Here is a 144,179-nt window from a genome sequence, read left to right as displayed (position 1 = left end):
ATCTCGTAGAATCCTTTCCAACAGCTTACCCATGACAGATGTAAGGCTTACTGGTCTGTAATTCCCTGGACTATCCCTACTACCTTTTTTGAATAAGGGGACAAAATTTGCCACCCTCCAATCCTCCGGTACCATTCCTGTGGACAACGAGGACTCAAAGATCTTAGCCAACGGTTCAGCAATCTCCTCCCTCACCTCGAGGAGCAGCCTGGGGAATATTCTGTCAGGCCCCGGGGACTTATCTGTCCTAATATTTTCTAACAGCTCCAACACATCCTCTCTCTTGATATCTACATGCTCCAGAACATTAACCTTACCAACACTGTCCTTAGTGTCATCAAGGCCCCTCTCCTTGGTGAATACTGAAGAGAAGTATTCATTGAGGACCTCACCCACTTCCACAGCTTCCAGGCACATCTTCCCACCTCAGCCTCTAATCGGTCCTACCTTCACTCTCATCATCCTTCTGCTCTTCACATAAGTGAAAAAAGCCTTGGGATTTTCCTTAACCCTACTCGCCAAGGCCTTTTCATGTCCCCTTCTTGCTCTCCTCAGCTCCTTCTTAAGTTCCTTCCTTGCTACCCTATATTACTCATGAGCCCTATCTGATCCTTGCTGCCTACACCTTATGTATGCTGCCTTCTTCCTCCTAACTAGTTGTTCCACCTCTCTTGTCAACCATGGTTCCTTCACCCTGCCATTCTTTCTCTGCCTCACCGGGACAAATTTATCCTTAACATCCTGCAAGAGATCCCTGAACAACGACCACATCCCCACGGTACCTTTCCCTTCAAAAATGTCATCCCAATTTACTCTCGCAAGTTCTAGCCTTATAGCTTCACAATTTGCCCTTCCCCAATTAAATATCTTCCTGTCCTTTTTGCTCCTATCCTTGTCCATGATAATGCTAAAGGTTAGAGAGCGGTGATCACTGTCCCCCAAACACTCACCCACTGAGAGATCTGTCACCTGACCTGGTTCATTACCTAATACTAAATCTAATATGGCATTCCCTCTAGTCGGCCTGTCAACATACTGTGACAGGAATCCATCCTGGACACATTTAATAAACTCCGTGCCATCTAAACCTTTGGTACTAAGCAGGTGCCAATCAATATTTGGAAGTGAAGTCTCCCATGATAACAACCCTGTTATTCTTGCACCTTTCCAAAATCTGCCTCCCAATCTGCTCCTCAGTATCCCTGCTGCTACGGGGAGGGGGGGGGGGGGGGCTATAGAATACTCCCAGTAGAGTAACTGCTCCTTTCTTGTTCTTAACTTCCACCCATACTGACTCCAGAGAGGATCCCTGTACATTATCCACCCTTTTCTGCAGCTGTAATAGTATCCCTGACCAGTAACGCCACCCCTCCTCCTCTTTTCCCACCCTCCCTATCCCTTTGGCAAGCCAAACTTCAATTAAAGGTAAACAACTTTTGATTGGATTTTTAGTTGAACAAAACCAAATGAATTTTGTTTGAGAAAATAACGTTGACCCCGCGCGTTGCTCGCTCTGCACAAAGCCAGGACTATGTGAGGAACAGAGACACAGAGCAGAAAAAGTGGGGGAATAAAAATCGAATCTCTGCCAAAACTCCAAATTATTAAATTAATCTTACAAAATCTAAAAGTTACGGGCAGTACTAACGCCAAAACAACAGGGAAATTAAGTAGATGGTAAGTCCCGCGGAGCTCAAACTTGCATTCCGGGGGTAAAATTGTTGGCTGCAGAATTAAGTGGATGCTAAAAATAATCTTCCAACATTCTCCGCGTTCTGTAAGAGTCGCTGGAGAATGGAAGGTGTCAGATTATGAACTGTTGACTTGCTGTAGGTTAGTGTTTCGATCCCACTTCATGAGTCAGAGCGGAGAGTTTTATTGTTTCTGCAAAGATCGAAGCAGACCCGTGAACCAGCTGCAGCGTGCGCTATCACTCGGGAATCAAGCGTTGGGTGAGAATACCGACTGACTGGCTGGCTGTATTGGACTCTGCCTTCCGGCGTCATTCTCTCCCTTAGAGCTGCAACTCCCCTTCGAATAAAACAAAGCAAATTTTCCCGTAGCAGCCTCTATCCTTTCCTGCCTTTGATTTCTTAAGCCAGTGGTCTCTTCCCGTTTACTAATTAAGCGCGAACACCATCAGCATTGACTTCTCTCTCCACTAACACTACCTGACCTGCTGGATGTTTCCAACATTTTCTCTTTTTATTTCAGATTTCCAGCATCGGAAAGTATTTTTTTTATTTCTATCAGCTACTTTAGCCTTGCTCTTTTTGACTCCCTGGGGCAGATGTTTCATTGGCTGTTCGTTTTCCTCGGTGTGTTTGCCTGGAGAGCTGTAATTACACTTTCTGTTGCTTAGCTGTGGTGGCGGGAGTGGGTGGATGTTGGAAACATCAAGGCTGTTTCTCGTCAGAGCTGGACTCCTGTGGTCGCATCTCGCCGTTCATGGCTCCCACACTGTGTGTCATTACCATGAATCAGTTTACAAGCAGTTTTCCATCACACCTTTCTTCTACATCTTGTGGAATTTATTATTCTTACCATAGTTTGTGGCTAAGTGTATTCTTGCACAGCACTCTGGGTCAACAAAGGAAATAGAGACACCCAGACAGGTTAGCCTGATGACAGCTACTGGAGACAATCTTTAATCTAGGTCTTGCTAGTAGGGCACTCAGAAAATCATACGGATCCAATGGAGACACAAGAGACTGCAGACGCTGGAATCTGGAGCAACAAACAATCTGCTGGAGGAACTCAGCGAGTCGAACAGCATCTGTGGGTCTCTTAGTCCTGATGCTTAACCCACTGAACTCTTCCAGCAGATTGTTTGTTGCTCCATACAGAGCCAACATACATTTATGAAAGGAAAGTGGTGCTTCACAAATCCAGCATTTTTGAAGGTGCAACTTTGAAGGGGAGGAGGGAGGGAGTGTAGTACATCAGGATTTTTGAAAGACATTGGTGGAAGGTGGAGATATTTGCTTCATCGTTAGCCACTGGTGAAGTTCCCGAAGCCTGGAAGATGGCTAATGTTGTTCCATTGTTTAAGAAAAGTGGCAAGGACAAGCCAGGGAACTACAGGCCACTCAGCCTGACATCAGTCGTGGGGAAATTACTGGAGGGAATTCTGAGGGACAGGAGCTACCTGCATTTGGAGAGACAGAGTCTGATTGGGAGGAGTCAGCATGGCTTTGTGCATGGAAAGTCGTGAGTGATGAATCTTTTAGAATTTTTTGAAGAGGTAACCAGAAAGGTAGACGAGGGTGGGGAAGGGGATGTTGTCTATTTGGACTTTAGCAAAGCCTTCGACAAGGTCCCGGCATGGCAGGCTGGTCTCGAAGGTCAGGTCCCATGGAATCCAGGGAGAGCTGATTGGGTCGATTCAGAATTGGCTCAGAAATAGGAAGCAGAGGGTGGTGGTTGAAAGTTGTTTCTCGGAGTGGAGGCTGGTGTGCCACAGGGGTCAGTGTCTGTCTTTGTTATTCATTATTTATTTAAATGATTTGGATGTGAATGCACAAGGCTTGATCAGTAAGTTTGCGGATGATACAAAATTAGGTGTTGTTGATAGTGATGAAGGTTATCATAGATTACAGGAGGATCTTGATCAGTTAGGGAAGTGGGCCGAGGAGTGGCAAATGGATTTCAAGACAGATAAATGTGAGGTGATACATTTTGGAAAGTCAAGCCAGCAGAGGACTTGTACTGTGAATGGTAGGGCACTAGGGAGTTTAATGGAACAGAGGGACCAAAGAGTACACGTGCATAGTTCGTTGAAAGCGATGTCACAGGTAGAAAAGGTGGTGAAAAAGACGTTTAGCATGCTGGCCTTTGTCAGTCAGGGCAATGAATATAGGAATTGGGACCTTATATTGCAGTTGTATAAGTCATTAGCGAGGCTGCACACGGAGTACTATGTACAGTTTTGGTCACCCTGTTATAGGAAAGACATGGTTAAACTGGAAAGAGTGCAGAAAAGATTTACGAGAATGTTGCCAGAACTAGAGGACCTGAGTTATAGGGAGAGGTTGGCCAGGCTTGGTCTTTATTCCTTGGAACACAGGAGAATGAGGGACAACCTTATAGCAATGTTTACAATTATGAGGTGCTTAGATAAGGTGGAGAGTAACAGTCTATTCCCCAGGGTAGGGGAGTCCAAAACAAGGGGGCATAGATTTAGGGTGAGACGGGAAAGTTTTAAAAGGGACCTGAGGGGCAACTTTTTCATGCAGAGGGTGGTGAGCCGCCGGAGGAAGTGGTTGAGGCAGGTACAATGGTATCATTTAAGAAGCACTTGGATAGGTGCATGCAGGGATGGGGCTTGGGGGGATATGGGCTGAATGCAGGAAATTGGGACTAGATGGGTGGGCACCGTGGTCAGCATGGACACGTTGGGCCAAAGGCCTGTATTGTACTGTATTGCTCTATGACTCTATGGTATGAAATCCCACAAAAGGTTCTTGTGCAAAACTAGAACCTTTTGACTGAGGGGTTATCTACTAGATGTGTAAAAAAATAATGAGCATAGACAGGATGAACACACACAGTCTTTTCCCCAGGGAGGCAGAACTAAAAACTAGGGGATGCAGGTTTAAGGTGACAGGTAAAAGATTTTAAATTGGTAATCGGTTTATTATTGCTGCATATACAGTGTAAAGGTTGGTTTTGCATGCCATCCAGACAGATCATTCCATACATAAGTACATCGAGGTAGTACAAAGGGAAAAGCAATAACAGAGTGCAGTGCAGGTAGACAATAAGGTGCAAGGCTATAATGAGATAGATTGTGAGGTCTAGTCCATCTTATCGTACAAGAGGTCTATTCAAGAGTAGATAGAAGCTGTTCTTGAGCCTGGTTGTACGTGTTTTCAAGCTTTTGTATCTTCTGCCTGATGGGAGGGGGGAGAAGAGAGAAAAAGGTTTAGAGGGGATCTGAGGAAGAATCTTTTCACCCAGAGGTGAGTTGGAATCTGGAACACATGGGTGATGGAGGCACAGACTGTCTCAACATTTAAGAGTTAGACTAGTACTAGAATAGCCATGATGAAGTATGGACCAAGTGCTGAAAAATAGGATTAGTACAGGTAGGTAAATGATGCCCAGGACAAATATAGAGGGCTGAAGGACCTGTTTCCATGTTATGAGTCTACAACTGCATTGGAAATGTGAAACAAAAACATAAAAAGGCTAGAAATAACTGCCTCCTCCTGAACTGGCAGGACTCAGCTCACTCAAAGCCAACCCCAACATTGTCATCAAATCTGCTGACAGCAGCTTGCTGTTGCTGTAACTGTATTCTACCTTAGAGACTGAACAGCAGCTCTAAGACACCTCCTCCTATCTCCTGTGGACTCTCACCTAACAACCAAACATCAAGCCCTTCTCTTCCAGACAGTCACTGGCCTCTGTTCCTCTGGAGATCTTTCCTCCACTGCCTCAAGTCTCACAGTCTCCCAACCACACCTTTCTGCACCTCCCTTAACAGGACTCTCCAGGGAAGCTTATCATTTCTGCCAGCTCTTTTCCTGCCAAACCTATTTCTCCTGACCTTGTCTCTGTGCTTCCTCCCTTTCTCCCTCCCACACCTGTGATTCCTCTGTCATTTTAGTGGTTTCCAATTTCCTAATGGCAGCCAGCTCATTTTCACTGTGGACATCCAATCTCACCACACCTCCACCCCACACCAAGACAGCCAGAGGGCCCTTCTCTTGTTCACCTATCACTGTCCTCCTCCTCCTGATGGAACATTCACATATTCAGCTCCACTCACCTCTCCAGATAAAAGCAGTATCCATGAGAACCAGTCTGGATGTCAATCATGCCGCTTGTTTTGTGGGATACATGGAATATTGCTGGCTTCTGTTTTGCTCAGGCCCCCTCCCTTACCCTTTCTTCCAGTACATTGATGACTGTACCACTTCTTATTCCCATCCTGAACTAGAAAGTTTCATCAACTTTGCTGCCGCTCTCTACCTTTGCTCTTTACTTTATCCCCTCCATCTTGGACTTCTCCTTCCATCCTCCATCTCCACTTCAGGGATTGGATAGCAATAAATGCCCATTACCAGAGCACCCTGCTTCCTATGAGGATCCTCTGAATTCTGTTTCTGAACCTGTCCTGGTCTTCCACACCAGTGTTTCCTTATTGTCTGTAGACTCCCTTCCACCAGAATTAAATACCCTCAATTGTCACAGACCTGGAGTTGTACAACATGGAGAAAGGTCCTTCAGCCCATCACGTCCATGCCAACGACCCGTCGCCTACACCAATTCCACTTTCCTACTCACATCCCTGTCAGCTGCCCTCCTGCCACCCACTCACACTGGGAGCAATTTACAGGGACCAATTAACCTATCAACACACCTTTGGGATGTGTGAGGAAGCAGGAGCCCTGTTGGGGTCACAGGGAGAATGTGCAACTCCACATGGACAGCACCAGAGGTCAGGATCAGAGCCAGGTTTCTGAAGCTGTGAGGCAGCAGCAGTAAGTGCCGCACTGTTCCTCTGTGCATTTCCTGCACTTCTGCTCCTAGTCCCATTCCCAGAGCCACAATAGGATTCTCCTTATCCTCACATTCCACCCCTCCAGCCCACCAGTCAACAAATTTTTAATTTCTAACACCTCCAACCTGATCCACCTTTCTCTTACATCTCCTCTCAGCTTCCCACAGACAAGCTTCTCCATCCCTCTCAATCGCTGACCTCTCTGTCTTTAGCCTTCTGCACTTTTCCTACAAAACATCAAGGAACAGCAGGTTCATTCTCCTCCTCACTTCTTCCCAGACTCAGCAATTTCACTTGATCAGCTTTTCCAGCACGATAATTTCACACTCCATCGCCACAGATACCCACTCCCCTCCCTGCCCAGCTTGGGATCTGCAGCACTTGCCCTTTTTCCTCCCCAAAGATTAGGGGCCCTAACGGTTTCCAGATGAAACATCGGATTACTTACACTCTCTGTGTGTAATTATTTTGCACTTGTTTCCACAACGTTGAAGAAACCAAACACAGATTGGGTGACTGCTTTGCAGGACACCTCTGTTTTGACCACTGACCTCCCAGTTGCCTGTCACTTTAGTTCCCCATCCCCCTCCATCTCTGACCTCTCTATCTTTAGCCTTCTGCACTTTTCCTGCAAAACATCAAGGAACAACAGGTTCATTCTCCTCCTCATGGTTCATTCCCATGTCACATTAATACCTTCCATTACTGGTGCCATTGTGCTTTCCTTCTTTTAATCTTTGCTGCTTTCAACCTTGTCAGACATCTTCCTTTTTCTCTCCTTCTTTCCTTCATTTCTCTACATCTTAAAAGTTATTTTTAGAACATAGAACACTACAGCACAGTACAGGCCCTTAGGCCCATGATGTTGTGCCAACCTTTTATCTTGCATTATGATCAATCTAACCCTTCCCTCCCACATAGCCCCTCCATTTCTCTATCATTCATGTGTCTATCTAAGAGTCCCTTAAAAGTCCCCGATATATCTGCCCCCACAACCTCTGCAGGCAGTGCGTTCCACACACCCACCACTCTCTGTTTAAAAAAAAAACTTACCTCTGACATCCCCCTTATACCTTCGTCCAATCACCTTAAAATTATGCCCCCTCGTTTTAGCCATTTTTGCCCTGGGAAAAAGTCTCTGACTGTCCACTCGATCTATGCCTCATCATATTGTACACCTCTATCAAGTCACCTCTCATCCTCCTTCTCTCCAAAGAGAAAAGCCCTAGCTCACTCAACCTATCCTTATAAGACATGATCTCCATTCTAGGCAACATGCAGGTAAATCTCCTCTGCACCCTCTCTAAAGCTTCTACATCCTTCCTATAATGAGGCAATCAGAACTGAACACAATACTCCAAGTGTGATCTAACCAGAGTTTTATAGAGCTGCAACATTACCTCGTGGCTCTTGAACTCAATACCCCAACTAATGAAGGCCAACATACACTTTTCTTAACAACCCTATCGACCTGTGCTGCAACCTTGAGGGATCTATAGATGTGGATCCCAAGATCCCTCTGTTCCTCCACACTGCTAAGAGTCCTGCCATTAACCTTGTATTCTGCCTTCAAATTTGATCTCCCAAAGTGTATCACTTCACACTTTTCCAAGTTGAACTCCATCTGCCACTTCTCAGCCCAGGTCTGCATCCATTTTATTCTAACTTTTCCCAGTTCTGAACATTGCTCACAGACCTGAAACTGGAAACCTATCTGGAGTGGGTTTCCGCAGGGCTTGGTGCTATTGTGGTGTATATCAGTGATCTAGATTTAAGCTTAGCAGTCCTGGTTAAGATAATTGCAGTTGACACAAACATTGTCGGGTGGCTAACCACCTATAAATAATTTTGAAATGTAACTCTCTCACCTTTGACCAATGCACCTTCTTGATGCTCTTCATTAATGTACCTCTGTAGCCTCTGATCTACTGAAAGACACTTTCAGTTAAACCTTCACAGTCTATGGCTTCCTCTTTCTCACCCTGCTCTCCCTGCAGCTCACTTCTGCAGGCTTATCATTGCTTGGAAATGCAGCCCTCTGCTGTTACGAGGATGGAGTGGGAGGAGGAACTCGGGGAATTCTTCCCCATTAATTGGGGCCATCCATTTGGTTGCCTCTGCTGGTTTCTATTCTTCCCCTAGTCCACCATGCTAAAATTCTCATCTGCTCCAAGTCTTACTACTGATTTTGGTTTTTGTTTGATCTTCTCTTACCTGGATCATTCTCTGTAAGATCCGCCTCTTGCTCTCACAACATTACTCCCACTAAATAGCTAATCATCTGAATTCCTTCCCTCTCCCCTGCACCCTCCCAGTTAATTGATATTAGTAATTGTTCTCTGTCCCTAGGTACCCCTGTGTTTCAAGTCTGCCATTATCAGTCGTCTATGGCCCCTGACCATGCAAACCATAACATCAAACCCATCTCCTATCACCTTGAATGTGAGAATCACCTGTTTCTTCCCCACTCCTCCAGCCACAGCGAGAAGTTCATAGTTATCCACTCCCTTACTCCTTCCTATTTCTTATCTACACGCTGCCCCTCAGTTACATTATTCATCCGGAAGGTTCCTCAGGTATCCTGACAATACCCAGTTATACTTTGTCAACACTGTTCTCAACTCCTCTGCTGTTTTGCTCTCCATTCTCTTGCTCTGTGAAAAACATCATCATAATTTAATCTTGATTAAGATCCTGCTACCCTTATCCAAATTCCCTATTCACTTCCGACTTGTAATGCTCATAGATTCATTGAGTTGCACAGCATGGAATCAGGCCCTCTGGCCCAACTTGTCCATGCTGACTAAGATGCCTATCTAAACTAATCCCATTTTCCTGCATTTAACCTTATCCCTCTCCTCCTTTCCAATCCATGTACCTATCCCAATGCTTTTTGAATATCGTAATTGTACCTGCCTCTACCACCTCTTCTAGCAGCTCATTCCATATGCCCACCACCATCTTTTTAAGATCCCCAAGGTTGTATTAAAATCGTTCCAGGGCCTCATTCCCGCTCTACCTCTATAACATCCTCCACTCGGTAGTGTAGAGGGCAGGTGTGGTAGTGTAGCGGTTAGTGTAACGCTATTACATCGCCAGCGACCCGGGTTCAATTCCTGCCGCTGTCTGTAAGGAGTTTGTACGTTCTCCCCGCGTCTGTGTGGGTTTCCTCCAGGTGCTCCGGTTTCCTCCCACATTCCAAAGACGTACGGGTTAGGAAGCTGTGGGCATACTATGTTGGCGCCAGAAGTCTGGCGACGCTTGTGGGCTGCTCCAAGAACACTCATGCAAAAAGATGCATTTCACTGTGTGTTTCAATGTACATGTGACTAATAAAGATATCTTATCTTATCCTTTAGCCCATCAAGAACTCTGGGCTCCACCATTTCCCAGCTTCACTCCACTTCAGCCTTAAGCCGCCCTTGGCACTAAGTTCTGGAACCTCCTCCCTATACCTCTCTCACCTTCTCATCCTTTTAAGACCCATCTTAGAACTTACCCTCACGATGAACCTTCCAGTCACTTGTCATGATATCTCCTCCGATCATACTCCTGCAAGCCCATTGGAATGTTAAAGATGTTCTATAAAGGGAGGTTGTTGCTACTTCTTCAGAATATCCTTAAGTGGTGAAGGGTTGCCTTTTCCAAATATTTCCTCATGACATAGGAGGGAGCCATTCTGCCCACTGAGTCTATGTCCGCTCACAGAACAATCCCATTCCTCCCACTAAATTTCCCTGTAATTTATTCTCCCCATGTTCCACCACCCACCTACACTGGAGGCAATCTACAGTGGCCGGTTAACCTACCACCCTGCACATCTTGGGGTGTGGGAGGCCTGGAGGAAACCCATATGATCACGGGGAGAACATGCAAACTTCATGGAATCATAGAAATGTACGGTACAGAAATGGCCCCTTTGGCCCCTCATCCCCCCTCATCAATCCCTCTTCATCCATGCCCCCTCATCCATGCCGACTGTGATACCCATCAATACTAAGCCCATTTGCCTGTGTTAGGCCCATATCCCTCTATGGGTCCCTGTCCAAGTACCTGTCCAAACATCTTTTAAACATTGTAAGTGTATCTGCCTCCACTACTTCCTCTGGCAGCTGATTCCAAATATTCACCACCCTCTGTGTGAAGAGCTTACCTCTCAGATCTCTAAATTTCTTCCATCTCACTTTAAACCCGTAGTTCCAGACTCCCCTGCCCTGGGAGAAAGATTCTGACTTTCTATCTTATCTACTCCCATCACAGTTTTATAAACCTCTCTAAAGTCAACCCTCAGCTTCCTAATTTCCAGTGAGAGTAAACCCAGCCTATCCAATCTCTCCTTATAACTACAGCCCTCTATTCCAGGCAATAGCCTAATGAATCTCTCCTGTACTCTCTCTGTTGCGACCACATCCTTCCTGTAGTGTGGTGAGCAGAATTGTACACAATACTGCAAGTGCGGTCTAACCAATGTTTTGTAAGGTTGCAACACAGATAGGTCACAGGGCACAGGAAATTAGGATCAGTAGGTCACGTGGTTGCTCAAGCCTGCCCCACCATTCAATATGACCATTGCTGATCTGCCCCAGGTCTCGACTCTCCCACTCTCCCTATTGCCCTCAATTCCCCAATCTTTCAAAAACTTATCTACTTCCATTGTAAATACTTCTAATGAGCTAGTTTCCACAATGCTCTGGGGCAGAGAAGTCCAAAGACTCACTGCTGAAGCAAGAAGACATTTCTACATACCTTGCTTTTAAATAACTGGGTCCTTATCTTGCAGTTATGTTCCTTTATTTCAAACTCTTCCACGAGTGAAAACATCTCCACATCTACCATGTCATGTCCCCTGGATCTTATATGTTTCAATAAGATCACATCTCATTCTTCAAAGAATGCGGACACAAACTGTTCAACCTCTCTTGATAGGACAGCCCTCTCATCCCAGGACTTAGCCTCTTTTGGACTGCCTCCAATGCTACCATATTCTTTCTTAGGTAAGGGGACCAAATCTGTGTGCAGAATTCCAGGTGTGGCCTCGCCAGCACCTTGTACAATTGTAACAGAACCGCCCTGTTTCTAAACTCCAACTCCTTTGCAATGAAGGTCAATATGCCATTTGTTCTCTTAACTTCTTGTTGCATTTGCCTGCTGACTTTTTGTGATTCATGCATGAGAACATCTAAATGCCTCTGCACTTTTTTTCCAGTCTCTCTCCTCTTAGATAATGATCTGCCTTTTGATTCACCTTACTGACGTGCATGATCTCACACTTTCCTACTCCATTTGCCAAGTTTTCAACCACTCACTCCATCAGGATTGAACCCTGGTCACTAGAGTGGCAAGATAGCAGCTCTACCAGCCATAAGACCATAAGACATAGGAGCAGAATTAGGCCATTCGGCCCTTTGAGTCTGCTCTGCCATTTGATTATGGCTGATTTATTTTTCCGTCTCAACCCCATTCTCCTGCCTTCTCCCTGTAACCTTTGACACCCTTACTAATCAAGAACCTATCAACCTCCGCTTTAAATATACCCAATGACTTGGCCACCACAGCTGTCTACGGCAATGAATTCCACAGATTCACCAGCCTCTGGCTGAAGAAATTCCTCCTCATCTGTTCTAAAGGGACATCCTTTTATTCTGAGGCTGTGCCCTCTGCTCCTGGACTCTCCCACAACCGGAAACATCCTCTCCACATCCACTCTATCCAGGCCTTTCAATATTCAGTAGGTTTCAGTGAGATCCCCCCCCCCCCCATCCTTCTAAACTCCAGCGAGTACAGGCCCAGAGCCATCAAACACTCCTCATACATTAACCCTTTCATTACTGGGTTCATTCTCGTAAACCTCCTCTGGACCCTCTCCAATGCCAGCATATCCTTCCTTAGATATGAGGCTCAAAACTGCTCACAATACCCCGCATGTGGTCTGACCAATGTGTTATAAAGCCTCAGTGTTACATCCTTGCTTTTATGTTCTAGTCCTCTTGAAATGAATGCTAACATTGCATTTGCCTTCCTTATGACCGACTCAGCCTGAGAGTTAACCTTCAGGGAATCCTGCACTAGGATTCCCAAATCTCTTTGCACCTCCAATTTCTGAATTTGCTCCCCGTTTAGAAAATAGTCTACACCTTTATTCCTTCTACCAAAATGTGTGACCGTACACTTCCCTGTGCTGTATTCCATCTGCCACTTCTTTGCCCATTCTCCCAACCTGTCCAAGTCCTTCTGCAGACACCCTCCTTCCTCAACACTACCTGCCCCTCCACGTATCTTTGTATCATCTGCAAACTTGGCCAGAAAACCATCAATTCCATCATCCAGATCATTAACATATAATGTGAAAAGTAGCGGACCCAACACTGACCCCTGCAGAACACCACTAGTCACTGGCAGCCAACCAGAAAAGACCCCCTTTATTCCCAGTCTTTGCCTTCTGCCAGTCAGCCAATCTTCTATCCATGTTAATACCTTTCCTCATGGGTTCATATCTTGTTTAGCAGCCTCATGTGTAGCACCTTGTCAAAGGCCTTCTGAAAATCCAAGTAAACAACATTCACTGACTCTCCTTTGTCTATCCTGTCTGTTACTTCCTCAAAGAATTCCAACAGATTTGTCAGGCAAGATCTTCCCTTAAGGAAACCATGCTGACTTTGGCCTATTTTATCATGTGCTTCCAAGTACCCTGAAGCCTCATCCTTAGCATAACACTATTACAGTGCCAGCGACCTGGGTTCAATTCCGGCCACTGTCTGTAAAGAGTTTGTACGTTCTCCCCGTGTCTGTGTGGGTTTCCTCCAGGTGCTCCGGTTTCCTCCCACATTCCAAAGACGTATGGGTTAGGAGCTGTGGGCATGCTATGTTGGCGCCGGAAGCGTGGCTGCCCCCAGAACACTCCACGCAAAAGATGCATTTCACTGTGTGTTTCAATGTACATGTGACTAATAAAGATTTCTTATCTTAATAATGGACTCTAAGATCTTACCAACCACTGAAGTTGGGCTAACCAGCCTATAATTTCCTGTCTTTTGCCTCCCTCCCTTCTTAAAGAGTGGAGTGACATTTACAATTTTTCAGTCCTCTGGAACCATTCTGAGTCTGGTGATTCTTTAAAGATCATTACTAATGCCTCCACAATCTCTTCAGCTATCTCCTTCAGAACCCTGGGATGATCCAGTGCACGTGACTTATCCACCTTCAGACCTTTCAGCTTCCCCAGCACCTCCTCCTTAGTAATAGTGACTACACTCACTTCTGCCCCCTGACTCTCTTTAATTTCTGGCATGTTGCTGGTGTCTTCCACAGTGAAGACTGACGCAAAAATACTTATTCAGTTTGCCTGCCATTTCTTTGTTCCCTATTTCTGTCTCCAGCGTCATTTTCCAGTGGTCCAATGTCGACGCTTGTCTCCATTTTACTCTTTATGTATCTGAAAAAACTTTTGGTATCCTCTTTTATATTATTGGCTTGCTTACCTTCATATTTCATATTTTTTCCCCTTATTGCTTTTTTAGTTGCCTTCTGTTGGTTTTTAAAAGCTTCCCAATCCTCTAGCTTCCCACTAATTCTTGCAATATTGTACGCCCTCTTGTTTGCTTTTATGCTGCCTTTGACTTCCCTTGTCAGCCAGGTTGCCTCATCCTCCCTTTAGAATGCTGCTTCTTCTTTGGGATGGACTGCTCCTGCTGCATCTTCGGAATTACTCCCAGAAAATCCTGCCATTGCTGCTCTACCATCAGCCCTGCTAGGGTCCCCTTCCAATCAACTTTGACCAGCTCGTCTCTCATGTCTCTATAGTTATCTTTACTCAACTGTAATACCGATACATCCGATTTTAGCTTCTCCCCCTCAAACTGCTGGGTGAATTCTAACATGTTATGATCACTGCCTCCTAAGGGTTTCTTTACATTCAGTTCCCTAATTATATCTGGTTTATCGCACAACCCCAAATCCAGAATTGCCTTTTCCCTAGTGGGCTCGACCACAAGCTGCTCTAAAAAGCCATGTTGTAGGCATTCTACGTATTCCTTCTTTTGGGATCCAGTACTAACCTGATTTTCCCAGTCTACCTGCATATTGAAGTCCCCTATGACCACTGTAACATTGCCCTTCTTACATGCCTTTTCTATCTCCTGCTATAATTTGTACCCCACATCCTGGCTACTATTCGGAGGCCTAAATATAATTCCCATAAGGGTCTTTTTACTGTTGCAGTTTCTCAACTCTACCCACGAGGATTTTACATCTTCTGGTCCTATGTCATTTCTTGCTAAGGATTTGATTTCATTTTTTACCAACAGAGCCACCCCACCCCCTCTGCCCACCTGCCTGTCTTTTCGATAGGATGTGTATCCCTGGATGTTTAGCTCCCAGCTGTGATCTTTCAGCCAGGACTCTGATGCCCACAACGTCATACCTGCCAATTTCTAAATGTGCTATGAGCTCGTCTACCTTATTTGGTATACTGCGTACATTCAAATACAACACCTTCAGTCCTGTATTCACCACCCTTCTTCTCAAATTTGTCTCCATGTTGCCTGAAGTAAAATTCTTATCCCTTTCTAAACTTCCTGTTGTGGTGACTCACCGTCTAGTCGGGCGAACCGACTCGGCAGTCGGGTCGCGCGGCGTCGGAGCGACGAGGCCCAAGATGGCGGCGGGCCTCGTCTTTCCGAGCGACGGGGAGAACCCGCGCGCGGGAAAGTCCTGATGACGTAGGACTTACGTCATTGCCGGTTGTTTTGGGCGGGAACATTCTCCCTTAAAGGGCCCGCGCAAGGCGGGAAAATAAACCAGTTCTGTTTGGCAACCCTCCGAGTAGAGTCTTGTTTTATTCCGCGGTAGCAACCGCTACATTGGTGACCCCGACGGTCCAAACATCTTTTGGACCCGCGAAATGCACGACAGCGCAGCAGCCAACGCAGTGGCCCTCAACCTGCCCACCTTTTGGACACTTCGGCCCAGCGTCTGGTTTGACCAGGCCGAAGTGCAATTCCACCTTCGGCAGATCACCTCCGACTCCATGAAGTACTACCATGTGGTTAGCTCTCTGGACCAGGAGACAGCCGCCCAGGTTGGAGACTTCATCCAGTTGCCTCCGGAGGAAGATAAGTACCCGGCTTTCAAAGACCTTTTGATTCGGACCTTCGGCCTCTCCCATCGTGAGCGCGCTGCACGCCTACTTCATCTGGACGGCCTGGGGGACAGATCCCCATCCGCCCTAATGAATGAGATGCTGGCATTGGCCGAGGGACACAAGCCATGCCTGATGTTCGAACAGGCCTTCCTCGAACAGCTCCCCGATGACATCCACTTGTTGTTAGCTGACGCCGACTTCAGCAACCCCCGTGAGGTGGCTGCCCGGGCAGATGTCCTGTGGAGGGCCAAGCGCGAGAGCGGCTCGTCCGTCAGTCAAATCACCAGGCCGCGAGCCCAACACCCGCCTCGCCTGGCTCCAGCAACCGAGCAACCACGCCCCAGGAACGCAGACGACGACACGGGTGACCAGCTGTGCTTCTACCATCAGAGGTGGGGTGCGGAGGCCCGTCGATGCCGCCCACCCTGCAAGTTTCAGGGAAACGCCAGGGCCAGCCGCCGCTGATGGCTACGGCGGCTGGCCGCCGACAGAGCCTCCTATTCGTTCAGGACAAGAAATCTGGACGGTGTTTCCTCGTTGATACTGGAGCGGAGGTCAGTATTTTGCCCCCGACAGGCCGCAACACTCGTGACAGGCCACCAGGTCCTCTACTCAATGCCACCAACGGTACAACGATACGGTCTTTCGGCACCCGTACGCTTCAATTACACTTTGGCGGCAGCCGTTTTACCTGGACCTTTACTCTTGCCACTGTCGCCCGACCACTCCTGGGAGCCGATTTCCTTCGGGCCCACAACCTGTTAGTCGACCTGCGAAGGAAGCTGTTAGTCCACTCTAGCACTCTCCGGACCTATCCCCTGGGAGAAATCAGCCCACCAGCCCCGTGCCTGGACTCCATTTCCCTTTCTGGCGACGATTTCGCCAAGCTCCTAGCCGAATTCCCATCGATTTTGGCACCTTCGTTTACAAATTCTAGGCTCACACATGGGGTACGACACCACATCATTACCACAGGGCCACCCCTTCATGCCCGAGCACGACGATTACCTCCAGACAAGCTCCGCCTGGCAAAGGAAGAGTTCCGTCACATGGAGGAGCTGGGGATTGTTCGCAGGTCAGACAGCCCCTGGGCCTCCCCCCTGCACATGGTCCCCAAAGCCACCGGAGGGTGGAGGCCCTGCGGCGACTACCGCAGGCTGAATGACGCCACCACCCCGGACCGTTATCCCATCCCTCACATCCAGGACTTCGCAGCGAACTTACACGGGGCCCGCATCTTTTCCAAAGTGGACCTCGTTAGGGGATACCACCAAATCCCAGTCCATCCGGATGATGTCCCCAAAACTGTGATTATCACCCCATTCGTCCTGTTCGAATTCCTTCGGATGCCGTTCGGCCTTAAGAACGTCGCGCAGACCTTCCAGCGGCTGATGGACGTGGTAGGCCGAGACCTGGACTTCGTGTTCATTTACTTGGACGACATACTGATCGCCAGCCGTAACCGCCAGGAACACCTTTCCCACCTCCGCCAGCTGTATTCCCGCCTCCGCGATTTCGGCCTCACGATCAACCCATCCAAGTGCCAATTCGGACTTGACTCTATCGATTTCCTCGGCCACAAAATCACCAGCGACGGGGCAACACCCCTACCCGCCAAGGTGGATGCTATCCGCCATTTTGCCCGCCCTGACACAGTCAAAGGCCTACAGAAATTCCTTGGGATGGTCAACTTTTACCATCGTTTCATCCCTGCAGCAGCCCGTATCATGCGCCCTCTGTTCTCGCTGCTGGCTGGTAAGGGCAAGGACATCACCTGGACTGACGAGGCTGCGGCTGCTTTCGTTAAGGCCAAAGACGCCCTGGCAGACGCCACGATGCTGGTACACCCCAGGACTGACGCCCCGACTGCCCTCACGGTAGATGCGTCCAACACCGCGGTGGGTGGGGTACTGGAACAGCTACTCGAAGGCCGCTGGCAACCCTTGGCATTTTTCAGCAAGCACCTTAGACCATCCAAACTGAAGTACAGGGCTTTTGATCGGGAACTTCTAGCGCTGTATCTGGCGGTCCGGCATTTCCGATACTTTCTAGAAGGCAGGCCTTTCACCGCTTTCACCGATCATAAGCCTCTGTCCTTTGCCTTCTCCAAAGTCTCCGATCCCTGGTCAGCTCGTCAGCAGAGACATTTATCCTAGATTTCCGAGTTCACAACTGACATCCAACGTGTCTCCGGAAAGGATAATGTTGTTGCTGATGCACTTTCCAGACCAACCATCCACAACCTATTTTTTGGGTGTCGACTACACGGCCCTAGCTGACGCACAGCAAGCCGACGACGAACTGCCCATCTACAGAACCGCAGTCTCGGGTCTGCAGCTCCGAGATTTCTTGGTTGGTCCAGGTCAGTGGACCCTACTTTGCGACGTTGCGACTGGTCAGCCCCGCCCTATAGTCCCTGCAGCCTGGTGGAGACGCGTTTTTGACTCGGTACATGGGTTGGCGCACCCGTCCATCAGATCTACTGTCCGACTGGTCGCCAGCAAGTTTGTCTGGCATGGCCTGTGCAAACAGGTCAGTGAGTGGGCCAGGACTTGTCCGCACTGCCAGACGTCAAAAATCCAGCGACACACCAAGGTCCCACCACAGCAGTTCGAGCCTACCCGTAGGAGGTTCGACCACATACACGTCGACCTCGTGGGCCCTCTGCCGGTTTCAAGAGGAGCCCGGTACCTCCTTACCATCGTGGACTGGTTCACGAGGTGGCCTGAGGCAACCCCTCTGACTGACATCACCACTGATTCCTGCGCCCGGGCGCTGCTCACAACTTGGGTCTCACGTTTTGGCGTTCCGGCCCACATCACTTCGGACAGAGGCACCCAATTCACTTCCAGTCTCTGGGCTGCATTAGCGAACCTGCTAGGGACGCAGCTGCACACCACCACAGCCTACCATCCTCAATCAAACGGGTTGGTGGAACGTTTTCACCGCCATCTGAAATCAGCCTTGATGGCCCGCCTGAAGGGTCCTAACTGGGTTGACGAGCTGCCTTGGGTCCTGCTCGGCATACGCACTGCCCCCAAAGAAGACCTCCGCACTTCGTCAGCTGAGCTTGTATACGGGGCGCCACTAGTTGTCCCCGGGGATTTCATACCTGCCCTTCGGGACCAAGGGGAACAACCCCCAGCAGTCCTACAAAGACTGCGCGAGAAGCTTGGCGACTTGGCCCTGATTCCCACCTCACGGCACGGTCAAGCCCCATCCTGCCAGCCCAAGGAACTACGGGACTGTAAGTTTGTTTTCGTTTGCAGGGGCACACCTCGGGCGCCATTGCAACGACCATATGAGGGACCGTTCCGAGTCCTACGCAATAACGGATCCACTTTTATTTTGGACATTGGAGGCAGGGAACAGGTTTTCACGGCGGACCGCCTCAAACCAGCCCATTTGGATCTGCAACAGCCTGTCGAGGTTGCCACGCCGCGACGCAGAGGCCACCCCCCTAAGCGGCAGCGGGCACAGCCCACGGACCTTGGGGACTGTATCGCCGGTTCTGGGGGGGGTTGTGTGGCGACTCACCGTCTAGTCGGGCGAACCGGCTCGGCAGTCGGGTCGCGCGGCGTCGGAGCGATGAGGCCCAAGATGGCAGCGGGCCTCGTCTTTCCAAGCGACGGGGAGAACCCGCGCGCCGGAAAGTCCTGATGACGTAGGACTTACGTCATTACCGGTTGTTTTGGGCGGGAACATTCTCCCTTAAAGGGCCCGCGCAAGGCGGGAAAATAAACCAGTTCTGTTTGGCAATCCTCCAAGTAGAGTCTTGTTTTATTCTGCGGTAGCAACCGCTACACTGTCTTATTTTATTTATTCTGGAGACTTCAGTAACCTCTCCTGCACTCTCCTTCTCTTTTGCTTTATCCATACTTTTCCAATCTGTTGAACCCACCGCCCCACTACTTTGTTCCATTGTGCTGCCTTTTCTCCACTATTTCTAGCGCTCAGTCACCCATATCAAAACACTTGCTCTTCACAGGGGTCAACATTCCTCGGTTGCTTGGCAGTACATTCATAGAGTAGAATGATACCAATTATGAAGCCCCACACAATCTCCTACCAGCTCACTTGGAGTAGGTAGATCACTGAGCAAAACTGAACACCGTACATCAGTTCACAAGAGGTGAACAGAACCAGAGCATCACATTGTGGTGGCAGAAAGCATAAGCTGTCGTGAGACCTGGAAACAAGAGTAGTGACGTGCCACCATCTGTTTGATCTAAAATGTAGATTAGCAAAGGGGAAAAATTTAAAACACTTCTCAGAAAAGATAGCCAGAAATCTGCTCTCCTTCCTGCCTTGGTTGCTGGCAGCTTTGCCTGTGATGGGATTAATCTAATCAAGGAATCAGAAATGTCAGCTTTCTTTGAATTCAGTGTTCTGAGGGGAAAATGCTTCTGCTGGTCTCTGATTCAGTTTTGTGAACAACTCTGGGTCACGGAACTTCACACCCTTGGATTGTGGAAACTTGGGATGTTTTTTTCTCCCAAAGTAACTGAAGCCAAATTGAAAATGTTGGAAACAGGACTGATAGTTTAAGCCAAAAACAGAAAATGCTGGAAATACTCAGCAGATCTGGCCATATCTGTGCGAAGAGAAACATAGTCAATGGTTCAGGTCAGAGTTCATCATGTTAAGCAGCTGTGTCAAGAGTTACAGAACCAAAGTTGAAACCGATAAGCCATGGATGATGGAACAGGTTGAAAGGGCTGAAAGGCTTCCTCTTGTTTCTATGATCCAGTTTAAAGGCATGGCAATGATGAGAGCCAAAATCAAATAGTTTGGCCTCAGTGCAGAATTCTGTGGCTCTTATCAGCCAGAAATTCTGTGTAAATGTTGCAGGCTTGGTTCTGGCAGCTGTCAATTATATTCTTAAGTTTTGGCTCAGCTTAACCTACTTTTTTGGGCTGGTACCACATGACTTTCACCTCAGCTGTGACTCAGACAGCATCTCTTACCTAACCTTGGGCGCCGGAGCATCTGTCACTGGAGAGCTTTGCATGTCTTTACTGATTATTGCTTGATCTCACAAAGGCCTCTCACAATGACTCAGGGCCCTGAAGTTTATTGAGAAATCTTTTGAAGATTTGGAAACAGGAATGGAAACCGCACCCTAGGTGATTTTCCAACCTGCCTCTGTCAGCACCAGAATTTACTCCCAAATTCAGAACATTAAACCTGAAGTAAGATCAACATGTTTAGGTCCAATTTACCAAATCATAGGTGCACCGTGACAATTAGGTACAGCAAGTTCCATGATTTTATTGAAAACATTCTTTTTTTTAAAAAAAGAGAACTTCTTAAGTTTAACATACAAGACCTTTTAATTACAAATAAAAACAGAAAAAGTTGCAAACGCTTGCAGGTCAGGTGGCATCAATGCTTTTAGTCACAAAACTGTCCCCTGAACAAACTCACAGGGATTGACCTTTAAACATACATACCAGAACATGAAGCATTGTCACGTTGAATAGGCAGCCCGTGTTAAGTAAAAGTCAATAGTGCAACACCAAATCTATTACCCTGCACCCACCTCCCAACCCAAACAAAACAGCATGTGTATCCCGTACAGTGACGGCCCCCGTGCATGGATTTCAGTCTCTTTAGTTTGGTAACCTGTGTGAGCTGTTTCTGCGCCTCCATACTCTGCCGTGTACAGCTTCACTCACAAAGATCAGCATATAGTGAAGTGCTGAATCTCACAATCCCCTAGTCAATCCCTGAAGTCACCAAATTGTGGGTAGGATTTGCAACCAGACTCATAGAGGTACTGTAGTTGTGTGCATCCCAGATCTGTAAGTTGTGTAGAAGTGGCAGTGAATGTATTGTGTGGCGCTGCTCCTCCATCAGCTTTCATCATCATTTTGTTGGTACCAACCTATTTTCTGAACACCAAACAAAAATAATGCAGTTGAAAATTATTTACATCTTATTTTCCCATTTCTTGCCTTTTTCTGTTTAAACTGTGGCTGAACTATAGCCCATATCTTAACACATCAATGCTTGATGAAATGTAAAAACTGTCATGTATTTCCCCTGCTCATCAATTTTTTTTATTCAGTAGATGTATGGAAGATTAGTGGTTGTTTTGATATCCACTTTGTGCCTCTCTATGCTGCCTACCTCCCTCTGGTGGGTGCCATCTGCTCATACACGGGATTCACATTGGTTTTCTTCACTTTGTTCTGCAAGAAAAAGAGAGACATGTTTACAAAATCATTATTGAAGCACACCCAGTGATCAGTTCAAGGAAAACAATAATTTTCATTAATGTGGCATCTTCAGATGAGGGAAATATCTCACTGATGAGGCAAAGGAAATGGGGGGATGTGTGAAGCACCAGAATTAGAGATCTTGTAAGGTTACAAAGTTGGGGAAGAGCAAGGTCCTGGAGGGATATGAAAACATCATTTTGAATCTTAACTCAAGATGTTACTAGACCAGGAGGCAGTGTGAGCAGAAAGCACAGAAATATTTGGTGAAAGGGACCTGTTGCAAGTGACAGAATTTTGGCTAATATTCACATTTTTGGAGGATGGAAGATGCAAAGGCAGACACAAGGCATTGCAATGATTGAATCTGGAGGCAATGGCAATGTGGAGAGGTTTCCAGAGGATTGGTGCATGAATAAAACTGAGCAGTTTAATGGAGGCAGAAACAGAGGATGATAGAAAAGTTGGCAAGTCACATTATAGCTGTGTAAAACTTTGGTCAGACCACATTTGGAGTATTGTGTGAAGTTCTGGTCGCTGCATTACAGGAAGCATGTGGCGGGTCTGGAGAGGATGCAGAAGAGGTTCTCCAGGATGTCGTCTGGATTAGGGAGTACTTGTCATAAGGAGAGGTTGGACAAACTTGGATTGTTTTTTCTGGAGCGTCGGAGGCTGAGGGGAGACCTGATCAAAGTATATATAATTATGAGAGGCATAAACAGGGTAGATAGCCAGAGTCTTTTTCCCAGGGTGGAAATGTTAAATACTAGAGGACATAGCTTGAAGGTGAGAGGGGGAAAGTTCAAAGGAGATTTACATGGCAAGTTTTATTTACGCAAAGAGTGGTAAGTGTCTGAAATTCACTGTCAGGGAAGGTGGTGGAAGTAGATATGAGAGCAACGTTTAAGAGCCATTTAGACAGGCACATGAGCAGGCAGGGAATGGAGGGATATGGACCATGTGCAGGCAGATGTGCAGTTTAAATCGGCATCATAGTCCAAGGGGCCTGTTCTTCTGCTGTGCTCTGTGATGTTCTAAATCATCACTGAGGCAGATGCTTCTAGTAGGGTCTCAAGATAGAGAGAAGAGACATCCTCTCTCCTCAGTGCATTAACCTTTTAGACTCCACCTTCCCGTCCCCTCTGACTTTCGGCTCCTTTGCCATCTCTATGGATGGGTGGGAATGAGCAGGACAGGAGAGTTTGGGAATGCCCTGGGAGTGGGATTCCTGATCTTCTGCCAGTGGAGGAGCATGGATTTGGAGTAGGAGCTGTATGGCCAATGTTCCCCTCAGTCCTTGCCTTCCACCCTTCAGTGGAGGGAGAAATAATAACTCACAGGTTCCTGAGCCATGGTATCACACAAAAGAGACATGTGGGGGAGAATGGCCGTAGCCAATCACAGTTCTAGGCCTGTGATGTTGAGATCACCTGCACATGCACAGTCTGGTCTAAACTGTTGGCCCAGTGGACAGACAGTGTCCAATATCTCTGTCAAATGGGGCTGAATAAGGTTGGGATCAAAATTCCAAAGGGAAGGGGTGAATTATTGAATCACATTGAACTTGAAACAAGCCAATTCCAGGAGTCTATTTCCACAGAGAATCAAACTCCTAATAACTATAATTAAACCCTCTGACACAAAAATGCAGAAAGCTTTGCAAAGTATTCTAGGAACTGTTGATCCACATGGATTCAGAAGTTTGGAAAAGTGGGACGTACTAGGAATAGAGGCCGGGTGGGCAAGGGTGGAGAATGGAATGTGGTGTTCCGCACTGGATGTAAAGAGTTTCAGGGGATGTTATGGGAACAGTGCACTGAATGAAGGGTTCCAGAGGCTGTCACTGGGAACCTTCTACCCACAGTTCATAGACGGCATCGACCTGAAGCAAATTACAACTTGGTCAGCAGAGAATGCTGAAAATACTCAGCATTGACCCGAAACATTACTTCTATTTCTCTCTTTGCAGTTGCTGCCTAAACTGCTGAGTATCCCGGCATTTTCTGTTCTTGTCTGATGCTCTGATGTGTGGCTTCCTGGGAATTTGGAATTGGTTTATTATTGTCACATGTACCAAGAAACAGTGAGGAACTTTGTTTGCATGCCATCCATACAGATCATTCCATACATAAGTACATTGAGGTAGTAGAAAGACAGAAGAAATAACAGAATGCAGAATATAGTGTTACAGTTACAGAGACAGTGCAGTGCAGGCAGACAATAAGGTGCAAGGGCCATGGCAAGGTACATTCAGAGATCAACAGTTCATCCTCATCGTTTAAGAGGTCTGTTCAAGAGTCTTATAACAGCAGGACAGAAGCTGTCCTTGAGCCTGGTGGTGTGTGTTCTCAAGCTTTTCTATCTTTTCCCCGATGCAAAGGGGGAGAATGACCAGGGTGGAGGTTTTTTTTATTTTGTTTGCTGCTTTCCCAAGGCAGCGGGAAGTGTAGACAGAATTGACAGAGCTGCCTCAGCTCATCTCTGCCTAAGCGAGTGATCACAATAATATTTTCTTTGCTACTTACTTTAGTTATCAGAATGATGATGGAGACCATGCAGACTAGAAGCAGGGGAGTTAGAATTCCCATGACCAGCAAGAATGAAAACTGAGGGCCTGAAATACAATAAAATATCATGGATTGTAAACACACTGGAGATTGTCCATCACCCCAGCTGCGTCAATGGAATCAAGGCAGGAGGATTCTGATCCTTGCTCCATCCTTACAGAAAAGCTCACTCCCTATTAAGGCCCAGAGTTGTCTTCAGAGTGTGCAGCATCCTACTGAATTAACAAAGGTGATTAGGGGATTCATGTAGTAGAGAGGGGAAAACTCTTCCTTCAGGTATAAGAATCCAGAGCAAAGAGAAATAACCTTAGTGTTAGAGCTCAGGAACAAAATCAGGAAACACTTTTCCCAAATGATGGATGGTGTAAATGAGAAACTCTTGTTCATAATTGACCATGGATTCTGGAACAACTACCTTTCATAGACTGAGGTTCATGGATGTTGGAATATGGGCATATGCTAAGTGGAGTTATTATAGAGAGGAACCATGACTTCATTGATTGTCAAGTTAACAAGTCGTATTTATTTTAGTGCTTTCCCTTCCTTCCATCCTGTGAAGATTTTTGAAGTATTTTCACTGTTGTAGGAAATGCAGCAGCTAACTCTTACGAAAGGTGATTTTATCCTGACTAAATAATCTGCTTCGTGATATCGTGAAGAATAAATATAGGCCAGTAAACCAACATAACTCCTTCCTCACTGTCATCCTATGGCACCTTTTTCTCAAACTTCAGTGAAGGACTGGGGCCTCCATTTCTATCTCATCCAAAAGACTGCACCTTCAATTGTGTGTTTTCCCCAATTACACATCCTTGCTAGCCTAAAATTTATGAGTTCAAGTCTCTAGAGTTGGACTTCAGATCACAGCCTGCACCAACGAATCCACCACATTTGGCAGAAATATCTCAAAGAGCTGACTGCTGATCTCTGTAACATTGTACGTGTAATTTAACTCAAAGACCTTTGGGTTCTTGCAATTGGCCAGTGCTTCACAGGAAAATTTAGAATTTGGAATAAAAATACTCAGGATAATCAAGCTTAAATGAAGGGTTGTGTCCGATTATCTCAAGAGGAGAGCCCAAGCGATAGCCTATGTTGTTGTTTGGAACTTCCTATAATGTGAATTGACTAAGTAAGGCAAAGTTATTAATGTTTCTGGAAATCATTCTTTGAAGAGAAGCTAAAATGAAGGGTTAAACATTCATTTGGTTCAATTGAATTAATATTTCTCAACAAATTCACTTTTAAAAGCCTGACCCTCCACTTCTTGCGACTTGAAAACATTGACCTATTGATGAGGGACAGTCATTTCTTAAACTTATTATTGGTAGCTGTGTCCAGAAATGTAAACAGCATCTACTTTAGCACCAACATTCTAGACAGAATGACCACCAGACAGCCAGTGTGGGCAAGGGACAAATATCACACCTGTATGTTAGGAGGGCACTTTCCTTGGGGTGTTGCTGTGGAATATTGTTGGAGCAAAGCGGAACATTGTTCTCTATCTAATTCTGCTGCACTTGCCCTCTGATATTCATGCCAGGTACATTAAATTGAAAGTGTTCCATTGCTCAGCATGTTTGCCTCATGTTTGTTCAGTTCTGGTCACCTCATTACAGGAAGGATGTGGAAGATTTAGAGAGGGTGCAGAGGAGATTTACCAGGATGCTGTCTCGATTAGAAAACATGTCTTATGAGGAAAGGTTGTGCGATCTAGGGTTTTTCTCTTTGGAGCAACAGAGGATGAGAGGCGAATTGATAGAGGTGTTTAAGATTATGACAGGCATAGAGTGGACAGCCAGCACCTTTCTCCCAGGGCGGCAATGGCCTATATCAGAGGACATCCGTTTAAGGTGAGTGGAGGAAAGTTTAGGGGAGATGTCAGAGATAGGTTTTTTTTACACAGAGGATTGTAGGTGCCTGGAACGCATTGCCTGGGTGGTGGTAGAGGCTGATACAATAGGGATATTTATAAGACTCTTAGATAGGTACATAGATGTAAAAAAAATGGAGGGTTATGGGTTGTGTAGGAGGGAAGGGCTAGCTTGGTTGTGGAGTAGGTTTATATAGGTCGACACAACGTTGTGGGCCAGACTGTGCTGTACTGTTCTATGTTGACTAACACACAGATTAACACAAAAACAGTATCAATTAGAAAATGCCCTCACATTTCATGTCTTCTGGTCTGATGTAGATAATTGTCCCATTTCCCACATCGGATTCATAAGGTGGAGGGTACAATTTCTCAATCTTGCAGAAATAATTATCGGTTAGTGAAGAGTTCAGTCCATGTATCATGACAGAGACTTTGTTTGGTATCCGTTCAAATCTACAGTGAAGTAATTCACTCGAGCTGACAATCTGTATGGATGAAGATGTTGTACCAGAGCAAACAGTGGATCTCTCACTCCCTTTCAGAATTGTTAACTTAAGTTCGGCATCATTGTCAGAGTTGTGCACACATTCCAGAGCAGGCCTGCCCATGCTTGAAACTCCCAGGTATCCAGGCTGAGAAACCTTCAGCTCTATAAGGAAAGAAGTAAAGGGAAATTAATCACTCTGATGGGTTTGTTATGTTCTTACAACCTGGTGGTGCAGTGGGAGGTGCTGCTGCCTCACAGCCAGTGACCCAGGTTTGGTGGAGTTTGCATGTTTCCCCGAGTGCTCCGGTTTCCTCCCACATCCCAAAGATGTGCTGGTAGATTAATTGGCTGCTGTAAATGACCTGTTAGAGCAGGTAAGTGGCAAAAGAATCAAAGGGAAGTTGACGGGCATGTGAGAGAGAATAAGTTGCAGGGAAATAAGGAGAGGAAGAATGGGACTGATCTGTTGGGAGCTGGCATGGACTTGATGGGTCGAATGACCTCCTTCTATGCTGTGGTAAGTAAGTAACCCATTATCTGTTTACAACTGATCACACCATTATATAAACCTCTCTGATTTTACACACATATTGCATGTTGTTAATACGCCTCACCTGGTTGGTAATTAGTTTATTATTGTCACATGTACAATACAGTGAAAAACTTTGTTAGCACGCCATCCATACAGATCATTTCATACATCAGTACATCAAAGTGGTAAAAAGAAAAAAAACAGTAACAGAATGCAGAATATAGTGTTACAGATACAGAGACAGTGCAGTGCAGGCAGACAATAAGGTGCAAAGGCCACAACTGGGTAGATTGTGAGATCAAGAGTTCATCTTTATCACACAAGATGTCTGCTCAAGAGTTTAAAACACCGCCTGACCTGCTGAGTTCCTCCAGCACTTTTTGTGTATTTCTCCAGATTCCAGCACCTTCAGAATTTCTTGTGTCTCTAATTTACTCTTATCATTAAAAAAAGTCACCTGGGCAAGGTGTAAGGTAACAGGCTCAACTGAACCTGTTGGGCAGTTTAAGTCCATCTATCAGCTTTAGGAAGTTCAGTGTGTAAGGTGTGGGAGTCACAGGTACTTAGAGAGAAGCCGCCAATGGTTACAGGCCTGGGAACAAAACCAGCGTTACAGGCAGGTGTGTTGTACAATGAGCAAACAAACCACAATGAAATTTTATACATGGGTGCTGTGTTTTCCCTTCATGACAGCACCAGGGAGAGGCAGTGGAGATACTGAAGTTATCACCAGGGCCTGAGATCTTGATTACTGGGGGGAGACAAAGATTTTCTTTGGAACAGAAGAGGCTGAAGACTGATGACGGGCCTAGATGGGAACATCTGGGTCATCCTATTGTCCTTATCTGACAGATCTATAACTGCACCAGGGTGTCGAGGCAGGGCTGGGGCAAAGGAAGAAAAATTGGAGCAGTGACGAAGAAACTTTTTGTCGGCTAAAGAACGGTTGGGGTCTGTAACTCATAGTTCCTGAGTGGCAGAGGCAGAAGCTGCTGTGGGGAGAATAAAATGGGATGAGCGTTAATGGGCTGATGTGTCCTCAGTGTGGTTTCTGTGTTGCATGACTCCATGACTCTATGACTCTAACCACAATTAAAAAGTGTATTTCTGAGCTCTTGAAGCTCAAGGCCAAAAGCAGCAGAAAAGAGCAGAGACCCCACAGCATAATGAAATCAGAGGCCCCCTTCTGGCACCTTCCTTTGGTCCAGTAATGCTGTCTAAGTGCCTGTAGCAGAGCCCTGCACACTCATCAGGCTGGCTGGCAAGAATGCAGCCAGCCAAACATATCAATGATCTTATTCGCTGGACTTATGGCAGCCTCGGTTCCTGATCTCCTGGCAGTGAAGCAGTGACTTGGCATTTGAGCTTCCAAGCGAGTCCAGGACAGCAGAAGGGGGTCACATGTACACCACCGTCAGACTTGGGGAGAAGCTACAAGCACATCAAGAGCAAGACTTGGCTAAAGAGGAGCTTGCGTGTGTTTGAAGTGTTGCTAGCTTAACATCAGACAACAATGACAAATCTGAATCTTAACCACAGCTCATCATTTTATAAATGCCTTTAATCATCACCCACAATAACTCCCTCAGTTAACGAAAATAATTTTAAAAAGCTGCAGATGCGGGAAACCAGAATCAAAGACACAAAATGCTGGAATCAGGCAGCATCTGCGGAAAGAGAAACTGAGCTAAATGTTTTCGATCTGAAGTGTTAACTCTGTTTCTGTTTCCACAGATACTCCACCATGAAAGCGGAGCATTAAGCAAAAGTAGATGGTTTCACACAGAATGGGACCAATGAGAGAGAAACTGAGACACTAACACCTGGTAGGGAGGAACACAGAGAGAACGAGGGGGAGGGTGCAGAGGCGCATTTCATCTGTAATCACGGTCTTAGTGTAGGAAAATGCACCAGGCTTTTTGTACACAGTAATGTCTCAGTGTGATAAGGAACAGATAACCTGGTTTTTCTGCTAACAAACGAGTAGAAAAATGAGGAGAAATCCCCTGCTTAGTGTGAAATAACCTCACGGAATCTTTCACGTCTTGAGAGAGGGAACATGGGCTCAGTTTAACATCACATTGGAAAGGCAGCACCATTAGCAGGACAATGTGGCACCAGATTTGTGTATCCACCTAGATCTGGTGCCCAATTCCCTGGAGTTGCCTTGGAACCTGTGCCTTCCTGAGTCCAGAGTAAGGTTGCTCCCCATGAAGACAATTTAACACTTTCTCACTATCCCCTGACCTCGGGTGGGAGTGGAGAATGTACGAATGTTTGGCAATAGCAGGGTCAGGCTGACGTTTAGTGCTAGCCACTCAACACTCCGGCAGGGGGAGATAGACTTCATGAGAACCCACTGAGCTCACCCACTCATGCTATCAGCCTCCGCAGCCACAGGAAAAAACAACAGCTGCCAGTCAGCAATGCTTAAAGCAAAGAAAGCAGAATTTCGGCAAGCAGGTGTCCAACAAAGTGGTGCAAAGCAAAAACCACAGATCCTGGAATCCTGAAATAAAAAAGAAAATGCTGGGAACATCAGCAGGTCAGACAGCATCAGTGGAAAGAGAAAAAGAGTTAACAATTGAAGAATTGCTCAAGACTCACTGTATACAGAAAGCCCCATCATTTATTTTGTGCTGACAGCATAACCAGGATTGGTTTCTAAACCCAAAGTCAGTGAAATTCTCTGACAGTGCATATCCGCTGACTAATTCAGCAAAAATAAGTTATATTGATCATCTCAGAACATATTGTTTACCCCAGAAACAAGACAGCAACAATTTTACAGATTACAATCATCAGAACTTTTTCTTTCTTTCATGAGTTGGAGCCGGGGGTGGATCAGTGGGCATCTTATTTCATAGAAAACTAAATTACTGTTTTCTGTTGTAAAGCTGGCCTATTCCATAGTCTCTCTCCTTGGATTAGAAGTCGCAGTGCCTCACCTGTTACATCAAAAACTATACTTCATTTTCTGTCTGGTGCCTAAGGTTTTAAATAAGGTATTTTTAGATTATGATCGCAGTTTGTTCCATTTGAAATGGGGTTAAGCAGCAGGATATTGACATTAATACAACAAAACATTTGTAGGGATTTGTTCATATATTCCACATTGACAATCATATTCAGTTCAGTATGGTGTTCGGACTGGTGGAATCTCATCTATCAGCCAAAGATTGGTTAGGGTGGTTGACAATAAGGGGAAAGCTTTCAACTTCAGGAGTATATGCATGGTCGAGAAAATTGGAAAGAGACAAATGCTAATGTAACCCAGATATGAACTAATGCTAATTTAATGCAGACAGGTGTGAACTAGTGCTTTTGATCCAGAGAAGTATGAGCTAATGCTTTTGCAGAGGTGCAGCAGGACGAGGTATGAACAATAAATGGGAGGATATTGAGAAATGTGGACTTTATACTTGTAACTACATGGAAGGAAGTCATTCAACCCAAAGGGTTTAAGCTGGCTCTCTGGCAAGCAATCCCATTGGTACCATAAACCCATTTCTATTTCCCTGTACCTCTGGAACTTATTCTCTATGCAGCCAACATAATAAAAGACCCCTCCCACCCCTGCCATTCTCTCTTCTCCCCTCTTCCATCGGGCAGAAGATACAAAAGCTTGAGAACACGTACCACCAGGCTCAAGGACAGCTTCTGTCCCACTGTTATAAGACTCTTGAACAGACCTCTTGCATGATAAAGATGAACTCTTGATCTCTCAGTCTACCTTGTCATGGCTCTTGCACCTTATTGTCTACCTGCACTGCACTTTCTCTGTAACTGTAACAGTTCATTCTGCATTCTGTTTTTGCTTTTCCTTTTGTACTACCTTGATGTACTGCTGTATGGAATGATTTGTCTGGATGGCATGCAAAACAAAGTTTTTCATTGTATCTCTGTACATGTGACAATAATAAACCAATTACCAATTAGATGCCCATCAACTCTTTATTGATTCCTTTTTCAATTAACTATCCCACAGTGAAATTTACAGTGGCCAATTAATCTACTAGTCAGTCTGGTTTTGGGATGTGGTATTAAACCAGAGCACCTGGAAGAAATCCACAGATTAATGCAGGGAAGGTGCAGACTCTGCACAGACAGCACCGGATGTCAGGACCATATCTGGGACCTTTGTACCTGTGAGGCAGCAGCACCACCTGCTGCACCATTGTGCCACCCTTGGAACATATGTACACTGATCGTTAAGGGTAACAGGAAAATACATGGTTAAAAAAGGCAATACAGGATGCTTTCCTGTATAAGCTAAGGAATTGTATTTGAGAGCTGCAAGGTTATGCTAGAACTGTATGAAATTAGCTTTAGTATTCTGGTCACCACATTGCGGGAATGATGTGATGACACTGGAGAGGATGCCGAAAAGATTCCTAAGTATGTTTCCAGAACTGGAAAATTTAGCTATGAGGAGAGTCAAATAAGGTTTTTAGAATAGATGAGGCTGAGGGATGATTTTCCTGAGCTGCATAAAGTTATGATAGTCCTGGTTAGTATAAAGAGGAAGGACCTCTTTCCCCTAGCAGCGGGATCAAACATCGGAGGACATAAGGCTGAAAGTAATTATTGGAAGAATTAGTGGGGAGATAACAAAAACCCCATTCTCCTTATTTTAGGAGAATATCTTTTACATCTCAGGGTGCAGAACCCAGTACCTGAAAGGGTAGTAGAGGCAGAAACCCTTTTAGACAGCACAGTTAACAATAGCCTAATGGTCTCCTTTTGTGTTATAAATTTTCTTTGATTCCAGACATTTCCCCGTCTTTTGGCTCAATCCCTCCACATCAGCAAAGCTCATTCATGTGAAGAAACTTAGCACTTTCTCATACTTAAGCTCTAACATTCTGATTTCATTCACAAAGTCAAAGTCGAGTTTATTGTCATATGCATAAATACGAGTATGCACAGGTGCAATGAAAAACTTACTTGCAGCAGCATTACAGGCACACAGCATCATATAAGCAGCATTCAAAAGAAAAACAAAAATTACACATAAGTTATACAGAATTTTTACAAGAAAGAACACAATTACAAGAACACAATTAGAACAAGAAAAAACAAAGTCCATTTTAGTGCAAAGGGATCAAAGTGGTCATAGTGTTGCTAAACTGTAGGGATTAGGGTTGTGCTGGTTGGTTCAAGACCAAATGGTTGAAGGGAAGTAGCTGTTCTTGAACCTGGTGGTGTGAGACTTCAGGCTGCCCGATCGTAGCTGTGAGAAGATCCAGGCAATGCCATCCACAATTGGAAAGCATTTCCCCACATCCATCCTACAATCCACAGTTCTGGGTGATAAATTTCTGGATGAAACTAAGGGATTCTGTCCACCCAAGTGTAAAAACCCCTGGGGATCCATATTCATCCCACAATCAACAACTAAAAAGGATTATCTGGTCACATACTGGTGTTTGTGGCATTTAAAGAAAGATTAATACATAGGAATGTGGATATCGCCGGAAATGCTGGCATTTATAGTCCATTCCTACCTGCCCCTGAACTGCAGAGGCACATATGTGGGTCTGGAGTCACACATAAACCAGACTGGGTAGGGGTGGCAGATTTCCTTCACTGAAGGGCAGAAGTGAAGCTGATGGTTTTTTTCTAACAATTTGGTACTTTGGTGCTTACCACAATGTCCATGCTGCCTGTTGTACACTCATCCCATTTACTTGCACTAGGTCCGTAGCCTTCTAAGCCTTTGCGATTCAAGTACTTGTCTACATGAGATTATCTGCCTCCACCGCGTTTTCAGGCATCACATTCCAGACTCCAACCACCCTCTGTGGGGAAAGGAATTCTCCTCAGATCCCCACTAAACCTAGCTCTCACCTTAAACCTATGCCCTCTTAGATACAACCAGCACTTTTACTATCTGCCCTATCCATCTCCCTCATAATTTTATATACCTCTACTTTTTCACTCCTCAACCTCCTCAGCTCCAGGGAAAACAACTCCAGCCTATCCAGTCACTCCTTGTAACCACACTGCTCCAAGTCCAGGCATTAATTACCTGAATATTCCCCAAATGCTGTAGCTGAATTTGAACTTATGCCACTGTGTCAATGGTCCAGAACGCTGCTTGTCAGCCCAGTAAGTTACTCTGTCACCCTCCTGATCTGGCAGTGCACAAGTGTAAGTGTTAGGGAAGCCCTTTGACAGATGGCCGCACCACTTAAAGAAACCCAAGTCCTCTTTTGTTTTAGTCGCATCAGGTTTCCAGTCTTCTTCATGGAAAGCCAGAAAACAAAAACTGCAGCGGCTGGAACTCTGAAATAAAAACAAAAAATGCTGGAAACACTCAGCGGGTCAGGCAGCATCTGTGGAGAGAGTAACAGAGTCAACGTGCCAGGTTAACGCTCTGTTCCTCCTTCCACAAATACTGAGGATCTGCTGTGTTTCCAGCATTTGCTCTTTGTTTTTATTTCTGACTCGGTGTATCTGTCTTTCTGTCTTTATCCAAAGCAAAGGCACAACCTGCTCTCCCGAAGTCTGACCAGTCCCCGTATCGAGGCAGGACAGACTGATGAGTGGACATTAGACAAAGGCATTTTGGAATAGGGCTACCAATGTGTCCAGGGGAATATTCAGGCTATTCTTACCACTCGCCCTCCCAGCCGTGAGCATCCAAAGGAAAGCCACGAATAGATAGCGGAGCCGTTCCATTAGTCTGAAGATGTGGGTCCCGTCCGCCGTTCGCTTCAAATGGCGCTGAATGTAGTCGAGTCTATGATTTAGTAAGGTGATGCGTAAAAAGGAAATTGATTGCGCGAGTTTCGGAAATTTCAGCCCTCAAAGGAAGTATTGATTCTGAGGCTCTCATTTCCCGTTCGAACCCATGCACCCCATCACTCACATGTTGCGTTACGTCAAGCGGTTACACTGCGGGGAGACTTCTCCTCCGCTGAACCGGACCCCAACTAAGGAGACACTCCTCCATTCACGGCCCGCTGCCGGAAAGATGCAATCCAAGACTACAGTGATTGGCAATGGCAGAGAGAATGTGATGGAAAACACCTGAGAGAGAGAGAAAGAGAGAGAGAGAGAGATGGAAAATCAACAGAGTGAAAGAGAATGTGCTGGACAGTAGCAAAGAAAGACAAACTAACAAAATAGTAGAGAGAATGCTGTTTTATAATAGAGAAACATAATAGGTTATTAGAGATAGAGAGAGGTAGACAATAGGAGAGGGTATGTAACAGACGCTACAGATGGAAAGAAAGGATGTGGAAAATAAGACTAGAAAGAGATCTTGGCAGAGAATAGAGAGCATTGAATGTGGTAGACATTGGCAGGGAGAGGGAGAGTAAACATTCACGGAAAGAGAATGTCATAGAAAACGTCATGAGAGAGAAAGACAGCAAAGCAAGAGAGAGAGAGAGAGAGAGGGGGGGTGGGGTAGCAAAAAGGCAATAGTGGAGGAACAGAGAATCGCATAGATATTGCCTATTGCCATCACACAGCAAGGGAACAGGCCCTCAGTCAAAACTCCAGGGAAACAGATTTAAAGTAATTGTCAAGAGTAGAGGGGAGATGTAGAAAAGTATCTTCACCCAAATGGTGGTGGGGGTCTAGAGCTCACTACAGGAAGGGATAGTGAAGGCAGAAACTTTCACCGCATTTAAGCAATGCCTGCAGGTGTACTTGAAGAGCCACTGGGATCTGAACCTGGAGCCATAAAGTGGGATTAGGCTCTTTTGATCTGGACAGACATAATTAGATGAGTACCCTCTGTCTGTGTCATTAGTTTTCCATGATGTCTATTTGGGAAGATATGGTCTGAGCTCAACATTCCAAGGACAGCAGTTTCAACTCTATAGCACATATTCAGTGCAAAAGTGTCAACTTAAACTTTCAAGCTTATGTTTCAGGGAACGAGACTGCCATTTTGCAATCCTCTCTGGCTTTAGCCATAGTGCTGAAGGTATAAAAGGTTGTTAAAGTGGTAATATTACTTAAAAACAAGATAAAGCTGGCTAGGTAACCACAAGAACATAAGAAAAAGGAGTTGGCCATCTGGCTTGTCAAGCCTGCTCTGCCATTCAACAAGATCATGTGGACTCAGGTCCACCTACTTGCCTTTTCCCCTTAACTCTTAATTCCCAAACTATGCAAAAATCTATCTAACTGTGTCTTAAATATATTTAATGAGGTAGCCTCTACTGCTTCCCTGGCCAGAGAATTCCACAGATTCACTACTCTCTGGGAAAAGCCAGTTTCTCCTCATCTCCATCCTAAATCTATTCCCCCAAATCTTGAGGTTATGTCCCCTCGTACTAGTCTCACCCATCAGTGGAAACAACCTTCCTGCCTCTATCTTATCTATCCCTTTCGTAATTTTATGTTTCTATAAGATCCCCTCTCATTCTTCTGAATTCCAGTGAGTATAGTCCCAGGTGACTCAACCTCTCCTCATAGGCTAACCCTCTCATCTCCAGAATCAACCTGGTGAACCTTCTCTGCACTGCCTCCAAAGCCAGTATACCCTTCCTTAAGTAAGGAGACCAGAACTGCATCCAGTGATCCAGGTGCAGCCTCATCAGTACCCTGTACAGTTGCAGCATAACCTCCCTGCTCTTAAATTCAATCCCTCCAACAATGAAGGCCAACATTCCATTTGACTTCTTGATAACCTGTTGCACCTGCCAACCAACCTTTTGCGATTCATGCATAAGCACTCCCATGTCCCTCTGCACAACAGCATGCTGCAATCTTTCACCATTTAAATAATAATCTGATCTTCTATTTTTCCTTCCAAAGTGGGTGACCTCACATTTACCAACATTGTACTCCATCTGCCAGACCATTGCCCACTCACTTAACCTATCTACATCTCTCTGCAGGTTCTCTGCATCCTCTGCACAATTTAGTGTCATCCACAAACTTACAGTAGATATGCTACACTTGGTCCCCTCTTCCAAAGCATTAATGTATATCGTGAACAGTTGCGGGTCCTGCACTGACCACTGCAGCACCCCGCTCACCACTGATTGCCGACCAGAGAAACACCCATTTATCCGAACTCTCTGCCTTCTATTGATTAATCAATCCTCCATCCATGCTAATAGTTTACTCCTAACTCCAAGCATCCTTATCTTATGGACAAGTCTTTTATGCAGTACCTTATTGAACGCCTTCTAGAAATCCAAGTAGACAACATCTATCTGTTCCCTTCTATCCACTGCACTCATTACATCCTCAAAGAACTCAGTAAGTTTGTCAAACACGACCTGCACTTCCTGAATCCATGCTGTGTCTGCCTGATGAAACCAATCCTATCCAGGTGTCTCATTATTTCTTCCTTAGTGATAGCTTCAAACATTTTCCCGACTGCAGATGTTAAGCTAACTGGCTTATAGTTACCTGCCTTTTGCCTACATCCTTTTTTAAACAGTGGCGTGACATTCGCTGTCTTTCAATCTGCCAGGACCTGCCCAGAGTCCAGAGAATTTTGGTAAATTATCACAAATGCCTCTACTATAACTTCTGCCATTTCTTTTAGTACCCTGCAATGCATCCCATCAGGACCAGGGGACTTGTCTACCTTTAGGCCCACTAGTTTGCTCAGCACTACCTCTTTAGTGACAGTGATTGTATCGAGGTCCTCAACTCCCATCGCACCCATAACATCTCTCTTTGGCACATTAGACATGTCCTCCACTGTGAAGACCAACACAAAATAGTCATTCAAGGCCATTTCCACATTACCCAGTATTAATTCCCCCTTCTCATCTTCCAAGGGACCTCATCCCGCTTTTTTCCTATATCGTTAGTACCTACATGCACCATGACAACTGGCTGTTCACTTTCCCCTTCCAGAATGCCCTGCAGCTGCTCCGAGACATGCCTGACCCTTGCACCAGGAGGCAACACACCAACTGGGAGTCCCGTTTGTGGCCACAGAAGCTCCTGTCTATTCCCCTAACCAGGAATCCCCCACCATTATAGCTCTGCTCCTCTATTTCCTGCCCTAATATGCAGCAGAGCCACTCACGGTGCCATAATTCTGGCTACTGCTGCTTTCCCCTGATGATCCATTGCCCCCAACAGTATCCAAAGTGGTATATTGTTTTGGAGGGGGATGACCGCAGGGGACTCCTGCACTACTTTCCTGCTACTGCTCTGCCGGTTGGTCACCCATTCCCTATCTTTCCCTCGGCCTTTAAACTGTGGTGTGACTAACTCACTAAGTGTGCTGTCCACAACATTCTCAGCATTGCAAATGCTCGAAAGTGAATCCATGCGCAGCTCCAGTGCCGTCGTGCTTGACCAATCTATCTTTTAGCACCTACCAACTCCCAACGGTCAAACCATTTTCTTCCACTTGCCAAAACACTTCCACAGCTAAAAACTGCTCAACTGCTCCTTCTCCCCTTTCTCACTCTTACACTTACTCACTCCCACTTAGTTAGTTTCACTTGGTATAAATTTAATTCCACTTGCTATTTCACAGCTTTTATGATCCTTTGTTTATGCTTTATCTTTCTAACACTCCTCATTAATCTATCAACCACTAAACTTTGTTAACAGCGCATCACTGAGCAATACTGATATCATTCTATCAGATATATGCATTCTATGCAATGTTCCCACCCTCTCTACAAGTTAAAGTTAACTTTTCTCTTTCCCAATTCTGACTAAGGGCCTTCTACCTGAAATATTTTTCTTTTTCCATGGATGCTGGCTGACCTGCTGAGTATTTCCAGCACTTTCTGTTTTTGTTTCAGATTTCCAGCATGTGTAGTTTTATTGATCTTCACTTTCTGGTATAATGCACATCTTTGTTTCCTAAACTTCAAGTGAAATAGACTTGAATGTTTATGGCGGGAGTGGTTTAACACTGCTGATCTTGTTTAGTCATTTAACACACTCACGCTCTCTTATCTGTTGGAATAATTTACTGTTCTAGGATTGCTAAAAACACTTTTTTTCTCAAAACAATTTGCTCAACATGTCCCCATATCTCAGAATCACAGAATAATTACAGCATTCATTAAGCAATCCAGCCAGCTTGCCTTCCTACCCTCTCATCATAGCCCAGCAATTTTTTTTGCCTTTCCAATACTTATCAAGCTCTCTTTTTAATGTTGCAATTAAATCTGCCTCCGTTACTACACTTGGCAGAATAATCCAGACCCTAAACACTAGCTATGTAAGCTTTTCCTTATAGCTATTTTGCCAGTTATTTTCATTTGAGTCCATTTTAAAATAGCAAGTTTAGATCCCCAGTAGGAAGAAACACTGTCACTGAATAAAGATAAATAATGAACCACACACTTAGTCCCTAGGTTGTACCAAGGCAATGGATGATACTTGCTTTTAAGTTGCAACTGGTTGAGGCATTTCATTGATTTTAATTTCTATTACATAAGGACTTGGCATTCTATAGAATGGGTACTCCATTCATTTAACATGAACAGGAATAACAGAAGAAGCAGCTTCATGGAAGAGCCATTGAGTCTTGTCATCTACTTGAATGCAGTAGTTCATTTCTGAATCCTCTTGCTGGTAAAACCATTACTCAGGAACATTCCTTGCAGTTTGAGCAGAATTCAGAGAGGAAAAAGCACCCTGAATTTTTGTCAAGATGTGGTAAATTCTAAACATGAGCTTCTTTGATAAGATTGGTATGGGATGTTACCTTCGCTGCACAAACAATGAACCTTTCTTATTTTCCTTCAGAGCCTTTTCCTCCTGTTCCTGCTTATGCTACACAACCAGTGAAGCACCCATGGCAATATTAACTGAAAAGAGTTACACTGCATTCATCAACAGCTCTGAAATCAAATGCTGCTGGATCTCCGTCTCCTGCAAACATCTGAGGTCATCCTTTAAATAGCAGTGTTGTGCACAAGAACACTTAAAACATTGTCTCCTATGAGTGGCTGCAGTATTCTTAATCAGAAAGATGATAGAATTTGATTCAGCAAGGTTGTGTGGTGATTGCACTCACCTTTATGTGCTCTAATTGCTTCATGCACTTAAGCCAAGCAGATGGAAGTGCCAGTAAGAATTTTGAATGCTATGCCAAGTAAGGTATTTTGTGGTTTTTCAATGATACACATGGACATAGTCTTTCAATTACACATTGCGAACAAAGAAAACAACAGATTAGAATTTCTAGGCCTTTGTCTTTTCATCTGTCATTAACATGGATTGTATATTGCTGAGATGCTTCATGGTACCTTACTTGTAGACCTATTGATTAATCAATCCTCTATCTGTGCTGATGTTATTCCATCTCTATAAAGACCTTGTTTTGTGTCTCATCAAGTGTCCTGTTTCCAGATTTGTTAAATCCACTAGTTTCTTCTTATCTATTCTGTTAGTTATGTCCCCAAAATTTCTAATTTTAGCATTATGATTCCTCCTCCATAAAACTGCATAGACCCTGATTAATTTAATTTCTAATTATTCTGTAGCAATAATATTGTTGCATTTTCTGACAATTGACAATAACTCACTTTTAGACTGAAATCTCTCTCCCCCTTATTTCAATCTACTGGGACTGAATCAGAATCCAGGGAACACTGGAAGGATCTACAAAACACCTACCAGCTGCAACCATATCTTTCAGAATCTGGGAATGCTAGCCATGTGGTCCAGAGTGTTAGTCTTCTTATATTCTTCAGTATGTTCCCTTTCTTTGGGAAACAAAAACAAGGATTTCACTAGCAGAAAATAGATGAGGGAGAACCAGTGGATGTGGTGTATTTGGATTTGTAAAGTTCCATGTAAGAGATTAGCATGCAAAAGTAAAACACATAGAATTGGGGGTAAGATGTGGATATGGGTAGAGAACCAATTGGCCAACAGGAAACAAAGAGTAGGAACAAACAGGTCTTTTTCTGACCAGCAGGCAGTGATTAGTGGGGTACCACAGGGATCAGTGCTGGGAACCCTTCTGTTCACAATATACATTAATGATTCAGATGAGGGAATTAAATACATCTCCAAGTTTGTGGATGACACAAATCTGGATGGGAGAGTGAGCCCTGAGGAGGGCGCAGAGAAGTTCCAGGTTGAGGGAATGAGCAGATGCAGCATAATGAGGATAAATGTGACATTGTTCACTTGGTGGTAATAACAGAGAAAATGATCATCTGAATTGTGATAGATTGAGAAAGGGGTAAGTGTAACAAGGCTTGTGTGTCCTTGTGCACCAGTCACCAAAGGCAATCATACAGATATAGCAGGCGATTAAGATGGCAAATAGTATTCTGGCCTTCCAAGCAAGAGGATTTGAGTATGGGAATAGGATATCTTGCTGCAATTGTACAGGGCCTTGGTGAGACCCAGCTCCAGCACCGTGTGCAGTTTTGGTCTCCTGATTTGAGGAGGGATGTTTTTGCTATGGAAGGTGTACATTGGAGAGAGATTGCATCACTTCAGCTTATATTTTCTAGGGTTTAGAAGAATGAGACAGGATCTCAGAATCTACAACATTCTAATAGTACTGGATGCATTAGATGCAGGATGTTCCCGATGGCTGGGAGTCCAAGACCAGGGGTCACAGTTTAAAATAAGGGGTAAGCTATTTAGATTGAAAGGAGAAATTTCTTCTTCCAGAGTGGCAAGCTTGTAAAATTTCTCTACCACAGAAAGCAGTTGGCCAAATTATTAAATATTTAAAAAAAAGAATTATTGTTTTTAGGGCTAGATGGATGAAAGGTGAGAAAGTTTGAACAGGGTACTGAATTTGTATGATCAGCCAGCCACATCGAATGGCTTTGCAGGCTCGGATAGCCTACTGTTTTTTTCTTTGTTTCTAATATTAATTACTCAGGTTCTTCACTCTCTTTAAACCATTAGTCCCCATCCTTCTTTGGAACGCTTTGCCTTCTATAGTAGACACAGAGATACAATATTTATATAATGCCTCTCCTTGGATACCAATCGATAAATTTTCCTGTGCAATTCTAATTTCTCAATGGATTTTACATCTATTGATAAACAATGAGAACCATCGGATCTTTTTAATCTATTGTCAAACATTTTAAGTTAATTTTCCAATCCACTTTGGTCACCTCACCCCTCATTTATTCGACTGTATTACTGTCAAAATTAGTTTCCCACTTAGTTATGCCAATCTCTATCTCCCATATTTCTTCCTACAGGATCCATTACTCTTGAGATTACTAACTCACTCTCTCATGTTTCACAAGGCAATGTTTAAAATAGCCTGTTCCCTAGATGGTTCCATTATATTTTGCTCCATGATGCTGCCCTGGATGAATTCAATGAATCAGTCTTCCTTTTGCCAATTTGATTTACATGAAGAATACATTTTTTTTCTGATTATTGTCTTTTCTACAGCTCCTCTCAGTCCTTGATTAACACTCAACAGTAGAGCTCCTGTCAGGGGGCCCATAAACTAAACCTTTATTTTTGTACCTTGTTTCGAGTCGTTTCGGCGAACTTCGGAGCAGCTAAGTGTTTTTTTTTCTCTAATCGGGAATAGTGGGGCAAGACTGCACAGGCACGTGACGTAAGTGAGTAGCGTGCGAGCGGTTTAAAAAGAAGACAGCCATATCCAGTGGGCAGCGGAGTGAGAGGGAGCAGAGTGATTGGGCTTTGGCTCAACGGGCTTAGGCGGCAATGGGGTGAGGTGAGGTAGGTGATTTGAGGAAAGGAAGTAGAATGAGTGCGGTTTTCTATGCTCAGCGTCAGATGTGGGAGGTCCTGGAGTCTCCCAACATCTAGGACGACCACATCTGCACCCGGTGCGCCAAGCTGCAGCTCCTGAGGGACCGCGTTAGGGAACTGGAGATGCAGCTCAATGACCTTCGTATAGTCAGAGAGAATGAGGAGGTGATAGAAGGGAGTTATAGGCAGGTGGTCACACCGGGGCCACGGGAGTCAGGCAAGTGGGTCACAGTCAGGAGGGGGAAGGGGAAGGGGAAGAGTCAGGTACTAGAGAGTACCCCTGTGGCTGTACCCCTTGACAATAAGTACTCCTGCTTGAGTACTGTTGGGGGAGACAGCCTACCTGGGGGAGGCAACAGTGCCAGTGCCTCTGGCACAGAGTCCGGCCCTGTGGCTCATAAGTGTAGGGAAAGAGAGAGGGCAGTAGTGATAGTGGACTCTATAGTTAGGGGGCAGACAGGCGATTCTGTGGATGCAGGAAGGAAACTCGGAAGGTAGTTTGCCTCCCAGGTGCCAGGGTCTGGGATGTTTCAGATCGCGTCGAAGATATCCTGCAGAGGGAGGGAGAGCAGCCAGAGGTCGTGGTACATATTGGTACCAACGACATAGGTAGGAAAAGGGATGAGGTCCTGAAAAAAGACTATAGGGAGTTAGGAAGGAAGCTGAGAAGCAGAACCGCACAGGCAGTAATTTCAGGATTACTGCCTGTGCCACGCGACAGTGGGTATAGGAATAGAATGAGGTGGAGGATAAATGTGTGGCTGAGGGATTGGAGTAAGGGGCAGGGATTCAGATTTCTGGATTGCTGGGGCCTCTTTTGGGGCAGGTATGACCTGTACAAAAAAGGACGGGTTGCACTTGAATCCCAAGGGGACCAATATCCTGGTGGGGAGGTTTGCTAAGGCTACTGGGGAGAGTTTAAATTAGAATTGTTGGGGGGTGGGATCTGAACTGGAGAGAATGGGGAAGAGGTGTTTGGCTGTCAAATAGAGAAAGCTAGTAGTAGGTACGAGAGGGAGGAGAGGCAGGTGATAGAGAAAGGACGTGCTCAGACAGACTGTTTGAAATGTGTCTATTTTAATGCAAGGAGTATTGTGAACAAGGTGGATGAGCTTAGAGCTTGGATAAATACTTGGAGCTACGACGTGGTGGCCATTACAGAGACTTGGATGGCTCAGGGACAGGAATGGTTACTTCAAGTACTGGGTTTTAGATGTTTCAGAAAGGACAGGGAGGGAGGCAAGAGAAGTGGGGGAGCGGCACTGTTGATCAGAGATAGTGTCGCGGCTGCAGAAAAGGTGGATGTCATGGAGGGACTGTCTACAGAGTCTCTGTGGGTGGAGGTTAGGAACAGGAAGGGGTCAATAACTTTACTGGGTGTTTTTTTTATATATAGGCCACCCAATAGTAACAGGGATATCGAGGAGCAGATAGGGAAGCAGATCCTAGAAAGGTGTGATAATAAGAGTTGTTGTGATGGGAGATTTTAATTTCCCAAATATCGATTGGCATCTCCACACAGTGAGAGGTTTAGATGGGGTGGAGTTTGTTAAGTGTGTTCAGGAAGGATTCTTGACACAGTATGTAGATAAGCCTACAAGAGGAGAGGCTGTGCTTGATTTGGTATTGGGAAATGAACCTGGTCAGGTGTTAGATCTCTCAGTGGGAGAGCATTTTGGAGATAGTGATCATAATTTTATCTCCTTTACAATAGCATTGGAGAGAGATAAGAACAGACAGACTAGAAAGGCATTTAGTTGGAGTAAAGGGAATTATGAGGCTCTCAGGCAGGAAATTGGAAGCTTAAATTGGGAACAAATATTCTCAGGGAAAAGTACGGAAGAGATGTGGCAATTATTCAGGGGATATTTTTGTGGAGTTCTGCATTGGCATGTTCCAATGAGACAGGGAAGTCACAATAGGAGACAGGAACCATGGTGTACAAAGGCTATGATAAATCTAGTCAAAAGGAAAAGGTTCAGAGAGCTAGGTAGTGTTAGAGATCTGGAAGAGTATAAGGCTAATAGGAAGGAGCCTAAGAAAGAAATTAGTAGAGCCAGAAAGGGCCATGAGAAGGCCTTGGCGGGCAGGATTAAGGAAAACCCCAAGGCATTCTACAAGTATGTGAAGAGTAAGAGGATAAGATGTGAAAGAATAGGACCTATCAAGTGCAACAGTGGGAAAGTGTATATGGATCCGGAAGAAATAGCAGAGGTACTTAATGAACACTTTACATCAGTATTCACTATGGAAAAAGATCTGGGTGATTGTAGTGAGGACTTGCAGCAGGCTGAAAAGCTTGAGCATGTAGATATTAAGAAAGAGATGGTGCTGGAACTTTTGCAAAGCATCAAGTTGGATAAGTCACCGGGACCGGATGAGATGTACCCCAGGCTGCTGTGGGAGGCGAGGGAGGAGATTGCAGAGCCTCTGATGATGATCTTTGCATCATCAATGGAGACAGGAGAGGTTCCAGAGGATTGCAGATGTTGTTCCCTTATTCAAGAAAGGGAGTAGAGATAGCCCAGGAAATTATAGGCCAGTGAGTCTTACTTCAGTGGTTGGTAAGCTGATGGAGAAGATCCTGAGGGGCAGGATTTATGAACATTTGGAGAGGTATAACATGAGTAGGAATAGTCAGCATGGCTTTGTCAAGGGCAGGTCCTGCCTTACGAGCCTGATTGAATTTTTTTGAGGATGTGACTAAACACATCGATGAAGGGAGAGCAGTAGATGTAGTGTACATGGATTTCAGCAAGGCGTTTGATAAGGTACCCCATGCAAGGCTTATTGAGAAAGTAAGGAGGCATGGGATCCAAAGGGACATTACATTGTGGATCCAGAACTGGCTGGCCCACAGAAGGCAAAGAGTGGTTGTTGAAGGATCATATTCTGCATGGAGGTTGGTGACCAGTGGTGTACCCCAGGGATCTGTTCTGGGACCCTTACTCTTTGTGATTTTTATAAACGACCTGGATGAGGAAGTGGAGGGATGGGTTAGTAAGTTTGCAGATGACACAAAGGTTAGAGGTGTTGTGGATAGTGTGGAGGGCTGTCAGAGGTTACAGAGGGACATAGATAGGATACAAAGCTGGGCTGAGAAGTGGCAGATGGAGTTCAACCCAGATAAATGTGAAGTGGTTCATTTTGGTAGGTCAAATATGATGTCAGGGTACAGTATTAATGGTAGGACTCTTGGCAGTGTGGAGGATCAGAGGGATCTTGGGGTCCGAGTCCACAGGATGCTCAAAGCAGCTGCGCAGGTTGACTCTGTGGTTAAGAAGGCATATGGTATATTGTCCTTCATCAATTGTGGAATTGAATTTAGGAGCCAAGCGGTAATGCTGCAGCTATATAGGTCCCTGATCAGACCCCACTTGGAGTACTGTGCTCAGTTCTGGTCGCCTCACTACAGGAAGGATGTGGAAGCCATAGAAAGGGTGCAGAGGAGATTTACAAGGATGCCGCCTGGATTGCGGAGCATGCCTTATGAAAGCAGGTTGAGGGAACTTGGCCTTTTCTCCTTGGAGTGACAGAGGATGAGCGGGGACCTGATAAAGGTATACAAGATGATGAGAGGCATTGATCGGGTAGATAGTCAAAAGCTTTTTCCCAGGGCTGAAATGGTTGCCACAAGAGGACATAGGTTTAAGGTGCTGGGGAGTAGGTATAGAGGAAATGTCAGGGGTAAAGTTCTTTTTTAACTCAGAGTGGTGAGTGCGTGGAATGGGCTACCAGCAACGGTGGTGGAGGAGGATACAATCGGGTCTTTTGAGAGACTTTTGGATAGGTAAATGGAGCTGAGGAAAAATAGAAGGCTATGGGTAAGCCTAGTAACGTCTAAGATAGGGACATGTTTGGCACAGCTTTGTGGGCCGAAGGGCCTGAATTGTGCTGTAGGTTTTCTATGTTCTATCTTTTATTATCTTTGCTTTGTAAAAAGGGCCTTGCTGAGACCACATCTAGAGTATTGTGTGTAATTTTGGTCTCCTTACCTAAAGGACCATGTACTTGCAATTGAAAGGTACAGCAGGTCTGAAAAAAGGTTCAGTCATAGTTTTCTCATTCTTATTGTATGTTTCCAAATGCAAGGTGAAACAAAATACTATGCAAAGCTGATTCAAAGTGATTCCAGCCCAAATACACTTCAGTGGACGTAACAACTGCTTCTAATCAATTTATTTAAATTGCTCACAAAACAAAAGGAATTCAAAGAGTAACAAGTCCAATAATCAACACAATTAGCAGATCAGCATTTAAGAGTCTTGTGTCACAAACGAAGAATCCTCCTCAAATCTGTGTATTTCTTCAAAGGCAAAATTAATCTGATGAAAAATGAAAGCAAAATAACAAACATCTCAAGCTTAATGGAAGTCTGGAATTACTTCTTAGCGAGATTTCCTTCACAAACACTGAAAGGAAATTAAAACAGGCATTAAAGCACAATTAACTCATTCTTACCACAACACATTTCAAATACTCAACTATCAAGTAAACAAACACAATGTATGCTCCCTTGATGACCCAGTGAGTTGTGGTAGCTAGAATATACAATGATATATTAAGAGTACTTAAAATCATTCAGCAATAATCCTTGGTTACTACTAAATTCACTGACCTGAGTTTAAGCAGTGGTAGAGATGCCACGATTACCCTCAGCACTCCTAGTTTAGTCAAGGGAAACATTCAGCTTCACTGTTGGAAAGGATCTGAATGTTCACACTGGACAAGGCCTATGCCTAGTGTAATATAACCTTATTCTGTTCCAGCTCTTGAGACAGGGCAAAATTGTATTCACATTTTGTACTACTCCATTTTATTTGAATCTTCCAGTTCTTAGATTCTAATCTTTTAGAAAATAATGGTCTTGCTTTCTTAGGATCAATGACTCACAGTTGTTCACAATAAAGTCCATCTACCATTGTTTTGTTTACTTAATATTTTTAATTAATATTCCTCTACAGCTTTCTGCTCACACTACATTATTTGCTGTTCCTTCTGGTATTTTTCAGCAAATTGAGGAAAGAAGTGGAATAACACTAGCAATTTTCTAATCCAAGGAGACAAATCTTGACTAAGAGTTTAATTACCTGCCTAATACATAATGGAAGTGAAATTGATCTACATCAGTGGTGCAGAATAGGCTCATGGTAATTCAGAGGCCCATATTACAATGCAACCAAATTTATTTTTTACTTGGGTCTTCCATTTTCCATTACACTAATACTTCTGATATTAACACTTTTCACTCTACACCTCAGATTTCAAAAGGCTTAATAATTTTCATATATTGTACTATTTCAATTTAACATCAAAAATAAGGTAAAATTCTGGACACTCTAACCTTTAAACCTTGCTTTTTGGAGATAACTGTCTTTTTAAGATGGCAGATGCCAGTTTGACAATCGTGCTTAGAGCCAAGCCACTCAGAAAACCTTTGTTATTTGCCTTTACTTCTTTCAATGCTTGAATGATATCATTCCTAAATATAAATCAAACCATAAATTACTTCACCACTGCAATAACACAGAAATATAGAAAGTTAAGCTATATACTGCACTGCCTGTAAAGCAAGCAATACCTAATCCCCTTTAAGTGCTGCAAGGCCAATATGTAACTGTCATAATTGAAGCACGTATTCAAAGGTCAATTTGAGGGGAGTTAACTGACCCAAGTTGTGACAGAATGCTACAATTAGCCTCTGTACCCTCAAGCTAGAAGAGTGAATACACCAGAATTCTTGTATCTTGCCATTATAGATTAATTCCTTGTGGAAAATTAGCAATAGAAACATTAGGCAAGGACTTACCTGAGCTTGGCTACATCTCCCATTACTTCATTTTTAAACAGCCAGCCAATGATCATTTCTTGCTTCACGTGTGAAGAATGGTCAAGCATTGGCATACTGACATACTTTCTGGAAGTTAGTATTTTCAAGGGAGGGGGGAAAACTGGGAGGCACATTTATTACCTTTTTAAACAAAAAAAAATTGCTGTGTGCATTGAGCATCTATTTTGTTTGCATCGGGAATACAAAATACGGCAGGATACATTCAAGGAAAATTCAAAGTGCTAAACTAAAAGTAATGTATAGGTACATAGATTAAAGATTTCAATAATGCAATAATATTTTAGAAGCAACAATTTATAGTAGTGATATAACAGAGCAAAATTTTATTGAGCAAAAGTCTTAAAACAAAATGGCGTTGAGAATGTAGTATAAGGTTCTAGAGCAGGTACTTACTCTAATCATTAAAATTAATTTCTGACCTGTTTGCTTCAGGGTGTGATTCCAAGAGAGTCTTCATTAGTTTGTTGAAACTACTTAAGTTAGCAGAGTTTGGGGGAATGAATGTTCCTGTTGCTGTAGGGGTGTCCTGTAGACACTGCATCTGTTTATATTTCCTTCTGCTCATCTAATAATATGAATACCAATTAGGAACTTCAACAGAAGAAAGACTTTCATTCTAGATTTTTTCATAACCTTAGTTTATCCTAAATTGCTTATAATAAAAAAATTGTTTTGATTGTAGTTACTGTTGTAATATTTGACATGTAGGAACAATTTACAGTCAGCAAGCACCCATAGACTGTAATGTGATGACCACCAGACAAAGTTTTTATGTGTTGGTTGAGAGTTAAATATTTTCCAAAATAGTGCAGTGGGATCTTTTATTCACCTGAGAGCACAGGTGGCAGAAAGCCCTTCCTTAACACCCTCAGTGCCACACTGGAGTATTGGTCAGAATTTTGTACTCAAATCTCTGGAGTGGATCAAATCCACTACCATCTGACTCAGAGATGATCGTACTACCTACTCAGCCACAGATTTAACTGGGCTGAGGGCACATCCTGAGGCAATATTTGAAAAGGCACAAAAAAGGTATGGTGGCATAACAAATAGTATAAAAGTGGTCCATCTGTGGCTGACAGGAGAAATTACAGACAGCATTAAATCCAAGGGAAAAACTTGTAAGGTTGCCAGAAACAGCAATAGGTCAATGGATTGGAAGCATCATAGAATTCAGCAATGGACCAGGAAATTGATAAAGAAAAGGCAAGATAGAATGAGAAAGTGAACTGATAAGAAATAAAGAAAACAGATGGGAAGAGCGTCTTGGGTATGTAAAAAGGAAAAGACTAAGTTAGGACAAATGTGGCTTTCTTACAGTCAGAGACAGGAGAATTTATTTTTGGGAAATAAAGAAATGGCAGAAGAATTAAACTGCTCCATCTTCACAGAAGACACAAAACATCAGCTCCAAAGAAGGGTCCAGCAAAAATGAGGAACCAAAGGAAATACTATATAGTAGTAAAAAGTACTATAGAAGTTGCTGAGACCAAGTGCAAATAAATTCCATGGATCCGATTATCTACATCCTAGAGTTTTGAAAGAGGTGGATTTACTGATAGTGCATGTATTAGTTATCTTCCAAAAGACTATAGATTCTGGAACTGTTCCTGTGGATTGGATGATAGCAAATATGACCCCAAGGAAGGAGAGAGAGAAAATATGGAACAACCAACCTGTTAGCCTAATGCCAAAAGTAGGATCAATGCTAGAATCTATAATGAAGGATGTAATAACAGAACATCTTGAAAAAAAATAAGATTGAATAGAATCAGTATGATTTATAAAAGGAAAATCTTGTTTGATGAATTAAGCCACCTGAAAATCCAAATAAACAGATTGATCACAAGTTTAAAGCACATGGAGCTAGGGTTAATATACCAACATGGGCAGACAATTGTTTATAGGTCAGAAAACAAAGAGTGGGAATAAACAGAACATCCACAGGCTCTCAGGCTGTGATTAGTGAGGTACTGCAAGGACTGGTGCTTCAGCGCAGCTATCCATGATCAAAATCAATAAGTTGGCTGAGAGGACCAAATGTCATATTTTCAGGTTTGTTGATGACACAAAACTAGGGTGGAATTGTGGATAGTAGGGAGGATATAAGAAGTTTCAAAGGAAGATAGGCAAGCTGAGTGAGTGGACAAGAACCTAATAGTAACAATATATAGTGAAAAATTAAGAAGTTATCAAGACGTACTCAATTATGGAGTTCAATCCGGAGAAGTGTGAGGTGGTACACTTTGGAAGGACAAACTCCAGGGCAGAGTACTGGGTGAATGGCAAGGTACTTGGCAGTGTGGAGGAGCAGAGGGATCTGGGGGTTCACATTCACAGTTCGTTGAAAGTTGCCTCACAGGTGGAAAGAGTAGTTAAGAAGGCCAATGCGATGTTGGCTTTCATAAGTCGCGGGATTGAGTTTAAGAGGCGTGAGGTGATGATGCAGCTTTACAAAACTCTAGTTAGGCCACACTTAGAGTACTGTGTTCAGTTCTGGTTGCCTCATATAGGAAGGATGTGGAGGTGTTGGAGAGGGTACAGAGGAGATTTACCAGGATGCTGCCTGGATTAGAGAGTATTGAATATGAGGAGAAGCTTAAGGTGCTAGGGCTTTATTCACTGGAAAGGAGGAGGATGAGAGGAGACATGATAGAGGTATATAAAATACTGAGAGGAATAGATAGAGTAGACAGTCAGCGCCTCCTTCCCAGGGCACCAATGCTCAAGACGAGAGGGCATGGCGTTAAGGTTATGGGTGGGAGGTTCAGGGGAGATGTCAGGGGGAGGTTTTTCACCCAAAGAGTGGTTGGTGCATGGAATGCACTGCCTGGGGTGGTGGTGGAGGCAGATACATTGAACAGGTTCAAGAGCTTGTTGGAAAGGCATATGGAGGAGTGTGGGATGGGGGGATATGTGGGAGGAAGGGGTTAGGTAGTGTGAGGGTGGTTTGATGGACGGCACAACATGGTGGGCCGAAGGGCCTGTTTTGTGCTGTATGGTTCTATGCTTCTATGGTTGACCACAGTACAACTGCTGTACCAACAGGCATTTAATGTAATCAATATTCACAATAAGAGCTACTTTGTGAACTTGGTGTATAAGCTGAAGGTCTAAATGAACATTCTGTTAATCATACCATTAATTTTTCAAAGGTGGAAATCCAATCAAAATGACATGGTTACACAGGAAAGGATTGTTCCAATGCATTGACACTGGACTTGGCTTACTTTCATGGGAGGCAAGATTGCCCTGTTTTAACTCTATTGCTTTGCTTTACCATCGAGTTACTTATATATCTAAAAAAAATCTCAGTCGCAATGAATGTACAATAATATGGAAACACAGGTTGTGACCTGTTTAAGGAAATTATACTAATTTGGATTTCTTATTCTGTCAATACTCTTCCAGATGGTCATCAGCCAATTGTTGGAAAAGGATGTAGCACAGTTGAATTCTGGTGGGACATAGAGAGTAGATGGCAGGGATCTTGGAAGCATTGGTGTGTGGAGGGATATTGGGCTTGCTGAAGGGGTGAGGGGATGGGGTGGGGAGGGCATTTGGCATGCTTGCCTTCATGGGTTGTAGGATTGAGTATGGAAGTTGGGATGTCATGTTGTAGCTGCATGGGCATTGGGCCATGCTTGGAGTATTGTGTATGGTTCAAGTTGCTCTGCTGCAGGCAGATGTGGTAATGGTGGGGGGAGGGTTGCAGAAGGGATTCACCATTGATTTGGGGAGATCTGGAGGGTAGGTTTTTCATGCAGTGGGTGGTGGTTTTCCAGGGTGGGCTGCCAGGGTGGAGTCAGATGCAGCTACAGCATTTGGACAGGTACTTGGGTGGGAGGGGAATGAGAGGGTTGCGGGCCTGGTGTGGGCGGGTGGCATTGGTGTGAATAGGCAGTGTGATCGGCAAGAATGGGGTGGTCTGGTGTGGCCCTTTTCTGTGCTACACAATTCTACAATTTGATTTCATGGCTGCATATCAGTAGTCACTATATCATCATTACGTTGTCACTTTGCTGTCATACATCTCTGTGCAGACAATAAGGTACTCATAAATCAAATGGCTGGTAACATAGGCAACGTGATAAGCAATTAGTACTCTCACAAGCAGGGAATATGAGAAGATCTGCAGAGTGTTGTGGAGGTTCAGATATCTGCTAGAACATCTGGGGTAAATTCCATATTCATGCAATCTTTCACATGCAACTGAAAGGCAGGTACTTGGTCATCACCTTATTTAAAAGACAGCCTTTCTGACAGTGCAGCATTTCCTCCATACTCTTTTTACTCATTTATGGAATACGTGGTTGCTGGGGGCCAATATCTATGAATATCTGACTACTGTGGGGTGGTGGGGGTGGTGAGGGTGGTGAGCTCTTGAAACACTGCAGGCTGTGTGATAAAGGAACTCACAAAGTTCTTCTGAATTGGAGGAGATTCTACCCCCACCCCCACAGAGGTGATGAAAGAATGTTGATACATTTCAAAATCAAGGTGGATTGTGTCTTGAAGGGAAATCTGCAGATGCCCGAGTTCCCATACACCATGTGCTCTTGTTCTATCAGGTGGTAGATGTTGGGGATTTGGGGGATTCTTCCGATTAACTAAATTTTTTACTGCATCCTCTTGGTAAAGTTTGTCACAAGTTACTCAGTTATTAACAGGTACTCCAGTTGTAGTTTATTCAAACTATGTATGTAATAAACATACGGATTTTGAATAATTATCATCCTTGAGTATGCCAGTACCGAAGGCAAATTTAAATTACTCACACTGACCTCTGTGGAGATGTTTCTACCCTGCACCCCTCTTCTCACCCCCTGACCAAAACCACCACATTTTTTATCATGTTACTTTTTGGTTAGGTGAAGGCAGCAAAGAGAGCAAGGCAACAATGCTATTGGACATTTACGTTACCACAACCTCCCAGACAGATTTTTCCTGTTGAGTTCAGCAAATCAAAGCATTTTGTTTTAAAAATATCCTTCTTGCCATTACATAAAATTGTGTCTCTCAATCCTTGGCATTCTCTGGGTTTCTTTTACCTCCATTATCCAACTATCAACTTTACCCAAAAAGGATAGAATTAGTGGAAATCACAGTAACAGGTTAGTACTTTTCCCCAATCTTCCATAGAGTGTGGATTGCTCAGTGCCATTTCAAGTATAGAGATATCAAATCCTTTCTAATTGAAGAGAACCCAGTACATGTCTGGAAGAAATCCAAGGAAGTAGGTTCCAGGGGACTTAAACACAAACGTTGCATTAGTAACAGAGATAAAGCTTGACCATATGTCAGCCTGATTTCTATTTAGACATACATGTTCTTATATGGATAATATAATGTGTACTACAAAAATTCTATTGCTAGGTTCAGGCTAGAAAACAATTTTGTTGCCCAGAGCACTCTGTTTAATTTGGATTTATATTAAGTTTTTATAGAAGTAAAACAACCTGCAAATCAAATGAACAGCTGTTTCAGAAATTTAAAAAACAGCAGAAACATTTAATGGCATCCCATAAATGATTACAGGAAATGGCAGATCAATTATGGAGACACAAGAGACTGCAGATGCTGGGATGTGGAGCAACACACAAAAAGCTGGAGGAAGTCAGGAGGTCAGGTAGCATCTATGGAGGGAAATGGACAGTTGAAGTTTTGGGTCAAGACTCTTCATCTGGATTGGAAGAAAGAGAGGAGATAGTCAGCATAAGAAGGGAGGCAAGGGATGGAGCAAGAGCTGGCAGGCATTATGTGGATCCAGGTGAAGGGGGGTGGGGGGTGATAGGCAGATGGGAGAGGGGAGATTTGGAATAGTATCAGAAGCTGGGAGGTGATAGGTGGAAGTGATAAAGTGCTGAAGCTGATGAAATCTGATAGGAGAGGGAGGTGAAGCATAGTATAAGGAGGGATGTGAAGAAGGTAGATGGGATCTGATGCCAGTCCAGATGACGGGTCTCAAACCAAAATGTCAACTGGCCATTTCCTTCCCCAGATGCAGCCTGCCTCACTGAATTCCTCCAGCTTTTTGTGTGTTGGGCCAGATCCATTTGCATTTGCACAGATGCCTTGCTAATTGCTTCAGAAATGCAACTACAGAAATAGATATGCCAACTGGGGTAGCAATGATGCAGCTAGTAGAGCTACTGCCTCACAGCAACCCAGGTTCAATCTTGATCTCTGATATGGTCTGTGTGGAGTTTGCGTGTTCTCCTTATGAACACAGGATTTTTCTGGGCACTCTGTTCCCCCCCCAACCAACATCCTCAAGAGGTGTAGTTGGTAGGTTAATTGGCCACTGTAAACAGTTCCTAGTGTATAGGTGAGTGGTAGAATCTAGGAGGGGTTTATGGGGATGTGGGGAGAATAAAATATGATTAGTGTAAATGGGTGCTTGATGATCAGCAAGGATTTGGCAAGCCAAAAGTGCCTGTTTCCATGCTATATCACTATGAACTGGAAAAAGTCATTCTGACATTATATTTATATATATTACTGATGGTGTGGCTATGTTAAGAACCTGATGCAGTTTTATCATTGGATTGTTCCAATGTCTTGATGTGGAAAAACTGCATGCGAGGATTAGTGCAGGCAGGCTGGGGGTGTGGTGTAACCACTCTGCAGTGAGATGTTGAGGACTGGTAGCACCTGCACTGCGTACTGATAGACCACCTGGAACCTATGGTCGCTCTCATCATGATGGAAGCTGCTGTTTCCTTCTCTGCATAGCTTTTGCCAGCTGAGATGTTTCTTTATGCTAACAAGCACAAAGGTCACCAGGTGCTATCAGTACCAAGCAATAGCCTGCATTCAGTGTGCTGGCTAGGGTCCACCCCGAAGCCTGTCATCTCAGTGCAGATCAGCCACATCACCCACTCCAAGGAACATCAGCTCTCACAGGCAGCCACTCCCCACCTAGCCTTGGGGATATTCAATACTGGCGAAGTACAAGTGAAAGGTAGAGATTTATGCCTGGTTCACTGCACTCAGGTTTCCAGCAAAAGGCAGGCATTTGCACCAGATTCCCAACAGAGCAGTGCACAACCTGAGCAGACCCAGGGCAGGTGAGAGTAGGGAGGGTACCTACCTAAGAGTGTTTGGACTGGAGGATCAAGAATGCTAACATATCAGCATTCTACAGGATAGTACAATGCAAGGCACCAGTACATTTGATCATAAAAGATTTTCTAAAAATCTGTCTCTTAAATACAACTCTTATCAATACTGGCTTAGGAATGGGAACTCCCGTGCAGTTTAAAATGTCTTCCAGTTACATCACTCTTGATTTAGGCAGTATTATCCGAATACTTCGCTGCACTGTGCCCCTCTATCTGATGCCAACAGGTCTTTCCCCATATAACAATGCACATGCATGCATATAAATGCAAATGGATTTAATATTAAACAAAATGTCTCTATGTAAGTAAATAGAACAAACATTTTATATTTTGTTTTCAATACCTTATGAGAAGCTGCATTAAGAACGTTTGTTGATACAGAATAAGACTCCCATTGATTCTCCACTTTGAATTTGGTGTCCTTGGTAACATGGTCTTGTATCAGATGGTGCCCCTTCAGTGGAAGCTGTGAGTGATTTTTAATCACAGATAACATGCAATCTCCTGAGATTTTTGCCATATGCACTTTAATGGACTTTCCATGACATTCTCTTCCATTCATTTCATCCACTGCTAATTTGGCAAAGTTGGGAGAGGCAACTTTTAGAACTCCACACCTGACAAAGCATAAACAAAAAATATTCATACCATGTCTCCAGTCTAAACATCTGCAGTTTCATATCAAAAGTAAGACAAACTATCACTAAGTGGTTTGCCAATATATCCCTCAGCTCAAAGCTTTCTTGCCTCTTCCAACGGCTGAAAGTGTATTCTAATAATAGCACAGAGAAAATAGAACATTTGGGACTGAATAAATAGGGCAAAAGTGTCACAACCAATCTGATTTAAGTTTTGGGGAGTGAAAGGAAGAAATGTGTGATTGATAAGAGCAGTGCAGCACATATTGTTTTATATGGACTTCAGTAAGGCCTTCAAAAAGGTCCCACATGGGAGACTGGTCCAAAAGCAGGGCCCATGGGATTCAGGAGAAGTTGGCAAATTGAATCCAAAATTGGCTTGGCAATAGGAGCCAGAGGGTGATGGTTGAGAGCTCTTTTTGTGATTGGGTGCCTGTCACTAGTGGTGTTCCACAGGGCTCCGTGCTGAAACCTTGCTTGAATGATTTGGATGTGGAAGGTAGTGTTAAGGCTACAGGGTGATATTGATTTGTTGGTGAAATGGGTTGAGAAATGGCAAATAGAGTTTAATCATGATAAGTATGAGATGATGCATTTGGGAGTACTAATGAGGTTGGGGACATGAACCATGAATGGTAAGATCCTAGGGAATATTAATGAACAGGGGGACCTTGGCACAGAAGTCCAAAAGATCCTTGAAGATGGCAGCATAGCTAGATAATGTGATTAAGGCAGCATATAGGATACTGGCCTTCATTTATCATTGCAGTGAATACGAGCATGAGGTTATGCTCCAACTTGATAAAGCATTGGTCAGACCTCAGCTGGAGTACTGTGTGCAGTTCTGGACACTACACTACAGGGAAGATGTGACAGCACTGGAGAGTGTGCAGAGGAGATTCACCAGGATACAGGGACCTGAAATGTTGACAGTTCCTCTCTCTCCACAGATGCTGCTCAACCTGCTGAGTTCCTCCAGCAGATTGTTGCTCCAGACTCCAACATCTGCAGTCTCGTGTCTTCACCAGAATGTTGCCTGGAATGGAGTGTTTCAGTTATGATGAAAGACTGGAAAATCTGTTCTCCCTGGAGCCAAGGAGGTTAAGAGGGGAACATGACCGAGATATATAAAACTGAGGGCTGCAGATAGGGTAGGCTGCAGGAAATATTCTCCACATCAGAGGTGAATAAAACTAGAGGACCTAGATTTTGTGTAAAGGGCAAGAAATTTAGCTGGGATCTGAGGGGGACCTTTTCCATTCAGAGAGTGGTGAATACCTGGAATTTACTGCCACAGAGAGTGGTGGAAGCAGAGTCGCTGACAGCATTTAATAAGAGTCTAGATGAGCACTTAAACTGCCTAGGCAGAGAAGTCCATGGTTCAGGTTCTGGAAGATGGGATTAAACAGATGAATGCTCACAAGTCAGCGTGGACATGACAGTCAAGTGGCCTGTTTCCATGCTGTATGACTCTGTGATTGAGAGGAGGGTGAAAATGGAGGCAAAATCAATATTTCAGGTACAGGAAGAGAAAAGGTGGATTGAGAGATAAAAGACAGCCTGCCAATCAATTTTCTCATAAAATGACTTCTTTTAAAAGCTAAAACAACAAACTGAAGGAATTAATTTTGGCCTTGATTTTTTAAAGTTAAAATTAATGTTTAATGGTTTATTAGCAGCAATTTAAACTACTAATAACCAATCCTAAATATCTAAACTGTGTAGCTTGTATCTACCATTCAAACACAGTGATTTCATGACCATCAATATATAAACAGTGAGGCAACTAACAAAATGCTCATTTCATCAAGCTACTGCTAAAGCAGCACAACTTGACTCGAACATTTTTTGAATGTATTTAACCACACATCCGTCTTTGTTTGTAACTGTTATACAATGTATGCATAAATAGCAGAAAACACTATTAAAAGCACTGCCATTCCGACAGTAATATCATTCACTACTACATGATTTATGTGCTCGTCTACAAGTATTTACTGAAATGGTTATAATTAAATTAGAGCACAGAAATTCAGGATAATAGTAAATGGAATGAGTAAAAGGCTGTTTTTAAGACTAGGGTAGGATGTTGAGGACTGCAAAGTTTGCATTTTCAGCCTCGCATGTTTCCAATCTATATTAGTGATCTAGACAACAAAAACAAATTCAAGTTGATTAAATATAGTGATAATACAAATACCACGAGAGCAGAACACATGATTATACAAATGGGCAGACAAATTAAAACTAATCTTTTTATATCTTATGCATATAAAGGTGCATAAAAACAAGTTTAAACATACTATGAATGAAGCTGAATAACACAAATACTTATGAAGTCATCTAGGTCTAATAGCTGTATCAGTGCTTTCAATATCTAGGCTGTAATTTGAAAAAAATTATAAAAATTAAGTAAAATTCTGGTACATAAAAAGCAAATATACAAAAATTAATTGTATTGCTTGAGCCTATTTGAATTGTAAATTTAATTATCCACCTTAAGAAATACAGAGAATATGTAAAGACGGGAACAACACCACTTTAGTGTAAAGGAAATAAATGGAGGAAAGACTAGAGAGTAAGAAGTTCTGTAACCTAACAGGATGGTTCCTAAGTCCATTTTATCTTATTTTGCTTCCATGTCTATATTAACAGTGCAATATGAACACTCTAACTTCTACAAATGTACTGTTGAACAAATCCTGACTGGTTGTATCAAAGTCTGGTACTGCAATTCAAATGTGCAGGAATGCAAGAAGCTGCAGAGAGTAGTGGACTCTGCCTAATACATCACAGGCACATCCCTCCCCACCATCAATAGTATCCACAGGAGGCACTGCCTCAAGAAGGCAACATTCATCAAAGATACCCACCATCCAGGCCATGCCATCTTCTCGCAGCTACCATCAGGCAGGAGGTACAGAAGTCTGAAGTTCCACACCACCAGGTTCAAGAACAGCTATTTCCCTTCAACCATTCAGTTCTTGAACCAACCGGCACAACCCTAATCACCAGAGTTTAGCAACACTATAACCACTTTGATCACCATGTAATAAGATGGACTTTTTTTGTTCTAATTGTGTTCTTTCTTGTGAAAAATGTGTTTAATTTATATCTTTCTTATGAATGCTGCTTATATGATGCCATGTGCTGGTGATGCTGCTGCAAGTAAGTTTTTCATTGCACCCGCGCATACATGCACTTGTGCATATGACAATAAGCTTGACTTTAATTTTGAAGTTGTTAGGAAGAGGGCCTCACTCATGTTTTGCATAATTTATAGAGTGCAGATAAAGTAAATTAGAATATAATTTCAAAATTACACAACTGAGTATATCAAATACACTCAAAGCTGGTGAAAAACAATTAAATTAAAATTAAAAAGAATTCTTAATTCAAATGTGCTTTAGTTAATCTGTTAAACAAGGTAATAGAAAGAATAAAATTTGAGATGGTCAAAATACAAGTCATTGATAAAATATTCTAGGTAGGATATTAAAAGGAGCTTGCCGGCCAAACACCCACCACAATCCTTTCTCTAACCCCCTTCCAAGTGACATGCAGTCTAAATTAGGCTGAATGATAATTTCTCATCCTTTACCCTGAAACGGTAAAAGGTTAAATTAGCCACAAACAAATCCCAACTTTTTGACATCTTTCCAAAATATCCCATTAACGACAACTATTCAGAAACAATATTGTGGACTACATACTTAATATTACTAATGTAACAAAACACCTTTAAAGTTAAAATTTCAATTGAAATTGTGTTTTTGATTTCATATTTCACTCTGAAATGCTTAAAATGTAGAATTGAGCAAAATTACAAACCCATCCTATAGTTTCCTACATTGCCAAAGAATCTTGGATTGGTTTGAAAAGGATAGGTTGATGTTGTTTTTGAAAAGAAAATAAGTGCTATTTAAACAATTGCTTTCATGATGCTGGATGTCACAAAACACTACTCAGTCAATACAACACTTTTACAGTTATTTTTAAAATGTAGGCAAATGCAGCAGTCAAATATAATTGCTAGGTCCCACAAATATCAGCAATGTCGATGATTGGTCCTCATTGTGTCTGTCACAAACTATATCATTAATAGCAAAATAAATACCGACTGTTCAGAGTCAATACCCTAAATTTTGAAGAACCCAACTTGAGTGAACCTCCATTCTAACATTAATTCAACAAAGGCTTTGATTCTACATCATTATACTGTTCAGATCTAGATCCTTCCCAGCTCTGTTCCAATTGCAAAGAACAGTCTGATCACTTAAGGAATTACCTGTATTCACTGTGCAAATTGCAAAGCCAAATTTCTGACACCTGGTACTTCTGAAAAAGTCTTCTTAATTCCACCTAGTAAAAGTGGAAGAGGAATTCATTGTTAGAATATCATAATTGCATATAAAACAATCATCAGCAATGCTCGTCTGAGTATTCAATAAACTCACATCAGATTCTTACTTTAAATGAAACCACTTATATTAAATGGATTAATATTTTTGATAAAACAACAAAGGATTTTACTTATAGGTGAAATGTGATTACATGGTATTTAAAAAGTCCAGTACCTCTGTTACTATTCTGGGCAATCCATCTACATAAATGTAACTTGTTTGAGCTGTCTCCTTTTCCATAGTTTTATCAACATGAACACCTATATGAGAAGTACAGATCAATTATTACCCCTGATAAGTAAACAGACAAGACTTACAACCTACTAATCACCAAATCTTTGCAGAAAAAATTCTGATCTTACATCAATTGGAAGGGAGGTAAACTACTTTGCTATCTGGGTTTACAAGCACAAAATGTCCACCTGATAGACATTTTGGAAGGTAACAATGACCTGACAGAAAGTATTTCACCTAGAGAGAAAACTGGCAGTTGGGAAAGAAATAGCAATTAGATTTATGAATTTTGCAATTCAACAACACAGATGGATCACATTGTAATCCAGCCCACATAAGCAGACCAATGCCTTATACTAAATATCTTAGGGGTCCAGGAAACTTAGGGTAGGTGTCATTGAATGACCAGTGAAGGAAAAGAGAAGTGCTGCACTTAAAGTAGCACATACTGTATATATGGACAGATATCTCAACATAAGATCTAGAAGCAGTAGTCCATTCAGCCCTTCAAGCCTGCTCCAGCATTCAATAACATAGCTGATCTGATTGTAACCTCAACTCTGTACTCCTGCCTTCCCTGGTAACCCTTCAACCCATTGTTTATCAACAATCTATTTACCTCTGCCTTAAAATCACTCAAGGATTCTGCTTCTATCACCCTTTATGAAACAATTCCGAAGACTTAAAACCTCAGAATTTTTTTTGCCTGATCTTAAATGGGTCACCCCTTCCTTTCAAACAGTGCCCTCTGGTTATGCAAGAAACAATTTCAATTCATAGCCCAGGTTAGAAGGTTAGAAACTTAGAAACTTGCAGGAAATGGTGCCAACATAATTCTGCTCGAAACTGTGTGCACAAGCAAGTATGAAGCTGTGCGCATCCATGTAGTTGAAACTGCATGAATAATAGCTTGTGGGTAATTTAGAGAGCATTGTGTGTGGAAGTGAATGGAATAGAAATGGATGGATATGAGAACTCTCAACATGGGTACAAAAACATAGGTAGTGTGTGGCAACTTTTGACTACCAAGGCCACTGTCAACTCCCAACTCCAAGGATCCCATCGATTTAGATTTATTGAACTTGGAAGGTTAGTGTAATAGGACCAAGCTACCATTAACTTTGCATATTTCAGGCAGAAAATCTTTATTCCTCTCATAAGTGCATTCACAAATACAAGAGTGTTATACCATGCACTAAATATTCTATTGTGACACCCAACATCGAAGATGTCAGTTAAGTGGATGCAGCATTCTTCAAAGTGTGCACGACCATTCTGGCTAGAATTAGACTGTGCTGGAATTACATCTTAGAAGTTGGTGCAAGCAACTTGAAAGTTGAACCACTGGAGCAACACAAGGACAGAGTGAGATTACTTTCTGAGAAACTGAGACACATCCACTCTCATTCCCCAGGCACATGCTCCAATCAGCACCAAATCAGACTGATGGACTGAATGACAGAGGAAAAACACAAAACCTGACCACATACCATGGAGGGCAGGATTATTCCAATTTTAAATTTATTTTCTTTTTTCAGTTTAATGTTCTTGAATGGTTAAATTTTCTTGGTAAATGCTGATTAGAAAAACGATCCAATTCAGCCAAGTCCCAATCTTAGTGTGCAAAATGATGGTAAGCTGGGAAACAAAGCAGCCATACTGACCTCAATATCACTTGCTGAAAAATACTTTCTTATGAAAAATTTCCTCCCACTTTTAAGATTCAGAACAAGGAAATAAGGCAAATTATGCAGGAGGTGGTAAAATTTAAATTAAATGCATATTATTTATTTATATTTTATAGCGTGGTAACAGGCCCTTCCTGCCCAATGAGTCCGTGCCGCCCATTAGACCCAAATTAACCTACCCGTACGTTTTGCAATGTGGGAGGAAACCGGAGCACCTGGAGAAAACCCACGCAGACACGGGAGAACGTACAAACTCCTTAGACAGCAACGGGAATTGAACCCTGATCGCTGGCGCTGTAATAGTGTTGCGCTAACCGCTATGCTACCGTGCCGCAAGGGGAGGAAGAGTGATGCGTGAGAAAATGCAATATGTTTTATTCTGTTCTGTATTATTATTATTACAGAATATTTCAGTCAACAATCTTATTACACTAACAAAACAACTAGACATTTGAGTAGCTTATACCAATCCAATGTCATTTATAATTTGCTTGTAGCTACATTCAAATTTGCATCACAATGCAAATTTCAAACCTCGCTACACTTATTGATTTTTTTCTCTGTTCTGCAAAATCTTATCAATTCTTAGCTCAACTGGTAGAGTATCCTAGTGACAAAAACCTGGACTAATACAGCCAAACTTGTTTTGGAACAGTAGTGAGAAAAAGTTTATTGAGGCCACTGTAACTTCTAAAGTAAAGAAACTGTCTATTCAATGAACAATATTTATGGCTGAAGCATTTATAAATCAGAGCATTAACAATAATCAAATCTCTAAATTCTAATGAATTAATTTGGTGATTATTTTTCCTCTTACATTCATTGCTTCTTGGTTCATCTACTGCTGTCATAGCTCCACCTTGATTATTCACCTTGCCTTCCATGGTGTCAGGGACACCAGAAGTGAAATTCTCTTCTGCATCAAACCAGTCATCAGTTACTTCAAGGTCCTTGACTGAAGGTGTAGAATAGATAGCAAATGTTTTTAAGATTCCTAGGAGAGAAGAAATTTAAAATTTAAGTACTTTACAAATGATGTAGTGTCTTTACCCGAATTATTTAAAATCTTCATCAGAAGTAGCACAATGTAAAATGTTATGTCATAAATTTGATTATCAGTATTTGCCAAAGTTGGTTAGATTTTTACATATTGATAAGTGGATACTGACAGGACAGAACTGGAGAGAAAATAAGGAGCTAGAATTAACAGTTGTGGCTGAAATTTATATGCACAAACAGTGCTCTACAGATACCTTTGAGCAAAAATATACTTATCCCACACTCTTCTTCCGTTATCACAACACTGGCATTCATCCCTCTTTTATGGAAAGTATTCATAAAGAACCTTATCCACATCCTCCACACCTTTGTAATCCCTTATAGGCCCTACTCTTTCCTTAGCTATTCTCTTGCAGGACAACAAAGATTCCAGAATACCCGACTCTTAGAAGAGATAGACAAAAATGGGAAAAAAAAGATCAATAGCTCCTCCTTGTGCATCAACAACTTGCATTTGCAGAGCATCTTTACTACAAAGAAATCTGAAAGCACTTCAAAAGCATCATGAGAAAAATGGACACAACTTGTATCTTTAACATAGTATAAATCTCCAATGTTTCACAGGACAATTAAAATAACAGCTGACACCATGATACAAAGATATCTAAAGGAGGTGACCAAAGATTTCATTAAAGAAAGTTTTAAGGAGAAGAGTAAAGAGGCAAAGGTTTCAATAGCCAATTTCAAAGCTTTGAGGCAAGGCTGATTAAAGCATGGGTGCCAATGGAAAAGAAAAAAAAATGCACAAAAAGCCAGGTACGAGCTAGCACAGGGATATTAAAGCAAGCAGACTTTTATGCTAGAGAAATAGGGAATCATGGGAATGAATGGATTTACGAACAAAGAATAATAAAAGTATTTTCACAGCAGAAGCTAACTTGTCAGTAACAGATGGGGGATAGATGGGATAGACTTGTGCAAGTCCTACAACCACCAGAATTTTGGATTAACTCAAGTTTTCAGAGAATAGAATAAGATAGGGCGGCCAGGAGTTCATTGGAATTGTCAAGTCTCAAGCTGAAGGTTTCAGCTGCAGGTGAGCTGAGGCAGGGTTGGAATCAACCACATTACTGAAGTAGGATTATGCAGTCTGTGATAATATGATCAGAAGCTCATTTTAGGATCAAATACATCTACAAAATTTCATTCAATATGAACATGGCTAATCTATGCTGGCTTCAACTCCTCCTCTGTGCCAATTCCCCATAACCCTCAATTTTTTTTTATCTCCACCTTAAGTATATCTAATGATCTAGCTTCTGCCACCCTCATGAACAAAGAATTCCAGAGATTCACTACTCTGAGCTAGGAAACTTCCATGCACTTCAGTTTGAAACAATTGGCCCCTTATTTTGTGGCATCAGATAGTGGCGGGGTGGGGGGGGGGCAGCAATAAAGTCAGTAATTGGCAATAAAATCTGTGGCCAATAATATTTCATCAGACCCCATTATGTTAAAATACAAGTCCCTATTTTTAATCAGATAGAAAATTGTAGCCCCTTTTTGGGGTAAAACAGTTCTCTGCATTGCACCATAGGTGTTTGAGCTCAGTGTACTTTAGTATATCACCCACCAGTAAAATATCTAACTAATATGGAAAAAAAATCAACTTGGACATTTCTGTCTGCTTCAGCACTTGTGAATAATATTATAATCTGTCAAAGTTAAATGATGCAGAATTACAGAGGAACTGAAATTGAATACAGGAACTAGGAGACTATGGTACAACTGTATAAACCATTAGTTAGGCTGCAGCAGTTCTGGTGGTTATAGTACAGGAAGGTCATGATTGTACAAAAGAGTGCAGTGGAGTTGCCCTAGGACGTTGCCTGGAATAGAGCATTTCAGTTATGAGGAGATTGCACAGGCTGTGTTTATTTTCCTTAGAGCAGAAGAGACTGAGAGGGGTCCCAAATGATATACAAAATTATGAAGGGCATAGATAGGGTAGAAAGTAGAAAATATCCTCCACTAGCACAGCACCTAAAAGTGGAAGGTATAGGTTTAGATGAAAGAAAGATATTTTAATCACCCAGAGTGTGGTTAGAACCTGGAATACACTGCCTGAGATAGTGGTTAGAGTAGAGATTCCCACAATATTTCTGTAGCATCTAGACGAGCACTTGAATTGCCAAAGCACTGAAGGCTACAGAGCAGTTGCTGGTGAATGGGATTAGAATGGATAGTGCTTCTACTTGGCATGGATGTGGTGGCCAAAGGGCCTGTTTCTGTGATGTAAGACTCTACCTACAGCAGCTTCTCAAGGTACTAGAAAGGTACCACTAATGCTCTCTGGAAAATTTTCCAAATTTATAGGAAAGATATGCAAAACAATGTCAGGGTTGTCTTACAGGCTAATGTCCCTGGTATTGATTTCCCAGTTACACTCTATCAGCCACTTTTGCCACATTGTTTGCATCCATGACACCAGCTTCCCAAAATAGACATTCTACTTTGAGGTGTGTTGTGTGTAGGAGGTTATCAGGCAGTTAGAGACAAAGATTCTAGGTTATATTCAGAGCTTCCTTGGTGGTGCAGCACTTTGAGTGGTCATGGGCTACTGATTCCCAATGACTCCAGGAATGGTTGGCCCATGACTGCTTAAAGTGTTGAGGAAGCACTTGGAATGATGTTGAGAAACCGGGGGCTATTCATTTGGAGCACGCGGAGCCCTACGTAAGCAGCAGAATGAGCACACCAGCTCTTCAACTACTCACTTACCTGTCCCATCAGCTACCCTCTGTCTTAACTAGGAAGACTCTGGTGTTCCCATATTGTTCTTATTAGCCACCTCGGTACCCATAAAATCCAAGTAGAAGCAAGTCATTCTTAACCCAAATAGACTACTTAAGAAGAAGAATGTAGCCTCCCTTCATGTACTAAAGCTTCTAATCAGGATTCAAGGATGCAGTCATATAGAAAGCCAAATTTATCATTCTGTTTGGTTATCTTTAGGAATCAGTCAACACGATACAGAACTTTCCATTATTAAGGACTGCTCTGAGAGCCAGTGTAGGCTTGATGAGCTAAATGAGTTACTTCTATGTTGTAAATGAGAAATTTCCAAGTCATAACAATCAACAACTTGGAAGGGATCCTGCAATTGGTGCAGTTTAGATGCTGTGGCAGCACTTGATGTTCTTGTTGTACAGGTTGCAGGTCTGGGATGTGCTACTGCAAAAATATGGTAAATTGATGTAATTTGCAGATGGTACACATTGTAGCCATTATGTGGAAGTGTATGTTCAGCATGGTATGTCAGGTGCCAATCAAGTCAGTTGCTTTGTTATGGTGAATAAAACTGAATTTTTTTTTAAAAAGTGTTCCTGGAGATGCACTGATTGGGAAAGTGAGGCATGTTCCCTCACAAACTGAGCTTTACTTTACAGGAGTTGAGACTTGGAGTGAGACTGGGAGAGTTTAAAAGAAGTAGGTCTCGGGGCTTGCTTGTGAGTTTTCACTTTACAGGACTTGAAAAGAGACAAGTTTGCTAATTGTTAGTTAATAGTTGATTGGCTAATTAACAGCAGCCAATAAAAAGGTGTCACAGGTAGACAGGGTGGTGAAAAAGGCCTTCATCAGTCAGGGTGTCAGGTTGCAGTCATTGGTGAGACTGCACTTTTGAGAACTGTAGAGTTTTGATCACACAGGAAAGATGTGGTTAAACTGGAAAATGTGCAGAAAAGATTTGATAATATTGCCAGGACTAGAGGGCCTGAGTTATAGGGGGAGGTTGGCCCCTAGAGTAGGAGAATGAGGGATGACCTGGTAGGTAGTATATAAAATCATGAAAGGCATAGATAAAGTGAATGGTAAGTCTTTACCTCTGGGTAGGGGAGTCCAAAACTAAGGGACATAGATTTAGGGTGAAGGGAAAGATCTAAAGGGACCTGAGGGGTGACTTTTTCCCCCACAGAGGCTGCTGAGTATATGGAGCTGCTAGAGGAAGTGGTTGAGGCAGGTACAATAGCATCATTTAAGAAATACTCGGATCGGTACATGGAGGGGTGGGCTTAGAGGAATAAGGGCTGAACACATGAAATTCTGACTAGCTGGGTGGGCACTGTGGTCAGCATGGACTTGTTGGGCCAAAGGGTCTGTATCCATGCTCTATGACAAACCTGATACACACTAGATGATAAAGTCTTGAGTGAAGGCAAATCATTTATTAGAGTACCCTACCTTTTACCTGCTATTTTTGCTAATGTTTATCTAGCTTGTCCAGTTAAACTTCTAGTCCATGGTGAACTACAGGATGTTAAGTGAGGACTTGGGTGATGGCAATGGAATTAGTGTAGATGGGTATTGCACTTGACATGGATGACATGGGCCAAAAGGGCCTGTTCGTGCTGTATGTTTCTATGATTCTGTTAACATTTGAGTTTCATAAATATGTATAAACAATATAATATGTAAGTTTCTCACCTTGTTTTACCATATCTTCACATAAACCCTCTGCTTTATCTGCCACATATTGATTAAGATCACTGCAGAGCTGTAACACAAGATTTCTATGAAAGTCAAAAGAGAAATAAATACTTTTGTACTGAACCTTAAATATTCTGAATTATTTGAAGCTGTATGATAAATTTTGTGAAGTGATAACATGAGGTCAAAGATCAGTTGTTGATGAAAATAAAACTGCAATTGCTGGAAATGAGAAAAACAGAATGCTGCAAACAGCACGTCAGGAAGCATCTGTGGAAAGAGTCAGTTTCAGGTTGACTCTTTAGAGCTGGGAGAGAGAAAACAAGTTAGATTTAAGCTGGAGTGTGAAGGAGGGATGGATATTTCTAGGATGAGGCCAGGAAATGCACAGGTCAGACCCTAGTAATTGAGAGAGAAAACTGAGCCAATATTACAGATGGATGACAGAGTCCACTAGGGAGAAGAATATCATAGTTGGAGAATTTGGGAACTGAAATTCTAGGTTAAAGGGTATTAGATTCTTGGCAGGCTTAAAGGTGGATAAATCCCCAGGGTCTGAGATGCATTCCTGGCAGCCATAGAAGGCAATGGAGAAGATTGCTTTTTTTTTACAGATTTATAAATCTTTGCTAGCCACGGGTGAGGTGCTAATTACTAGAGGACAGCAAATGTGGTCACTTTATTCAATAAGGGCAGCAGAGTTAAGCTAGGTAATTACAGGCCCATGAATATAACAATCACTGGTAGGGAAGTTATTGGGGGAAAAAGTCTGAGGAACAGGATTAACGAAAAAGTCAACCTGGTTTTGTTAGGGAGAGATCTTGTCTGGTCATTATAACTCAATTTTACTAAGAGGTACGAAATGTATTGATGAGGGTGGTGCAGTTGATATAGCCTACTTGAACTTCAGTAAGGCCTTTAACAGTCTCACATGGAAACTGGTCCAAAACATTAAAACCCATATCCAAGACTATTTGGAAAACTGGATTTGAAATTTGCTTGGAAATGGGAGGTAAAGGGTGATAGGAGGGTTGGTTTTGTGATTGGAAGCCTGTGATCAGTGGTACTACAGAGACTGGTGCTGGGACCCTACTGTTATAAATATGAACACATTGGAGGAATGATTAGCAAGGTGGCAGATAACAAATTAGGTGTTGAATAGTAGGTTACAGGATGATATTGATCAATTCACAAATGGCAGACTACTTAATCCTGTAAGTAAATTGATGCACTTTAGGAAGACCAAGACTAGGATGTGCATAATTATAGGATGCTAGGGAGTACTGAGGAACAAAGGTACCTCTATGTACAAGTTCAAGATTGCCTGAAGGTGGCAGTACAGGCAGATTATGCTGGTGAATAGGGCATACAGGATACTTGCATTTATTAACCAGGGCACAGAATATACAAGTAAGTAGGCTAAGGTATAATTTTATAAAACATTGGTTAGGTCACACTGTTCTGATTGCCACACTGATTCCTCTGGAAAGGATGCAGTAGGCTAAGGAGCAAATGCTGGTAAATGGGACCAATATAGATGGTAGGCATGCACATGGTGGGTCATGAGGTCTGACTGTGTTGTTTGACTCTATGAATACAGTAAATAGATTGTTGACTGCAGTACACCAGTTGTAGTTATTCACTGAGTAGTGAAGGAATTTGCATCAGTCTCAATTTCAAGAAGCTGGTGACATCTTATAATCTATGCATTTCATTCAGTGATTTATTTTCTGTAAAAAAAAACTTGATGATTTGAGTTTTCTCCAGGAATCTTTATCACAGAAGCTTGTCTGGCCAATTCTATTCACTCCACGTGATATGAAGAAACAGTGAACGTCACTAGAATTGGCAAAGACAATTGGACCAGGCAACATTCTCTGTAGTACTGAAGATCTGTACCCCAATGTTGTAATTGCTGTTCCAATGCAATTACAACATTGACATCTATCCAACAATGGAAAATTGCCCAGGTTTGTCCTGTTCACAAAACAGAAATCCAAGCCAGCTAATTACTGCTCAATGTTGATTCTTATCAGCAAAATGATGGAAGGTGCCACTGTGAGTGCAACTTGCTCATTAATGCCCTGTGAGCTTTGCCAGCACCACTCTCCTCCTGACCTCAACATAGCCTTAGTCCAAATATGGACCAAACTGAATTTCAGAGGTGGTAAGAGTGACTGTTCTTGAAATGAAGCCAGCATTTAATCAAGTGTGGTATCAAGAAACCCTCAAATCTGAAGTCAATGGGCATCAAGGGGAAAACACCAATGGTTGTAGCAGTATCTCTCTCAAATGAAGATGGTTATGACTGTTAGAGGTCAATCATCTCCGTTCCATGCAGGAGTTTCTGCATGGAACTGAGGAGTTTCTCAGAAGAGTGTTCTATGCCCAACAAATTTCAGCTAAATGACCTTTCTTGATTTGTAAGATTGGGTGAGGTTTTTGCTGATAGCTGCACAATGCTTGATTCCATCAGCAACAACTTGGTAAAACAATCCAAGCCTGTGTGCAGCAAGATGTAGTCAACATTCAGGAATGGGCAGCAACATTTACGCTGCAAAAGGTCAGGCCATTACCATCATCAGAAAGGAGTCTAATCACCTATAATGTCAAGTTTCTCATCAACATCTTGGGGGTCACATTCCAGAACAGATCAGGAGTGTGCTGGAATGCTCTCCACCTACCTGTACAAATTCAGTGCAAACAAGTCATGAATCTTGACCTCACCTATGACAAATTAACCCAGACTGGCAGCCTTAAACATTCATTTCCTGGACAGTACACAAGACAGACACTATCTACAAATTATACCACAGTTATCTGCTTGGGCTATTGTAAGAGCACCTCTGAAACCTGCAATCTCTGATAGCAAGGATAAGAGTATGCTTGGGAACACTACCACCTGCAGGTTCTCCTCCAAGTTGCACACCATCCCGATTTGTTAACATATCAGTGATCCTGCATCATTGTTAGGCCCAAGTCCTGGAACTTTCAAACATCACTGTGGGAGTACCTTCATCAGAAGGACTGCAGTGGTTCAAAGTGGTGGCTCAGCATTGTCTTAAGGGCAGTTAGGTTGTGCAATAATACTGGTCTTGCCAGTAATAATCAGATCCTGAAAAAGGAATAAATAAAAATGTCTCTATACAACTGGAAATGTTGTCTACCTAAACTCCACTTAGGTAGACAACATTATGCAGGAATACTATCAAACAACAATGCAAGGGAAAAATTAGGACAATGGTCAAGAGGATTTATTGAATGTGGGTGACCTTTAAAGGAGGGAGGGACTTCCCAAAGTTTAGGGAACTGAAAGCACCATCTCCAAAGGCAGGCTGATTAAAATTTGAGGTTTGCAGGAGGCCAGAATTGAGTCAGTGCAGAGATTAGAGATGGGGGTGGGATTTGAAAATGAGGATCAGATTTTAAAATCAAGCTGTAATCTAGCAGACAGTAAACAGTGAGTCCATCAGTAACAAGTAAATAGGAAAGTATGAATTAGGGCACCAGCAATTGTACTGAACTTGAGTTCAAGCATAGAGTGGAAATAGAAGCCTAGCCAGGAAAATACTCAGTGAAGTCTGGAAGTAACAGCATGGATGAGGATTCTAGCAGTGGATAGGCTTGGGCAAAGAGACATGCAACTCAGAAGAAATTGGCAGCAAGGAATGCATCACTTATTCTTCCAACACAAGCTTGTGTTCCAATTTTACTTTCATGTTTTAAGTTTTTCCATTAACTGGTTGGTTTCCTCTTTAACACCATAAATTAGTAATGGTTTCTCCAAAATATTTGAATTGTACTCCAGACAACAGTTCCCAGGTCAAATCCTTTTGGAATCTCAATCAATACCATTAATCCAAGTTTAACACCTACACCATAAAGAAGGGAGTTTATCTATTCTCTCACCTCTACACTTCTGGATTACAAACCTCTATGCAGTATCTCATGCAGAAAAATCAAAATTACATCTGCTGCATCACTGTCTGTTGCTCTAAGAAACAGTGGTTTCTTTAGAAAACCTCTTTTGGAACAAGTGCTACATTTCTAGTTTCCAGATGTTGTTCTATTATATCACTGAATAAAACATTTCACCATCTTTCCTGCCACCAATATTAAGCTGATTGGTCAATAGCTCCTTCGGATGAGACACAAAAGACTGCAGATACTGGAATTTGGAGCAAAAATGAGCTGCTGAAGGAACTCTATGGGTCAGGCAGCATCTGTGGAGGCACAGGGAGAGTTGACATTTTGGGTTGGGACCCTTCAATTGGGCTGAAAGAGGGGAGATGACCAGTATAAGAAGAGTTGATAGGGAGGGGTATGGCAAGACCTGGCAAATAATAGGTGCATCCAGCTGAGGAGGGATTACTTGGCAGACGGAGTCAGGTGGGGGAGGTAAGAGTGGAGATAGTGACAGAGGTTGGGAGGTGAGAAGTGGAGACAACACTTCAGATTAAGGAATCTGATCAGAAAGGAAGGTAAAGAGTGGAACCAAGTAAGAGAGGGATGGTGGGCAGATGGGAACAATGGGGAGAAGGGATCCAGGGGAGGAGTATGTGGGTGATAGGCAGATGGGGGAGTTTTGGGAAGAAGAGTGCGTCGGTGAGAGGACCTGGTTAGATCAGAGAAAGTGACAGATTGGAGAATTCAATGTTCATGCTGTCAGGTTGTAGACTACCCAGATGGAATATGAGATGTTGCTCTAGTTTGTTTGGCCTTACCCTAGCAGTGGAGGAGGCTGAGGAGAGACAGTTCGGTATGGGAAGGGGAATTAAAATAGTTTGCAACTGGTAGCTCCAGATAGGCACTGCGGATAGAGTGCACAAGTTCTCAGCAAAACAGTCACCTAGTCTGTGCTTGGTCTTGCCTTCAGCTTCCACAATGGAGTAGTACAGCAATTTTAATATTTAAATTAAATATTTACTTCCTCAGATTTCTCTTTGGGTTTATCATCCTCTTCACAATGTTTACTAGCTAGGTCTTCACAAGATGGTTCTTCAATCAAAGCAACTTCATCTCTAGAAAGAACAAGAACATGCAAATGAATTAATACAAGTTAAACTTCACACAACTCAAAAATTTCAGTTTTTTTGGTAAATCCAGTTTCAATTGGATTGCATTAATAATAAAAATTCAAACTGATCTCTAAAGGGAGAACTTTCTTGGGGAGAGAAAGAGAAACAAGTCCATGAGTTATTGTTAAGATTTATCCCTCATATTTGATATCAACTATCACTTCTATAAAATGAATTTCAAATCCCCTATCATGCCATAACCTGCCTGACTCAGCAGAACCAACTAATCAGTGTATTCTTCTGGGATCCTCCCCAAGTTAGCTTTCTGCCTTTACAAATTTTAAACTGCTCGTGAATGAATTGTGTACCAATGGCAATTCCGAGTGAAAGGCTTTGTCTGTGGTACCCATCAATCAGGAACAAAAAATCTAATTGATTATTCCCTTTAATTAACCCAAAGGCAATGAAATTATTCCTACATTAAATATTTTTCTGGTAAATTAAGCTGAGCCTCTTATTCTATACATCTAGGACTAAATAAAAAACAAACTATTGCTGTTGTAGTGTTGAGTTCTTAAGTACTGTCAATTAGGCTTATCAAGCACAAAGAAAACTGATTGCCAAGGTGATCAAGAAGGATCAATAGGCAATACAGAGGAAAGTTTTGAAAAAAACATGACAAAGTTCTTTAGGCATAAATCAACCATGAAATTTTGCTTGTTTTCCCAAGATGACTTAAAAAAATTGTAAAGAAAACATTGAAGATTTCGTCAGAACTGTTTATAAGAAATGGTGCAGTGAAGGTCTCATGAGATCTTTAAGACACTGAAATTTTGAAGCAAAGTAAGTTCTTGAGTAGCTGCTACCAAGATTTGGTTTACATTTACTTATTATGGAACATTAAAACACGAGATGTAAATTACCCATTGAATGAATGCTGAATTTTCCAGTTTCAGGTACCCTATGTTCTTCACCCACACATACTGACCAGCCTTCCAAAGGGGACCTGGCAATGGCCTTAGTGAAGTCCATGTAAGCCACATCAACTGCACTGCCCTCATCAATACCTCTTCAAAAAAACTCCATGAAATTAGGACCAACAAATCTGTGGTATCACTGATCAATCCCTGCCCTCCAAGTGTAGACTAATGCTGTACATCAGAATTTTTTTTCCAATAATTTCCCCAAAACAACATTGGACTCACTGGCCTACAATAACCAGGCTTACTGTTGCTGCCTGTGAATAAGGCTCTGCATTTGATGTCTTCCAGTCATCTGGCACCTCGCCTATGGCCAATGAAGATTTAAGTATCTCCATCAGGCTGGGATACATCTCATTAGGCCCTGGGAATTTATCCACCTTTATGCTTGCAAAGACATCTAATTTCTCTTCCTCTCTACTCATAATTCCACAAGGAATCTCCAACTACAAATTCTTTCTCTTTAGTGAATACAGAGAGTATTCATTCAGGACCTCGCCCACATCCACTGGCTCCATGCAAAGCCCCAACTCTTGCCCTGGTTACCCTCTTGTTCTTAATATTGGGATTTCCTTAATCTTAATCAGCCCTTCTTTATTTTGTGTCTTTTTTATGCACCCTCTACACTCAGTGGGCCTCCCCTGTTTTCAGTGTTCCCTTTCTAAAAAAAAAATTTAAGTCCTCAATATCCCTGACATCCAGGTTTCTCTGGACTTGCTATCCTTGCCCAATACCCTAACAGGAACACATTAGCCCCGAGTTCTCATTATTTCACTTTTAAAACACTACCACTTCCTAAATGTAGCTGCTCTGTCAACATTTGCCAGGTCCTGTCTACTGATTTTGAAAACAACCTTTTCCTAACTCAGACACTTAATTTCTGGACTATTCTTAGCACTTTTCCAATACTACTTTGATACAGAGTTATGGTCCTTATCTCCAAAGTACTAGCCTACTAGCAGTTCATCCATTTGCCCAGATTTATTTCCTAGGATTAGGTCTAGCACTGCCCTCCCCAACTAGGACTACCTATATACTGGCACAAAAAAAGTTCTTCTGAACGCACTTTAAAAATTCCACCCCATCTATTCCTTTCACACTAAGGCAAAAAGCCCCTCCTCCTATAGTAATCTCCTACATCTCTCTGTGATTAACCAGCATATATACTGCTCTATTTCTTGCTGACTGTTGGGAGGCCTATAATATAATCCCAGCAAAATGATCACCCCTTTTTTATTTCTGAATTCTAACCATATCACCTCATTTGAAAAACCTTCCAAGACATTACTGCAGTGATCATCTCCTTGATCAATATTGCAATGCCCCCTCCCCTCCCCACTTTTACATCCCCCCTATCATGCCTGAAACTTCTGTACCCTGGAATGCTGAGTTACCAGTCCTGTCTTTCTTTCAACCATGTCTCAGTGATTGCAACAATATTATATTTCCAGGTGCTGATCAATGCCCTCAAGTTCATTTGCCTAATCAGTCAGGCTCCATGGATTAAAATATATGCAATTTAGCTTTCCAATGCTTCCATATGTCTTATGCCCATGTCTGCTCTGCCTGCTTTGGACTGACCTTTTTATTCTTCTATATTTGACTGAACCTCACCCACAACTATACTGTACATCTACTTTGTGTCCCATCTCCCTGCCATAGTAGTTTAAAGCTTTCCAAGAGCATGAGCAAACCTCCCAGCTTGGATATTGGATCATATTAAGTTCTGATGCAATCCATCCTGCTTGTACAGGTCCCATGTACCTCATTCATGGAACATGATCCAAAAATCTAAAGTCCTCTCTCCAACACGACCTCTATTTGCCACACATTTATCTGACCCGCCTTCCTATTTCTATAACCAGGAAAACAATCCAGAGATTGCAACCATAGAGGTCCTGCTCTTAAATCTGCAATGCAACTCCCTAAATTCATTTTGCAGGACCTCTTATCTTTTTCTACTCGTCATTAATACCAACATGTACCACAACCATTGGCTGTTCATCTTTCCTCTTCAGAATGCCCTGCAGCTGCTCTGACATCAGGGAGGAAACATATCATTTGAAAGTGTCACTCACGGTCACAGAAATGCCTGTCCAATCCTCTTACAATCGAGTTCCTTATCATTACAGCTCTGCTTATTTGTTTTTTTCCCTGTTGTGCAGAGCCAACCCCAAACAGAAATGTGCTATCCATGATATCCTCAGCATCGCAGATACTCAACAGCGAGTCCATCCACAGCTCCAGCTATGCAATACAGTCATAAAAGGTATAGCTGGGCACACTTCCTGGTCATCAGAGACACTGGAAGTCTTCCTGATTTCCCAGGTCCTGCTTTTTGTAGATGGGGAAAACTGCTCAGGGTGCATCTGAACTGTTTTCTTTACTGTTGAATCAACATTAGTGTTGTCAATGAACTGGAACAGCATGACTACTTTTGTAGCATTTGTCTTTTGCACTTTAGGAATGTTGTCTGGTCCCATACCTTTTCATGTATTTATTACTCTGTGCCATTAATTCCCTGAGCACTAATTCACTGACAAGACATCAGTAATTTCCTTTAAGATGTATATCTGTAGTTTCCTGCTTTCTCTATATTAGGTCATAGAATAGTTATAGCATGGCAGGCAGCCATTTGGTCCATTGTGTCCACACTGGCTCTTTACAAGCTCTACCAGGGCAACTCAGTTGCTCCAACTCCCACCACCATCCTTTGGTAATTGGTTTATTATTGTCCCACGTACGAAGATACAGTGAAAAGCTTTGTTCACATGCCATCCAGACAGATTATTCCATACACAAGTATGTACGCTGAGGTAGTTCAAAAGGAAAACAATAAAAGAATGCGGAATATAGTATTATAGTTGCAGAGAAAGTGCAGTGCAGGTAGACAAATAAAGTGCAAGGACCATGACAATGTGGATTGAGAAATGAAGAGTTCATCTTTATCGTACGAGAAGTCATTCAAGAGTCTTATAACAGGATAGAAGCTGTCCCTGAGCAAATTTATTTATTTAAAAAAAAAATCACCATATACTTATTCAGTTCCCCCGAAGGCCATAATGGAATCCAACTCCATCATAGAGCATTCTAGATTAAAATAAAAGGTGGCATATTTCCCGCCATATGATTATTTAATCCACTTCCGCTTTAGTTTATACACGCGACTTCTGTCCTTGACAACTGCACCAAAGGGAAGAGCCTTGCACTTTGTCCAGACCACTCACTATTTTTTTTAGATACTTCTTACAAATCTTCATTTATGCCTCTCTTAAGAAAACAATTCCAGCATCTCTAATATAACCTTGTAGCTGTAATCCCTCATTCCAGGAACCATTCTTGTAAAGACTTTCTGGACACTTTCAAATGCCCTCACATCTTTTGTATAATGTGGCAGTCTGAGTTGAACACTATACCCCAGTTGAGTCTGGACCAGTGTTTTGTATAGATTCAGCCATAACTTATTTCTATATTCTTAAGCCTTTACTAATAAAGCCTAAAATTGTTAATATCTTATTACCCACCTTCTCAATCTACCCCACCACTTTCATTGATTTGTAATCACAAAACTTCAGGCCCCTCTGCTCCTGCAGCACTTTTAGAACAGTATTCCATATTGACTCTCCTCATTCTTCCTACCACTATATTCCTTGCAGTTCATAATAATGCCAATGTTTTTTTCATCCATATTTAGAAATTGCAGCTTTTGTCCCCACATCTAGGCTAGCGGCACTATCTGTTGCTGCTGCTGCTGCACAGTTCAAGCAACCTGGGTTTGATTCTGATCTCAGGCTCTGTCTGAGTGAAGTTTGCAGGTTCTTCATAACTGAAGATTGTGCCCCTCCCTCCCCCCGCCCCCCCACACTCCCAAGTGCACCAGCTTCCTTCTGCATTAGTTCAATTGGCAACTAAGTTTTCGCTGGTGAGTTTCAGGAGAATGGGGGGAGGGGTGCTGTGAGGTAGGTCTTCAGCATATGAAGATCAGAATACAGAGAAATAGACTGGTGGGATTGTTTTGAGAGCTGGCATAGACTTAAATGGGCCAGATGGTCTAATGGCCACAAGATTAATCCCTTGGGAATACCATTATTTATCTTCCTGTGAAAAAACACATACAACACAATCCTCTGTTGTCTGTTACTTAATGAACTTCATATCCATGATATTGATGTGTCTTTTACGTCACATGCTTCAACATTGCTGACAGTCTATTATGAGACACCTTATCAATAATTTTCTGGAAATCTATGTATACCACTTTGACTGCATTCCCCACCCCCCCCTCCCACCCATCAACTCTTACCTCAGCAAAACTCTATCAAGTTGATTAAATGCAATTTTCCCTTAACAGATCCATGCTGGCTTGCCTTAATGAATCCATTTTCCTATAGCTGACCATTAATCCTGTTCTGGACAAGTATGTCTAAAAGCTTTTCCACCATTGAGGTTACAACTCTTATTTTGAGCAAAGGAATAAGATTTGCTACTCATCAGTCCCCTAAGCGCTATCCCCATAGCCAAGGAACATTGAAAGATTATGGTCACATCTCCAAGATTTCCTCCTGTGTTTCCCCTCAAAATCCTAGGATGCATCCCATCTGATCCCAGTGACTTAACTACTTTAAGTTCACCCACTTTTCTAATACTTCTGTGTTCTCAATTTTTAAAGATATCTAGTGTCTTAACTATCATCTCCTTCTGCACTACTTTTATGGTACTTTCTTCCCCAGTGCAGACAGAAGCAAAGTATTCTATAATATCTTAATTCTCAGAAGCCAAGTGCAATTTCCCATTTTGTCCTTAATAGGCCTTACTCCTCCTACTTGTACTTTTCTACTTGTAATTTTATTTTGGATGAATTTTAGAAATTCTTCAACTTCTTCAGCCCTTAACATTATAAACATTCCCATATCCACTGCGATAATTTGTCCTTCATCAAAACTGCCCGATAGTTTTTCACTTCTTTGTAATCTCCCTCTTCTATCTCTACCACTTGTTGGTGATTTGGAGAATACACCTAGCAGTGTAATGTTCTCTCTGCTGTTTCTTAGCCCCAACTCAAGAGATTTTCTTTTTGATCCCTCTGACATCCTCATTCTCCAGCGCTGTAATATTCTCTTCAATCAATGCTGCTACCCCTCCTCTTTCTTTTCTTCCTTACTTGTAGTGAGCCTTTGCATCCAGGAACAATTAATGCCCAGTCCTCCCCCTTTGTTAGCCAAGTGTCTCCATCATAACATATTCCTAAATGGTAATTTGTGCTTGTAGTTCACCAACCTTATTTGTTCCACAACGCACTTTCACATACATGTAGATAAAACCAAATTTAGTTGTTATATAATTTTCACTAGCCCTGGTAAAACTGTTACATGACTGCTTTCTCTCATTTCTTTTTGCTTTTCTGTCTTTAATTTCATATTTTTTCCTCACTCTGACTATTTGCTGGCCTGAGTCTAGTTAGTGTCCAGAGGACTCCAGTAGACTCAGCCCCTTCCCAATACCATTACCCCTCCCTTTGTAAATACCTCCTCATCCAAAATGCTACCTTCTACTTCCTGCTTAGTTTCTCTTCCTTCAGATTATACACTTAAGGTCCCTACCCATCTACTAAACTAGTTTAAACTCCTCCCATCAACAGTGGCAAACTCCCCTCCTCCACAATGAAATTTGCCCTCTTTCTGTTGAGATGCATAAGTGGTCTCAATTTCTCAGGGTTTAAAGTCTCCCCCCTACACCTTGGGTCTAATCACACATTCATCTACTTTAGCTTCCTGTTATTGTATTAACATGTGATGTGACACAAGTAATAATCCAAAGATTACTGCTTTTGAAATCTTGCTTCTTAACCTTTTTTTTAGTTCTTTAAACTCTGCCTATGCAATTTCATCCCCTCTTCTACCTGTCACTGATACCACCATTGACCACAACCTCTAACCATTTGCTCCCGCCTTTCAAAATATTCTGCCGTCAGTGACATCCTTAACAGTGAAATTTGATTTTTTTTAAAAAACCAAAATGGCACAATTCTCCCAAAACTAGATATGGTAAACAATTCAGCAGATTCCATCAACAGCTGAAGGACAAAATCATCAAGTCCTGGATATTAGTCCACTTTGTATTCTATTATTTTCTCCATTGGTCTCTTGCCTTGATCAATTTTTGTGTACAAGGAAACAGAGTAATTTAATATCTGGCATTTCCTTTAACACCTGCACTCAACAGAATAATAGAAAAACAGCAGTCAAAAAGCCCAAACAGAAATATAGTTTTCAATCAGACCTGAAAGTTCCAGAGTTTATCTGCAGATCCGTAGTGAGTTGGCTGGCTTCCACTCAGATGGTAGATGGACATTTGAACTCAGCATCCAATGTCCTCTTAAAGGAAAAGGGAATAGCCAGCAGCCCTACTTTTGATCATGGCCTAGTAACTCCTACTACAAAATGAACTTAAGGTCTAGGATCTTACCATTAGCAGATAATAAAACTGAGCCTGAAGTCTAGAATGGCACATGACAAAAAGCTGCTTGGATCAAGTACCAGAACAGGGATACCAAAACAGACTTTGAGAAGAAATAAAATGAATGACTAGCCATATGCAAATTGAACACTTTGAAAATTACCTATAGTTTGAATTGCTCTGATGCCAAGAACACGGTGATTTCTCTCCCAACTGAAATAGAAAAAAAAGGTTATAATCAACTATCAAAACAATATTGAGCTGTAAATTTTCAATTTGATTCTTTCACAAAGTAAATGTTTACGTGCCTCCACTATAGATGGTCTTCACTGTTTAGCTGAAATCCTACCTCACTCATGACTGCAGAACTTAACTGTTGAACCAGCTAACTTGGGAGTGAACATGGATCTCTCTGGCTTGTGGATCAATAGTTCATTATTTTAATTAGCTAAGTTATCAAGAAAGCATTCTCATTTTATGGTGAACATGTTGCCCACTTTGCTACAAAGAGATGAGGCCCCATTATGTACTGGTCTTTGGGGTATGGGCAGTTATACAGTGTAGCAGACTTAGATTAAGGTTGTAGATGACATAACTGTGAATAGAAGTTCTAATTGGAAACTCAAAACATTGCAGAAGACTCATTAACCTGGTACCTCATCCTGGGATCTGCAGACTGACCACCAAAGTAACTTGAAGGAAGGTCAATGGAGATTGAAATTCTATTCACTCAATCCCAGATAACCAATTCCCCACAAACTGGATAGTGCTGGCTTAATGAAGAAACTGGTTTAGTAAGAAACCGAAGTGTATAATGTAAATAAACAGCATGGTTTTAAGTTGGTTAAGTTCAGACAACAGCATATATCTGTATATCACTGAACCTAGGCTCTTCCTGAATGCAATGAGTTGCATTGCTATGGAAGGAGGGGTACATTCCACAATAATCAAACAGAAATTCCAGGAACACAGACAGATCTAAAGGTTATTAAAGGTGGTTATGGTTTTTTTAGTTATTAGATATCTGGCTACTTAAACAAAATGTAGAATCTATCTGGTGTCAACTGTAGAAACAAATCTTTAAGTCAATTCATACCATAGCGGGAACAAACGTAGCATGTGGCAGACTTCTTAACTCAATTGACAGCAAAGGGAGACTGTCCAAAGATATTCCTTCCAGCACTTTCTGCCTCATGCTCTCGTAGTTATTTTTAAGCTCTTGTAAAGCAGAAGATAATGCAGTGCCATCGTCAATATCCACTTCAAATCCTGGGAACCTTTATAATTGTAAGTAAAATAACAATCAATTCTAAGCCAAACAATAATCCCTTATAAACCGAATGAAGGAAACAAATGTTGAGAATCTAAAGTAACACAAAACAAAAAACGTGAATAACACAGCAGTTTAATCACTACCTTAACAAGGAGCCGGAATATTTTGGATTAAACTCTACTTCAGAGGGATTTGTGACCAATAACAGTGAACACTTCAGCAAGAAGTGGACCGTATAGCTGAGAACCAATATGATTTAAAAATAAAATTACCACTACACTAAGCTACTTTTTAAAATGCTTCACCTGATTAGTTCAACAAGTGAACTAGTCAGCCAACTTTTGGACACCACCATTCCCTATGGAAGTGACAAATATGAAAAAAAAGCAGAATAACTGATTATCTTAACACCGTTTGATTTCTTTTTCAGGAACTCCTTAAATATTTTGTGAAATTATGACATGTTTGAGGGAATAATGGAACCAATGAGACACTAGTTTTAGACAAGCTGATTATGTCTACATGTTGAAATTGTGGGGGTCTGAATTTTACCTTAGCAGTAATTTAATACAAGTAAAGTTGCCAAGAAACAGCTACTCATTTCCATATATTTAGGAACATTTGCTTGCATCAGTTTTCTTTAATACTCTTCACAAAAAACTGTTGCATTGATTTAGATGAGACAGCCCAAACAGTTGTTACTAGTATAGCTGAACAGAACTGTTCAGCAGCTGAACAGGGGCGGTCAAAAGAAATGAAGTTATTATCCCATGACATCTGTTGATCTCCAAACTAAAAAGAATCTGCCAATACTTACATACTCCATCACCTCTCTTCCCCCACCCCAATTAAAAAAAAAGATAGCTAAGCCAAGTAATGGAGAGCACGTTGGTGCCATGCAGATATTGTTAGCTTTTCAATCTTTTTATTAGTTTTCAAATTAACACAGATTGATATATAGCATCAATATTTATGCATGTAATACAAAAGAGATCAGGATAACAATCATAGCATATATAATCATAAAGAACAATAAAATATAAAAAAAATCTGTAGATCCAATGATCTCTTAGTAAATGAAAGAAAGGAAAGAAAAAGATTTATTATATAAATTAAAAAAACCCAAATCAATAAAAAAAATTATAAACAATATAAACTAAACAAAAAAAAACTTTTCAAAAGAAAAACAAACAACAAAAAAAAAGGGAAAAGAAAAACTGGGCTAAAATTTCTCAGTAGAAACAGAGCAATGTTATGTCGTCAAGTCCGTTCCTCCAAGTTGGAAAGTTATTGAAAGGGGATCTACATCATGTGAAAATATTGAATAAATGGATTCCAAATATCTTCAAATTTAAGCGAAGGATCAACAGTACCCCTCCTAATTTTTTCCAAGTTTAAACATGATATAGTTTGAGAAATATATATATATATATGATATAGTAGGGGGTATTGGATCCTTCCATTTAAGCAAAATGGATCGTTTGGCCATTAAGGTAACAAAAGCAAACATACGGTTAGCAGAAGGAGATAAATGGCCAGACTCTATCCTTGGTAATCCAAAAATTGCAGTGATAGGGTGAGGTTGTAAATCAATCTTCAATACGTTTGAAATAATGCTAAAAATGTCTTTCCAATATTTTTCCAGAAGAGGACAGGACCAAAACATATGTGTCAAAGAAGCCACATTTGATTTACATCTATCACATATAGGATTTATATGGTTATAGAAACGAGCTAACTTATCTTTGGACATATGGTCCTGTGCACTACCTTAAACTGTATCAACGAGTGTCTGGCACACATTGAAGATGTATTGACTAAATGAAGAATTTTCTTCCAAGTCTCTATAGGTATAGATGTCTGGAGTTCACTTTCCCATTCATTCTTAATTTTGTCTAATGATTCTAGATGTATTTTCATAATTAAATCATAAATTATCGCTATCAAGCCCTTCTGATAAGGATTAAGACCTAAAATTTTTTCCGTAGTTTCAATTTTGTAAGGTGTCGGAGAAGATGGTATAGTAGTTTTTAAAAAAAATTCTAATCTGCAAATATCGAAAAAAGTGTGATCTAGGCAAATTATATTTATTAGACAATTGTTCAAAAGATGAAAAACAGTTATCACTAAATAGATCCCGAAAACATACTATTCCCTTCCTTTTCCATATGGAAAAAGCTGAGTCAGCTCTAGATAGATGGAAGAAAAAATTAGCTTGAATGGGACTTGACAAATTAAATTTATTGAATCCAAAAAATTTATGAAATTGAAATCATATTCGTATTGTATGTTTAACAATTGGGTTAGTTGTATGTTTACTTAACTTGATAAGTGCAAAAGGGAGAGAAGCACCTAAAATAGAAATTAATGAAAAGTCAGGAACTGATTGTTGCTCAAGGCATACCCATTTGGGGCATTGAATTACATCAGAATCTTGTATCCAAAAAATTAAATATCTAATATTAATTGCCCAATAGTATAATCTAAAGTTAGGCAAGGCCAAACCACCATCCTTTTTTAATTTTTGTAAATATTTCTTACTTAACCTCGGGTTTTTATTCTGCCAAATATATGATCGAATTTTAGAATCAATTGTGTCAAAAAAAGATTTCAGGACAAAAATTGGAATCGCTTGAAATAAATATAAAAATTTTGGTAAAATATTCATCTTAACCGCATTAATTCAGCCTACCAATGATAAAGACAGTAGAGACCACTTAGTAAATAATTGTTTAACATGGTCAATTAAAGGCAATAGATTAGCTTTAAATAAGTCCTTATGTTTCTTGGTAATTTTAACACCTAAATACATAAAATAGTCAGTTACCAATCTAAAAGGTAATTGGCTATAAATTGGGGTTTGCATATTCAATGGAAAAAGTTCGCTCTTATTAAGATTTAATCTATAGCCAGAAAAAACACTAAACTGATCTAACAGTGATAGTACTGTGGGGATAGATTCATCTGGATTAGAAATATAAAGTAACAGGTCATCGGTGTAGAGAGATATCTTATGAATCATCTGTCCGCGAGTAATGCCACATACATTTGAAGAGTCCCAAAGTGCAATAGCCAAGGGTTCTAAAGCAATATCAAATAATAAAGGGCTTAACGGGCAACCTTGTCAAGTACCTCGAAAAAGCCTAAACAAAGGAGATCTTTGATTATTAGTAAGTATTGAAGCCACAGGGGTATAATAAATCATCTTAGTCGCAGATATAAATTTAGGGCTAAAATTAAATTTTTGAAGAGTAGTGAATAGATATTCCCATTTGACTCTGTCAAAAGCCTTTTCAGCATCTAGTGAAACAACACATTCTGGAATTTGGGATGAAGGAGTATATATAATATTCATAAATCTCCTGATATTAAAATGTAAATAACGATTCTGAATAAATCTTGTCTGGTCTTCAGAGATAATTTGTGGGAGAACCTTTTCCAGTCTAAAGGCCAATATTTTGGAAAATATTTTTGAATCTACATTTAATAAAGAAATAGGTCTATAAGATGCACAATCAGTGGGATCTTTATCCTTTTTAAGAATTAAAGAAATAGTTGCTTCATAGAAAGATTGTGGTAGTTTACCCACTGATAGGGCATCTTTAAAAATTTTGGCTAACCAGGGAACAAGAATATCAGAAAAGGATTTAAAAAATTCAGCTGTATATCCGTCAGGGCCGGGTGCTTTACCCGAGTTCATTGAAAATATTACTTTCTTTATTTCTTCCTCCGAAATGGGAGCATCTAATGTAGAACGTTCATTTAAAGATAGATGGGGAATCTTCAGATCTCTTAAAAATTCATACATTGATGTAGGATCCTCAGGGGATTCTGAATGGTATAAAGAAGAATAAAATTCTTGAAAGGATTTGTTGATTTGAACAGGATCTATCGTGTAAGTACCATCTGGTTTACAAATTTTATTAATCTGACGTTTAGATAAAGTAGCTTTCAATTGGTTGGCCAATAATTTACCGGATTTGTCACCATGTATATAAAATTGACTTTTGTTTTTAAGTAGTAGATTTTCAATTGAAGATGTTAATAATAAACTATGTTGTAATTGGAGTTCTGTTCTCTTTTTAAAAAGATATTGTTAGCTGATGTTACACAGATAATTCTGGTTTACCATTTTGATCTTGGATACATCTTGGTTGTGCTAGAATAAATGTTTCTGATATGGTTTCCATCGTGAACAACAAAAGCAATTCATATTGGGTACGTCTATAAAGCATCCAAGGTGCATCATAGAAAGGACAAACAAGAAAAGCTCACACAAGGAGATAATGGGATACAAGACTAAAAAATGGATCAAGGAGATGCATTTTAATGAGCATCTTGAATAAAGAGAGGCGGGGAGCTTTTGGAGGGAATGCCATACTTTGTCTTGGCAGCTGAAGGCAGGGTGAAATAATTCAGTGTGGGGATGCCTTTCAAGCATATGGAGGAAATTACAGAGATAGGAAGGTGAGAAAACATCAGGGATTTTTAAGAGGATAAGTAGTTTAAAATTGAGGCATTCCTTAATAGGAATCCAATGTTGGTCAGGAAGCACAGAGCTAATGGATGAATGGAACTTGGTGAGTTAGGACATTGGCCGCATAGTCTTAGAGGATATCAAATTTTTGGCGAGTAGAACAAGAGAGCCCATCCATTAGCATGTCAGAATAGGCAATTCTAAAGGTTAATAAAACATGGATTATGGGTTTCAGCAGCACGAGCCTAGGCAAGGATGGTGTAGGGCAGTGGAAAGGAAGTGGAAGCAGAATGTAGATTCAGACATTTATAAAGGAACACTGATATTAAAAAGTGTGACAAAAACATGATGTGATACATATATTGATGTAGAACAGTTAACATTATCCAGGTCAATGTCATGCTGTGAACCTTCATGACAAATGCAGGATCTATCATTGTTATACTCAGAACTCTGTCTCCTTTCCCCCCCAACTTTTAAAAAGAGGCTGCAAAGCAATTATTCAACTAAATAATGTCCTGCTTGTGCTGATCCTACAAGTTTTGGAATAAAGATTCAAAGTCAGCAATATCTGCAATATTATGCAGCATTTTTAATGAACAGGTTGGATCCTTTTAGTTGATCACTTACCTTGAGACAAATGCATTTGTGAGGAACTATTTTTAAACCGAATGAGATATGACAGATACATGAAGTTCACAATTATACTTTCTTAATACACCTACCCCAGGTCTCCAAAGATGCTCTTTTCAATATTCACATTGTGAATTCTCCAGCAATGCTGTCGACACATCCAGTATTGCATTTTCAAAAGTTGTAACTCTGCTTTTATAGCTCGCTGCTTCATATTACAACAGCAATCTGATGAATGATTTCCATCTTTGGTGACAGGGTGGTAAACTGAACCCTGTTGCTGTAACTCCATACTTTAAAAACAATGTAAAAGGTGGTAATTAGAAGAATATTTCAAATTTTCAGTATGCCACCAAGGTTTTGGAACACCAATTCAAATTTTGTCAATTATGTCAGGTTTTAACTAATAAATTCCTGTCAGATTTCTACAAACAGATTCAGCTCTCACTTCTAAAACATTATATTCTTTATCATTTTCAAGTGGGGAAAAATGACAGCATACTATTCCTTTTGCAACTACACTTTAGACCAAAGAAATCTGGCCCTTTACTGTCAACCATCTCCCAATGTGCTTTATTTGCTAGCCCTTCCTGCCTATCTGAATTACCTTCATAGTTATGTTGGACATTGGACATTTTTTCAACCATTTGGTAAAGGTATTCTCTCAGACCTGATATCTTGTGTACGCCAGGACTGTGACCCAACAATGAAGTTGCAGTTTGTTTTCAAACTAAGAAGTGGAAGCTTTTCTGTATTTTTAAAGAATTTGGAAGTACCGTTGAAGAAACCTTAAGAGAATTGCTGCAGTATAGATTGTGTTCATTGCAGCCAGACTGTACAACTGGCGGAGGTGAGGGCATGCCAAGGAAGGTGGATGGGTGCAAGTCAGAGTTTGCATTGCCTGGATATGCAAAACTTCTTGAGCAGTATTAGAATTGCATCTATTCAGTGAAGCAGAAAGAAATCCATGACTGTGTAAGGAGATAAGTCACTTGTTACAGAATACTTTACATGTTGACAGCTCATAAATGAAATTTCCCACTGACAAATGTATAGTGCATAGTAGAGGAATGGACAGGTATTTGAAGTATATATCGGGAGGAAGAACCACCACAAGGAGACTTTAAGGATGGAGCAGTTAATCAGATTATTGGTGAGAGTGATTTGGGCCAGCATTTTAAGACCCAAGTGTCAGGGATCCTCTCCACTGATTTGTTGAGAACCTCACCAAAAGAGCAAGAATTTCATTTTCACAAACATTCTTCCTTGCAGGCAATGTCTAGTTTGCAGTAGTATTGCTGCCTTGATTCCCCTGGGACTTGATAACATAGAACACTACAGCACAGTACAGGCCCCTTGGTCCATGATGTTGTGCCGAACTATATGAACACCTACTCCATGATCAATCTAACCCTTCTCTCCTGCACAGCCCATAACCCTCCATTTTCCTTACTTCCATGTGCCAGAACCAAATCAGAAAAAAACAGAATAATGCTGGTGACCTGGTAGCACTAATTCAGTGATCAAAAAGTAAAACACTGCAGACGCTTGGGATCTAAATAAATTCTACAGATCAGGCAGCATGTGTGAACAATGAAGCAGAGTTAATGTTTCAGACTTATGACCAGAACTGGAAATATTAGAACTGAAGTACATTTTGAGTTGGAGATAGAATGAAAAGCGAGTGGAAGAAACAAATGGGAAGGTCTGTGAAGGGGTAGAGAGCAGAAGCAATTGAATGACACAAGTTTTATTTCTAATTTACGTTTCCTCCAAAAAAATGATTTTTATAATTCATTAGTTTTTATCATCCTATGGGCACCACCAATCTCTCCTGGTCTCCACCTATTAAAAACCTTCCCCTTTGCTCCTTTCACCTCCCCTGCCACTCACTGAACATCCCCCAACCCAAAATAACACAGCTGCCACTTAAATTTGTTCCATTTTCAACTTCTTCAAACTCTGATAAAAGGTCATGGAACTGAAACATCAACTTTGTTCCAATTGCTGCCTGACTGCTGAATATTTCCAGCATTTTGTTTTTAGCACTAATTCAATGATTCATTACTCCAAGAATCACTTGCCTTAAACACACATCTTCTTAATGTGCTCTGCCCTTGTATTGAATTGATGCAAAAATAATAGTCTTTCAAACTTTTAGCTGGCTGAATTGTTTTCTAGTGATAGAATTAAACTTCTGCTAGCCATTTATACTGTATATTCAGTAGGATCTTAGATTCTTTAACAGTACCAAACAGTAGTTAGACTTAAGACCATGGTACCAAACAGCAATTAAAGTCTTTGTAGTTGCAACTGTTCTGAATTTAAAATAGAAATCAATTATTGAATGACAATAATTTACTCTATTTCTCTACAAAACACAGCACGAGATAAAATGTATTTGTCTAATATCACATGAAAATATTTTCAGTTCAGATGTCTTGGTTGGATCAGCTACACATATCTATTATACATAGGAGTTAAATTTCCATAAGTTAAGAAACAAAACAACTGATGTGGTAAGCAGGACCAACAGTTCAAATTTGCCTTTCATATGCAAGAAATTAATGTAAGTACCATGACACTCTTCATACATAGAACAGTACAGCACAGTACAGGCCCTTCGGCCCACAATGTTGTGCCAACATTTTATCCTGCTCTAAGATCTATCTAACCCTTCCCTCCCACATAGCCCCCTATTTTTCGATCATTCATGTGTCATTTGAACAAAATGAAATTGAAAGTAAATATTTTTCACTGTTACAACTTTCAAATCATCACTATTTGTAGCATGTTGTAATTATTTGCTCACCACATGGTGATGTAAATTCTCTGGAAAATATATTGGTATGTCAGTTAGCACACAGTGCCTTTCCAGGAACCAGACCACTAATGGAATCAGTCCTAAATGGGATCATTATGGTGTAACATCTGGAGAGATGTGTTACTGACAGTGCTGTTGTGCTGGGAACCTGGTTCAAATCCAGCAATGAATTGCCCCATGGCTAATGGTAGAGAAACGACTTGTGAGGGTTGGACTGGGCAGGCTGCAGCAAGCAGTTGTGGCTGCCCAGTGCTGCACCCTGGCTGCCACAATGAGCGAGGGCCGTTGCCAGAGCTGGTAGCAATTGCTCCATGTACTGACAAATAGCCTTGATCCTACAGTCTCTATCATTACCTCTGATATACTAATCTGACTGGAATATCTTGATCAAGTCTAAAAGGGAATTTAGGAACAATCTACAAAAGCATGGAAAAACATATGGAGAAAGATGGAAAGAGAATACAAGTATTAATGAGCAAATTAGGTAAGCAAGACCATTACTATCAGCTTGAACCAAATAAATTGGAACAGATATTAAAAAAAATATTTTCTCAGAGTGTTAAACATTGGAAGAACTAACCAGCAAAGATATTTAGTGGAATCAAAAAAATTAGGCAAGTTCAAAATACCAATGTACACTGTGTTGGGGCAGTTGAAATACTATGGGGATGAGTTTGATTCAAGAAAGCCCGAGGTATGAGTTGACTATGGTAGATTGGGAAATTACATTACAAGATATGACAGCAATCAAGCAATGACTAACATTTAAGAATTTATATATTGTTTACAAGTCAAATATATCCCTTAAAAGCAAGGGAAAAACTAACAGGAAAAGTGGTCCATCCATCGCTATCAAGAGAAATTAGATCAAAAGGAAGAGGCATATAAAGTTGCCACAAGATGTAAACCTGAGAATTTGGAAAATATCAGAATTCAACAAGAAAGGAAAGGCCATAGATAAGGCAGAGTGTATTAAAAGACTACTGAGAAATAAAAAGGGAAAAGAAAACTTAAGCTTATGTGGAACTCTTAGATTGATATTACATGGGTGATTATGAAATCGCAGATCAATTACATAATTTGTCTGCCTTCACAGACAACACAGAAAATCTGATGGAAATAGTGGATAACTATGAATGCAAGAAATGTGCTGAAAATAGCATTGGTAAAACATTAATGTTGGAGAAATAAAATGGATTGAAAGCGTGGAACTACCCAGGACCTGATGATTTGCAACCTACGGTTTTGAAGGATGCATCTATGGAGATAGTGGATGCACTGTTGTCACCTTCAAAATATCCATGGATTCTAGAACGGTTCCCACAGACTGGAATATAGCAAATGTAACCCCACTGTTTCAGAAAGGATTGAATGTGAAAACAGGGAACTATGCACCAGTTAGTCTGACATCAGTAGTAGGAAAATGCTGGAATCTATTAGTAAGGAAACGGTAAGAGAGCAATATTTGGATTGGGCAGATTACAAGTGGATTTATAAATGTGAAATCATTTGAGTTATGAAAGGGAAATCATCTGTTGAGTTTTTTTTTGGAAGTTGTAACAAACAGCACAAATAAGCTGATGTGATGTATTTGGACTTTCAGAAGGCCTTCGAGATGGTGCCACACAATAATTTACTGCGCATGCTTTTGGGGGTAATATACTAGTATGGATTGAAGATTGGTTAAGGAACAGGATGAAAAAAGGGAATAAACAGGCCATTTTTCAGGTGGGCATCAGTGACTGGAACTGGGGTTGAACTATTAATGATCTCTGTCAACTATTTGGATGAGTGGATCAAGTGTAATGTATCCAAGTATGCTTGTGTTGACTGTGAGGAGGATGCAGAGACTTTAGGGAGACAGAGGCAGGTTAAGACAGACATGACAGAAGGAATATAAAGTGGAAAAATGCAAAGTCATCTACTTTGATACGAAATATAGAAAGATGGGGTCTTTTTTAAAAAGAAGTATTGAGAGTTTAAAGAGTGTTGCATTACTGAGGAAACTGCGTGTTCATGCACATGAATTACCCACAGTTAACATACAGGTACAACAAGCAATAATGAAAGCAAATGCTATGTTGGACTTCATTGCAAGAGTATCCAAGCACAAAAGTAGTCTTGGAGACAAAAGAAACTGCAGATGCTGGAATGTGGAGCAAAAAAAAACAAACCGCTGGAAGAATTCAGTGGGTCAAGCAGTGTCTATAGATGTAAGGGGATGGTCGACGATTCAAGTCAAGACCCTGCATCAGGACAGTGTGTAGAGGGAAGATAACCAGTACTAAAAAAAAGAGGGAGGGGCAAGACCAGGGCTAGTAGGTGGAACCAGATGGGGGTGGCGACAGGAAAGGAAAGTTAGGCCACAGGAGAAGAAACCTAGGTGCATGGGTAGATAGAACCAGCTGAGAAAGGGGAATGAATCTAGATAAAGGGGAGGAAATGGAAAAAGGTGAACAATGGGCAAAAGAACCTAGGTGGTCATTTAGAGATATCTTGCTCTAATTGTAATGGATTCAGAATGGTTGCAGCTCAGGAGGCCACTCAACCCAGTATGTCCACACAGGCTCTCTACCAAAACAACTCACTAGTTCCACTGCCAGACCATTTCTCCCAGCCTTACAAATTTTGCTCACTGCATATTAATCCATTTCTATAGGGCACTGAGCAGAGTATTGTGTACAAGACTTGATCTAAACTCTAAAGTCTATAAGGATGAGAGGTCAAGTTATAGAAACATGCAGTTGTATAGCACAGAATCAGGCCCTTCAGCCCACCACGTGCATGTCAACCGTTTTGTCCATCTACATTAATCTCATTTGTCAGCATTAGGTCTGTATCCTTCTATGTCTTGCCTATTTAGTAATTATATCCAATTCCAGTATCTCCTCTGGCAGTGAGTTCCAGATATCAGCCACTTTCTGTATAAAAAAGAGAGCAGAAAGGGGGCATGAGATATACCTGGCAGATAAGGTAAAGGAAAATCCTAAAAGATTCTACAAGTACATTACAAGCAAAGGGGTAACTACTGAGAGAGTAGGTCCCCTTAGGATTAATGTGGTTCTCTATGTGTGCAGATGCAGGAGATGAGCGAGGTCTTAAATGAATACTTCTTGTCTGCATTTACTGTGGAGAAGGACATGGAAGCTGGTGAGTTCAAGGAAGAGAACAGTGATATCATGAAGCAATATCGACATAACAAAGGAGGTGGTATTGGCGGTGCTGAAATGCATTACGTTGGATAAATTCCTGGGGCCTGACCAAGTGTATCCTAGGACATCGTGGGAAGCAAAGGAAAAATAGCTGAGTCCCTGGCAGGGATTTTTGTATCTTCATTAGCCATGACTGGAGGGTGGCTAATGTTGTGCCTTTATTTAAGGGCTGCAAAGACAAGTCAGGGAACTGCAGGCCAGTGAGCCTTGCATCAATAAAGGGAAAGTTACTGGAAGGGATTCTGAGGGACAGGATTTATTTGCTTTTGGAAAGGCAAAAACTGACTAGGGAGTTAGCAGGGCTTTGTTCATTGAATCACGTCTCACAAATTTGATTAAGATTTTTGAACAGCTGACCAAAAAGATTGATGAAGGCAGGGCAGTGGATGTTATCTACATGGACTTTAGCAAGACCTTTGACAAGGTCCCATATGGTAGGTTGTTCCAGAAGGTTAGAGAACATGAGATCCAGGGCTTCATAGCAAATTGGGTTGGTGGTAGGAGGCAGAGGGTGGTAGTGGAGGGTTGGCTTTCACACTGGAGACCTATAATCAGTGGTGTGCCACAGGATTTAGTCCTGGGTCCTTTATTGTCTGTCACATATATTAAAGATTTGGAAGATAATGGTGGTGGCATGATTAGCAAGTCTACAAATGACACCAAAATTAGTGATATTGAAGGTCGTCTAAGGTCACAACAGGATCTAGATCAACTGGGAAAGTGGACAAGGGAATGGCTGATAGAATTTAAACTCAGACAAGTGCACAGTTATGCATTTTGGGAAGTTAAACCAGGTCAGGATATGCACAATACAGGACTTTGGAAAGTGTCATTGAATTGCGAGAACTAAGGGTACAAGAACATAGTTTCCTGAAAGTGCTGACACAGGTAGACAGTGGTGAAGAAGGCATGTAGTATGCTTGCGTTCATTAGCTGAGGCATGACGATAAGAGTTGGAACAGTATGTTACAGTCGTACAAATCATTGGTTAGGCCACACTTTAGAGTAATGTGTGCAGCTCTGGTTGCCATGCTACAGGAAATATGCTATTAAGCTCGAGGGTTCAGAAAAGATTCACAGGAATGTTGTCTGGATTTGATGGCTTGAGTTATAAAGGAAAATGGATAGGTTGGGACTGGTTACCCTGGAGGCTGAGGGGTAACCCTCACTGCCCCAGAGTTTTATAAAATTGAGGGGCATAGTCACAGCCTTCTTCCTAGAGTAGGGGAGTCAAAAACTAGAGGGCATAGGTTTAAGGTGAGAGGGGAAATATTTAAAGGGCATCAGAGGGGCAAGATTTTCACACAGAAGGTGGTGCATATATGGAATGAGCTGCCAGAGGAGGTGGTTGAGCAGGTACAATTACAATATTTAAAATACATTTGGTCAGGTACGTGGATTGGAGAAGTTTAGAGGGATATGGGCTAAATGCAGGCAAATGGGATTAGCATAGATAGGCACCTTGGGATGAGTTGGGTTGAAGGGCCTGTTTCCATGCTGTTAACTCCAAAGAGTTTAACTCTTTGAATCTGTGACAGTGAAGGTTTGGAATTCTCTACCCAAGATGGTTGTGGAGGTTCAGTTGCAGAGTCTATTTAAGACAGAGATCAACATATTTATAGGGAATGAAGGGATATAGGGTTAGTGCAGGAAAGTGGCACTGACATGAAACTTCAACCATGATATTACTGAATGGCAGATTAGGCACGAGGGCTTGAAAGGCCTACTCCAGAGTTCATATTGTCTGTTCCTATGGAATATACTTAGTGAACACTTTTGCATTTTTTCATATAAAAAATGTAAGCAATTGATGAAAGAATCATCCATTCAAAATGTTATTACGTTTACTTAAAAAAAACTTTTTCCACTCAAGTTAAGGAAGTCTGTTGACATTTCTTATACACCACATCCTTGTTATTCACTTACTTACTATCTGCATGTCCATGTACTCATGAGGTCAGCTATGCATTTCTAGGAATGCTGGTACTGGGTGTACCAAATTCATTCCTTACCCAAGCCAGTTGTGGAGGCCTCGTTAATATCTATAGATCTATATGCTGAATAGCCATCAAGGGAATGAAGGGAAAGGGATGGTCCAAGAAAGTGTCATTGCCAGCAGCCTTAGCTGCATCTGTGAAAATCCATGCCACTAACAAGCAATTGGAGGATACAGCATTAATTAAGTGAATGCCAAAAGTCTTTTCCACATGTTCAATAAATACCTAACCACTAACATCCAGTGCTAAAGGTAGCAGCATCATCCATGTTCTCATGGCAAAATCACTAACAATGCAAAATCATGTTGGAGGCATTCATCAACTTGGAAATTCATACACGTTTCAAAAACATTTCCATAGAATCATAGAACAGTACAGCACAATACATACAAGCCCTTCGGCCCACAATGTTGTGCCGACCTTTAAACCTTACCTAAGACTATCTAACCCCTTCCTCCCACATATCCCTCTATTTTAAATTCCTCCATATGCTTATCTAGCAATCTCTTGAATTTGACCAATGTACCTGTCTCCACCACCGCCCCAGGCAGCACATTCCATGCCCTAACCACCCTCTGGGTAAAAAAAACCTCCCTTTGATATCTCCCTTGAACTTCCCACCAATGACTTTAAAGCCATGCCCTCTTGTATTGAGCATTGGTGCCCTGGGAAAGAGGTGCTGGCTGTCTACTCTATCTATTCCTCTTAATATTTTGTATACCTCTATCACGTCTCCCCTCATCCTCCTTCTCTCCAAAGAGTAAAGCCCTAGCTCCCTTAGTCTCTCCTCAAAATGCATACTCTCTAAACCAGGCAGCAACCTGGTAAATCTCCTCTGCACCCTTTCCAACACTTCCACATCCTTCCTATAATGAGGCGACCAGAACTGTTTAAGTGTGGTCTAACCAGAGTTTTGTAGAGCTGCATCATTACGACGCGGCTCTTAAACTCAATCCCACGACTTATGAATGCTAACATCCCATAAGCTTTCTTAACTACACCTGTGAGGCAACTTTCAGGGATCTGTGGATATGAACCCCCAGATCCCTCCACACTACCTAGAATCCTGCCACTAACTCTGTACTCCACCTTGAAGTTTGTCCTTCCAAAGGGTACCACCTCACACTTCTCCGGACTGAACTCCATTTGCCACTTGTCAGCCCAGCTCTGCATCCTATCAATGTCCCTCTGCAATCTTCGACAATACTCCACACTATCCACACCACCACCAACCTTTGTGCCGTCTGCAAACTTGCTAACCCACCCTTCCACCCCCTCATCCAAGTCATTAATAAAAATCATGAAAAGCAGAGGTCCCAGAACTGATCCCTGCAGGACACCGCTAGTCACAGCCCTCCAATCCGAATGCACTCCCTCCACCACAACCCTCTGCTTTCTACAAGCAAGCCAATTTTGAATCCACAGGGCCAAGCTTCCCTGGATCCCATGCTCTCTGACCTTCTGAAGAAGCCTACCATGTGGAACTTTGTCAAATGCTTTACTAAGATCCATGTAGACCACATCTACTGCACTACCCTCATCAATCTGCCTGGTCACCTCCTCAAAGAACACTATCAGGCTTGTGAGACATGATCTTCCCTTCACAAAGCCATGCTGGCTGTCCCTGATCAGACCATGATTCTCTAAATGCCCATAGATGCTATCTCTAAGAATTCTTTCCAACAGCGTGCCCACCATAGGCGTAAGGCTTACTGGTCTGTAATTCCCTGGACTGTCCCTACTACCTTTTTTGAATAAGGGGACAACATTTGCCACCCTCCAATGTTCCGATACCATTCCTGTGGACAATGAGGACTCAAAGATCCTAGCTAACGGTTCAGCAATCTCCTCCCTCGCTTCGCGGAGCAGCCTGGGGAACATTCTGTCAGGCCCTGGGGACTTATCTGTCCTAATATCTGTCTAACAGCTCCAACACATCCTCTCTCTTGATGTCAACATGCTCTAGAACATTAATCTTACCAACACTGTCCTCAGCGTCATCCTCATCAAGGCCCCTCTCCTTGGTGAATACTGAAGAGAAGTATTCATTGAGGACCTCACCCACTTCCACAGCTTCCAGGCACATCTTCCATTTCTTTGTCTTTAATCGGTCCTACCTTTACTCTTGTCATCCTTCTGCTCTTCACATAACTGAAAAATGCCTTGGGATTTTCCTTAACCCTACTCGCCAAGGCCTTTTCATGTCCCCTTCTTGCTCTCCTCAGCCCCTTCTTAAGTTCCTTCCTTGCTACCCTATATTCCTCATGAGCCCTATCTGATCCTTGCTGCCTACACCTTATGTATGCTACCACCTTCCTCCTAACTGGATTTTACTTACAACTCTAAGATACAACACTGAAGAGATATTTTGCCCAATTCATCTTTATCGATTTTGAATGACAGTTCATGAAAATGCAAGGGCAATATCCTAAATATTTTGTGCTAACTGGTCTCCTGGAAGGGTTGTCAAACAGAATATTTTTCTGACAAAAGCAATGTAACCACAACCTCTATCCAGTCTTCTGGATTCAAGCAATCATAATACAGTGTACCCCTGCATTACGGAGGGGCTGCGATCTTAGAAAACCATCTGTATAGTGATTTTCCATAACGAATCCCCCTTCCCCCAAATCCCATGTCATAATGAGATGCGTTCCTACCAGAGAACTTTCTCTCAACAGTAATGTCCTCATGGGTGTAAAGTCTATAGGCAAGGGAATTCTCATTGTATTGCAGGGAGAAGAGAAAGGGTTGTTGTTTTAATTGACTAGAAATAGATGTTGCATCGTTTGATAGAAAACAATTGAAAAGATTGCCTTGTCAGTTTCCAAAGCAAATCCCTTGCGTGGCTTCCCACTGTGAACCACCAGCCTGCATTCGCTGTCCTTGGTAAACTAGTTTATTTCTCCTTGCAGTCAACCCCACAGCATTAAGGTGGTTGGGGGGTGGTGAGGGGTTACACTCCCAGAAAATGGGCCACATCTTTATATTTCTGTAATGAGGAGCCGTGTCACCTGCACATATATCAAGAAATGCAAGTTGAAAAAAATGATTTTTTTTTTCCACATAAATTCTGTGAAAGTGAATTTCATTCAAATTTTTGGGTAGCGATTTGTGAGTTCTCTGAGGGCCTGAACATTTACCATCATCTGTTACCTGAACAGCCACAATGCAGGAGTCGCCTGTATACATTTTGTGTTTATTTTCTCCTCTACCCCCCCACCCCCACATAAATTCCCCAAGAGTTAATTTTTATTCCATATCTCATTTTTTTGGTAGTCCTTTGTGAATTCCATAAGGGTAAATTTACATTACCCAAACTGCTGTAATGTGGGGGTACACTGTATGTGCTAGAAAGACTAGGGACCCTACAAGTTTAGCACAATGTTCGTAATTTAGTTGAATAAAGGAAATAAGATGCATTGTGTTCAACCAGAGTAATTAAATGTTTCTAACAGTATTCATGTTGTTCAATAAATCTGATTTTGCCTAACTTGGTTTGTTCCTTTATACCTTAGAGTGTGCTTTTGACTGGAAGGCATACAAACCCTGGATTAGTTTATGAAAATCAAAAATGCCTATGTACTGAAAATCTGAAATACAAACAGAAAATACAAGTAAATACTCAGCAGATTAGGATAATTTGTGGAAAGAGAAAGGGTTAAAGTTTCAGGTCAAAGACTTTATCAATAGAGACTAATGGATTAATTTATAGATAATTGGATCTAAAATACCTTTTACACATTTTCTTCAGCTTTTCAAGTTCACCAAGAACTTTCTTCAATTTGGTTTTGCATCTGTTATTGTCCATTTCCTGCAAGTATAATATTTGAATGCTTACTGTAACCAAAATTGTATCTGTTGTATCAAATGTTTTTGCTTGACATAGATAAATAGAAAATGGTTAGACTAACAGAAAAGAATATGTCTGGGAAATATAAACTGGTGGTAGACTACAATAGATAATGCATGGAAAGAATCTGGAATAATGGCTTATTAAAGCTATTACAGAATGTAGCAGTAAAAGTACTGTATCTTAGAGTAAGTCAAAGGAATGGAATGTAGTGTTGGGATGATGGTAAACGTTCTAGCCTTACCTGCAGCCCTAGGAATATCCCCATCTTTACAGGAAGATGAAGGGAAGTAAACTGGTAAATGAGATTAAGACAAAGGAAAGAGAAACAAAGCAATGCTAGGCCTATAAGACACAGAACACAGCAGTTGCTAGAAATTTGGAAAAAATGTTAGCGATATCCAGGCCAGGCCAATCTGTAGAGAGAAAAATAGAGAATTAACATTAAGGGGATGACCTTTTATCATAACTGGCAGGATCTGATACAAATTGGAAAGGATGGTTATCAGAATTGTTGAATTCAATGTTGAGTTCTGAAGACTGTAACATGCCTAGTTAGATGGTCAAATGCTATTCCTTGACTTTAAGATTGGCTTCATTGGAACAGTATAAGAGACTAAAGACAAACATGAGTGGGATGCAAAATCCAAGTGACAGGCAATAGAAAACTCAGGGGCATTCTATCATATGGAACTGAGGTGTCACTCAGTCATCACCCGATCTGCCTTTGGTTTCTGCAATGTAGGGGAGACCACATCATGAGCACCAAATGCAGGACACTAACTTGGAAACAGTAAGACCATAAGACAAATGAGCAGAAGTCGGCCATTTGGCCCATCGAGTCTGCTCTGCCATTCTATCATGAGCTGATCCATTCTCCCATTTGGACCCACTCTCCCACCTTCTCACCATAACCTTTGATGTCCCAGCTACACAGGTACCTATCAATCTTTGCCTTAAATGCAACCAACGACTTTGCTTCCACAACCGCCCATGGCAACAAATTCCACACATTCACCACTCTCTGGCTAAGGAAATTTCTCCGCATCTCTGTTCTGAATGGGCACCCTTCAATCCTGAAGTCATGCCCTCTTGTACTAGACTCCCCTACCATGGGAAACAACTCTGCCACATCTACTCTGTCCAGGCCCTTTAACATTCAAGATGTTTCTATGAGGTCCCTCCTCAATCTTCTGAACTCCAAGGAGTACAGCCCAAGAGCTGTCAAACATTCCTCCTATGTTAACCCTCTCATTCCTGGAATCATTGTAGTGAATCTTCTCTGAACCCTCTCCAACGTCAGCACATCCTTTCTTAAATAAGGAGCCAAAAACTGCACACAGTACTCCAAGAGAGGTCTTACCAATGCCTTATAGAGCCTCAACATCACATCCCTGCTCTTATATTCTATTCCTCGAGAAATGAATGCCAACATTGCATTCGCCTGCATCACCACTGACTCAACCTGGAGATTAACTTTTAGGACTCCCAAGTCCCTTTGCATCTCTAAATTTTGAATTTTCTCCCCATTTAAATAATAGTCTGCCCATTTATTTCTTCTACCAAAGTGCATGACCATACACTTTACAAGATTACTTCATTTGCCATTTCTTTGCCCATTCTCCTCCTCTATCCAAGTCTCTCTGCAGACTTTCCATTTCCTCAACACTACCTGTCTTTGTATCATCGGCAAACTTAGCCACAAAGCCATTTATTCCAATAATCCAAATCTTTGATATACAACGTAAAAAGAAGTGGCCCCAACTCGGACCCCTGCGGAACATCACTGTTAACCGGCAGCCAACCAGAATGGGATCCCTTTATTCCCACTCTGTTTCCTGCCAATCAGCCAATGCTCTATTCATGCTCGTAACTTTCCTGTAATTCCATGGGCTCTTATCTTGTTTAGCAGCCTCATAGAAACATAGAAAACTTACAGCACAATTCAGGTCCTTCGGCCCACAAAGCTGTACCGAACATGTCTCTACCTTAGAGACCCATAGCCCTCTATTTTACTCAGCTCCATGTACCTATCCAAAAGTCTCTTAAAAGATCCTATTGTATCCGCTTCCACCACTGTTGCTGGCAGCCCATTCCACACACTCACCACTCTCTGAGTAAAAAAACTTACCCCTGACATCTCCTCTATACCTACTCCCCAGCACCTTAAACCTATGCCCTCTTGTGGCCACCATTTCAGCCCTGGGGAAAAGCCTCTGACTATCTACCCGATCAATGCCTCTCATCATCTTATATACCTTTATCAGATCTGCCCCCATCCTCCGTCGCTCCAAGGAGAAAAGGCCGAGTTCCCTCAACCTGCTTTCATAAGGCATGATCCACAATCCAGGCAGCATCCTTGTAAATATCCTCTGCGCCCTTTCTATGGCTTCCACATGCTTCCTGTAGTGAGGTGACCAGAACTGAGCACAGTACTCCAAGTGGGGTCTGACCAGGGTCCTATATAGCTGCAGCATTACCTCTCGGCTCCTAAATTCAATTCCATGGTTGATGAAGGACAATACACCATATGCCTTCTTAACCACAGAGTCAACCTGTACAGCCACTTTGAGCGTCCTATGGACTCGGACCCCAAGATCCCTCTGATCCTCCACACTGCCAAGAGTCCTACCATTAAGACTATGCTCTGCCATCATATTTGACCTACCAAAATGAACCACTTCACACTCATCTGGGTTGAACTGCATCTGCCACTTCTCAGCCCAACTCTGCATCCTATCTATGTCCCGCTGTAACCTCTGACAGCCCTCCATACTATCCACAACACCAACCTTTGTGTCATCAGCAAACTTACTAACCCATCCCTCCACTTCCTCATCCAGGTCGTTTATAAAAATCACAAAGAGTAAGGGTCCCAGAACAGGTCCCTGAGGTACACCACTGGTCAACGATGTCCATGCAGAATACGACCCTTCAATAACCACTCTTTGCCTTCTGTGGGTCAGCCAGTTCTGGATCCACAATGTGATGTCCCCTTGGATCCCATGCCTCCTTACTTTCTCAATAAGCCTTGCATGGGGTACCTCATCAAATGCCTTGCTGAAATCCACGTACACTACATCTACTACTCTCCCTTCATCGATGTGTTTAGTCACATCCTCAAATAATTCAATCAGGCTCGTAAGGCAGGACCTGCCCTTGAGAAAGCCATGCTGACTATTCCTAATCATATTATACCTCTCCAAATGTTCATAAATCCTGCCTCTCAGGATCTTCTCCATCAGCTTACCAACCACTGAAGTAAGACTCACTGGTCTATAATATCCTGGGCTATCTCTACTCCCTTTCTTGAATAAGGGAACAACATCTGCAATCCTCTGGAACCTCTCCTGTCTCCATTGATGATGCAAAGATCATCGTCAGAGGCTATGCAATCTCCTCCCTCGCCTCCCACAGCAGCCTGGGGTACATCTCATCTGGTCCATCTCATCTGGTCCTGGTGACTTATCCAACTTGATGCTTTCCAAAAGCTCCAGCACATCCTCTTTCTTTATATCTACATGCTCATGCTTTTCTGTCTGCTGCAAGTCATCACTACAATCACTAAGATCCTTTTCCATAGTGAATACTGATGTAACGTATTCATTAAGTACGTCTGCTATTTCCTCCGGATCCATACACACTTTCCCACTGTTACACTTGATAGGTCCTATTCTTTCATGTCTTATCCTCTTACTCTTCACATACTTGTAGAATGCCTTGGGGTTTTCCTTAATCCTGCCCACCAAGACCTTCTCATGGCCCCTTCTGGCTCTCCTAATTTCTTTCTTAAGCTCCTTCCTGTTAGCCTTATACTCTTCCAGATCTCTAACATTACATAGCTCTCTGAACCTTTGGTAAGCTTTTCTTTTCCTTTTGACTAGATTTATTATAGCCTTTGTACACCACGGTTCTTGTATCCTATTGTAACTTCCCTGTCTCATTGGAACATGCCGATGCAGAACTCCACACAACATCCCCTGAATATTTGCCACATTTCTTCCATACTTTTCCCTGAGAACATTTGTTCCCAATTTAAGTTTCCAATTTCCTGCCTGAGAGCCTCATAATTCCCTTTACTCCAACTAAACGCCTTTCTAGTCTGTCTGTTCCTATCTCTCTCCAATGCTATCGTAAAGGAGATAGAATTATGATTACTATCTCCAAAATGCTCTCCCACTGAGAGATCTGACACCTGACCAGGTTCATTTCCAAATACCAAATCAAGCACAGCCTCTCCGCTTGTAGGCTTATCTACTTATCTACAAGAATCCTTCCTGAACACACTTAACAAACTCCATCCCATCTAAACCCCTCACTGTATGGAGATGCCAATCGATATTTGGGAAATTAACATCTCCCATCACAACTCTGTCATTATCACACCTTTCTAGGATCTGCTTCCCTATCTACTCCTCGATATCCCTGTTACTATTGGGCAGTCTATGAAAAACACCCAGTAAAGTTATTGACCCCTTCCTGTTCCTAACTTCCACCCACAGAGACTCCATAGACAGTCCCTCCATGACGTCCACCTTTTCTGTAGCCGCGACACTATCTCTGATCAACAGTACCACTCCCCCACCTCTCTTGCCTCCCTCCCTGTCCTTTCTGAAACATCTAAAACCTGGCACTTGAAGTAACCATTCCTGTCCCTGAGCCATCCAAGTCTCTGTAACGGCCACCACATCGTAGCTCCAAGTATTTATCAAAGCTCTAAGCTCATCCACCTTGTTCACTATACTCCTTGCGTTAAAATAGACACATTTCAAACAGTCTGTCTGAGCACGTCCTTTCTCTATCACCTGCCTATACTCCGTCTCGTACCGACTACAAGCTTTCTCTATTTGAGAGCCAAACACCTCTTCCCCAGTCTCTCCAGTTTGTATCCCACCCCCCAACAATTCTAGTTTAAACTCTCCCCAGTAGCCTTAGTAAATCTCCCCACCAAGATATTGGTCCCCTTGGGATTCAAGTGCAACCCACCCTTTTTGTATAGGTCATACCTGCCCCAAAAGAGGCCCTAATGATCCAGAAATCTGAATCCCTGCCCCTCACTCCAATCCATCTGCCACGCATTTAACCTCCACCTCATTCTATTCCTAAACTCACTGTCGCATGGCACAGGCAGTAATCCTGAAATTACTGCCTGTGCGGTCCTGCTTCTCAACTTCCTTCCTAACTCCCTATAGTCTTTTTTCAGGACTTCTTCCCTTTTCCTGTCTATGTCGTTGGTACCAATATGTACCACGACCTCTGGCTGTTCTCCCTCCCTCTGCAGGATATCTTGGACGCGATCTGAAACATCCCGGACCTTGGCACCTGGGAGGCAAACTACCATTCGAGTTTCCTTCCTGCATCCACAGAATCGCCTGTCTGCCCCCCTAACTATTGAGTCCCCTATCACTACTGCCCTCCTCTCTCCTTCCTTACCCTTCTGAGCCACAGGGCCAGACTCTGTGCCAGAGGCACTGCCACTGTTGCTTCCCCCAGGTAGGCTGTCTCCCCCAACAGTACTCAAGCAGGAGTACTTATTGTCAAGGGGTACAGCCACAGGGGTACTCTCTAGTACCTGACTATTCCCCTTCCCCCTCCTGAATGTGACCCACCTGCCCGACTCCCGTCGCCCTGGTGTAACCACTTGCCTATCACCTCCTCATTCTCTCTTACCATACGAATGTCATCGAGCTGGAAGACTCCAGCACAGAAAACCGTACTCATTCTGCTTCCTTTTCTCAAATCACCTACCTTGCCTCACCCCGTTACTGTCTAAGCCCATTGAGCCAAAGCCCAATCACTCTGCTCCCTCTCACTCTGCTACCCACTCCAACGTTGCCTGCTGGATATGGCGGTTTGCTTTTTAAACTGCCCGCGCGCTAACCGCTTATGTCACGTGCCTGCACAGTCTTGCCCTGCTATTCCCCATTAGAGAAAAAAAAACTTAGCTGCTCCGAAGTCCACCGAAACGACCCGAAAATGAAACCCTTATCAAAGGCCTTCTTAAAATCCATATACAAAACATCAACTGCATCTCCTTTATCTAGCCTGCTTGTAATTTCCTCATAAAAAATTGCAATAGGTTTGTCAGGCAGGATTTTCCTTTAAGGAAACTATGCTGAATTTGGCCTATCTTGTCATGTGCCTCCAGGTACTCCGTAACTTCATCCTTGACAATCGACTCCAACAACTTCCCAACCACCAGTGTCAGGCTAACAGGTCTATAATTTCCTTTTTGCTGCCTCGCACCCTTCTTAAATAGTGGAGTGACATTTGCAATTTTCCAGTCCTCCAGAACCATGCCAGAATCTATTGATTCTTGAAAGATTATTATTAAAGCATCCGCAATCTCTACAGCTACTTCCTTCAGAACACAAGGGTGCATTCCATCTGGTCTGGGAGATTTATCTACCCTTAGACCATTCAGCTTCCTGAGTACCTTCTCTGTTGTAATTGTGACTGCACACACTTCTCTTCCTTGATACCCTTGACTGTCCGGTATACTGCTGATGTCTTCCTCAGTGAAGACTGATGCAAAATACTCATTCACTTCCTCTGCCATCTCCTTGTCTCCCATTACAATTTCTTCAGCATCATTTTCTATCGGTCCTATATCTACTCTCGCCTGTCTTTTACTCTTTATATACTTGAAAAAGCTTTTAGTATCCTCTTTGATATTATTTGCAAGCCTCCTTTCATAGTTCATCTTTTCCTTCCTAATGACCTTCTTAGTTGTCTTTCGTAAGTTTTTAAAAGCTTCCCAATCCTCTATCTTCCCACTAATTTTTGCTTCCTTGTATGCCCTCTCCTTTGCTTTTACTTTGGCTTTGACTTCTCTTGTCAGCCACGGTTGTGTCCTTTTTCCATTTGAAAATTTCTTCTTCTTCAGAATATATCTGTCTTGTACTTTCCTCACTTCTAGCAGAAATTCCAGCCATTTCTGCTCTGCCGTCCTTCCCGCTAGTGTCCATTTCCAGTCAACTTTGGCCAGTTCCTCTCTCATGCCACTGTAATTTCTTTTACTCCACTGAAATACCGACACATCGGATTTCGGCTTCTCCTTCTCAAATTTCAAAATGAACTCAATCATGTTGTGATCATTGCCTCCTAAGGGTCCCTTCACCTTAAGCTTTCTAATCACCTCTGGTTCATTACAAGTAAATCACTGCCTCACCAGGAAGCAGTCTGTTGGACCCCTGGATGGTGGGAAGAGAAAAATAGAAACATAGAAATAGGACCAGAAGTAGGCCAATTGGCCCTCCAAATCTACTCTACCACTCAATATCATCATGGCCAATTATTCAAATTCAGTGCACCACATCCTTTGATTCCTCTAGCCCCAAGAACAATAACTAATTTCTTCCAGAATACATTTGCTAATTTGGCTTCAACTGCTCTCTGTGGTAGAGAATTCTGGGAGAAGAAATTTCTCCTCATCTTAGATTTAAATGGCTTCTCTTTTTTCCTTAGACTGTGATGCCTGGTCCTGGTCACCTACACCATTGTCAACATCTTTCCTGCATCTAATCTGTCCAGTGCTTTTTGAATTTGGTTCACTTATTGGAGTTCCCCTCATTCTAGCAAATACAAGCTTAATTTACCCAATTGCTTTTCATACATCAATTCTGCCATCCCAGGAATCAGTCTGGTGAAGCTTTGTTGAATTCCCTTCATGACAAATGTCTCCTTCCTCCAATAAGGAGACAAAAAAAATGCACACAAATTCTCAAGGCACGATCTCACCAAGGCCCTGCACAATTGCAGCAAGACATCCATGGTCCTATAATCTAATCCTCTCATTATGAAGGGCAGTATACCAATTGCCTACTTAGCACCTGCATGCTTGCCTTAAGAAACTGAAGCACAAGGGGAACTAGGCCTCGTTGCACCTCTACCTTTCCTAATGTGTCACCATTCAGATAATAATCTACCTTCCTGTTAATGCCGCCAAAGGGGATAACCTCACATTTATCCAGATTATACTGCATCTGCCATGTATCTGACCACTTCCTCAACCTGTCCCAATCAAACTGGAACCTTTCTGCATCCTCCTCAAGGATCAACCTCCCACCCAACTTTGTATCATTTGCAGATGTGGATTTAATACATTTAATTTCCTCATTCAATGATTAACATATCGTGAGTTCCAGGGCTTCCAGTACTGATCTCAGTGGTACTTAAGTAGTCATTGCCCATCTCTTTGAAAAAGACCCATTTATTCCCACTCTTGGTCTCCTGTCAGCCAACCTGTTCTCTATACATACGTGCACCTCATCCCCAATCCCTGTGCCTTTATTTTGTATGATGATCACTTATGTGGACCTTATCAAAAGCCATCTGAAAATTCAAATACATCCATCCACTGGTTTTCCTCCATCTATTCTGCTGATTACATCCCCAAAATTTCCAGATTTGTCAAGCATGATTTCGCTTTCATGAATTCATGCTGACTCATGTTTGATCTTTCACTTCTCTAAGCAGTCTGATACTACATCTTTCTCTCACCACTGATTTTTAAAAATTGGGGTTGTATTACCTTTTTAAAACATTTTTTTTTACAGAGAGCAGAATACACCTCAATACAAAATTAAAATAAAAACTAAACTAACATTAATCACAAAAATGAATTAATTTTCATGGACTTTTGAAATTATTTTGAGGGAATTGGGCTACACGAATTTCTTCCTTGGGGCCAGAGATGTTTAGCTGTGTTGGCTTAGTTTGCTTAAAAAAATATACAGCTGTACTTTAGCCAACAAGATTTAATGGTTTTCAATGGTTTTTATAGCAAGAATGGCAAGTAAAACATTGAAGTTATCATTGCAGTGACTTCAAATATTTCCATATGCAAGGGCTAATAACAGCTGAAAAAAAATCACTAGATTTCCACACGTGGAGACTCCGGAAATTACTATTGGTATCAGTGAAATGATAACAAAATCAGAGGTTCAAAGTCATCATAACTGCAAAATCCAGGCCAATAACGGAGGGAAAATACATTTTCAACTATCTTATTAGCAATACAAGATCAATAATTATAAATTAAGCAAGCTTAAGTCAAAAGGAAAAGAAAAATAATTTTTAAAATTCAGAAGTAAAGTAGATGGAGTAAACAGGGAAAATATGAGAAATTGCTGAGCTGCTGCAAAGGAATAAAAGACATGCAGAGGTTCAGAGGGATGAATACATCAGAAGGTTGCCAACATTTTCATCTTCTTCTTAGGCAGTCCCTCAGGAGAAGATGACTCTGTTTCACTCTAGTTTTGAGAGTTCTGAAGTAGCTTATGTGAACTATAGTCTCTTTCATACATGGAGAAGATACCTGATGTGGTTGCTGGGATTTGCGAGGTGATGTGTTCCTTCTGCTGTTGATGCTGGTCTTCTGTAAGCTCCCAATACATAGACTTGAGGTTTTCAACATCATTCCAAATACTCTTTTTCAAATTGTCAGGACCCAAGGATTCTCAGGCATGAGTTGGGATGTAACATTTTCTAAATGAGGTTCTGCGTCAGGGCAATGTTTGCGCTTGTTTACATATTTATATTTTAATAGAAGCCTGAGGGGCAACTTTTTCCACAGAGGGTGGTATGTACATGGAATAAGCTGCCAGAGGAAGTGTTAGAGGGAGGTATAATAATAACATTTAAAAGACATGTATAGAAAAGGTTTATAAGGATATGGGTCAAGCGCTGGCAAATGGGACTAGCTCAGGTAGCCACCTTGGTCAGCATGGGCAAGTTGGGTCGAAGTGCCTGTTTCTGTGCTCTGATTCTATATGCTTGGAGGCTGAGCTCAAAGCTACTACTGGAGACACAAGAGACTTCAGAGGAAGGAATCTGGAACAAGATGCTGGAGGAACTTAGAGAGTCAGGGACCATCTATCGAGGGAAAGGGACAGTCAACATTTCAGTGAAGGGAAGGGATGGGGCAAGAACTAGCAAGCGATAGGTGGATCCAGGTGAAGAGGGGTGAGTGGAGCCTCTAAACCCTCTTCAACTGGATCCATTTATTGCTTGCTAGCTCTTGCTCCATTCCTTCACTTCACCTTTTTATATTGGCCATCTCCCCTCTATCTTTCAGTCCAGATGAAGGGTCTTGACCAAAATGTTGACTGCCCATTTCCCTCCACAGATGCCACCTGACCCATTGAGTTCCTCCAACATCATGTTTACTGCTCCAGACCACTACTGACTTGCTCTATGAAGCACGAGAGAATGGGCCTTACACTCAACACCTGCCAACATTCTACTTCAAACATAGCAGACAAGGTGTGGCTAGGGATTACTGCAACAGGCAAGATTCATTCCGTCTGATCAGGAAGGATTCTAGTGTTTCCAAAATTGCCCACTAGAAAGTTTCAAAAGCCTGTAGCGATTGTGGCTGACCACAAAATGCTGAGTCCGTGAGGCAACTGGATGACTCTAGAACAGAAAGTACCCTGGAGTCATTCACTCCAGGATTCTCTTCTTGTATGTTGGGTACCTGGGTGAATGGAAAGGGAGCACAGGAACCGGAGCTCTGGTGTGTTTGAGGGAGCACAGGAACTGGGGCCCCAGTTAATAGAAAGGGAGTGCGGGACCCTAGTTCCCACATTCCTTCTAACACACTGGGTTCCCGATTCCCATACTCCCTTTAACTCACCAGGATCCTAGTTCCTATACTCCCTTTCCACTTACTTGGGCCCCAGTTCCCACCCTCCCTTTCCACAGTTGTGGTCGTGGTTCCCACCCTTCCTTTTCACTCACTGGGTCCCTGGTTCCCACATTCCCTTCAATTTACCTGGATCGCAGAAAAAATTATCATACTGTGCAATTTCTAAATAAAAAGTGAATTAAGAGAGTGTTGAGGTACTAATAGGAATAACATCCAGTTATCCAGGAAATCTGCCAATCTAGCGCTACCAAGGTCTCTAGCACGTCAGATTATTGAAACTTTACTGTAAGCTGGAAAGGTTCCATAGTGTAAGAGCCAATGGCATTGTTGATCAGATACAGAGCCTCCCAAAAGAGCCACTTCTACAAGGAAAAGAGCAAGGGTTTAACACATGCTTTCATTCACTGTAGAGGCACTTGAAAATAAGTATTTTGCCTCAAAACTCAAGCACATGATCTGACAGACAAGGCACTGGAAAATATAAATACTAGGCTGGAAACTACTCCAAAATTGCATTCTGATATTAAAACTGCATTGCACAGCACTGTAACAATGTTTGAGAAATTCCCTTCAAGAGGGAGAACTTCAATTGCAGATCAAAAGAAACAGTATTATTAGGTTTCCCCAAATACAGCTGTGCTAAAGTCACTTTTGTTGGTTTCAGCATTGTTCTCCATTGACGTGTTGGCAAGTTTTGTCAACTGTCGGTGCATAGACAACTCCTAAGGGGCCAAACCACAATAAAAGTAACCTTATTTCAGTCAGAGACAATGTTGCTATTTTCTAGGTTGTTAGGTTGGAGTTGGGGGATGGAACGAGGGCTGAAGCTTCAAAGTGCTCCCTATCAGAGAACTGAAAAGGCTGGTGAAAAGCAGTTTCCACAGGTGCTATATTCTTTGTATATGGGTGCCAGAGAGCCTTTAGGGCAATAGCCTGGCAATCTTTCCAATGGGTCTCTTTAAGGATGCAAATGTAGTCTACGAACACCTGTACTTTAAGGAAGTCAGCAATGAAAATTCATTCACACATTGCCTGCTCCTGTAACTAAAGGTAAATTAGCTGAAATCTTCTCAATTTGAGTATGAAGTTTGGGTGACTGCTATAATGCAGCAGTGAACATTACTGCTCACTGAAATCTGGCAGAGATTAGCAGCAGCCACCCGGAATGTATATGATGCTGAGCGTGACTATAACTGTTACATCCACTGGAACAATGGTCAAATTTCATATGCAAGGCCACAGGTGTCACAGCAGAGCTTAGAGGGCAAAGAATGGAGTTTCAGTGTTTGGCTCTTTAAACAGCACAGCTTCAGGAGAAACAGATGACTAGAACTGCTTGTTGTGAGAGTAAATGAAAACTTGTGACTTTTTCACAACAGCAAAGTTGAAAAATTCGCTGCAGATAAATTGTGTGTTGCACTGCTGTTGATGTTATATGGGGCAAGTTTTATGCCACATACAAAGCATGAGGGAGAAGATAGATCCAACTGAGAAATGAGAGAACAAATTCCCTGTTGGAAGATAAGACATGCAGAAATATGCACAAAAATGATCTAATTCAGGTCATGCTACTTTTTAAAATCAGCACAATTCCAATTTTCTCCCCCAGAGTTCAGGGAATGAATTTCCAGCCCACTAAAGTAATAAAAATATTGCTTTGAAATAAAAAGGTCTAAGATAGCAATTTTCTGCACAACATCCATCAACCGTGCATCACAGCAATGTCCCAGAAAGTAGAAGATCTAGCTTTCCCAAAAAAAACATGAAATACAACTAGCACATTGAACTGAGTCTTTCCTGGCTGCATCAAGACAATAATATTCTCTAAGACGGTATTGGATTACTTTATGATTCATCAGCAAGCACATAGAGGCTTTAAAGCAGTAAGGTCAAATAGCGAGTGGGAGATGGGGCGGGGGGGGGGAAGAGAAAAAAGGAATCTACAAGAAATGTGAGCATAGGAAATAACAAAGTAATTAAAGACAAAGGAGCAATTTCAGTTACAGAATGGGAAACTAAGATGGTAACTGAAAGAAAATGCTGTTAAAAATTAGATGAACTGTTTCTATAGTGATGCATATTGTTTCTGATACAAGACAGGGAGGTGGGGCAATCATGCATTAGAAGATATGAGACAATGGAAATTACTGAGACATGCTTCAGATAAATCAGGCCTAGAAATTATTGCACTTATAACACTTAGAAGAGATCCAGGTGATTTTTGGGGGGGGGGGGGGGGGGGGGGGAGTGGGGAGAAATGGAGCAGGAAGAACAATGGCAGTAGAATAAAGGAGACAACTTATAATGAAGATCAAAATTAATCTGCATGGCTAAAGAAAAAAGAATGAAAGATCAATCACACTAATGGGCACAATGTACAAACCACCTAATAGTGGAATAAAATTAGTAAAATGAGTAAAATAAAAGAATAATTATGGGAATTTCAACTACCCAGACATTATGAAGTGGTATGCAAATGAGCTTAGGGTCAACGTTCCCACAATAGTTAGGAGACTTCTTTTTAAATCCGTGTGGAAAAACTCAACAAGGGAATATTCACTATTGGAACTAGAAATTGGGAATGAACCAGAGCCGATAAAGACCGTAAATGTAGGGGAATATCTAGAGAATACTGATTAAAATTTCCTGTCCAATTTTTTGTTCACTTTTGTCTTCTTACGGCAGCACATTGGCCCAGTAAGCATAGCTGCCATCTCATAGCTCTAACAACTTGGGTTTAGTCCTGACCTCTGGTGCTGTCTGTCTGGAGTTTACATGTTCTCCTCGTTACTGTGCAAGTTTTCCCCAGTGTTCCAATTTCCTCCAACACCCTATGAGCCTGCAGATTGGTAGGTTAATTAGCCATTGTGAATTGCCCCTTGTGTGTAGGTGAGTGGTAGAATATGGGGGAGTTGATGGGAACATAGGGAGAACAGAAAATAGGATTAACATTGGACTAGTGTAAATAGTTACGATAGTTGGCGAGAACTCAGTGAGCCAAACGGCCCATTTCTGTGCTGTATTTACTTTTAATTCCATTAACCAGTCTTTTGCCCAACTCCTTCTGAAAATCCATATAAACTACTGCAACACCTTTAGTCAACCTTCTGTTACCTCATCAAAATATTTCATGCTACTCAAACATGATTTGCTTAAATCCGAACTGCCTCTCCACCATTAATGCCACATTTTTCAAGAGCCTATTAATATTTTTCTCTTTTATTATTTCTACACATTCTTCACAATAGAGACTACATTGACTGCCTATAGTTGCCAAGCATATCTTTACACTTCTTTCAAACCAAAAGGTTACATTTGTGAGTTTCCTGACCTCTGGCACCTGCCTTGCATCAGGAAGAACAGATTAGAACCATAGGATTGGTTCAGCACCAGAGGGAGCAATAGTTCCATTCTCGTTCTTTCCCCAAATTATTGCATCAATTGCTACTCAATTTGCTTCTGAAGGGACTGATTGGATTGGTTTTCATCACTCTTACAGGCAATAAATTCTAGATTGTAACAACTTTGTGAGCAAGTTTTTCCTTCACGTCCTTTTGTGCATCTTGTCCACAGATTTTGAAAAATTTGATAATGAAAATAGCTTCCTTTTATCTACCCTATCTAAACTAATAATAAGCTTGAACATATCTAGTCTCTTCTCAACCTTTATTCTCCAAAGATAATGAAGGCTTTCTAGTTTAGACTTAGAGGATGGAAAAAGATTTGCTAAAATGGTTCTGGGAATGTGGGATTTCAACTAAGACCGTCACATGGTTTCTAAATGTAGTGACCAGAACTGGGACAAAAATCCAAGTTCTGTTCTAACTGATGTCCAATTACACATGTCCAATAATAACTTCCCTGGTTTTGTACTACCTATCTCTACTTTTGAAGAATGGGATGCTACATGCTTTATTAACCACTCTCTCAGGTTGCCCTTCACTTTCAAGGATTTATACCAAGTGCATACCCAGGTCCCTCTGTTCCTGCACATCCTTTGGAACAATGTCATTTAAGTATACATTTCTCCTCATTCTTTCTGCTCAAGTGCATTACTTCACACTCCACTGTGTTAGGTTTCACAGTCTGTAAATAAATGGTTAGCCCACTCAGGACAGGGATGAGAAGAAACTGTTGCATCTGTTCTCCACTGCTCATTCAGCCAGCCCATGTCTTCATGCAGTCTATTACTATTCTTCTCATCATTTCCCACATCTCCAAGCTGTATGTCATTTGTAGATTTGGAAAGTTTATTCTTTATACCCATGACTAAGTCACTAGCATAGATATATATAAAACTTTAGTGGTCTGACACTGTTCCCTGGACAAACCATTATGTACCATTCACCAGTCTGAAAAATATTTACCGCTCCTCTCTGATCTCTGCTTTTAAGCCAATTTACCATTGATTCTGTTAGTGTTTTTTTTAATTCCATGGGCTTGAATTTTGATAAACAGTCTTATGTAATAGGTTTTACCAACTCCCTTTTGATAATCCATGTAGATAACATCTACTGCTCTGCCTTCAGCAGCTTCCCATTAGCTCAAAAATTTCAATCAAATTACTCAAACATGACTTGCCTTTAATAAATCTGTGCTACCTCTCCTTTACCTCCTCAACGTTCTCCAAGTGACTGAAAAAGTCAAGTTTGCTGTCGGGTACACATAATTGCTAGATTATTGCTTCAGCTATTTGTAATGGTCCAAAACATCACTCATTTGGATCTCTGCCACCGTCACCCCCAAAATAATATGATAAACCAATACCCGACACAAATGATTCATCAAACAAATATTTTCCTTTTGTTTCTGAAAGCTTTGCCATACCCAAGATTAAACTGGTTGCCAAAAGAATTGGAGAAGGAATATGCAGAAGGGCTTGCTGTAATCATCCAGTGACCAGTATGGTTGGCCAGTATGCCTTTACAAACATCATTGGACAGTGATGTTATATTTACTGCTTCTCAAGTCTCTGGCATCTCTCCTATGCCCAGGGAGGACTGGATGATTACAGCAAGCCCTTCTGCACATCCTTTCTCCAATTCTTTTAGCAACCTTGGATGCATCCCACCTGGACCTGGTAATGTTTATTTTAAGCACAGCCAGCCCTTCTAGTTCTTTCTCCTAATTAGTTTTCACCCCATCTATTATTTTTTATCACCTCTACTTCTACTGAGATTTTGCAAGAAAGCTCTTAGTAAAGAACAATACAGTTATAGTGCAAATTCAGCGAAGGTCAGAGCCCAACCTACATATTGTACTGTTGCTGCAAAAAGTTGTTTTTCCATGCCATTTATACCCTAGGTAGTACGCCCATGAACCCGAGTTTGGAGTAAAACAGTGAGGCTTTCTATATAAAGTCTAACTCCACTCTAATTAATTCAAGTCCTGCAGCAACTAAATACAAGTTTAGGTGGGCGGCATGGTAGCGTAGCAGTTAGCGCGACGCTATTACACTGCCAGCGATCGGGGTTCGATTCCCGTCGCTCTCTGTAAGGAGTTTGTACGTTTTCCTGTGTCTGCGTGGGTTTCCTCCGGGTGCTCCGGTTTCCTCCCACATTCCAAAGACGTATGGGTAGGTTAATATGGGTTTAAAATGGGCGGCACAGACTCACTGGGCCGGAAGGGCCTGTTACCACGTTGTAATTAAATTTTAAAAAAAACTAAATATGGGATACTAACATTTACAAGAAAAAAATTGACATTTCATTTATTGCCTTGGCTATGAATTTTTGTTTTTCTCCATTTGGCTTTCAGCTGAAACATCTCAAAAGTTGCAATAGGGGTAACAGATGAAACCAAAATCTATTTTACCAATGGAATATGTTTCAAATGCAAATATTTAGTTGATTAAAAAAAACATACCTTTTCATTTAAATTAATATCTGTTGTTTGCAGGACAGTATTGGTGCATTTCTCCTCTGTACTGACCATAACTGTCTGGGTACTTTGTTGCTTCATGGTTGATTCAGCAATGGACCATTTGGTATTACAAGCCACAGTTCCATATGTTTTACTTTGACACAGAGTTGGTCTATTTTTGCTCATCAAAATTATGTCTGTGTTGTTAGCTCGGTCAACAACAGAGATCATAGCTGTTATGGCTTTATCCATGGTGAAGTCAGCTCTGAAATCAGCACCAGCATCAACAGTTCGATCGACCTTTATAATTAAATCATTAGTGTCTTTGTTGAATGAGCAGTCGCGTTTCACCTGGGTATCAATGCAAGTACTTTGAAACATGGTAGCACTTCCTGAAGGTGTCAAATCTGGTGCCTGATGGACACAGCTGGTAGATTTATTATTGCCCCCAGCTATCTCTAATGATTCAAAAGCATTATTCATTTGGACAGACACATCAGTGCAATGCTCTGCCACCAACATACCTGCAATAATACTATCACCAACAGCTGACACAAATGAGTCATCAAACAAATTCAGCTGATCTGAATTGTCCAAAAGTTCATAGGACTTTTCCCATCCTTGATTTGAATCCACACATGTGGATACTGCATTATTTTGTCTTTGGTAACCTTGATTCTGTAAGGTGTCCTGAATTTTAGAAACTGCATTAGCAGAAGTTGTAGACCCCATCACATTAAGTGGCTCCAATGGTACTTGACTATCACTTTTGATTTTTGTGGATGTACTACAGGCAGGTTGATCATTAGCACTTTCTGCAATTTGGAAAGGGAAACATTGAGCACTTTGATTCATATTTTCCAATAATACTTCATCCTGAAGGTCACTGTTATGTCTACTATCTACTTGTTCAAATTTGCTCCCATTAGGAACTTCAATATTGCTATCAGTGAATACACTCTTGCTATTTCCCTCTGGGATCCCAGCAGATTTACATTCTGCAAGTTGTGCTCCATTTGGCCTTTCTGCAGGTTTGGAAGCAGATATCCCATTATTTTCATGCACAAATGACTTCTGTGTTGAAGTAACAGCAGAAAGGAAAGAAGTTTCATCTGTGTCTTCAGCTGGATCAGAGCAATGTGCTAACTGAAATGATTCTAATGGATATGCTGTTGGACTTTGTACTTTTGGGAAGTTTTCTCCACAGCCCACATAATCAAAGTCAGAAATATTGTGGCTTTCTGTGTTGTTTATACTGTGATAACCAGGAAATGGCTCCATATCCAAGGTATCTGATATTGCAGAACGCTTATATTCAGGAATGCACTGATGCAGAGTTCTTTTCTCAAATTCTTGAAAGCAGTCACCAGAAACTGGTTGTAAAGACATTTCACTCAGTTTCCTATACAGCTCAAATTCTGTGTCCAAGGACAGGTTAGAGTCATTTTCATTCTCTTTCATCAAATCCATTTTGAGAAGATATTTTTCCTGCCCAAGAGCAGGACCAGTTACCTTGGCTGCTGGATTGGAAAATAGATCCCTAGCACATGAACTTTCATGAGACCTGAATTCATATGCTGACTCCAAAGTACTTGAAGGCTGATATTTTGCTTCAACCACTTCTTTACCACATTGAATCTTTAATCCTCTATGGAGGGCATCAGGTTTTATTCTAAATTCCAAGAGCTGTTCAATGGCTTTATCACACGCAGATTCGTCATTTGCTTTCTGGCTCACAAGATGAGATCCATCAGCAGTCCTAAAGTACGGATGCCCTTTCCCAGTAGTTGAATAAGTTGCAAGAATTTTTTGGTTGTGCGCAAGAAGCAAATTCTTATCTATAAAGTTGATAACAAATAATGTAATTAATATTTGACAACTCCATTAAAATAGTCTCTTGGCCAAATAGGCAATGGCAGCTCTCAGCACCCATCTCTCAAGCAATACTGAATTATTTGATCAGAACTGGGAGAGCAATTTAGGAACTGTAGGGACATTGGGGAAAGAAAAAGTGTTGTAGCTCATTATTACAACTGGAAGATGCGCGGATAGAACTGAAATGAGAACAAATTCAAGCTTTGTTGTGCTACCTTCACCCTTTACTCTGCCTACATGAGATTCACATCATAAGTTCACCAATTCGGAATGTGAAAATGCTGTATCTGGCAAAACAAAAGAGTTCCAGAAAATAAGGAATAAGGGGATTGAGGATTTAGCCACTAATAATGGAAACAAGGGACTGAATGAGGAAGCTACTCACAAGGACTGCATAAGTTGGGATGAATGGCTTGAGGAACTGTAAATATGGTTCTACCCATCACCTATCAGCTTCTGTCTCACCCTCACTTCTATATATTGGCCAACTTCCCACTACACACTCAGTATTGATGAAGGGGTTTGACCCAAAACATCAGCCATCCTTTTGCCTCCACAGATGCTAATCGACCCACACCGTTCTTCCAGCAGTTTTGTTTTTTGGTCCAGATTTTAGGATCTGTAGTCTCTAGTGTCTCCAACCTGCAAGTTCTACATGGAAAAAATCTGTGGAAAACTAGCTCAGGATAGAACAGCACCTTCAAGAATGAGGTGAAGAAAGTCAGTACTTGTTCATTCAAAAGATACAAAAGTTGGATTTTCCTCATTTTCTTTCCATAGCAACTGAACCTGACTGGTTGATGATTTAATTTCATTCAGCAATTTCAATGAGTAATGATAAAGAAAATCAAATTGAAAAAAAGAGACAAAAACTCTGCAGATGGTGGAATCTGGAGCAATACACAAAAAGTGCTGGAGGAACTCAGCAGACCAGGCAGCATCCATGGAGGGAAATAAACAGTTAACGTTTCAGGCCGAGACCCTTCATCAGGACTGGAAAGGAAGAGGGAATAAACCAGAATAAGGTGGGGGGAGGGGAGGAGCACATGCAGGCAGGGGATAAGTGAGTTCAAGTGTTCGGGGCTGGTAGGTGGGTGGGGGATTGAAAAAAGATATTTTAAGAATTTAAAAATAATCAAAATCATTATTATTATTAGATGTAAATGACATTAAATTAGATGATAGTTATTATTAGATGCTGGTAAACAGCAATAAAAATACTTAAGTGGTTCACCTGACTGAAATTTTAAAAGCTCATTTTACAAAGTGATTTCATAAATATTTGTTCCATCACCATGAACAAATTATATGGAAGAAAATACTTGCCTTCACTAGCTGGGGCATAGAATACAAGAGCAGGGAGGCTATGGTACAATTTTATAAAACATTAGTCAGGCCACAGCTGGAATATTGTGCACAGTTCTGGTCACAGTATAGGAAGGATGTGATTACAGTGGAGACGGTGCAGGATTTAGCCTGGGATGGAGCCTCTCAGTTATAGAGAGAGACTGGAGAGGCCGAGCTTGTTTTCTGTGGAATAAAAAGAGACTAGACAAAATTAGAAGCAAAGGCAAGGTAGACAGTAGGAAACTTTTCTCTACAGAAGAGGTATCTAAAACTGAGGGATATAGGTTTCGGATAAGGTGCAAGAGGTTTAAAGGAAATCTGAGGAACAACTTTTTCCTAGCAGTGGCTGGAATCTGGAAAACTGCTAGTGTGTGTAATGGAAGCAGGTACTCTCATAGCATTTAAGTAATAACTAGGGGAGCAATGTTTGAGGCAAAGACAGCTACAGATAGAGTGCTGGTAAATGGGATCAGTACCGATACTTGATGGTTGGCACAGACATGGTGGGCAGAAGGGCCTGCTTCTTTGCTGTATAACTCTAAATTAGGAATCTCACTATGCAAGAGAACCAAGTCAAACTGTGGCAATAGTAGTATTCAAGCATGATGAGTTAATGTTTGCAATAGGTGACAAGAGATGAAAGAAAACTGGTTAGCTTTTACACTGTTTTAAGAAGAGTCCTAATGCCAAAGATCTTTCAATCCACTCACACAAAACTTATGCATGAAGTTCTTTATTGGAGAAATAAAACATGGCCAGAAGTTATGCAATTAGCGAAGCCTGATTGTTCCCTAATGTTATTAAAATCAGGATCTAAAATGTTTAAAACCCTCCTTCCTATCAACAGTGTACAACTAAACACAACATTTGATATAATTAGGAACACAAGAGACTACAGATGCTGGAATCCAGAGCAACACAATCTGCTGGAGGAACTCAACAGTTGAGCAGCATCTGTGGAAGGAAAGGAACTGTGAGTGGAGAGACGAGATGGCCAATATAAAGAGAAGGGGAGTGGTGAAGCAGAAGTCCAAGGTGATTGGTGGACTGAGGGGTAAGGTGACAGGCGGGTTGCACCAGGTAAGGGAGGGGAAAGATGGGGGGTGGAGTTGGGAGACAGCAGCAGGTAAATGATCGATGGAGGTAGATAAAGAGAGAAAGAAAAAAAATTGAGAGGCAGATAGTGAGGTGGGGGGAGGGGAGTGTGAAGGCTGGAGACTGCTGCTAGAGGGAGATAAGCAAGTCCAGTGCTGGACTCTGATAAATAAAGGAGGTGATAACAGGAACCAGTAGGGGAGAGGTGAAGGGCAGGTGGAACTGGGGTGGGGTGCAAAGATAGTTGATGGGGGGGCTGGGGTTGAGGGAAAGTGGATGAAAGTGGAAGACTGGAAGAGGATCAGAAGGACAGAGGGGGGCAGGAAGTGGTAAAAGAACCCACGGGGGGGGGGACTGTTACCTAAAATTGGAAAACTCAGATGTTTATGCCATTGGGTTGTAGACTACCCAGGCGGAACATGAGGTGTTGTTCCTCTAGTTTGCATTGGGCCTCACCCTGACAGTGGAGGAGGCTGAGGATGGACAGTCATTGCCTGGGCATTTGTTGCATTTGAAATATTTAACAGTTTGTATCCACACAGTATCTTAAATGTGGTAAACGTCACAAGATGCTTCACAAAATTAATGAAGTGTAGGCTCTACCTGTAAATAGAGCAAATGCAAATTATCTGGTCTAACTGCTCTTTCAGTAATACCATTCAAGTTATAACTAGACACCTATCTAAATTCTACTACCATGCGATGTTGCTGGCAGTTTGATAAGCACTATATAAATAATTGCAAGTAGGAAAATGAAAAGCCTCTACCTGGAGCAGTGGAAATGGAGTTTTGATGAAAGGTCACTCAGCTGAATTACTAACATTTCTCTTCCCCCTGGTGCTGTCTGACCTGTTAAGTATTTCAAACAGGTCTTTATTGCTTGAGCTGAACACTAGTTTAATCCACATTTAGTCCAAGATACCAATTTAGTAAAGGAGTCAAAGCTCGTGGTTGAAACAGGTGTAAGAAACAACCTGCTGGAGGAACTCAATGGGTCAAGCAGCATCTGTGAAGGGAGAGGAATCATTGATGTTTTGGGTTGAAACCCTACATCAGGACTGATGCAGCACCTGCAGTCTCCTGCGTCCACTAGAAACAGGTGCCTGGAGGATGATCACAGGGACCATTGCCAGTTAAATGACTTGGTGGTATTCTTTAACAAGACTTAAAGCACTGGTGAATCACTCTTGACCCAACTCTCACCTGCTAATTGGTGATAGAACAAGTCATTGCTGAGGATTCTCAGTACTAGTTAAAAAGCACAACATTCCTTACTATTCACTAAAGTGTTTGATGAAGAGTTCTGAAACAGGATGGAAACTTCTTTGGGGGCATTTTAAAAACACAAGAAAAACAAAGGACCTGTAGGCCATCGAGAGTCACAACTCTCACATGAAATTCCTTCTCATTTCCATCTCAAATAGGCAGCCTTAATCTAAAACTATGTCCCCTTGGTCAACAAGGGGAATTGCGCTCTCAGCCTCTACCTTGTTAAGCCTCTCAGAATCTTAGATGTTTCAGCAAAATCCCCTCCCATTCTCCTAATCTCAGAATATAGGTCCAATTTGCACAACCTTTCTTCACAAGACAAGCCCTCATTGCAGGAATCAACCTAGTGAATTTTCTCTGAACTGCTGTGAATGCATGCACCTTCCTCCTCAAATAAGAACACCAAAACTGCTCTCAGTACTCCAGGAGTGGCCTCACCAATGCCACTTACAATTCTAGCAAAGTCTTCCCTACATTTATACTCCACCTGCTTTGCAATAAAGGCTAGTGTTTCATTCTTCTTCCTAGTTATTTGTTGTACCTACAAATTAGCTTTACGTTTCATGTGCTAATGATATCAAGTTCCCTCTGCATTCTGTAGTCTGTCTCTATTTAAATAATATTATGCTTTTCTATTCATTTCTAATCACAAATTAGTGAACTGCAAATAAGTAAGCCACTGCTTGGGGCTGTTATCCTTGTCCAAAAATACCATTCCCGGCACACATAACATTATAAATGAGATGATTTATATGATCTGCGCATTTCAGAACTGCTACAGATTGTGGGGGCTATTTTGGTGAAAGTATGAATAACAGCTTAAATGCCATCTATAAATTCACCAATGACCCCACTGTTGTTGGTAGAATCTCAGATGCCGACGAGGCGGCATACGGGAGTAAGATAGATTGGCTAGTTGAACGGTGCTGCAACAACAACCTTGCACACAGTGTCAATGAGACCAAGGAATTGACTGTGGACTCCAGAAAGAGGAAGTTGGGAGAACACACATCAGTCTTTGAAGGGTCAGTGGTGGAAAGGGTGAGCAGCTTCAAGTTCCTGAGCATCAACATCTCGGAGCATCTACCCTGGGCCCAAGAAATTGATGCAATCATGAATAAGGCACACTAGCGGCTCTACTTTGTTAACAGTTTGAGGATATCTATATTTCTATAGATGTACAATGGAGAGCATTCTGACTGGTTGCATCACAGCCTGGTATGGAGGCTCCAGTGCACTGGATCACAAGACGCTGCAGAGGGTTGTAGACTTAGCCAGCTTCATTACAGGCACAACCCTCCCCACCATCAAGGAAATCTTCAAGAGGCAGTGCCTCAAGGTAGCCGCATTCATCACTAAGTAACCTTGCCATCCAGGTCATGCCCTCTTCTCATTACTACCATCGGGGAGGTGGTATAGGATCTTGAAGACCCACACTCAATGTTTTAGGAACAGCTTCTTCCCCTCTGCCACCAGATTCCTGAATGGTCCATGAACACTAGTTCATTATTCCTTCTTTTTCACCATTTACTTTGTAATTTATAGTAATTTTATGCCTTTGTAGTGTGCTGCTGCTGCAAAACAACAAAATTCACTACATATACATCAGTGATGATAAACCTGATTCTAATCAACTTACATTAACAATGAAATGTTCATGATTGCACATGGACAATTAAGTCCTTAACTGACATTTTTTCAATAATCTCTTAATTTTGTTAGTGACTCTCAGTTAACTCAGTTGAGGTCCTTATACCATCATAAAGACCCACTTTATTTTTAATAGCTTGCTACCTTGTAGCACAAGTTGAACCCATTGTTAGCTGCCATGAAAATTGTAATTGTGCAAGCCGGGTTGGCTTTTTCTTAAAAAAAAGACAAGTTGGCCCAATAAGGCTTCTCTTACCCAAAACAGGAAGGGATATCAAATATGTCATCTCCCAGGGAATTTCAGTTCCAAAGCCCAAGGATTTCCTCTACACAATTTTGATTTAAAGCAATAGCTAAACTCATTTATTATACCAAAGTAGCTAAATGACTGTTGGTCTTGTGGGAAAGAAGCCATTGGCAACCTGTGAGGGTACCTCAAAGTGACACGATCAAACAGTGATGCCATATTTGGAGGTGGGTGGAGGTAAATAAAATAGTGAAATAGATCAGCAGTGAACTGGAAGATTATTAAACTAGTAAATAGTAATCAACATGGATTTGGTTAAGGAAAATCCAAAACGTCAATTTCTTTAAGGAAGTTTTAGCCCAAACATAATGCACAAAATTACTTAGAAAATGCTTAAAATACTACCCGAACAGAGTATTTCAAGTTTGGAATCTACCTTATAGCTCTTTGTAACCTTTAGTAAACCACATTATCAATCGTCATGTGAACAACTCTAATTGGTCACGTTATTCTCAATGATCCTAGCTAAAATGTTATCATTAGCACTGAGTGCAGACCAGCATTCTGTATGCCTTAACTATAGCTCTGAAAAATTCAAAATACATACCTTCTAAATACAGAGGCTGCTCTGCATTGCTCATTGGTTCACTACGGTTCTTACATTTTCTTGTACTCAATGCATTGCAGTAGCTGCACTTTTCACAAGGCCAAATGCAGTAAAATGTAGGCATTTCTGGCCTAGATGGAAAGGTAATATATGCAATTAACTCAAAGAGTTGCCATCCTCAATAAATCTTACACCTCTTGTCCATCAATAGTCCGAAAAAACATTCAAACACAATGGACTTTAAAACAAACCACACACTTCAAAAATGCTCATGATTTATTTTGAACAGCTATTCTGAAGGCAAACAACTTTCAGATTTCCAAGGTCCAACAGTTATCCCCATTTAATAAATGCCTTCAGTTATGTTTATTAGTTCCTGACATATAAAAAGTACAGAAAGTAATCGTCTGGATGTTTAACAATAGCCTTACAAAAGCCTACCAAAGTCTTGCACCATTCCCCTACCACACAGAGGGATTACCAATTGATCAGGTTGCAGCTGAATGACAGTATCCTTACAGAACAGCTATACAAAATTTAAGTGTTCCAAAAACAGGGCTTACAATTATAAAACAACCAGTTAGTGTGATTTAGAATTCACAAAAAGCCTTGTTACTAAAATTGTATTTGGAATGTGGTACTTGCCAACACAAGCAGGTGAGACAAACAACAGGTGTTTAAGAGGAAGTGAGAGCAACACAAGGAAAAAATGAACAGGTATTTTGATAGGAAAAGGGGCAAGAGATTTGTGTAGAGCACTAAACCTGGTGTGGTCAGGAACATTAGCTCTGTTTTGTATGGATGTTGCCTAAACCGTATAGTATTTCCAACATTTTCAGTTTTTCTTTGAAGCTGGGAATTGACGGTCATGAAGCAAATCCACTTAAAAATAGTCAAACAGCTCTAAACAAGCTACAGTTCAAGGCCAGGATGTTTGAGGGATCTAAGTGTTCCAGTGCATGAATCATAAAAGGTCAGCAAGCACGTCCAACAAGTAGTTAAGAAGGCAACCAGCATGTTGACCTTTATTGAAAGGAGCTGAAGTTTAAGAATAGGAAGGTTTTGTTGCAGTTTTACAGGGTGCTGGTGAGGCCACACTCGGGGAACTGCACACAGTTTTGGTCCCTTACCTAACAAAGGATATGGTAGCATTGGAGACAATCCAAAGGAGATTCACCAGGCTAATTCCTGGGATGAGGGTTGGCCAGACAGTTTGGTTCTGTACTACTTGAATTTAGAAGAATGAAGGGATGACCTTATTCAAACCCATGAGATCCTAAGGGGAGTTGACAGGGTAGATATTGAAATGTTTCCATCAATAAATTGGTAAATTGGTTTCTTATTGTTACATGTACCAAGGTACAATAAAAAAAACTTATTTTGCATGCCATTCATACAGATCATTTCATCACATCAGTGCATTGAGGTAGTACAAGGGAAAAACAATAACAGAATGCAGACTAAGTGTTAGTTACAGAAAAAGTGCACTGCAAACAGACAAAATGGTGCAAGGCCATAATGAGGTAGATTATAGGTCAAAAATCCATCCTATTGTACTAGGGAACCGTTCAATAGTCTTATAACAGTGGGGCAGAAGCCGTCCTTGAGCCTGGTGCTACATGCTTTCAGGCTTTTGTATCTTCTGCCCAATGGGAGGGGGGAGAAGAGAGAATGTCCAGGGTGGCTGGGATCTTTGATTATTTTGGCTACTTTACCGAGGCAGTGAGAAGTTTAGACAGAGTCCATGGAGGAGAAGATGGTTTCCATGATGTGCTGAGCTGAGTCCACAACTCTCTGCAGTTCCTTGTAGTCTTGGGCACAGCGTCTGCCATACCAAGCAGTGACGCATCTGGATAGGATGCTTTCTATGGTGCATGGATAGAAATTGGTGAGTGTCAAAGGGGACATGCCAAATTTCTTTAGCCTTCTGAGGAAGTAGAGGCACTGGTATGCTTTCTTGGCCATGGTGTCTACATAGTTGGACCAGGAGAAGGCCATAGGTGATGTTTACTCCTAGGAACTTGAAGCCCTCAACCCTCTTGACTTCAGCACCTTAAACAGGAGCACGTGCACCACCTCCATTCCTGTAGTCAATGACTAGCTCTTTTGTTTTGCTGACATTGTCAGTTGTCATGACGCCATGCCACTAGGCTCTCTATCTCCTTCCTATACTTTGACTCATCATTATTTGAGATTGGGCCCACTATGGTGATGTCACCTGCAAACTTGTAGATGGAGTTAGAGCAGAATCTGGCCATGCAGTCATGAGTGTACAGGAAGTCCCTCCCCCACGCACCCCGAGGATGCAGCCTTGTGGGGCACCGATGTTGAACATAATTGTGGCGGTGGTGTTGCTGCCTATCCTTACTGATTGCAGTCTGTTGGTCAGGAAGTCAAGGATCCAGCTGCAAAGGGAGGTGTTGAGTCCCAGGTCGAGGAGTTTGGATGAGTTTGCTTAGAATTACAATATTGAAGGCAGAGCTGTTGTCAATAATTAGTGGGAGGAGTCATGACCAAGGGGACATAATTACAAAATAAGGGGCAGGTCATTTAAAATTAAGGTATGTACAACTTTCTTCTCTCAGACAGCAGCGAATCTTTGAAATTCTCTGCCCCCAAGGATAATGGAGGCCAGATCATTAGATACATTTCAGGTGGAAATGGATAAATATTTGAAAGATGGCGGAATAGAGGGATGCGAGGCACTGGCACAGAAGTTGAAGCCAGCGTAGATTACCCATGATCATATTGAATGGTGGGGCAAGTTTGAGGGGCTGAGAGGCCTACTCCTGCTCCTATTTACATGTTTTAGGGGCGTATGATGTCAGAGGACACCAAGATCAGATGACAGAAGGTGCAATCATTTTTCCACAAAGTCAGAGTAAAAAAACCTTTGAAACTTGAAAACCAAAGGAAGCTTAAAACTGAAAATAAAACAGAAATTGCTAGCGATACCCAGCAGATCAACAATATTTGTGGAGGGAGAACAGAGTTAACATTTCAGGTTGATGACTTTTCATCTAAATTGGGAAGTTAGAAATAAACAATATTTTTAAGGGCAGTTAAAGGGGAGAAGGGCACAATAAAACTAAAGGAAAGGTGTGTGATAGGGTGGATCCCAGGAACAACTGAGTGACACCTGTGGTGATGGTGCCACTTGAAAAGCCAGTGAAAAATAAAATGATACATCTGGAAGCAGTGTAAACAGGAAGAAAATAGTGAAACCAAAATCTACTGGAAACTGAGACAGAAAACAAAGGGAGAAATGTGAAATACTAGGAAATGAATAATTATCTGAAATTGTTGAAATCAATGCTATGTCTGGAAGGTTGTATTGTGATAAGTCCAAAGATGGGGTGCAGTTCCTTCAGGTTATGTTGAAGCTACATATGAAGAAGATCAAAGACAGAAATTAGTATAGGAGTGGGACAAAGAATTACAGCAACAGATGACTAGAAGCTTTGTGTCACCCTTGTAGAGCTCTCATAATCCCCTAATCTCTCACTCTCCAACTGGATCCTTGACTTCCTGACAAACAGACCACTATCAGTAAGGAGAGGCAGCAACACCTCCACCAAGATTATCCTTAATACTGGTACCCCACAAGGTTGTGTCCTCAGCCCTTTACTTTACTCCCTATACACTCATGACTGTGTGGCCAGGTTCTGCTCTGACTCCAGCTATAAATTTGCAGATGATACCACTGTAGTGGGCTGGATCTTAAACAATGATGAGATAGAGTACAACAGGGAGATAGGCAGCCTAGTGGCATGGTGTCAAGACAACAACCTCTTCCTCATTATCAGCAAAACAAAATAACTGATCATTGACTTCAGGAAGTGGGGCAGAGTACATGTCCCAGGTGCTGAGGTGGAGATGGTTGAGAGCCTAGATGTAAATATCACCAATAACTTGTCCTGGTCCAGCCACAGAGACATTATGGCCAAGAAGACACACCAGCGCATCTACCTCCTCAAAAGGCTAAGGAAATTCGGCAAGTGTCCAATGACCCTCACCAATTTTTACAGATGCACCATAGAAAGTATCCTATCTGGATGCAACACAGCGTCATATGACAGCTACTCTGCCCAAGAATGCAAGAAATTGCAGAGAATTGTGAACGTAGCACATGCCATCATGCAAATCAGCCTCCCCTCCATGGATTCTGTCCACAGTTCCTGCCGCCTTGGGAAAGCAGCTAACATAATCCAAGACCCCTGCCACCCCGGTCATTTTCTCTTATATAGAACATTACAGCACAGTACAGGCCCTTCGACCCACGATGTTGTGCCGACATTTTATCCTGCTCTAAGATCTATCTAACCATAGCCCTCCATTTCTGTATCATTCATGTGGCTATCTTAAATGTCCCTAATGTATCTGCCTCCACAACCTCTGCCAGCAGTGCATTCCACACACCCACCACTGTGTAAAAAAACTTACCTGACATCCCCCACCCCTCCAATCACCCTAAAATTATGCCCCCTCATGTTAGCTATTTTCGCCCTGGGAAAAAGTCTCTGACTACCTACTCCATCTATGCCCCTTATCATCTTTTACACCTCTATCAAGTCACCTCTCATCCTCTTCTCCAAAGAGAAAAGCCTTAACTCACCCAACCTATCCTCATAAGACATGCTCTCCAATCCAGGCAGCATGCTGGTAAATCTCCTCTGCACCCTTTCTAATGCTTCCACATCCTTCCTATAATGAGGTGACCAGAACTGAACACAATACTCCAAATGTGGTCTAACCAGAATTCTATAGAAAAGACATTTATTTATTAGTCACATGTACATCGAAACACAGTGAAATGCATCTTTTTGCATTACTGAGAATGTGCTGTGGCAGCCCGCAAGTGTCACCACTCTTCTGGCACCAACATAGCATGCCCACAACTCCTAACCTGTTCATCTTTGGAATGTGGGAGGAAACTGGAGCACCTGGAGGAAACCCAAGCAGATACGGGGAGAACATACAAACTCCTTACAGACAATGGCCGGAATTGAACCTGGGTTGCTAGCACTGTAATAGCATTATGCTAACCTCTACATTACTGTGTAGAGCTGCAACATTACCTCATGGCTCTTGAACTCAATACCCTGACTAATGAAGGCCAACACACCATATGCCTTCTTAACAACCCTATCGACCTGTGTGGCAACCTTGAGGGATCTATGGATGTAGACCCTGAGATCTCTCTGTTCTTCCACACCACTAAGAGTATTGTCATTAACCTTGTATTCTGCTTTCAAATTCAATCTTCCAAAGTGTATCACTTCACACTTTTCCAGGTAGAACTCCATCTGCCACTTCTCAGCCCAGCTCTGCATCCTATCAATGTCCTGTTGTAATCTACAGCAACCTTCTACACTATCCACAACACCTCCAACCTTCATGTTATCAGCAAACTTACTAGCCCACCCTTCCACTTTCTTATCCAAGTCATTTCTAAAAATCACAAAGAGCAGGGGTCCCAGAACAGACCCCTGTGGAACACCACTGGTCACCGACCTCCAGGCAGAATACGCTCCATCTACCACCACCCTCTGTCTATGGGCGAGTCAATTCTGAATCCACACAGCCAAGTTTCCCTGGATCCCATGCCTCCTGACTTTCTGAATGAGCCTTCCATGAGGAACCTTATCAAACGTCTTACTAAAATCCATGTACACCACATCCACTGTTCTACCTTCATCAACGTGCTTTGTCACATCCTCAAAGAATTCAATCAGGATCGTGAGGCACGAACTGCCCCTCACAAAACCAAGCTAACTATCCCTAACCAGCCTATGCTTCTCCAAATGCCCATAAACCCTGTATCTAAGAATCTTCTCCAGTAACTTGTCCACCAGTGAATTAAGACTCACTGGTCTGTAATTCCCAGGGTTATCCCTACTCCCTTTCTTAAACAAAGGAACAACATTTGCCACCCTCCAATCATCTAGCAGTACTCTTGTCGCCAGTGAGGACACAAAGATCATCGCCAAAGGCGCAGCAATCGCTTCCCTCGCTTCCCATAATAACCTTGGATATATCCCATCTGGCCCCATTGACTTATCTATCCTAATGTTTTTCAGAAGTTCCAACACATCCTCTTTCCTCACGTCAACATGGCCTGGTGTATCAGCCTGTTGTACGCCATCCTCACAAACATCAAGATCTCTCTCACTGGTGAACACTGAAGCAAAGTATTCATTAAGGACCTCTCCTATCTCTTCTGACTCCAGACAAGTTTCCTCTTTTATCCCTGATCAGTCCCCTACCCTCACCTTAGCCATCCTCCTTCACATACGTGTAGAATGCCTTGGGGGTTTCCTTAATCCTACTCGCCAAGGCCTTCTCATGGCCCCTTCTAGCTCTCTGAAGTCCATTCTCAAGCTCCCTCCTGGCTACCTTGTAACTCTCCAGAGCCCTGTTTGATCCTTGCTTTCTAAACCTTAGGTAAGCTTCTTTCTTCCTCTTGACAAGATATTCTCTGTCTCGTCACCCTCGGTTCTTTCACTCTACCATCCTTACCCTGCCTCAATGGGACAAACCTATCCAGAACCCCATGCAAGTACTCCCTAAACAACCTCCACATTTCCGCTGTGCACTTCCCCAAGAACATCTGTTCCCAATTTATGCTCCCAAGTTCCTGCCTAATAGCATTATAATTTCACCCCCCCAATTAAATACTTTCCCATATTGTCTGCTCCTATCCCTCTCTAAGGGCATGGTAAAGATCAAGGAGTTAGGTGCGGCACGATAGCGTAGCGGTTAGCGCGACGCTATTACAGCGCCAGCGATCGGGGTTCGATTCCCGTTGCTGTCTGTAAAGAGTTTGTATGTTCTCCCACGTCTGCGTGGGTTTCCTCCGGGTGCTCCGGTTTCCTCCCACATTCCAAAGACGTACGGGTAGGTTAATTTGGGTTTAAAATGGGCGGTGTGGACTCATTGGGCTGGAAGGGCCTGTTACCACACTATAAATAAAAAAAAATTAAAAATTATCTCCAAAATGTTCTCCCACCGAGAGATCTGTAACCTGATGAGGCTCATTGCCCACTACCAGGTCCAGAATGGCCTCTCCTCTAGTCAGCCTGTCCACATACTGCATCTGGAATCCTTCCTGGACACACCTGACAAACTCTGCCCCATCTATCCCCTTTACATTAAGGAGGTGCCAATCAATATTAAGGAAGTTGAAATTACCTATGACAACAATCCTGTTATTTTGCACTTCTCCAAAATCTGCCTACCGATCTGCTCCTCAGTGTCTCTGCTGCTGTTGGGGGGGTCTGTAGAATACTCCCAATAGAGTGATCACTCCCTTCACATTTCTGACTTATTTCTGACTTCCACCCACACTGACTCAGTAGACAATCCCTCCGGGACATCCTCCCTTTCTACAGCTGTGACACTGTCCCTGATCAGCAAAGCCACTCCCCCCATCTCTTTTACCTCCGTCTGTGTCCCTTTTGAAACATCAAAACCCCATAATATCCAACAGCCATTCCTGCCCTTGTGATAGCCAAGTCATTGTAATGGCTACCATGTCATAGTTCCATGTACTTACGCATGCTCCAAGTTCATCACCCTTGTTCCTGATACTTCTTGCATTAGACACCCTTCAGCCCATCCAACTGACTGCAATTTTGCCCTTTCAACTGCCTATCTTTCCTCAGTCCTTCTACACTCTGCATCTACTTGTACACTAAATGTACCAACCTTCAACCTATCACTCTGGTTCCCATCCCCCTGCCAAACTAGTTTCTCCCCCCTCTCTTCCCCCTTCCATCGAGCAGAAGATACAAAAGCTTGAGAACACGTACCACTAGGCTCAAGGATGGCTTCTATCCCGCTGTTATAAGACTCCTGAACAGACCTCTGGAATGATAAAGATGATGTCTTGATCCCTCAATCTACCTTGTCATGGCCCTTGTACCTTAATTGTCTACCTGCACTGCACTTTCTCTGTAACTGTAATACTATATTCTGCATTGATATTGTTTTCCTTTTGTACTACCTCAATGCACTCACGTATGGAATGATTTGCCTGGATGCCATGCAAACAAAGTTTTTCACTGCAGCTCAGTACATGTGACAATAATAATCCAATTACAAAAGTCTCTTCTACCTCCCTGAGATTCACAAGCAGTACTATCCTGGTAGATCTGTTATTAAATGAAAATAAAAAAAAACTACAGATACTGGAAATTTGAAATACAACAGAAAGTACTGACAATACTGAGCAGTTCAGGAAGCATCCATGAAATGAAGAAAATTAATATTTCAGGTCCTAGACACTTCATTAGAGCTGGGAAAGAGAAAACAAGTTAGTTTTCAGTAACAGACTCTCTCTTCAGCCTGTGCTTGTCCTACAGAACTTTTTACTTTCTCGTACAATCTCTTCCCACCTACATTCACAATATTTCTGGCATCCTCTGCCACTTTAACAGCTTCCTGTCTGCAATTGCATCATTCTTACAGTGCATGTCCAATGCCTCTACATCTCCCTCCCACACCAGGCAACCTGAGAGCTCCTTTCTACTTCCTTGAACAGAATATTATGCTGCAGAGGAATATTAAAAAATATTGAAAAATAAGAAAGGCTGACTAAATAGAAAAGTAAAATGAACAAGGTTGAATCTTCTGGAAAACAAAAGGTTGCATTATTTTATTGACCTTCACAACTTTTCTCTACATTTCCTCTCCAGATTAAACATTACATCATTTCCTGAACTCATTTCCACCACAACATCCTTTTCTCACCGTACTTCTATTTTCATCATTTTTGTCTATTCACATACCAGATAATGTGCAAAGATTAACACTTACTATCTGCTTTGATCACAAGACGAGGGAGCAGAAGTAGGCCATTTGGCCCATCAAGTCTGCTCCAAAGAAAAGGGGAAAAAGAAAAAAGAAATGAAAAATGGGGGGGAGTCTGCTCCATGAGCAAAAAAAAACACTATTCTAACCCCAATTTCCGGCCTTACCCCCATATCCCTTGATACCTTGACTAATTAGATATCTATCTATCGCCTCCTTAAATGCCTCCAATGATCGGGCCTCCATTGCTGTACGTGGCAAGGAATTCCATAAATTCACTACCCTCTGGCTAAAGAAATTTTTCCTCATCTCTATTTTCTACCTGTACCCTCTAATTCTAAGATTGTGCCCTCTGGTCCTGGACTCACCCACCAAGGAAAACAGCTTGGCCACATCTACTATGTCCAGTTCTTTCAACATTTTAAATGTTTCTATGAGGTCCCCTCTCATTCTCCTGTACTCCAGTGAGTACAGTCCAAGAGCCGACAATCGCTCATCATATGTAAGCCCTTTAATTCCAGGAATTATCCTCGTAAATCTCCTCTGAACCCTCTCCAACATCAGCACATCCTTCCTAAGATATGGGGCCCAAAACTGTACACAGTATTCCAAATGAGGCCTTACTAGTGCCCTGTAGAGCCTCATCAACACTTCCTTACTTTTATACACTATACCTCTCGAAATGAATGCCAACATAGCATTTGCTTTCCTTACCGCCGATCCGACCTGGTGGTTAACCTTTAGGGTATCCTGCACGAGTACCCCCAAGTCCCTTTGTACTTGTGTACTTTGAATTTTCTCCCCATCTAGATAATAATCTGCCTGTTTATTTCTGTGTCCAAAGTGCACAACTGCACATTTCTCAACATTGAATCTCATCTGCCATTTCCTTGCCCATTCTCCTAAACTATCTAGGTCTCTCTGCAACCGTCCTGTCTCCTCAATACTCCCTGCTCCTCCACCTATCTTGGTGCCATCTGCAAACAGCCACAAACCATTTACTCCATCATCCAAATCGTTAATGTACAGAGTAAAAAGAAGCGGCCCCAACACCAACCCCTACGGAACACCACTAGTAACCAGTAGCCAACCAGAACAGGATCCTTTTATTCTCACCCTTTGCTTTCTGCCAACCAGCCAATGCTCCACCCATTCTGTTATCCTACCTGTAATTCCATGACATCTCATCTTATTAATCAGCCTTTTGTGTGGTACCTTGTCGAAGGCCTTTTGAAAGTCTAAATACACAACATCTACTGCCTCTCCCTTATCCACCCTACCTGAGATTTCCTCAAAAAACTCCAATAGGTTGGTCAGGCAGGATCTTCCCTTCACAAAATCATGTTGGTTTGGACCTATCTTGCCTTGCACCTCTAGGTATTCCATAACCTCATCCTTGAGGATCGATTCTAATAGCTTTCCCACCACCGACGTCAGACTAATAGGTCTGTAATTTCCTTTATGCTGCCTCCCACCTTTCTTATACAGTGGAACTACATTTGCGACCCTCCAATTCTCCGGAACCATGCCAGAGTCTATAGATTCCTGGAAAATTATCACCAGTGTCTCCGCAATCTCTAAAGCCACCTCCTTCAGAACTCGGGGATGCACCTCATCCGGTCCGGGAGACTTATCAGTCTTTAGTCCATTTAGCTTTCCTAGCACCTTCTCTCTAGTAATCTTAACTGAACTCAGTTCCATTCCTTGAGACCCCTGACTATCCGGTATATTGCTGACGTCCTCCACAGTGAAGACCGATGCAAAATACTCAGTTAGTTCCTCTGCCATCTCTTTATCATCCATTATAATCTTCCCCGCATCATTATCAATTGGTCCTATATCAACCCGTGTCTCTCTTTTACTCCTTATATATTTAAAAAAACTTAGTATCCTTTCGAATGTTATCTGCCAACTTTCTTACATAATTCATCTTTTCTTTCTTAATAACCTTCTTAGTTTCTTTCTGCAGGTTTTTAAAAGTTTCCCAGTCTTCTGTTTTCACACTAATTTTTGCTTCCTTGTATGCCCTCCCTTTTGCTTTTATTTTAGCCTTCACCTCTCTCGTTATCCACATTTGTGCCTTTTTTCCATTCAAAACCTTTTTTCTTGGAATATATCTATCCTGCATTTTCCTTATTTCTTGTAGAAATTCTATCCATTTCTGCTCTGCCGTCCCTCCAGCTAGCTTACTCTTCCAATCAATTTGGGCCAGCTCCTCTCTCATGCCACTGTAATTTCCTTCGTTCCACTGAAATATCGATACACCAGTTATCAGCTTCTCCTTCTCAAATTTGAAACTGAACTCAATCATATTGTGATCACTAGTTCCTAATGGTTCCTTTACCTTTAGTTCCCTAATCACCTCCGGTTCGTTACACAGCACTCAATCCAAAACAGCCAATCCCCTGGTGGGCTCATCAATAAGCTGCTCCAAAAAGCCGTCCTGTAGACATTCCACAAACTCACTCTCCTGAGATCTACTGCCTTGCTGGATTTCCCAGTCCACTTTCATGTTAAAATCCCCCATAATTATCTTAACGTTGTCACTCTGACACGCTTTTTCTATTTTTAACTGCAACTTATAGTCCACATCCTGACTGCTATTAGGGGGCCTATATATAACTGCTATTATTGTCCTTTTACCCTTGCTATTTCTTAGCTCCACCCATAAGGATTCCACCTCTTCTGACCCAATGTCCTTCCTTTCTATTGATTTTATATCGTTACTAACCATCATGGCCACACCACCCCCTCTGCCTGCCCACCTATCCTTCCTATACACTGTGTACCCCTAGACATTTAGTTCCCAATCATATCCGTCATAAAGCCATGACTCAGTGATTGCCACAATGTCGTATTTATTAATCTGTAGTTGTGCCACTAGGTCATCCACTTTATTCCTAATGTTACGTGCATTTAAATATAGTACATTTAGTCCAGTATCTGCTACTGATTTTGTTGTACTTCTATTGTTCAGCAAATTATCCTGACTTTTCATCTGCCTGTCCTTACCATCCTCACTGCACACTATCATGGACTTGTTTTTATATACCTCATCCTCTATCCTAACATCCTGGTTTGTTGAACTTCTATTGTTCAGCAAATTATCCTGACTTTTCACCTGCCTGTCCTTCTTGCCATCCTCATTGCACACTGTCTTGGACTTGTTTCTATAAACCTCCTCCCTTACCCTAACATCTTGTATCCTAACATCCTGGTTTCCATCCCCCTGCCAGATTAGTTTAAACCCTCCCCAACAGCTAAATTAAACATTCCCACCAGGATATTGGACCCTTTGGAGTTTAGGTGTAACCCATCCTTAGTGAATAGGTCATGCCTCCCCCAAAAAAGATCCCAATGATCCAGAAATCTGAAGCCCTGCCCCCTGCACCAGTCACGCATTCATCTGCCAGATCTTTCTATTCTTACTTCCGTTAGCATGTGGCACAGGTAGTAATCCTGAAACTACCACCTTAGAGGCCCTACTTCTCAACTTTCTTCCTAACTCCTTGTATTCCTCCTTCAGGACCTCTTCTCTTTTTCTACCTATGTCATTGGTACCTATATGTACCAAGACTTCTGGCTGATCACCCTCTCCCCTCAGAATATTCTGGACCCGGTTTGTGACATCCCGTACCCTGGCACCAGGGAGGCAACACACCATCCGGGATTCATTGTCAGTTTCGGAGAATCTGTTATCTGTTCCCCTCACTATAGAAAAGTTTGACGCCAACTCCTACCATCATCTGAATGGAGATGCAGCAAAGGCACTAGTGAGAGAGGAATTTGGAGGGTCTGAGGTCAGAGAAACATAAGATATAGAAACAGGAGAATAAAAGGTATTTAGATACATATTAAAAGAAAGATTATGACTAATTAAATATTGATGCAGGGCCAGGTGATGTGTTGTAGGTGCATGATGTGGGCGCAGGTGGACCCTATTGTGCTTCATGGTGACCATATCTGTAGCAAGTGTTGGTTGCTTGTGGAACTCCAGCTCAATGTAGATGAGCTGCAATCTGAGTTTCAAACAATGTGATACATCAGGGAGAGGGAGAATTACCTGGACACTGTGTTTCAGGAGGCAGTCACACCCCTTAGATTAACTACATCAAATTTGGTCAGTGGTCAGGGACAGGAGGGTGTGACTGTAAGGCAGGTAGAGGGATCCAGGAGGTAGTGTTGAAGGAACCTCCATCCTTGAACTTGTCTAACAGATTTGAGATTTAAGTTCCCTATGTGGATGAGAGCAGGGGCCGTAGGAAAGATGAGCAACCTAACCGCAGCACCATGGTTCAGGGTGCCATTCAAGAAGGGGAAGAAAAGAGAAATGTAGTTGTAATTGGAGATAGTATAGTCAGTGGAATAGACAAGGTTCCCTGTTGCCAGGATTGAGAGTGCCAACAGCTGTGTTGCCTGCCTGATGCCCAGGTTCAGGACGTCTCATCTAGCCTGCAGAGGAGACTGGAGCGGGAGGGGAAAGATCCAGTTGTTGTGGTCCATGTGGGTACCAATGATATAGGTAGAACACGGAAAGAGGTTCTGCTGAAGGAACACGAGCAGCTAGGGACTAAGTTAAAAAACTGAACCAAAAAGGTTCATCTCTGGATCACTACCTGATCCATGGACTAAATGGCACAGAATCAACAAGATTAAAGTCGTAAACGATTGACTCAAAGATTGGTGTGGGAGAAATGTGTTTGATTTCATAGGACATTGGCACCAGAACTGGGAAAGGAGGGAACTGTTCCGTGTTCCAATGGGATGGGCTCCACCAGAATCATGTTGGGACCAGAGCCGTAGATCAGGCTTTAAACTGAACAGTGGGGGGGGGGGGGGGTGGGATGGGTTCAATGGCATGGAAAATTGAGGAAAAGCTTAAAAGGGAAGGAGAGCACAGGGAAGTCTTCAGAATAAAAAAAGGACAGAGTTTAGAAAGGGTTAAGAATTGAACTTCAGACAACACAGGGATGACTTTGAGAAGGGAGGCAGTGAATACAGGACTGAGGCAGTTGTATCTGAATGCACGGAGTATATATAACAAGGTAAAGGAGTTTACAGTGCAGATTGAAACTAGCAGGTATGATGTTGTGGGCATCACGGAGACATGGCTGAAAGAGGATCAGAGCTGGGAGTTAAACATCCAACGATACGCATTCTATCAAAAAGACAGGCAGGTAGGCAGAGGAGGAGGGGTGGCACCATTGGTGAAAACTGAAAGTAAATCAATAGTAAGGAGCGATATAGGATCAGAAGACATAGGATCTTTGTGGGTAGAGTTGAGCAACTGAAAAGGTAAAAAGACCCTGATAGGAGTAATGTACACACCTCTGAATAGTAGTAAAGATGTGGGGAACAAAATACACCAGGAGATAGAAAAGGCATGTGAAAAAGGCAGTGTTGTAGTGATCTTGGGGGATTTCAATATATGGGTAGACCGAGAAAAAAATCAGGTTGATAGTGGACTGCAAGAAAAGGAATTTGTGGAATGTCTAAGAGATTGCTTTTTAGACTGTGGTAGAGCCCACTCAGAAACAGACTATTCTGGATATGGTGTTGTGTAATAAAGCAGACTGGATCAGGGAACTTAAGGTGAAGGAACCCATAGGAGACAGTGACCATAATATGATAGAATTCACCCAGCAGTTTGAAAGAGAGTAGCTGAAATCTGATGTAACAGTATTACAGTTGAGTAAAGGTAACTACAGAGACATGAGGGAGGAGCTGGCCAGAGTTGATTGGAAGGGGATGCTAGCAGGGAAAGCGGCAGATCAGCAATGGCAGGAATTTTTGGGAGTAATTCGGGAGGAGTAAAAGTGAACATTGGACCGCTTGAAAATGACGCTGGAGAAGTAGTACTGGGGAACAGGGAAATGGTGTAGCAGCTAAATGTAATTTGCATCAGTCTTCACAGTGGAAGACACCAGTAATATGCCAGAAATCCAAGAGAGTGTATTGACAGAGTGTCGTGACTATTACCAAGAAGGTGCTGCGGAAGCTTAAAGGCCAGAAGGTGGAAAAATCACCTGGACCAGATGGACTACACCCCAGAGTTCTGAAGGAAGTAGCTGAAGAGATTGTGAAGACATTAGTAGTGACCTTTCAAGAATCACTGGGGTCAGGGAGGGTCCCAGAGGACTGGAAAAATCACAAATGTAACAGCACTTTTTAAGAAGGGAGGGAGGCAAAAGCCAGGAAATTATAGGCCAGTTGGCCTGACCTCAGTGATTGGCAAGATATTAGAGTCCATTATTAAGGATGAAATTTTGAAAATACGTGATAAAATAGGGTGAAGTCAGCACGGTTTTGTTAAAGGGAGATCTTGCCTGCAAATCTGTTATAATTCTTTGAGGAGGTAACAAGAAGGCTAGGCAAAGGAGAGTCAGTGGATGTCATTTACTTGAATTTTCAGAAGGCTCTTAAACAAGTGCCCATAGTGTTAGAGGCAATTCCTTTAAAGCTCTATCCTCCTGCTTCTGGGCAGTTCTGCTTGGGGCAAAACCACAATTTCATGACATATGTTAGTGATAATAAAACTGATTCTGATGTACTAGCATGGATAGACGATTGACTGACTGGCAGAAGTCAAAGAGTGGGGATAAAGGGGTCCTTTTCAGGATGGCTGCCGGTGACTAGTGGAGTTCCACAGGGGTCAGTGTCGGGTCTGCAACTTTTCACTTTGTATATTAATGATCTGGATGAAGGAACTGATGGCATTGTGGCCTAGTTTACAGATGATACCAAGATAGGTGGAAGAACATGTAGTGTCACAGATGCAGGAAGTCTGCAGAAGGACTTGGACAGGTTGGGAGAGTAGGCAAAGTAGTGGTAGAATAAATACAGCATAAGGAAGTGTGGGGTTATGCATTTTGGTAGAAAGAATAAAGGTGTAGACTATTTTTTAGATGGGGAGAGAATTCAGACATCTGAGTTGCAAAGGGACTTTGGAGTCCTAGTTCAGTATTCTCTCAAGGTTAACTTGCAGGTTGAGTTGGTAGTAAAGAAGGCAAATGCAATGTTAGCATTCATTTTGAGAGGACTAGAATATAAAAGCAAGGATGTACTGCTGAGGCTGGTATAAGGCATTGGTCAGACAGCATTTGGAATATTGAGAGCAATTTTGGGCCCTGTATCTAAGGATGGATGTGCTGGCCCTTGAGATGGTCCAGAGGAACTTCACAAGAATAACCCCAGGAATGAAAGGCTTAACATATGAGTATCTGATGGCTCTGGGCCTGTACTCGATGGAGTTCAGAAGGATGGGGGGGGGGGGGGGGAATCTTATTGAAACCTACAACATACTGAAAGGCCTGGATAGAGTGGACGTGGAGAGGATGGTTCCATTAGTAGGAGAGTCTAGGATGCGAGGGCACAGCCTCAGAATAAAGGGACATCGCTTTAAAACTGAGACAAGGAAGAATTTCTTCAGCCAGAGGATGGCGCATCTATGGAATTCTTTGCACAGGTGAGCTGTGGATATATCCAAGTCATTGGATATATTTAAGGTAGAGATTGAGAAGTTCTTGATTGGTAAGGGGGGTTAAGGGTTACGGGGAGAAGGCGGGAGAATGGAGTTAAAAAAAAGTTAGTCGAATGGCTTAATTCTGCTCCTATGTCTTATGAAGTATGTCATTTCAGCCCTTCAGATTTCTTCCACCACTCAGTAAAATAATTGTAGTTATTTATTTGAATGCCACTTTCCTATACTAACTCCATATCCTTTGATTTTCTTTAGATCTAAAAATCTATTGTTTCTTTTCCTTGAATATACCCAGCAAGTACTGAAATAGCCCTTGAGTAGAGAATGCCAAAGGCAATTAATTTTTGTCCTAAATGGCTGACCCATTCCTTTAAGACTCTATCCCCCTGCTTCTGGGCAGTTCTGCTTGGGGCAACGTCTGCATCAATCAAGCCCCAGAAGAATTTTCTGTTTTAATGAAATAACTTTCTTTTCAGTTTTAGTATCTAGACGTAGCATACTTAATTTCTTCTGTGTCAAACACGCTATTGAAGGAATCACTCTCATGAAGCTTGGAAATGAAACTTAATTGCACTTATATCTTTCCTTATGCAGGGAAACCAGAACATAACATTTGAGAGGAGGTCTCAAGGACCAAATATAATTGGAGCAATCCAAAGCCAAATTGCATCCAAAGCTCTTGCAAAAGGCCAATATACAGTTTTGACTTCCCAACTGTTTGCTGAACCAGCAAGTTAACTTTAGTGGTAACTGTATATAATATGCTATATATTACTCCCATCTTATATAAATATATATTCCTCCCAATACCATGCGTCTAATTTTATTTTGTGACCTCATGTAACAAAGATCTTCTGAAAGTTAAAATATACCATCAACTGCACCACTCTTACCTATTTTACTAGGTACAACCTTAAAAATTCCAAGCAAATATCATCCATGATTTCCATATCATAAATTTACTCACTCTTTCTAAAATCATTTCCCATTTGTCCTGTTACAACTTCCTTAATAAAAGATTCCAGCATTTTCCATAGACATCAGGCTAATTGATCTATAGTTTCCCATTTTTCTCTCTCCTTTATTCACTCAATGAGGGAGAGAGGCTGGAAGGGGGACAGGGTGGGAGGAGATATATTGAGGAAGGATGGAGGGAAAGAGGATGCAAGAAAGTTGGACGAAGGAAAGTTGAACATATACTCCATGTCTGGGGAAAGAGCCATAATTCAATGCAAGTTTGGCAATCTATTCAAAAGCTTCAGGTTAATGGTTATAATACCATCAGAAGTTAACCTGCAAGGGCAAGGGTTCAGGACTTCAGTGATGGTCGGAGTTGAATGCTCAGTCATAATTTGGCTTATTCTACACATTCCACTTGTGCAACAGGTGACTATATCTTCCTTGGTCTGTCCTCAAGCAGTTGACAGTTGTTCAAGTTTTCTTGGAAGGTTAAAGCTTAGTACTTCAATGCTCAAGGTGGTTACTAGTTTGCAGTTGGCCATGTTTGTGGTCAGCCAGATTGTATGCCATCAAGAAGTAGAGCTATCACTATCTTGTAGGGTGGGAGAAAGTTGGAAGAGAGGTAGACAGACGATGGGGGAAGTTTGAGAAATTGAGTCCTTTCAGGTTAGGGAATGCACTTGATTTGCTCTTCTAAAATCCTACTTCACTTTAAACTTCCATTTCAAAAAAATTCTGGATGCAATGAAAATGAAATTCCAACATATGAAAGTATAATTATGATTAAATTATCACTTGCATAACCAGCATGTTTTTGACATTTAATTTACTATTTGCATAACTAAATTAAGGCACCCTGATTTCATACCTACTTGTTTAACTCTGAAGACTTTCCAGGCTCCTGTAAACCATCCATGTGTTCAACTGGTACTCTGTTAGAAATGAATACATTTTCAAATCATAAATTCCATATAATTTTTTAAACTGTCAAACTGAACAACCTAGATCTGGCTGGGTTTTGGTTAATTGTTTCACGACAATTTGCCAGCACTTACCCGTGAATCCAAACTTGTTGACAGATTCGCCAGCAGGAATCTCTAACAATTTCCTTTGGATACTGCAAGCAGATTTGCAGGTATGCTGAAGATAAGAATTAGGTGCTCTTCTTAAAATGTCATCTTGCAGTAAAATGTTTAAATTATCTCAATAATTTGTGACTCCCCCCCCCCCCCAGCAAGTTCCAATAATCTTTATAACGTAGTTTGTTTCATTTGTAATTGGTTTTGAATGTTTTCTAGTTTCCCTGACAAAACATGAAATAATATCGGCAGCAAAGTTGATCGTCAAACACATTCACTGCAGTTTCATGGGCAGGGCATGAATGATTATTTCATGCAAGACCCCAAGAGATGTTAGAGCCTCACCAATCACATCAGGGGAAACTTTTGTTCAGCAAGTTCTTCTTAACAACTATGTGCAAGTTCAAGACAAGTGCATTCCTTAGCAATGTGTGCCTCACTCAGCAAAAATCCAGGGTCAATAATTTATCATGGGCTGTTTACTTAGATACAACAGCCAATTAACAGCAAACTGGAAATCTGAAAAACGGAAAATTCTAGAAATACTTGTCAATCATTTTAAAAGCAAAAAAAAGTTAATAAAATTCATTCTGCAGCAGTTCAAAGTAGCCATACCTATCCGCCTGCAAATACATTTGTGCAGAGGAATCCACTGTCATCTCGGAAGCTTCTAAGATATCTTTATTAGTCACATGTACATTGAAACACACAGTGAAATGCATCTTTTGCATATAGTGTTCTGGGGGCAGCCTGCAAGTGTCGCCATGTTTCCGGCGCCAACATAGCATGCCCACAACTTCCTAACCCATACATATTTGGAACGTGGGAGGAAACCGGAGCACCTGGAGGAAACCCACGCAGACACGGGGAGAACTTACAAACTCCTTACAGACAGCAGCTGGATTTGAACCAAGCCCTGCCCTATGCAATGCAGAGGCCCACGAAGGCCACTTCAGTTTGCTGTGCTGCTGGTTCTTATTTGCGCATCTCTGATTCAGCGGGGCAGACAGTGCACTAGTGAGGCAAGTGCAGGAATTTCAAAATTTTTTTTCAAATGGTCTCTGTGGATGAGTCTGGTCCTTGGCATATACTATGAACACTCCAAGAAAATAATAAAAAAAGGAACCTTTGCTACATAACCTGGTTGTGCATCCATTAATTGTGGATTGTGTTAACATACCCCACTGAAAGAATCATTACTCTGGTGCTGAATGCTTCATACAAGAGAATCATGTAGACATTGTCAAAAAAATGCTTCCTTCTAAAGACCATTAGCCCTTCCACTTTCCCTTAAATTTTACAGGAATATTGAATGTGTGGGTAGAAGTGCACTGATGTTTGAAAGAAGCCAAGGGCCCATTAATGTATCAAATTATCGATGACGGCATGTTGACGTCAGTGGAAAAGCAAACTACTGTACAAAATATGTTATTAAAACTGAAATATTTCATCTTTTTGAAGGAGCTGTATTCTTTCTGTAAGTGCTGTGCATTTTGGGGATCTAAACAATTTGAAATAGGGATGCCAAACAAGTTTATGCAAATACCTTTAGAACATAGAGGACTTCATTTAAGAAACCACTGCTCCAAAAGCTTGAAATAATTAATGAAATGATCTGCAACCCAATGCATTTCATTGAACTAATCATCCTTTTATTCAAAGCAGTGTGTGTCAAGTAAAACTAGGACTGGGGGGGGGGGGGTGGGGGTGGTATTTTGTGTCCCATTGTTTCACCTTTCTATTCACAAGTCTTACTTGATTATGAATACCCAAGAGTAATGTAGCTACCCATCTACAATGTATGTATGTGCCATACTAGTTTAGAAACACTGGGGTGGGGCAACTGAAGGATCTCCAATGGTAGCAGAAGGACTACAGACAACACCCATCATATGCTCTGGGTGAAAGGCTATGCCTCTACAAGGAGATCCTGACAGACAATCTTCAGCTATGTTCAATGTAACACAAAGTACTGACAGTTGACATGAAGGTGACAACCACACTGAACCTCTGCACATCAGATTCTTTCCATTCAGGCAGCAGCTAAACGTGCAACATTATAAACAATTCTGTGGGGGGTGGGTGGGGGGGGTCTGCATTCATCTTGCTCCAGACAGCCTACCTGACAGGACATTTGTGCCTTCTATAGCATTGCTAGATATTCCAATGTAACTGGTGAAGTGGTTAGTACGTGAGTGGTGTTGAAGGAATTGGATGCTGATTACATTTTGATTAATTGGAATGGATTGCATTCCTTGAATGCAACTTCATTTGTGATGCTGTATAAAAATGCAGACCAAGCTTGTAGGTGCACCGCACACATAGTAAAGAAGATTAGAAATGTGAAAGTTCCTGGGTAACAAGAGTTACCCACATTCCGGGTTGCTGACGCCATCTTCCACTTAGCTTTTCTCTGGATTGAGGATGACTTTGCTTCTATTCCAACTTGAAGGTGTCAAATGACTGAGGCCAAAATGGGAAATGCAGTCTGTTGCACAGATGGGGAAAGTAGTGGGTAGTTTGAGATAGTGTGCTCCTTCTGCTGATTATACAGGGCTTCTGCACACTATCAGTGCATGGACTCAATCGCATTCCAAATGCTCTTTCTCTATCTTGAGCAGTCATGGGCCAGGGATTTCCAAGAGTCAGTGGAGCTGTAGCATTCATGAATACATCCTTGAACATTTCTCTCTGTCCAACTGGTGTTCTCTTTCCTGTGACAGAGCTAAGATGGGGGTTTCTGTTTTGAGAGTCTGGTATCAGGTATGTAAATGATATGGCTTGTCTAATAGAGCTGATTGAGTGTAATTAGTTCCTCAGTACTGGGGATGAAGTCCTTGGGAGAGGACACTAACATTGGTTCATTTATCATACCAGTGAATTAGGAGGATTTTGCAGAGACAGCATTGATGTCACTTTTTAAGTGCCTCAAGGTGCCTGCTATTGATAATCCTTTCAATAAATCCTGACTAGCTACACCCAATTGAATCATGGGAGTACCTTCACCGGGACTGTAGTGATTCAGTCCCTGGCTCACTAACAATTTCTCAAGGACAATTGGAGATAGGTAATAAATGCTAACCTTTCTTGAGATACAGGCATCC

At 42.0% G+C, this 144,179-nt stretch overlaps 2 protein-coding genes across 2 annotated transcripts; both read right to left on the bottom strand.

The window, feature by feature from the left end:
• Window positions 1–20,921: 20,921 nt before the first annotated feature.
• Window positions 20,922–34,157, bottom strand: LOC127575094 (cytotoxic T-lymphocyte protein 4-like). Its single transcript, XM_052024748.1, has 5 exons — window positions 33,951–34,157; window positions 26,604–26,960; window positions 24,394–24,482; window positions 21,780–21,841; window positions 20,922–21,541 (listed from the first exon to the last, which is right to left on the bottom strand). The coding sequence occupies exons 1-5, from the start codon at window positions 34,012–34,014 to the stop codon at window positions 21,535–21,537; spliced, it is 579 nt and encodes a 192-aa protein (XP_051880708.1). The 5' UTR covers window positions 34,015–34,157; the 3' UTR covers window positions 20,922–21,534.
• Window positions 34,158–47,340: 13,183 nt separating this feature from the next.
• On the bottom strand, window positions 47,341–134,005 carry rbm44 (RNA binding motif protein 44). Its single transcript, XM_052011646.1, has 15 exons — window positions 133,901–134,005; window positions 122,746–122,876; window positions 114,659–116,493; window positions 98,024–98,103; window positions 86,349–86,549; window positions 80,970–81,150; window positions 80,037–80,086; window positions 72,347–72,440; window positions 67,417–67,486; window positions 62,750–62,926; window positions 60,185–60,270; window positions 59,896–59,969; window positions 55,313–55,586; window positions 48,265–48,410; window positions 47,341–47,476 (listed from the first exon to the last, which is right to left on the bottom strand). The coding sequence occupies exons 2-15, from the start codon at window positions 122,867–122,869 to the stop codon at window positions 47,341–47,343; spliced, it is 3,528 nt and encodes a 1,175-aa protein (XP_051867606.1). The 5' UTR covers window positions 122,870–122,876; window positions 133,901–134,005.
• Window positions 134,006–144,179: the final 10,174 nt, after the last annotated feature.

This window comes from Pristis pectinata, chromosome 1, assembly GCF_009764475.1.
Source record: "Pristis pectinata isolate sPriPec2 chromosome 1, sPriPec2.1.pri, whole genome shotgun sequence".
NCBI lineage: Eukaryota > Metazoa > Chordata > Chondrichthyes > Rhinopristiformes > Pristidae > Pristis > Pristis pectinata.
The sequence above is the reverse complement of the archived record's forward strand: the minus strand, read 5'-3'. Positions and strand labels throughout refer to the sequence as shown.

Excerpts from the sequence above, each read along its gene's own strand:
- rbm44 (XM_052011646.1), bottom strand. The coding sequence starts at position 122,869 with ATGCCTACATTTTACTGCATTTGGCCTTGTGAAAAGTGCAGCTACTGC. Across the intron at positions 86,550-98,023 it reads CTGAAGAAAATGTGTAAAAG|TATGGAGTTACAGCAACAGG; the intron begins GTATTTTAGATC and ends TTGTTTTTAAAG. Across the intron at positions 81,151-86,348 it reads AGCATCTTTGGAGACCTGGG|GTTCCCAGGATTTGAAGTGG; the intron begins GTAGGTGTATTA and ends ACAATTATAAAG.
- LOC127575094 (XM_052024748.1), bottom strand. The coding sequence starts at position 34,014 with ATGGAACGGCTCCGCTATCTATTCGTGGCTTTCCTTTGGATGCTCACG. Across the intron at positions 24,483-26,603 it reads CAGACCAGAAGACATGAAAT|GCCCTCAGTTTTCATTCTTG; the intron begins GTGAGGGCATTT and ends ATTGTATTTCAG. Across the intron at positions 21,842-24,393 it reads TCATCATTCTGATAACTAAA|AACAAAGTGAAGAAAACCAA; the intron begins GTAAGTAGCAAA and ends TTTTTCTTGCAG.